This window comes from Muntiacus reevesi, chromosome 2 (genome assembly GCF_963930625.1).
Source record: "Muntiacus reevesi chromosome 2, mMunRee1.1, whole genome shotgun sequence".
Taxonomy (NCBI): Eukaryota; Metazoa; Chordata; class Mammalia; order Artiodactyla; family Cervidae; genus Muntiacus; species Muntiacus reevesi.
Window position 1 is genome coordinate 135687678 of NC_089250.1, and position 144179 is coordinate 135831856.

The window sequence follows — 144179 nt, forward strand, 5'->3', positions numbered from 1 at the left end:
CACCCGCGACTTCACCCTCTCCCAGGGCCCCGGGGAGTCCCTCCCTTTACTAGTGCTTCTAACTCCCCACCACCTCTTGTCTTTCAAATTCCTCTCCTCCTCCTCTCTGATCTCTCTTCCCCTCCCAGCTTTGGGTCTCCATTGTCGATCATTCAAATCTATCTGCTTTTCTGTTTTTTTTTTTCCCACCTAGTAGGATGGAGCTACTGAGTTTCCAGTGTCTGCTGGTGGCGGAATCCGGTTGACAAAAGACCCCTTTCTGTCATCCTCGCTTAGCGCATGCCTGATCCAGAGGAGCTGGCTGTGTGCCAGACCACAGGGGGAGAGAGAGGGGGAAAACAGCCGCCCACAAGGTTAAAGCCAGACGCTCAATTCACTCCAGGGAGTGTCACCCTGTGCTGTCTTGGCAGCCAGCTGGCTTTCCTGGGTGATGTAGCATTGTGAATCCTCTGAACCACATGCATTAGCATTCACACCGCATTGCCAGTCAAGGGAAAGAGCAGAAGGAAGGCTAAACTAGATTAGACCAATCTGCCTTCACTGGCAGTCCTGGGCTCTTAATAGCAGCAGTGACTGACAGGTTGCCCTTTGAGCTATTTACCTCAGTAGATTAGGGCCAGGCCCTGAGCAGCTTCTTTTCTTTAGTAACCTGTTATTTAAGCCTCTCCTTTATTCCCTCTATCTAACTGGTCATCATGTCCTGCCAATTTCGGTTGCTACCGTTACTGTTCTAATTGTTCTCATCCTCATAATCTCATATTCTGGTCCCTGAGAGGGTCTGATTTCTGTGTTGTCTTCCCTCAGCCCCACTAAAGCGGTTCTTCCTGGCTTTCTTGCTGGCTCAGAACCTATGAGGACAACTGGGTCCAAGTGCCCCTTCCCAGGTCTCAATAACCTAGCTCCACCAGACACCCTCCCTCCCCAGCATACCCTCCTCTCGGCGTGCTGGCCCCAGCTTGGTCCAGTGTCCCAAGACTTCACCCTCATACCTGCCTGCCAGGCCCTCATTTGTACTCTTTGCAAAATTCTACCTCTTTTTAAAATGCAAATCTCAAACCTCGCTGTTTCAGGTGGGCAGCTGGGATGCAGTGAGAAGGCCTTGGGCATGGTGACCCAGGTCCCACCTTTCCAGGTTTGAGACCACTTCCTGGCCACGTGACCTTAGGCAGGGAACTGAAATTTTCTGCACTGCAGTGTTAATAGATAATAGTCATACTTTACAGGGTTTTTGTGCTTTCAACCAGTTTGTTAACCTGAATTTGATGAGGGGCGAACAGGAAATGGTTTCACTTTCTCCAGCTCCTATCCTCCACCATGTTATATCACCTCTCCATTCCTGGCTGTTAACAGGTTCAAATTTAGGTGACAAGAACAAGTCTCACTTTCAAATATTAAAAAATCCCATCCCAATTCAAATACACTTCCCTGGTGGCACAGTGGTAAAGAATTGGCCTGCAACAGGTTCGACCCCTGGGTCAGAAAGATCCCCTGGAAAAGGAAATGGCAACCCACTCCAGTATTCTTGCCTGGGAAATCCCATGGACTGAGGAACCTGGCGGGCTACAGTCTGTGGAGCTGCAGAGTTGGAGAAGACTGAGTGACTAAACAACAACAACAATCCAAATACAGATCTAAAAGCTTCTCCCCCACCCACCTCTTCCCACCAACTCAGCTTGACTCATGGCTCAGGAGCCTTTTCATTCCCTATTTCTCTTCCCCTCCTCTTCTGCCTGCTTCTAGGTCTTCTAGAGTCAGGACAGGAGAAAAGAGAAACAGAAGAAAAGTGACAAAGTCTTTCACTTAGCTGGCTCTCTCTTAAGACATTCGTGCCCTCTGTCATAACAGAAGACATGGCTCTTGTGTGGGGTGCCAATGTGTGGATTCTCTGAGGATTCCTCAAGAACCCCTGAAATTCACAGGCCTCTATAGCAGGGTATGCATTACCTGCTACTGGCTTCAGCATCACATACCCCCTCATCTTTTTATGCGGATGTCTGTCCTCGACAAGAAGGCCTTTTCATTTCAAGGGTTCGACTAGGATGGAAGGAGCCCACTTTTCTTCCCCAGTATCTAATCGGCCCTGAAAAACCTTGTGTTTCCCTGCCCTGCCTGTACCAAGCGCACATACAGACAACCTCCATATTTTCTCTTCTACCCCTGCCCTTGTGTGTGACTGCAACCCAGCCCCCACCTTCAGACTCCCCAGGCAAAATGCAGCTCAGTCATCAGTCAGCTGGGACAGGAGAACCCCTCTCCTCTTGTTGCAGCACCCCAGTCATTCTTGGCTCCCATGTCATGGAGCTTGGGAGGGGGTGGAGCACAGAACTTAGCTCTAAGTCAACAAGTCAATAACTCTTCTTCTGTTATGACATTCTCAGCCCTCTCTCTCTTCCAGCCTTCTCTTTACAAAGACCATGGATGGGTAATGGCTGTGAGGGATGAAAGACCAGTTTGGCAGCCTCTCAGCTAGTCTTGCAGGGATGTGTCTAACAACTCCAGTTTAAAATGTGGGACTAATAAAAAAAAATGAAATACTGCCATTTGCAGCTACATAAATGGACCCAGAGAATATAGCACTTTTAGTGAAAGAAGTCACAGAAAGACAAAATACTATATGATATCACTTATATGTGGAATCTAAAAAATGACATGAATGTATATTCAAAACAGAAACATATTCAAAAATAAACTTGTGGTTAACAAAGGGGAGAGGATGGGAGGGGGAACAAATTAGGGAGACAGGATTAACAGATACAGACTACTATATATAAAATAGATAAGCATCAAGGATTTCCTTTACAGCATATGGAATTATACTCATTATCTTATAATAGTAAAGTCAAGTCACTCAGTTGTGTCCAACTCTTTGCGACCCCATGAACTATAGCCTACCAGGCTCCGCTGTCCATGGGATTTTCCAGGCAAGGGTACTGGAGTGGGTTGCCATTTCCTTCTCCAGGGGATCTTCCCAACCCAGGGATCAAACCTGGGTCTCCAGCATTGCAGATAGACGCTTTACCATCTGAGTCACTCAGAATCTTATAATAATATGTACAATATATATTGGGTTGGCCAAAAAATTCATTTGGGTTTTCTGTAATGTCTTATGGAGAAACTCAAACCAATTTTTTGACCAACACTATATACCTTGTATAATGGAGTGTAATCTGCAAAAGTACTGAACCACTATGCCGTACACCTGAAACTAAGACAATAAGGTAAATCAACTTATACGATTTTTTAAAATGTAAATTATCATCCATTGTACCAAGATCTGCAGGCCTCAAGAGAAGTCCCTTTGAATATCCATCTTATGCAAAACAAAGCAAATAATGTCAAGTTCTCTATGTACACACTGGCTTAATACACACTATACAATGGTCATCATGATGAGCGTGTGCTCTAAGAATGGTAGAAACGGTATATACACATGAAATATTCTGATGCTGGTGCTCTGTCAACTCGGTACAGTATTTGTTATCTATGCACTGCAAAGTGAGATCTATTATATGCTATCTTTTTCAATTATATTTATGCATGGGGCTTCCCAGGTAGCTTAGCGATTAAAAGAATTCACCAGCCAATGCAGGCATCACAGGAGACATGGGTTTGATCCCTGGGTCGGACAGATCCCCTGGAGGAGGAAATGGCAACCCACTTCAATATTCACGCCTGGAGAACCCCATGGACAGAGAAGCCTGGTGGGCTACAGTCCATGGGGTTGCAAAGAGCTGGACCCAACTGAGCACACACACATGCATATATATGCACTGAATTTTTAATTAGAATGTAAACTTCTTGAAACCAAGTAGTTTTTTTCCTATTCCCCATAACATCAAAAATGGGGTAAGGCATATCATGATGGTTTAATATTGTTGATTCATTTATTCTCTCACTTTTACTTGTTTGATCTTCAACGGTATTCAATTGAGAATTATATTTTCCTTCTGTGATTTTCTTATTGTTTTGTGGGTACATTTTGCTATAGCAAGGAAGTTATAAACTTGCTGAGTGTAAGTGTCAAAGAATTTGCTTCTTTGCCATCTCCTGCTCAAACTAATTTAAGAGTAAAGGTGAATAGAAAGGAATGGACACAGGTTTCAGGAAAAAGGTGAGTCCTCATGAGTATATTGGATTGAATATAGAGTTAGAGCATTAGTGATTTTCTGAAGAGTAGTTTAAGTCTTGGAGATTCTTACCCAGGATATCAGACTAGTTGAAGATAGGGATTGTAAGCCAAGAGCAGCAAGTCTAGATCAGACTTAAAGGGAAAGAGAGAAGAGAAGAGTGTTTTCTGAAAAAACTGGGTCAAGGAAGGAGAGGGGCTTGGAGCAAGTTTCTAGGTTAAAAGGACACAGGATGTGGTCTGTCTTGGAGGTGACAAGGGGCCAGCATTGAGAGCCTAAGCATTAGACTGTATAGAAGAGATATTCGCATCTGGGGGTGATTCTGCCCCTCAGGGGACATTTGACACTGTCTGGAGACGTTCTTGATTGTTGTGACAGGGAAACCGTTGGCCTCTAGTGAGTAGTGTTCAAGCACACTGCTGAGAATCCTGCAGCGCATGGGACAGCCAACCCACTTTCCCTCCAATGGGAAAGAATTCTCTCACCCTATGTGTCCATAACACCAAGGATGAGAACGTGAACGTCGCTCAGTCATGTCCGATTCTGCAACCCCATAGGACTATACAGTCCATGGAACTCTCCAGGCCAGAATACTGGAATGGGTAGCCTTTCCCTTCTCCAGGGGATCTTCCCCACCCAGGGGTAGAACCCAGGTCTCCCGCATTGCAGGCGGATTCTTTACCAACTGAGCCACCAGGGAAGCCCAAGAATACTAGAGTGGGTAGCCTATCCCTTCTCCAGCAGATCTTCCTGACCCAGGAATCGAACCGGCATCTCCTGCCTTGCAGGCGGATTCTTTACCAACTAAGCTTTGAAGGAAGTTCCTCAAGGACGAGAAACCTGAGCCTAGAAAGAGGCCAAATGTTAGTATGAAACAGACATCCATTAAAACCAACACAGGTCAAAACTCGGGGGTTACTGATGGCATTCGAGGAAATTTCCCAGAACCTGAGTTGGGAGGTACAGCCTCATAGGAACTGGAAAGTGATTTGGAAGACATTCCCTGCCTCTTGCTGACTTTGGGGTCTCAGCTCTCTGCTTACCACCTGACCCCCTCCTTCCACTTTCTGCTTCCCCAGCATGCAGTTTGTGGTTCAAGTCTGTATACAGATATGAGTTGAAACCTTTGTGCCTTTTAATTTTTCAATGGGAGACCCAAAATGGCCAGTCCTGGCCAATGAAAGGTCTAGTTTTGAATCAGACTACAATCAGCTACGGCCAGAGTGCAAGATCCTATCCACAATCCACTCAGCAGAACCGTGGCAGGTAATGCAAGAAGAGGAAAAAATTTTTTTAATTGAGGCAGAGGGAAGAAAAATGTAAGGAGTTCAAAGCATGTGACCTGAAATCTTGATAAACAGATGGCCGGGTCACCAGTCATGAGTGGGCACTCTGAGAAGAGCTTGCAAAAATGTTTCCCTTTGCTTGGGGGCAGGTGTCAGTTATCACTTTGGTGGTGGTGATTTAGTCACTAAGTCTTGTCCAACTTTTGCAAACCCATGTTCTGTAGCCTGCCAGGCTCCTCTGTCCATGGAATTTTCCAGGCAAGAATGCTGGAGTGGGTTGTCATTTCCTTCTCCAGGTGGTCTTCTCAACCCAGGGATTGAACCTGGGTCTCCTGCACTGCACGTGGATTCTTCACCAACTGAGCCAACAGGGAAGCCCATTATCAATTTATTGCCTCTCAATTACAAATACACTCTTTGTTACCTGCTTTCTGATAATGCAGATGGATCCTTCGCCCAAAGGACAGTGTTAAGCTTTATCAGCATGGTACACTGGGGAGACCTGGAGGAAGAGACTTTCCTTTCTTGTTTGTGTGTGTGTGTTTGTACTATAGCCATAATACAAAGCCATAGAGACTGTGACGTGTTGAACATTACTGTTGCTCCACCTCGGCTAAGTGCCCAGAAATGTAGTCCCTTGCAAACTTGCAGCCCTGGCCTGGTGACCACCTCACTGTGGCCCTCCTGATACAACTCAGCATGTAATTTACACAGACACACCTACCCACCCACACAGTGTTAGACATAAATAAACGGCATCCATGTGATATGAGTGTGTTAGCAATGATCATCTCTACTTGGGATTATGGGTAATTCTTGTTTCATTATTACATCTATGTCAGGAATCGAGGCCACAGAAGAGAGTTATGAATTCTCAAATTTTCAAAGATAATCTGCCTTCTCCTGTCTTAGAAACAGAAAATCCCCCAAGTAAATCTTGAATATGTCAGTAGGTTAATTTCCCTCGGCACAGAAGTGCTAAGTTGAGCTCTTATGTTGTTTTGGACTCCGTGAAATACAGAGGAGTGGAGCAGTCACTTCATGTTTGCTATTTACCTGCTACCAAGGACAATGACCACCCCCCTGGGAGGATATTGTACATAGAAAAATAAAACTTTTATTTCTTTCTCAAAATTTGGGAGGTAGGAGGGGAAATTAGAAGGAATGTGGAATGCAAGCAAATAGTAATTATATGTGCAAACGTGTAGTTACTCATTCTTTGGGGGTATTTCATTTTTGCCCTTGCAAATTATGTTCTGGAACCACACAGGATGATTGGCATATACCCTGAATCTATACCTTAATTGACTCATTGATTTTGGTGTTCCTCGAAGGAAAGACCCAGGAAGAGAGGGGAGTGGTATATTGGGCATGAGGGTTGCCTTTGTAACAGCAATTCTCCTAAAATTCTTGTTAAGCCCAAACTCTCTGCCCTCTTTTCTGTGGGTTAGAAATGTTTGTCTTTAATGTCAAAATAAATTTATTCATTGGCATTCAAGAGAAATACCCAAGTAACTTAATCTCAATGTGTTAAATCAATTTCAATTTCTGGGAAGTGAAGGAGTATGTACATGTGTGTGTGTGTGTGTGTGTAAACCCCTTTCCAAGTCTCTTGGATTGTATTGACACCATTGTTATTTCTTGAGAATAGATTTTTCCTAAGTCGCCCACTCATATTTTGAAACTTGCCAGGATTTGAAATAATTTGGTGCTAAAATTATCTTTGGAGAAAAAGTTCTACACACCAAACGTTCACCCCAAAAAAGCACTCTAAAATGCAAATGTTTGGTTGTTCCTGCCAGGAATCAAGGTTGGAAAAGAAGAGACTGCATCCTTGCCCAAGTTAGGGAGGCAAAAAAATCTGCTCAGTTATCTCACAGCACTCCATCACCACCGTGGCTTGGAAGTGTGTTCATCACACTGCTGTGGTGCTCACTTACCTCACTTCTGGCATTCTGACTTTTGCAAGGTCAGTCGTGTCTGACTCTTTTGAAACCCCATGGACTGTAGCCCACCAGGCTTGGGATTTTCCAGGCAAGAATACTGGAGTGGGTTGCCATTTCCATCTCCAGGGGATCTTCCCGACCCAGGGATTGAACCCATGTCTCCTGCATTGACAGGCTGATTCTTTCCCACTGAGCTACCCGGGAAGCCCAAGCACTCCCTTTGAGAATAAGCAAATGGAGAAGTGAATCTAAGATGTCCACATCCACTGAAGAGCTGGGTTGCATGGATAGGATGGGCAAAGGCAGAGTGAATAAATGAGCCCTATTGTTAGCGAAGCATCTTTGGCTACTTTTTAAGGTAGTTTATGTCATCTAGAAAATACATGTGTTTAAGGAAAAATATTGATACATCACAGGACTATCTATGTATATAAAACAGTATTGGCACCATGACTCCATGGACAATTATCGTTACTCTGATTAGGGTTAGAGAAATTGATGACTTAATTTTCTTTCATTTTTAACTGGAACATGGCTAAGTTATTTTGGAGAGCGGTAATGGTTTGTCTAAGAAACTTTGGTTACCTGGGCTACAAAGCCTGTTCATCTCACAGCACTGCATCGACCACACACATAAATATAACCAAATTTGACAGCCTAGAAGATTTATTTGATTACAAGTGTGGACTTCATCATCTAACCTCAATAATTTGTGTTCCCTCTTTCTGGAAAAGTCCTGCTCCAGCACCCTTCTCTACCACCCTTGTTCTTTTTCAACCCCTCACCCACCATGCATATTTCCTCTCATTATTCACAAGAGAAGCTGTATTCTTTCCAATTCGCTTTACCTGCCCCTCTTACTCCAAGAGCCAACTTAAATTGAGTGCCCTTCTTCTGTGTTCCTTTAAAACCTTCCACCTGCGTTACAGCACCTTTTAAACTGGTTTTCTTATCAGCCTCACCCTACCTGGCTGAAGGGGCTTCCGGAGGGCAGGGATTAAGTGCTTTACTCCCAGCATTTCATTTGGCACACGGGAGATTCTCAGTCAACCGTGGGTGAGAGATGTTAAGATGAACTTCCTCACAGGGTTGGCTGAGGATTCAGTGAGATGAGCATGAGATAGAGTGTCAAATGGTAAGGCGCTTTCTGGGTGTTAGGTAGTTCTGGCAAAATGGAATACACGTAAGTTACTGTGCTGAGATTTAAGTAGAAGTTTGGGGCAGCATGTTTGTTACAATGCATGAAGGGTGTTGGGAAAGGGCTGAATCTTTACTGGTCGCTTTCTGTTAGACAAGTAAACTTTTCATGTATTCTTATTAATTCCTCCAGCAATCCTGGAGGGAGATGTTAATACCTCCATTTTACAGATGAGGAAACTGAAGCTCTGAAAGACCAAGACATTTGACAATATCACACAGCTAGTAAGTGGTAGAGCCAAGATTTTGTCCCCGTCTGTCTGCCTTCAGAACCCAAGTTTGCCCCCTACAGGATGCTGCTTTTGCAGAGGAAAGAATCGGGTCATAGATTACAACCACACCTCCACCCCTCCACCCTTCCACAGACCTGGGATGGGGGTTTGGAATGGGCATCAGGAGAATTGCCTAAGGCATGCATATCAGTGGTGGCAGAGCTGGGGATGGTCCAGGACTCTGCACAGTTGTTGACTAGAAGTCCAGAAGCCAGAAAGGTGCTACATCTTCTGCACAGCAAAAGGAAAAGATATACCCACAATGTCAGTCAGTAAATACACTGGAATTGGAGTCTGGCAGTTAATTGTGTTTTTCAAACTCTGATTTTTTTTTTTTTCCCAGCAAATTAAGGAACATAGGAATTTTTAAAGGGATGATAAAAGAAAGTATTATATATCCAGGAAGGGGAAGATAGGAACTAGAGTGCATGTCAAAACAGTGATCTGTATTATCATTGGGTATTTTCTAATTTATATTTATTATAAATTTATATATTATAAAACTATTTTGTATCATATGTAATTTATTGTTTGAATCATGCTAGAGCAAAATCTTGACTCTAATATAAATACCTATTTGATTACTTTGTCCCCATCTTTCTAATTATACAGCCTGCAGTTAAGCTTGGGAAGTGTTTTGTGGGGATTCAGGATTATAACAACAGGATGAAGCAAGTTTGAATCTCACGTGAAAGACACCTGGCCATCGCCTGAACACATTATGCATTTTAATAGTTAATAAAGGACTAACTTCCTTTACTCAGGCTGCTCCGTCAGTCATAAAGCAACACACACACCTGGGAAACTCCTATGAATTTGTTAAGGTGTTGCTTAACTGTTAATTTGTTTGAAAAGCCCTTCCAGACACACTGAAGGGGAATGAGTTGCTTTCTCTTCTGCGCACTCACAGATCTCTGTACGTACTTCTCTGGTAGTTCCTTTTTACACTATGCTGTGGTTAAAACCTCTACTGTCAGGCCAAGAAGTAAATGAGAGTAGAAACTGTGTCTTAAACGTCTCAGCCTTCTCAGAACCTACCTCAATGCTAAGCATACAACAGATGCCCAATAGACTTTGAAAACGGAAATGCTTATTGCACGTACACCCTCATGATACCACTAGAGGGCAATGTAACCAAGAGAACTATGCACCACCAATGCGGTGCCAAGATGAATAAGAAAAGCAGCTTTTTAAAAAATGGATATTATTTCCCAGATGTTCTTCGTATTTTTTGCCATGCCTTTTAGTCAATCCTGTATTTAGGTCTGAGGAAACATTCCACACATTTAGAAAGAACGCTGGAAACAGAGGCTAAGTGCCAGAGTGCAGAGACTGGGGATTATAGCTCCCTGACCGGGGGGAGAAGAAACTACCAACTACAAGCGTGACTGGAGATGCTCTCCCTTCCTCTCAGATACGAAGCAGTTATTTAACATTAGAGCTGGATCTCTTCGCATTTTAAAATGCTTGGTCCTCCACATTAACCTCATGTAAAGTTCAGCATCGTTGTATTCAAGAGAAAACTGAGGGACAAAGAATAAGCACATATGTGTCAAGTGCTGCGAAAAGACAAATCAAGGGCGACTTTCAGTCTAATAAATACTTCCTGCCTGTTTATTTCTGAGGTACAGCAGCTCTACAGCTGGTTTTGCTCCTGTTTAGATATCAAACCATAGATGGGGCAAGAACTCACGGGGCAATTTCTCGTGAAACACCTCTTCCATAGAAAGGGAATAAACTTCAGAGCAAAGTCCACTCAGTGGTCGCTGCTATAATGCCAGGTGATGCTTCCTCTGGGAAACACTGCTGCCCCTTCCGGCTTCAGGTAAGCCCTCCACCTATTTCCTTCCGTGGCTCTCTCCGCTCCTCTGATAACTCCCTTCACATCTACCTCGTGCTGTATTTATGTGAATACAAGCCTTTGCTCCCCTCCTACACCAGAATTCCTCCAGGATCATGGTAGGTTTGTTCATTCTCATAAGCCAGAGTATCTATTAATATTGTACATATAGTTGGTGTTCAGTAAACTTTAATTAAACTGAATGGAATTGAGTTCATGTTCCAATAACTGTGAATCTGAAGCCTGTTTTTTCAGCCTGTTCCCACTTTCTCTTCACACAGCTGATTTAGCATTAGCACTTATCAGTTTTAAATTTGGAAAGATTTTTGGTTGATTAAAAAACTTCTTCGCATAAACATTTATAGAGCCAATACCACAATTTAGCTAACAGCTACAGACTTATTTAATCCAACTAATTACCCTCATCTATATGTTTAGCGGTGGGGTGTGGACAAACATTTTTCTTGAAAACAGATTAATAACTAATGTCCTTTTTATTGCTTTCCCCTGTACATGAAGCCCATGATTTGAATGATCTGTCAATCTAACTTCATTTACATACAAGTTTATCATTATTATCTCTCTAATAAGTTCAAAACACAAGTAATTGGCAACAGTTGAATAACTGATGTTATAATACCAACTTGATATAATCCTGGCCCAAGTCATTTGTTTGTTTTTTTGAAAAACACTTATTAAGTGCCCATTGGGTATCAGGTTCTATTCTTGGGGATAATGGTGAAAAGAGAGAAAACACCCCTGCCCAAGTGGTACTTGTATTCTAGTGGGGCTAGAAACAGAGAAAGTTGATGGTTATCAAGATCAAGTAAATCTGTACAGCAGTATTTGATAATACATGTATGATGATGTAGACTTTAAAAAATTTGAAATAGCTTGTGGTTTCACACTGTTTCCTGTGTCTAGAGATTTTCTTTGCCCAGGGAACTGGTGCACCAGATACACTGAATTTCTTTCTACCTTAAGTAGTCTGGTCACATTTTTCCTGACTCTGTCAGTTTTCTATCACAATGTAAAAAAGTACCACAAACTTAGAGATGTAAGACAACACCCACTTACAAACTCAACAGTTCTGTAGGGCAGAGATCCAGGCTGGCTTGGCTGCATCCCCTGGTTGGCTGGGCTGTCTTCTGAGGGTCTGGCAAGGCTGAGGTCAGGTGTCAGCCTTGTGAGGAGGCTCTGAGGGGATCCCACTTTTAAACTAATTCAAGCTATGGCAGAATTCAGTTCTTCGCAGTTGTGGGTCTGAGGTCGCTGTTTCCTGGCTGGCAGTCACTGTGACCTCTCTCGCAGCTCCTTAAGGGCACTTACATTCCTTCTCATGGTCTCTGCTACAGTCAAACCCAGCAATGGCGCACCGCATCCTGCTCGAGCTTTGAATCTCTACAACTTCTGCTGCTGGTCAGAGAAAGCCCTCAGCTTTTTGGGGCCTGTGTGATTAGATGAGGTCCACCTGGAGAACCACTGTCTTAAGGTCAGCATAACACAATCATGGGAGAGAGAGCGCCTCACATTCACAGGGGCTGGGATTAGGGTGGGACATTTCGAGGGAGCATTTCAGAAAGCCTACCTACTCTACTGACCAGTGGGAATTTCTGCCTCAAGTAATCAATCTTTCAGAGACCTTTGTTGCCAGAAAGAAAGATTTCAGACCTGTGCCATAGATAAGGTTTTTAGAATCATATAGGATTGTTTTATTTAATCAAAGGAAAGTCTTTAATAAGCGCATGTTGAAATTTTATAGAAACCCTTTTAAGATTTTTTTGGTCCCTTTTTCTTCATGTCCTTTCCTTAGAAAATATCTATTTAGGAAACTGACAGGTTAATCACAGATTCAATGAGTACCTTCAGGTAAAAGGAATATTAATGAGTTGTCATTTATAGAAATCTTTTTATGCCTACTCCTCCAAAGTATATTAATAAATAATACAATTTTATTTTGTCCATTTTGGATCTACCATTCATTAAATTTTAGTATCTCAGTATTTCATCAACAGAATAGAAATATGGTGAGCTGGTGATAATAGAGAAAAAAATCTTTGTATTCTAATAGAAATGAATCACTAAAGGGATGTTGCCTTTAAGCTTAAATTATACATAATGGCCCATCTCTGGGAACCCTGCTTCCCAGGTAATGAACATTAAGTTAAAATACTCTTGTTCAGCTCACAAGAAAGCTCCTGACCAGGCTCACCTGTGAATGACTGTGGGGAGGAAAAAATGAACACTTTCCTGCCTGAGGCTGATGGGACCCAGGAAATGTTTGAGTTTACTTTCTCCTCTTTCAGTAATAAAGGAGCCTGAATTCTAACTCAGGCAAGATGGTTCTTTGGGACACGAGTCCACTATCTTCTTGGTTTGCTGACTTTCCAAATAAAGTCACTGTTCCTTGACCCAACATCTCATCTCTTAATTTACTGGCCTGTCATTTGATGAGCAGTATGAACTTGGACTCAGTAACAGTATCTTAAAGGGCAAGATGATGATAATGGTTCATATAAATTTTACATGCAGCATTTTTTACTTCAATGGAGTTTAAGTGTAAAGGAACTTTTAGCTTTGTTTAAATGTTCTCATTTAAATGTTCTGTTGACTATTTATGGTGACAGTTCAATTTTCACTAAGTAATGATCACTTAAAACTCTTTTTCTCCACTTCACCACATAAGAGGAATAACAATGGTTGTTGTGGTTGCAGTGAAATCATTTCTTATGCTAGCAGAGCAGGAAAATGTATGATTTTAAGTTTCAGAAGCATTTATCCTTGACAGATGCATTATGGACAAATGAGTCAAACTTTCAAAATACAACTCATTAAATGTAATTTAGTTAAACATTTTTGTATTAACCTACATATTGTAGCTCAGCTGGTAAAGAATCCGCCTGCAATGCAGGGGACCTGGGTTCGATCCCTGGTTTAGGAAGATCCCCTGGAGAAGGGAAAGGCTACCCACTCCAGTACTTTGGCCTGGAGAATTCCAAGGACTGTATAGTCCATGGGGTTGCAAATTTTCCTTAGGGATTTTCAAAACTAAGCTAATGATACAAACACCTCTGCTCTGAAAATGATACCCATCCAAATGTATTAGACTAAGTCTATCACCACCTACTTTAAAATCACTTGGAGTAACTTGTTTAAAATGAGGATTCCTGCAGCCATCTCACAGTCACAATAGCTAGGACCTATATCACTGCAAGTAACAACAATTTAACAACAAACAAATAAAAACACCACACATACACCCAGCTGTTTCTTAAGAGAAACAAAAGTTAATAAGCCAAAGGAATTAAGTGACTCATCAATGTCATTAAATATTTGGTTCCATTTTCTCCTTCCTCTCTGCCCTCCATGGTGTCAGCTTCATTCTGCAGAGCAATATCCCTAACTCCCTGGGAACTTGCTTCCTCTACCACATCTTGGAAGAGAGGAGGTTGTTCCTGTAAGTTGTCTATGTAAGGACATGTCCTCCCCTAAAAGTTCTCAGAACACACTTCTTCACCTCTCATTAAGTTGTGGGCCCATTCCCAAGTCAAATACTGTGATGGAGAAGTGGGACTGTGCTGATGAACTCTGAGCAACGTGTCCACCCACATGACCAGACATTGAGACACGGCCTCCTCAAGCACACTGCGTGGGGATGGGAAGTGTGCATTTACCAAGAGATGGGAAAATAGATATTGGGAAGACTCCACAACACCTACTCTACTTCCAAGATTCTACAGGCACACAGGTGGTACATTTACAAAAATTCTAGAGATTTTAGAGCACATTTACAAAAATTCAAAATTTTTTACAAAAATTGACTACATGTTGATTACAGCATGAAGGCCCACCCTTCCCCTGTTCCCACCTGAGGATTTTACAATTTGACCCAGAGTCTTAATCTCTGGGTGAAGTCTGAAAGTCTTCCTTTTAAAAACCTACCAAGAGAGTTGGCTACACACAGAAGTTTGAGGAACGTGGCACTACACTGTAAACTTATGGCGATAGTTTCATACTTTTGCATCCTGAGCACCCAAGTCCAATATGTTGCCTGCTGAATAGTAAGTGATCAGTAACACTGGCTAATTGGTGACTGAATTATCATTTTACCAACCAGATAAAGGTAGTCAAGTAATTGGGCAGGACCTGATGAGGCCTTCCCAGAATAAGCCCCCACCAAGTCCTTGGGCTACCTTTGTCTGTAGAAAAATTTTAGTTAAAGAATAAATTGAGTCAGAGAAGTGAGAAGATGCAGAAAGAAAGGAAAACAATCAAGCAAGACAAAATAATATTACTTTAGCCATTAAACAAAGTTAAGGACCTTTAGTTCTTCGTGAAGAACCACAGATAATACTCTGAGCCATATCCTTTGAACTGTTTTGCAGATACTGAAACCCCCACCAGGTGGAAGAAGTTCACTGTATGCTACCCATAAGCATGTAGACCCACAGACCAGTTGAAACCAGAAGGCTGATGATGCGGACTCCCAATTACATCACCATCAACCAATCAGAAGAATGTCCACGAGCTGATCACACACCTAAAACCCCTCTCCCTCACCTGTCTTTATGAACCTTTCCCTGAAAGCTTTCAGGGAGTATGGGCCTTTTAAGCACTAGCTGCCTGGATTCCTTGCTTGGTGTCCTGCAAGAAAGCTATTCTTTTCTACTTCACCCAAAATTCTCTGATTGAATCCAGCACTGGTGTACAGAGGCCGAGTTTCAGCAACAGTCAGGAACACCTTCTAAAATTAAACCTTCCCATGGCACAGTTTCTACACTGGGAGATAGCTGAGGGCATTGACATTCATCCTGCCTTTTCTGGGCTTATAGCCTGGTGTCCCATCTGCAGTGACAGACAAGAGAATAAAACCTTCTAATAGAACCATCACAAAGCATCCAAAATCATCCTTAAAAATGGGTTTCCCAAAGAGGTTTGTAATCAGCATAAATATAAAAGCATATGCATATTAACATAGTCAAGAAACTTCTTTCATCTTGAATTTTTTACCAACATGTTGCTTTTTTTTTTTTTTCAAGTAGATGCTTTAGTGCCATTTAGCATTCTGTCACAAAGCAAAGCTCCTGCATGGTGAAAAGAAGGGTCAGATTTAAAAAACAACGGTTCATGATCATCAGAATGAATCAGTACAGACCCTCAAGCCAGGAGCTCCTTGACATTCTGGAAGGTGTCCTCATGCGAGCAATCCCATCACGGGGTCCCACTATCCTGTTGCCAATAAAGTAACTCGACTTCAGCTTCCTGTGCAAAAAATATGACAGAAATAGGGTCATTCCCAGGAAGGTTTAATGCCTCGCCTTTGATTTTGGAGTAAATTTACCATGTGAATGCATCCCCCGAATGCTAATACCTTCACCAAACAGTGACAGTGGCTTAGCGTTCGTGTTAGCATTAGTGGCTCAGTAGTGTCTGACTCTTTGTGACCCTGTGGACTGTAGCCCACTAGGCGCCTCTGTCCATGGAATTTCCTAGGCAAGAATACTGAAATGAGTTGCCATTTCCTTCTCCAGGGGATCTTCCCAAACCAGGGATCAAACCCAGGTCTCTTGCATCACAGGTAGATTCTTTACCACCTGAGCCACTGGAATCCCAATTACATATTCACCTGCCCTTCAGAAATAAACTGTAATACCTGATGTATTTAAATAATGTAAGATTTACTCAAATCTTTCAAGAATATCCTTTGTTTCACTCCTGATCAAAACATGACTGTAACATAATAACATTTACAGAGCCTCAAAAAGCAGGGTCTCAATGAAACATTAAACATTCGTCCATGAAAAATTGTTTGTCGAACCTGTGGGCCAGCAGTTTTCAAAAGGCTGGGGATCCTCTGTATCCATCCTCAAAAACAACTAGAGGCAAGAGAAATTGTTAACCAAAGATGCTGAACCTGGATTGCAACCTTAATAAAGGATGATTAATTCAGTATCTGTAGTAGGAAATGACCCATTAGGATGTCGAGCAAGAGAGGGGTGGTAGGTGAGCCCTCAGTAGCCATCCTTTATCATGGCTAAACCTATGCATTTACAAAATCCTAGTGTGTGTGTGAGAGAGTCTCTGAGTCGTGTCTGACTCCTTTGCGACCCCGTGGACTGTAGCCTGCCAGGCTCTTCTGTCCATAAGTGGTACACAGAAACAGGACATCAAAGGGAATAAAATGCACATCTGTCCCTGCCAGAAATATTTTTTGAGCAACTATTCTTTGTGCTTTGTGGGGAATAAAAAGATGAATCTGCACAGTTTACTGGGTGACTCCTTTATTTCCCCCACATATAAAATGGGGACAAGTTGCTATTCTGTGGCAATATTAAAAGTAGGTTCCTAAGAAGAATATATGAACCAGTCCTTGGAAAGTGCTTAGCAGATTCTTTGGTACCCAGTGAGGTCTCATTAATTGGATTTGTTAAAATGCTTCATAATTCAAAAGGCACTTCTGTACGTTTCCTCATTTTGCTTCACAACACCCATGCAGGGACCAGGAAACAAACTAAAGGACAGAGTGATTTTGCCATGACCACAAAATAGTTAAAAAGAAGAAAAACCAGAACTAGAAGCCAATTGTCACATGTCTTAACTCTTTCCAGTATTTTGAGTTGAAATATAGAAATATTATTTTCTAATTCCAAACAATAAAGTTTGTGCTTTTGTAAAGGTTACTGCAATTTCCAAAAATCTTAGAATTAAGGTAAGATATTTTACTTGATTAGGATTGTGTCTTCATAACTGAAACAATATGTTTAACCAGTAGGAATTCAACCAATTAACTAGTTTGAGGATCAACTAAGAAAAAACTTATGGGTTCATGTGTGTGCAAGCTGAATATACAAGAAATGTGTTTAGCTAAAATGAGAGAAAAACCACATATAGATAATTCAAGCTGGTGTATTAGCTCCCCAATTTCAGAAACATTCCAAATTCCTTCCGTCTTTCCACTACACTCCCCAGAATCCTTTGACATTCATCCTCATGATTGCAGACTCATGGTCATGAGATTATAGCACCACATCCACACATTCTACCCTCATTTCAAGCAGGACAAAGGTGGCAAAAACTTCCCCTAAACCATCCAGCTTACACCTCATTGGTTAGAATTATGTCAGATGCCCACCTTTAGCTTCAAGGAAGTCCAAAAAAGAAACCCCTCTTAACTGTGCAGAATCTCAACCGAGTTAAAACCAGGTTCTGCTAGCAACAAAAAAGGAAAAACGGAATAACAGTGTCTGCCATTCTGCTTGTTTTCATGCCTTCAGCAACCAAAGGATATACAGAGCTTCTGTTAACTTAGACTCATGAAAATTTGAAATACGTGAATCACGTGTGGAATGCTTTTATTGTGCCATTTATTGCTTCATTGGGATTTGTTTTTTGTCTCCTATGAGTGGAAAACAGATATAAAATTGGGATTAATATTTAGAAGAGGTATAAATACAGGTACCTAGGTATTGTTATTTCTTTGGAAACATCTAAGGAGGGCATCCAAAACCAATTTGAAAACATACACAGATTTCAACTTTTACTGCCATTAACATTTTCTTCTCCACAGCAACAGACTAAGGTCATTTCTACACAGCATTGGGCTAAAACAAGATGCAATCAAATGTAGTTTGTCTCATCTAATTCTGTGAAAATGGAAATTTCTGTGAAAATAGTAAAGGAAAGGACCCAACCACCACCTCCAAAAGAAACTATTTAATATTTTAGGTTTAGCCTTTCAGAGCTCATTTAAACCTGTCCTCATTATTTTGGAAATGTTTGCTTGCATATATTCTGAAGAAGGAAATGAATGGTGGTGGTGGTTTAGTCGTTAATTCATGTCTGATATTTGGAACCCCATGGACTGTAGCCCACTAGGCTCCTCTGTCCATGGGATTTCCCAGGCAAAAATACTGGAATGGGTTGCTATTTCCTCCTCCAGGGGATCTTCCTAACCCAGGGATCAAACCCAGGTCTTATGCATTGCAGATTCTTCACCCTTGAGCCACCAGGGAAACCCTAAGATATAATAAAGTTCATTAATAGAGGTGCCACAAATTTGGGAGCTGGCTATTCTTTTAAAGTTCATATGTGACTCTAGAGCTGTGCTATCCAATATGGTGGCCACTGGTCCCATTTGGTTACTCAAATATAAGTTAACTAAATGACCACAATTTAAAATTCAGTTCCTCAGTCACAATAATCCCATTTCAAGTACTCAGTAGTCACATGTGGCCAGTGGCTACATACAGAACAGTACAGATAGAGAACATTTCCACCACAGCAGGAAGCTCTATTGGACCGTGCTAGAAAATCTAGACTTTTAAGAAGCAATACCAGACAAAATCATCTAAATGAGTTCAGCTCAATAAAGATGTGAATGGAATTTTATTCAACCATAAAAATGAATGAAATAAATCTGGAGAAGGAAATGACGACCCACTCCAGTATTCTTGCCTGGAAAAGTCCATGGACAGAGTAGCGGGGCAGACAGTAGTCCATGGGGTTACATGAATGAGTACATGTGCATGAGGGCAGAGGAAGATGGGCTGGTAGCAATAAACTGGTAGAACTAAAAAAAATAAATAAAGAATGAAATAAGGCCATCTGCAGCAATAATGATCAACCTAGAGATTATCATACTAAGTGAAGTAAGTCAGAAAGACAAATATATGATATGACTTATATGTGGAATATTAAAAATTTATTCAAATGAACTTATTTACAAAACAAAAATAGACCCATACACATAGGAAACAAACTTTGCTGTTGTTCAGTTGCTCAGTCATGTCTGACTTTTTGTGACCCCATGGACTGCAGCACACCAGGCCTCCGGGTCCATCACCAACTCCCGGAGCTTGCTCAAACTTGTGTCCATCAAGTCGGTGATGCCATCCAACCATCTCATCCTCTGTTGTCCCCTTCTCCTCTCGCCTTCAATCTTTCCCAGCATCAGGGTCTTTTCTAATGAGTCAGCTCTTCACATCAGGTGGCCAAAGCAGCTTCAGCTTCAGCATCAGTCTTTCTAAAGAATATTCAGGACTGATTTCCTTTAGGATTAGCTGGTTTGATCTCCCTGTAGATCAAGGGACTCTCAAGAGTCTTCTCCGTCACAGCTCAAAAGCCTCAATTGTTCAGTGCTAGCATTCTTTATGGTCCAACTCTCACATCCATACATGACTATTGGAAAAACCATAGCTTTGACTGGACAGACCTTTGTTGGGAAAGTAATGATTCTGCTTTTTAATATGCTCTCTAGGATTGTCATAGCTTTTCTTCCAAGCAGCAAGTGTCTTTTAATTTCACGGCTGCAGTCACCATCTGCAGTGATTTGGGAGTCCAAGAAAATAAAGTCTGCCACTGTTTCCATTATTTCCCCATCTATTTGCCATGAAGTGATGGGACTGGATGCTATGATCTTTGTTTTTTGAGTGTTGAGTTTTAAACCAACTTTTTCACTCTCCTCTTTCACTATCATCAAGAGGCTGTTTAGTTCCTTTTTGCTTTCTGTCATAAGGGTGGTGTCATCTGCATTATCTGAGGTTGTTGACATTTCTCCTCACAATCTTGATTCCAGCTTGTGTTTCATCCAGTCCAGCATTTCTCATGCTGTACTCTGAATATAAGTTAAATAAGCAGACTGACAATATACAGCCTTGACATACTCCTTTCCCAATTTGGAACCATCTGTTGTTCCATGTCTGGTTCTAACTGTTGCTTCTTGACCTGCATACAGACTGCTCATGAGGCAGGTAAGGTGGTCTGGTATTCCCATCTCCTAAAGAATTTCCCACAGTTTGTTGTGATCCACACAGTCAAAGTCTTTGCTATAGTCAATAAAGCAGATGTTTTTCTGGAATTCTCTTGCTTTTTCTATGATCCAAGGGATGTTGGCAATTTGATCTCTGGTTCCTCTGCCTTTTCTAAATCCACCTTGAACATCTAGTTCTCAGTTCACGTACTCTTGAAGACTCACTTGGAGAATTGTGAGCATTACTTTGCTAGCATGTGAAATGAGTGCAACTGTGAAGTAGTTTGAACATTCTTTGGCATTGCCTTTCTTTGGGACTGGAATGAAAACTGACATTTTCCAGTCCTGTGGCCACTGCTGAGTTTTCCATATTTGCTGGTATAATGAGTGCAGCACTTTCACAGCATCATCTTTCAGGATTTGAAATAGCTCAGCTGGAATTCCATCAGCTCTGCTAGCTTTGTTCACAGTGATGCTTCCTAAGGTCCACTTGATCTTGCACTCCAAGATGTCTGGCTATAGGTGAGGGATCACACCATCGTGGTTATCTGGGTCATGAAGATCTTTTTTTGCATAGTTCTTCTGTGTATTCTTGCCACCTCTTCTTAATATCTTCTGCTTCTGTTAGGTCCATATTGTTTCTTTTCTTTATTGTGCCCATTTTTGCATGAAATATTCCCTTCGTATCTCTAATTTTCTTGAAGAGATCTCTAGTCTTTCTCATTCTATTGTTTTCCTCTATTTCTTGGCACTGTTCACTTAGGAAAGCTTTCTTGTCTCTCCCTGTTTGTCTTTGGAACTCTGCATTCAGATGGGCACATCTTTCCTTTTCTCATTTGCTTTTCACGTCTCTTCTCAACTATTTGTAAGGCCTCCTCAGACAACCAATTTACCTTTTTACATTTCTTTTTCTTCAGAATGGTTTTGATCATAGCCTCCTGTACAGTGTCAAAAACCTCTGTTGATAATTGCTTAGGCACTCTATTAGATCTAATCCCTTGAATCTATTTGTCACTTCCACTGTATAACTGTAAGGGATTTGATTTAGGTCATACTTCAGTGGCCTAGTGGTTTCCCCTACTTTCTTCAATTTAAGTCTGAATTTGGCAATAAGAAGTTCATGATCTGAGCCACAGTCAGCTTCCTGTCTTGTTTTTGCTGACTCTATAGAGATTCTCCATCTTCAACTGCAAAGAATATAATCAATCTGATTTCAGTATTGAGCATCTGATGATGTTCATGTATAGTCTCTCGTGTTGTTGGAAGACAGTGTTTGCTATGAACAGTGCATTCTCTCAGCAAAACTCTGTTAGTCTTTGCTCTGCTTCACTTTGTACTTCAAGACCAAATTTCCCTGTTACTCCAGGTATCTCTTGACCTCCTACTTTTGCATTCCAGTCCCCATGATGGAAAGGACATCTTTTTTTGTGCTAGTTCTAGAAGGTCTTGTAGGTCTTCCTAGAACCATTCAACTTCAGCTTCTTCGCATTAGTAGTTTGGGCATAGACCTGGATTACCATGACATTGAATGGTTTGCCTTGGAAATGAAGAGATCATTCTCTCGTTTTTGAGATTGCACCCAAGCACTGCATTTCAGGCCCTTTTGTTGACTACGGGGGCTACTCCATTTCTTTTAAGGGATTCTTGCCCACAGAAGTAGATGAAATGGTCATCTGAATTAAATTCAACAAAAGAGAAAGGGAATGGGGAAGGAAAAATTAGGAATTTGCAATTAACAGATACACACTACTATATATAAATATATAATAAAGTCCTACTGTATAATACAAAGAAATATATTCACTACTTTAATAACTTTAATAACTTAAAATAGAAAATAATCTGAAAACTGAATCATTTGCTGTACACCTGAAATATTGTAAATCAACTATACCTCAATTTAAAAAAGAAAAAGAAAAAATGAGTGTGTCTCTTCACTTGAAGCATTTTTGTTATTCCCCTTTGGAATACCTGCTCTTATAACACCTTACTAGCCACATGAAGAAAAACATCTTATTTTCCTTTATTCTGAGTTTATTTAGTGCCTCAATAGCACATCCCACATAGTGTGCTACATGTGGGGATTTAAGGTGTAATTAAAAATGACCCTTCTCCTCTCTGGACTGGAACAACAGACTGGTTCCAAATAGGAAAAAGAGTACATCAAGGCTGTATATTATTACTGTGCTTATTTAACTTATATGCAGAGTACATCATGAGAAACACTGGGCTGGATGAAGCACAAGCTGGAATCAAGATTGTTGGGAGAAATATCAATAACCTCAGATATGCAGATGACACCACCCTTATGGCAGAAAGTGAAGAAGAACTAAAGAACCTCTTGATGAAAGTGAAAGAGGAAAGTGAAAAAGTCAGCTTAAAGCTCAACATTCAGAAAACTAAGATCATGGCATCTGGTCCCTTCACTTCATGGCAAATAGATGGAGAAACAGTGGGAACAGTGGCAGACTTTATTTTTGGGGGCTCCAAAATCATGGCAGATGGTGACTGCAGTCATGAAATTAAAAGATGCTTACTCCTTGGAAGGAAAGTTATGACCAACCTAGACAGCATATTAAAAAGTAGAGACATTATTTTGTTAACAAAAATCCATCTACTCAAGGTTATGGTTTTTCCAGTGGTCATGTATAGATGTGAGAGTTGGACTATATAGAAACCTGAGTGCAGAAGAACTGATGCTTTTGAACTGTAGTGTTGGAGAAGACTCTTGAGAGTCCCTTGGACTGCAAGGAGATCAACCAGTCCATCCTAAAGGAAGTCAGTCCTGAGTGTTCATTGGAAGGACTGATGGTGAAGCTGAAACTCCAATACTTTGGCCACCTGATGTGAAGAGCTGACTCATTTGAAAAGACCCTGATGCTGAGAAAGATTGAAGGCAGGAGGAGAAGGGGATGACAGAGGATGAGATAGTTGGATGGCATCACCGACTCAATGCACATGAGTTTGAGTAAACTCTGGGAGTTGGTGATGGACATGGAGGCCCGGCATGCTGCAGTCCATGGGGTCGCAAAGAGGTAGACATGACTAAGTGAATGAACTGAACTGAACTGAACTTCTCCTCTCTGTCATGACCTATTGGGGGAACAAGTAACTGGGTACATAAATATAAGTATGTACAACACTCTCAAAGCAGAAAGTAAAAAACAATTGATTCTAGTTAGGACATTAAGGATAAGATTACAGGTGGGGCAGTGGTAAAGAATCTGCCTAGAATTGCAGGAGCCATAGTAAATTCGAGTTCAATCCCTGGGTCAGGAAGATCCCCTGGAGAAGGAAATGGCAACCCACCCCAGTATTCTTGCCTGGAGAATCCCTTGGACAGAGCAGCCTGGCAGGCTATAGTCCATGCGGTTGCAAAGAGTCAGATATAGCTGAGAGACTGAGCACACACATAGGACATTAAGAAAAAGAGTTCATCAAAAACAATTCAGGTGAATGTTATACTAGGGGTTTCAGAGTTTTGCTTCAAGAGATCATTAAAGTTTTGTTAAAGAAAGGTCAGACAAGAAGTTACATATTTTGAAAAGGTCATTCTGGAGGCAATAGAAGCAGGTAAAACACTGAAGGCAAGGCCTGTTTGAAAACTATGTTAATATTTTGGGTTAGAGATGTTAAAGGATTGACTAGGTCAATGGACAAAGGAATTCAGATAGAAAGAATAGATTCAAGAGAGGTCAGATTCAAAATATAAACTTGATCATCATTCACTCTTTTCCTTGGTCTTGACCCTACGTAACATTGAGTAATTTTAAAAAATTCATCCTCTAAAGATAGCTCTATGACACCACTGTGGGTATTTTGAAGAATGAGGTACACAGGTTCAAAACAGTATTTCAGGATGTTCTGTTTTCATAAAAACAAAGCAAGAAACACAGTGTGTGTGTGTAGACAGATAGGCAGGCAGGCAGGCAGACAGGAGATTTTATAAAGGTACATACCAAGGTCTTAGCGATTATCTGAAGCTGGGAAAGATCCAGAGTTTATTTTCTTCATTTTGCTAATTTGTATTTTATAACTTTTCCCGCAATGACAATATATTGTTCACATAGTAAACCAAAATTATTCTTTAAAATAATCTTTAAAAGTCACAGTGATTCAATCTAAGGAAGAGTTCTAACAAAGTTTTTTTTTTAACAATATCAGCATGGCTAAAATAAGTTCATTTCTCCAAGTCTAGTACTTCAGAACAACATACAGTTGAAATCTGAAAAAGAAATTTTTTAAAATCTTCATTAATTCATGAAAATGAAAGTCGCTCAGTCATGTCTGATTCTTTGAACCCCAAGGACTATACAGTCCATGGAATTCTCCAGGCCAGAATACTGGAGTGGATAGTCTTTCCCTTCTCCAGGGGATCTTCTCAACCCAGGGATTGAACCCAGGTCTCCCACATTGCAGGTTGATTCTTTACCAGCTGAGCCACCAGGGAAGCCCAAGAATACTGGAGTGGGTAGCCCATCCCTTCTCCAGGGGATCTTCCCAACCCAGGAATCGAACCGGGATCTCCTGCACTACACACGGAGTCTTTACTAAGGAAGCTATCAGGGAAGCCCTCACTAATTCATAACTTTATCTTACATAATTAAGGCATTAGTTAGTTATAAACCACTTTTAACCAAACTGTCATAGCATAACCATAACTGAATAGCAAGGAGAGATAAGAAAGCCCTCAGTGATCAATGCAAAGAAATAAAGGAAAACAATAAAATGGGAAAGACGAGAAATCTCTTCAAGAAAATTAGAGATACCAAGGAAACATTTCCTGCAAAGATGGGCACATTAAAGGACAGAAATGGACCTCACAGAAGCAGAAGATATTAAGAAGAGATGCAGGAATACACAGAAGAACTATATAAAAAAGATCTTCATGACCCAGATGATCACCATACTGTGATCACTCACCTAGAGCTAGACATACTGGAGTCTGAAGTCAAGTGGGCCTTAGGAAGCATCACTGCAAAGCTAGTGAAGGTGATAGAATTCCAGCTGAGCTATTTCAAATCCTAAAAGATGATGCTGTGAAAGTGCTGCACTCCATATGTCAGCAAGTTTGGAAAACTCAGCAGTGGCCACAGGACTGGGAAGGGTCAGTTTTCATTCCCATCCCAAAGAAAGGCAATGCCAAAGAATGTTCAAACTACCACACAATTGCACTCATCTCACATGCTAGCAAAGTAATGCTCAAAATTCTCCAAGTGAGGTTTCAACAGTTCATGAACCAAGAACTACCAGATGTTCAAGGTGGATTTAGAAAAGGCATAGGAGCCAGAGATTGAATTGCCAACATCCCTTGGATCACAGAAGAACTAAGAGAATTCCAGAAAAACATCTACTATTGCTTTATGACTACACCAAAGACTTTGACTGTGTGAATCACAAAAAAACTGTGGAAAATTCTTTAAGAGATGGAAATACCAGACCACCTTACCTGTCTCCTGAGAAATCTGTATGCAGGTCAAGAAGTAACAGTTAGAACCAGACATGGAACAACGGACTGGTACCAAATTGGGAAAGAAGTACGTCAAGGCTGTATATTGTCAATCTGCTAATTTAACATACTCAGAATACATCATGGGAAATGCCTGGTTGGATGAAGCACAAGCTAGAATCAAGATTGCCGGGAGAAATATCAATAACCTCAGATATGCAGATGACACCACCCTTATGGCAGAAAGCAAACAACTAAAGAGCCTCTTGATGATAGTGATAGAGGAGAGTGAAAAATTTGGCTTAAAACTCAGCATTCAAAACACAAAGATCATGGCATCCAGTCCCATCACTTCATGGCAAATAGATGGGGAAACAATGGAATCAGTGAGAGACTTTATTTTCTTAGGCTCCAAAATCACTGCCGATGGTGACTACAGCCATGAAATTAAAAGATGCTTGCTCCTTGGAAGGAAAGTTATGACCAACCTAGATAGCATATTAAAAAGCAAAATCATTACTTTGCCAACAAAGGTCCATCTAGTCAAGGTTATGATTTTTCAGTGGTCATGTATGGGTATGAGAGTTGGACTGTGAAGAAAGTTGAGCGCCGAAAAATTGATGCTTTTGAACTGTGGTGTTGGAGAAGACTCTTGAGAGTCCCTTGGACTGCAAGGAGATCCAACCGGTCCATCCTAAAGATCAGTCCTGGGTGTTCACTGGAAGGACTGATGCTGAAGCTGAAACTCCAATACTTTGGCCACCTCGTGGAAAGAGTTGACTCATTGGAAAAGACCCTGATGTTGGGAGGGATTGGGGGCAGGAGAAGAAGAGGACGACAGAGGATGAGATGGCTGGATGGCATCACCGACTCATTGGACATGAGTTTGGGTAAACTCCAGGAGTTGGTGATGGACAGGGAGGCCTGGCGTGCTGCAATTCATGGAGTCGCAGTCAGACACGACTAAGTAACTGAACTGAACTGTTCCTTAGAAGAAAAGCTATGACCAACCTGGACAGCATATTAAAAAGCACAGATATTACTTCACCAACAAATGTCCATCTTGTCAAAGCTAGGGTTTTTCCAGCAGTCATGTACGGATGTGAGAGTTGAACTATAAAGAAAGCTGAGCACCGAAGAATCGATGCTTTTGAACTGTGGTGTTGGAGAAGACTCTTGAGAGTCCCTTGGACTGCAAGGAGATCAAACCAGTCAATCCTAAAGGAAATCAACCCTCAATATTCATTGGAAGGACTGATGTTGAAGCTGAAACTCTAATACTTCAGTCACCTGTTGCAAAGAACTGACTCACTGGAAAAAATCCTGATGCTGGGAAAGACTGAAGGCAGGAGAAGGGGGCAATAGACAATGAGATGGTTGGATTGCATCACTGACTCAGTGGACATGAATTTGAGCAAGCTCCAGGAGTTGGTGATGAACAGGGAACCCTGGTGTGCTGCAGTTCATGGGGTTGCAAAGAGTCGGACACAACTGTGTTAACTGAACTGAACCAAACTTTCAGAACTTACTTTGCTACTATTCACTAGAATAGTACCACTGTATACAATTATAATAGAATTTTACCTATAATTTAGATCTTTTAGTTACCTTATAGTTTGGTCTTTGCTTTCACAGAAATAACCCATTCTCTAAGTTCCCCACCCCACCCCCAAACTATTATACCCCACAGGTATGATGAATCAGCTCACGTTTTCCATCTGGACTTAGGAAGGTGAAATGTTTCTCCTGCTTCACTCCCAAGTTCCTGTGCTAACGAGTTTGAACTTGGATGCCACCACTGTTGCGCTTTTTGTTAACACTTGGCAGAATTGAAAAGCATCTTTTCCACACTTCCGTACAGAGCGACCAGAATGCTGTGTGTGTCCTGCACCACAACCTCTCACTCCTGTTGGGCCTTCAGAACTGTCTTGGCGGCAGTTAGGACTCTGTTTCTCCAGCCTACTGGAGTCATCACTCTGCAGCATTCCAGCAGCCCCTCTCCCACTCTCCATTCTGGAGCACATGTAGATGACGAAAGGATAGGGTGGTGTATTGAGAGGAAAGTATCTAACAGGAAGTAAAAGAAAACATCAATGAATTACCTCTTTTGTTGCAGGGGGTGGCGGGGGAGAATGCAACTTCCAGGTGAATTAATCAACATACTCGTTAAGAAGTGGAGTATCTATTCTGGCACAGTAGCAGAAATTAAAATTTCTGATTTGCCTTGTTTTGCCAATATTGAAGCATTTGTTCTATTGAATGTGACTACATGTACAGACAAACTTCTATTTAGTCTCGCACATGAAAAGAGAAAGCATAAGGCCTGTAATTCAACTGGTTTCTCATCCAAGCATTTTAATCACAAATTACTAAATCTAGTTTAAAAGGATAGCAAAAAATACAATTGTTCATCCTATCCAAGAGGGATTGTTTCCAGAGCCCCGTGGATACCAAAGTTCAAGGATCCTCAAGTCCCTTGTAAAATGGCATAGTATTTGCATTTAACCTACACATATGGTCCCATGTAGTTTAAATTGTCTCTAGATTACTTATAATACCTAATACAATGTTAATGCTATATAAACATCTGGTGGAAAATTCAAATTTTGCTTTATGGAACTTCCTAAAAAAGTTTCTTTTGAGTATTTTCCATACACAGAGGCTGAGCTTGTGGATATGGAGGGCTGATTTTGTTTTTTTCCCCTAGTATTTGTTCTATCAGCAGCCATGAAATTAAAAGACTCTTGCTCCTTGGAAGGAAAGCTATGACAAACCTAGACAGTGTATTTAAAAGCAGAAACATCCCTTTGCCAACAAAGGCCCATACAGTTAAAGCTATGGTTTTTCCAGTAGTCGTGTATGGATGTGAGAGTTGGATCATAAAGAAAGCTGAGTGCCAAAGAGAACTGATACTTTTGAATTGTGCTGGAGAAGACTCCTGAGAGTCCCTTGGACTGCAAAGAGATCAAACCAGTCAGTCCTAAAGGAAATCAATCCTAAATATTCACTGGAAGGACTGATGCTGAAGCTGAAGCGCCAATACTTTGGCCACCAGGTGTAAAGAGCCGACTAATTGACTAACCATCAAAAGATCCTGATGCTGGGAAAGATGGAGGGCGGAAGGGGACAACAGAGGATGAGATGGTTAGATAGCATCATCGACTCAATGGACATGAATTAGAGCAAACTCTGGGAGATAGTGAAGGACAAGGAGTCTGGCCTGCCTCAGTCCATGAGGTTGCAAAGTGTCAGACTTTGCAACTGAACAAAAACAATTTGTTCTATCAATGTAGCTTGGCAGCACAGACTATCTTGAACTGCAGTTAAAATAAAGCCTTCCATTTATAATATTTCAGTTGCTGCTGTATCAAAAGATCAAAACAATGACCTGCTAAAAGTAGGAAATAATTATATATTCCTCCTATAGGGTGAATATCTCATAGGTTTGAGAAGAAATGAAAATCCTGAAAAAGAATTCAAGAAAAAAAGGCGAATGCATCAAAATAATGTGTGTCCGCGTCATTTTCCCTCCAAGACTAATTAGCACTGAAATACTTTTTGCCAACTATATGGCACTTCAAACCTTTTGCTAATTAACATTTAAATAGGTGATGACAGCAACTATATCAAAACTACAAAGCCCTTCTACAAATGAAAGTTGGAATTTATAATATAGAAGGCAATCCTGAATACTAATTATTATAGTCATTACATGATTAACTTCAGATCTGCTTGTTACAAATTTCTGCGTTTGAAGGAAAAAACATGCAAACTCGTTTCATGGTTCACCATAACTAGTACTCAGTTATGCTAATAATTCTGAATTATGTAAAATAACAGATAACCCAAACATCCTCCCAAAGATGCTTCAGAGATATTTTTAGTTATTTGAATCTGGATATCCATGATTTGAAAATTCACTCATCCTCAAGTAAAATAACAAAGCCGCTACCGAGAAATGTGGAGATGTGACTGTCAAGAATTCCCTGTTTTTAATACACGATGCAGCACATTCTTACTTTCTCCTTTCCCTTAGATCAGCAGGTGTCTCCGCAGCTCCAGCAGACTGAGAAAAGGAAAAGGAGGGGGCGGAAAGGAAAGGAAATGTCTGTGTGGCTCGGTCATGGGGGTGGGGATGGGGGATGGTTCAATATCATGATTAAAAGCTTTCCTCCTCACTTTTAAAGTTCGCACCCATATTAACGATCTGACATTAAGGATTGTGCAGCGGAGTTTGGGTCTGTCCATTTGCAACTTATAAAAGGAAACGAACAAGGAAGGGATAGGAGGCAGCAAAGAGATGCGGGGAGAGAGGGAGATGGAGGCGCGTGGGGACGGGAAGGGAGAGGCGGATTTGGCAGTCCGTGTAGGGACGGGAAGAACAGGAATGGAAAGTGTGGCCTGGCCGTCCCGCCCTGCGGTGGGGAAGGTGGAGCCCACGGCGTCTCACTTCCCCTCTCCCCGCCTCAGCCTTTTTCTTCGTAGGTGGGGGCTCTTGGGGCATCTACAAAGGGTCGGTCGACTATAAAAGGAAGGTTGTCTCCTGAGGACGCCCAGGCTCGAGACCTCGCTCTTGGGGCAAGCGGGCGGGCGGGGAGGGGTGGCAGGGACAAGCAGCGGCCCGAAGGCGACGGTTTTGCGGGCGCTGGAGAGGAAAAATCCCCCCGCGGGTCTAGACGCCCCAAGTCAGGGCCGTCCTTGCAGAGAAGGCTGCCGCACTCGCCCCGCCCCACAGAAGCCATTCGGGAACGCTCTATCCCCGCGCGACCTTTGCTGGCTTTGCCTTGTCCCCCAGAGTACCGACCCTCTAGTCCCGACCCCCTCCTCGCCGGTTCGGGCGACGGTCGGCAAACAACATGGCGGCCCGGCTGCGGCGCCTCCTCTCCAGGCCCCCGGGGTTGGCGAGGGTGGCAGCGGCCAGCGTCCGGCACCCGCTACCCGTGAGCCGAGCCGGGGGCGGGGAGGGGGCGACAGAGGCGAAGAGCTGGCGGGAGCCGCGGGCTGGCTGGCCCAGCGAGCGGGGGCGGGCGCGGGGGCGGGGCGGGGCATCCGGGCGCGCGCGCGGCGCGGGCGCGGGCGCGGGCGCGGGCGCGGGCGGGGGCGGAGCGGCGGCGGAGGCTGGACGCGGTGGCCCAGAGCCCTCTCGCGGCCGCGGCGGCAGCAGCGCCAACCCCAGCAGCAGCCTGGCCGCCGCCGCCGCTGCCGCCGCCTCGCACTCCAGCCGCCCGGCCCGACATGAGTGAAGCGGATCGGGTGCCCTCGCCTGCCGCGCTGCCGGCGGTGGCGGCGACTGCGCCCGAGGAGAAGAAAGGGAAGGAACCGGAGCGTGAGAAGCTGCCGCCCATCGTATCGGCGGGCGCCAGTGCCCCTGCGGTAGGTGCCGGGCGGGGGCCGCGGGGCGCCCCGACGGCCGGTCGCCAGGGGGGCGAGGGGCGCCTGGGGACCCGCGTCTCCTCCGGGGGGCCCCGGACCCGCCCGGAGAGAAGCGCTCGGGCTGCCCTTCTTCGGGCTGAAATCGAGGAGTTGTGTCTCGAGGACAGCCGTAATCATTTCTCGAGCTGCACCTTCCACCCTCGGGGAATGCCGGGGTGGCCGAGTCAGCTCGCTGTTTTCGGTCATTTTCTGCTTTGGGGGCTTCCCTCTTTCTCTGAGGAAATGACCAGCATTTTGGAGTCGGCATCGTCTCTTGGATGAGGATAAGGTGTCAGGCAGGCGGGAGTGGGTTTTCCACTGAGCTGTCTGCCTGCCCTGGGAAAGCGAAGATTTCTCCCCTTTTCTTCGCTTTTTCTTTCCGTACCCCCTTCAGATTGAACAGGCTCTGAGGCGAGTTTCCACTTAATTGTGACCTTTCGGTCGCTGTCAGGATAGTGGGAGGTCGATGCCTCGGTGATGGGTTTTCTATTTCATATGGTACAGACATGTGACGTAAGGTGGGGAAGCTTTTTTAACCTTATATTTAAACTCAAGAGATCTAAGCTTCTCGGGGATGATTTCCCAGCTGGATTTTCTTAAGGATTATTTGGAGAGTGCTCTCAGGCTTCAAACTACAGATTGCCGGATGATGTAATGGGACAGCCCCTCTTCCCTACTTTTACTGGTGGTTATGACTGTTTACTTTGGAGCGCGCACACGCACAAAATTAGCCTCTAATTTTTTAGATTTTTTAATTTGATCCCATATTTATATACTTCTTGAAACTTAAGTACATTTAAAGAGCATGACTTATGCAGCCTGTGTGAAAAAAATTAGTAAAAGTTTAGAGAACATGATACATTTTCCTTATTCCTGGTTGCAATTCATTTCCTAAAACCTCCCTCTTAAATGACTAAGAACTTACTAAAATAGCTAACTCTAATTTAAAATGTTATAGAAATAACGTTTGATTCAGTAGGTTTTTGGGAAATGTCTAAGGATTGTGATAACTGAAAATTGTTAGAACGAGCCCCAGACCTTCAGTCACAGCAAAGTGTAGACAGTGATAAAAAGACACTTTAAAAAAATTACTACAGTTGATTGGTAAATTGGAGTTGCAGGTAGAAATTACTTTGGGAAATGCTTTGAAGGAGTTTGTCACTCAGCTGCTTGTAGACCCAGTTCTTACTGCTGATTTCTTGGGCTTTCCGGGCTTATCTGGGATGTTCTTAACTGGCAAATAGTGTTTCAGCAGTTTATTTCTAAGTCAGTTTAAAACAATGAATGCATGCATGCTTATAGGGACAGTTGTGTTAATGGGTTTAGGTCCTCAAGTAAGAACACTCCCCAAAACTTATTTATTTCTATGTAATTGAAAAATCGAAGGCTTAGAATAAAAACTTGGAGAAATTGATGCCATGTGGACATAGGTCTACAGACTATTATCTGAAACCTTGGGGCTTTGAAACTGAGAGTTCTTTGGATTTTAGAAAGTTAATTTAGTATACATATATCATGTATAATATCCACAGTGGGGTCCTGGCCAGTTCTTCATAATTAAGCATACTGATAACTCTGCAGTGAAAAGTGTGGGTTGTTCACAATAAATGAGATAATGTCTATCAGTAGCTTCCTATCAGTTCAGCTCAGGTTGGATTGTCAAAAAGTTCAGTTCAGGTACATGTTTAATTACCAAATAAGCTCTTTCAGTATTAAGAGCTTAGAGGATTTCATAAGTGTGAATAAAGGAATATGGGCTTGTACTGCTGGACAGACGGAAGCACAGAGTTCAAAAAGTTTAAGATCTTGAATAAAACCTTGATAAAACAGGTTAAATTAAAAGAGGATAAGAATGAAGACTTGAGATTTTGAAGGCAGTTTCTGGTGCCTTACAAGCAGAGTTGGTAACATTGTTTTTTGTTTGTTTTAATGACAGGTTTTTGCTTTTTAATAGCATTCAGAATTTCAGACTCTTCGAAATGATTGAGTTTATCATTAGCACTGAGGTTTTGAGTCACATCAGGAGAGAAAAGTTCTCAGGCTTTGCAGCAGGAGTTAGGAGAGCAAGGGGGAGGATGAGAAACTGAGCCAGTAATGAAGACACTTGGTGTGTAGTTGTTAAAGAGAGATTTCTAGATCTGGAATTCTGAGTGATAGCAGTGAAAAGCCTTAGTCAACAAATTGTGCGCTTGATCCTCCTGAGGGTGAGAAAGCCAGGCAGCCTGGATGATGTCCAAGCTCACCGGGGGACAGAGAAAGACAGCTTGTGGCCTGCTTGGTTCTTTTTCAGCCTCCTTGTGGATCAAATACAGTTTCTGGAGGTTCGCTTAGGAAGCTGAGTACTATCAATTAACTTATCTCTTTGAGCTATTTTAGTGATGCTTACTTTTTGTCCCAGGTTAACAGCTCTGTCTCTGTAGATGGAGTTTCTGACTCAATTACTGTAACCCTACAGTACTAACATTTTCCAAAAATCACCGTATTACATTTTTATGAGAGTTTGGAAATAATTTAGAGTGACAGCTCCCTAAAATAAGTAGAAGGCCAGTTTTTGATGACCCTGGTTACACTTGAAGAGTTGGGAATGTATCCCAGAAATTTTTTTAAAAGGTGCAGGAGTGGGGTTGAGGGTGCCAGAAAAAACAACCCTAACGTGATTGATCCTACAACTTCCTAAGCACGCAGGACGTCTGTTCCAGCCAGGAAGTGCCTAACACGGTGGTTTCAAACCCGACTGACCACCAGGATCCCTTAGTAGCTTGGTGAAGTCCAGGTTCCTAGATCTCACTTTTGTTCATTGGTTCTCAACTGCTGCTGCACGGGGGAATGGAAACTTTTGAAGCCATCATTGCTCAGGCCCAGATGCAGGCCAATTAGATCAATTTCTGAGAGTGGGGCTCAGGCACCTTTTTTTTTTTTTTTTTTTTTAAATTTCTAGGTGTAGCTAAGATTGAAAATTGATGTTCTGTGTACTGAATTAAAAGTTCCTTGGAGTCTGTATTTTAACTCCACTGCCCCAAGTCTGCTTAGTTTATGGAGCAGCATTTGAAATGAAATAGTGAAAGGTACCGGAGAAGGCAATGGCACCCCACTCCAGCACTCTTGCCCGGAAAATCCCATGGACGGAGGAGCCTGGTAGGCTGCAGTCCATGGGGTCGCGAAGAGTCAGACATGACTGAGTGACTTCACTTTCACTTTTCACTTTTATGCATTGGAGAAGGAAATGGCAACCCACTCCAGTGTTCTTGCCTGGAGAATCCCAGGGATGGGGTCGCACAGAGTCGGACACGACTGAAGTGACTTAGCAGTAGCAGCAGCAGTGAAAGGTACGGGTTAAGTGAATGAGGCACAACAGAAATCAGGTGTAGTGGGGAATTGAGAGAAATGGCAGGTAAGGCGGTTCCTAGTTAGAGTGGCTCAAGGGCCCAAGACAGAGCCCTCAGAAGCCTGTCAGTGTTTGGGGTTTGACTTTGCTGCTGTGGAGAAGTGATGCAGGCCCAGAGAGCAAGGGGGAGTAGAAAATATGAAGGACTGATGATGTGAGTATTTACTGAAGTTGACAGATTGGACTGGAGAAGGATATCATAAATTAGTTGCTGATGTAATATGGAAGTTAGAAAAAATTGGTGAATGGGGAAGGAGGAAAGGGTCAAAAGAGGAGCAAATAATAGTGATAAGTGAAGATGAGTCTACTTCATCGTTTAAATCAGGTGAGATGAGAAGGGGAGATTCTCCATGGCATAGGTTTATGAGAAATGAAGTGGGTTCAAGAAAGAGCTAGACTTTACTTAGGTCTGGGCAGTGAAGGGAAATGGAGGAAATCAGTTTAGGATGGAAAGGGAAAGTTTGCCCACAGTGAAGGTCAGGAGATTTGTCAAGTAGGGGGAAGGTGAGAGCAAGTCTTGAGGTATGTGGAGAGGATTTGGTAGGAAGTCCAGTAATAAAAATGAGAAGTTTGTACAGCTTCTATCAGGGGTGTGTCCCCTGGCTTGATGGATCCGTTGGGCCACAATGTGACTACCAGTTATTGAACCTCTATTATGTTTAGCTTTGGGCTAGATGCTACAGAAAACACAAAGTTTAAAAGAGAAAAATAGATTCCTGCCTCAGGGTAGGCAGAGCTAACACAAGAAAACCCAACAAAGCAAAGCAATGTGTAAAAGCCACCATGTGCCATAGAAACAATTTGCGCTCTAGGAGATCAGAGAAAGGAAATCAGTGCGTGCAGAACTGTGAAGAAAGGCCTTCAAGCAGCGGTAATTATTTAAGCTGGCTGGCCATTGAAGGGTGATAGGATTTGGATGGGCAAAAGCAAGTGGGAAAAGAATGTGAACAAGGCTTAACGGGAAGAATTAGGGAGTAATAAAGTCAACCCAATGGAAGCATGCTGGCAACTTGTGGGAGGTAAGTGAGATTGCATGGGGGCTGGACCAGATCAGCAGGCAGGGAAGCTGGGAGTTTTTTTTTTCTATGCTTCACAGGAAACCATTGGAGTTTCTTTCTTTTTTTTTTTTTTTTTTTCCATTGGAGTTTCTTAAATAAAGGAACAACAGAATGAAATTAGTGGAAGTGATTAGAGGTAGTTAGACTGGAGGAGGGAGGAGAAAGAGAGGGCAAGGAAGGAGCTTTGCAGTTCATACAAGAGATGATGGAGCATCCACTAGGGTCATGGCCATGTGATAATGTGTAAGGGATGAAAGAATCCCTACAAAGTGGAATCTAGTGGAATGAAAGAGAAGGAAGATTAATAAAGGAAAAGAATTCTAAAGTTTGCAGATGAATTCTCTCAGAGGAAAATATTTATATAAAAAGGCAGTCCAGCCCACAGCTTTCCAAATAAACATATGTATGTGTGAACTTTGATAAATCATGCCCATCTAGGTGTTTGGAAGAGTCTTATTTTTTGAAAATCTTGTACCCTTTCTCGACAAGAGTTGAGATAGGGAAGAACAGAGGTCGTTGTAGTGAAGATGTCTTAAGCAATTTAATAAACCACAGGTATTAAAAAATACATCATGTGTCCATATGTGAAATACATATAAATAATACAAACGATTGCTACTATTTATTTAGTACCTTCTCTGTGCTAAGCATTGTCCATATGGCTCTCATCTAGTCACTTAGTTCAATCAAAATTCATCACTAACCACTTGATCATTCTAATCATGAGGAAGATTCGGTTCCCAGTTCACACAGACAGGAATCATAGATCAGGTTACATATAGTATACCTTACCGGAGGGTAAAATGGCTAGTAAGGGGCCAGAACTCGGTTTCAGCTGAGACTTTTCTGACTCAAAAAAAAACCCCATGCTCTTTCCCTTACTCCATGTACTCTCTGTCTGTGGTCAGGGTCCATGTGGTTCAGAGAACCCCCACCTATAGCAGTATTTCTTAAATTAGAAAACAGCATGTGGTCCAGTGGCAAATTTGTTCAAAACTTTGTTACTAGAGCTAGAACTATCTAGGAGAGAAATATGTATCTGATAATATCAGTTTTCATTATGGTATTAATGTATCATTAAATTCTATGTAAAATAAAGCAATCTCATTAAAGAAGTGATCAAAGAGTCTTAAGACACCGAAAGGGAGGGCTGTAGCTGTGTAAATACTTAGCCAGAGTGTGTTTAATTTTGAGTGACTTTTAAAGTCGCTTGTCCACTTTTTTTTTTTAAACTTCAAAGCCGTATTGTAGTTGTCTGCTTATCCTCTCTTTCATAATTAGTTCAGGGTGTTAGGACACAAATAATTTGACTATATTTAACAACTGAAGAAAAATGGTCATTGTAAGTTACGAACCAGAGAACTTCTCAAAGTGTTCAGTATGTTGTTATTTAGTTAGGCTGTGTCCAACCCTTCTGCAACCCTATGGACTGTAGCCCTCCAGGCTCCTCTGTCCATGGCATTTCCCAGGTGAGAATACTGAAGTGGGTTGCCATTTCCTTCTCCAGGAGATCTTCCTGACTCAGGGATCGAACCTGAGTCTTTTGCATTGGCAGGCAGATTCTTTACCACTGAGCCGGAAGGGAAGCCAGTCCAATATGATACTGCTTGCTATTTGAAGCTCCCTTTCCAATCTATCCTGTGGCTAAGGTACTTCCCTTTACAGCCTTACCTGTAGATATTACCTGCATTACTCTGTAAATACTATCTTTACCACTGCACCTCCCTCTTCTTCCTGCACTCCACACACAAGCTCACATACATGCTCTCTGAATTAAAAGGTATCCTGCGCTCTCTGAAGTCTTCAGGGCTGGGGTATTCCTGGATTCAGAAGTTTTTTGAAAGGGAAAAGTAATGGCTTCAGAAAGGGGTACTTACTGCTGGTGTCCCAGGGTAGCAGCTTATTTTGGCATATTGTTTGGAAATTAATTTGCTTATATTTACTTGAATTGAGGAAGAGAGAGTAGAGAAAGATCAACAGAATATGAATAAGGAAGTGGGTGGAGCTGAGAAATCTCTGGAAAATTGGGGTTTTTCTATATTTATTATGAGGATACCTTCTTGCACTTTAAAAATGTTAGGCTGCTAAGCCTTATATGAATAACTAGTTGTTGTTAAGTTGATATTTATAACTTGCTAACAGTTTAGTAAGCAGTTAGGGAACATTTTGAGAGGAATAATTATAATAGATGAATGTGCCTTTTAAAAATAGAAATTTTTGAAATTTTACTAATGCTTAATTGAAAAATCAGTCTGAAGTTTGAACCTAGTCATTAAAGAAAACTTTGTTTCAAATTAACTTAGTTTTGATTCTTTTTTTTTTTTTAAAGAAAATAAATTGAGAATTGAGTTCATCAAATCACACAGTTTAAAAGTAGCATTTTGCTCTATAAGGGTAATCTGTTGGTATAATTTCTTTTTTTTTCCCTATGTTGTAAAATAATAAAATCTCCCAAGATACACTGCCTTCCTGATAAGCAAACACTGAAATTTCCGAGCTCCAGGACTAACATTTCTTTGTATCAAGTAGGGTTAATTTTCAGTTATCTATAAGATCCTTTGCATTGTGATTTTTTTGGTGTTAAAATTTTGTTTCAGAATCCCCATCCTTCCTAGTCTCCCTTGAAAATTGTTATTTATATCACTTAAAGAGAACAATTCAACTTGGATTGGTGCCTTTTAGTTGGGGGAAGGAAGGTTCACACCTTGAAAGGAGCCAACTTTTCACATCTTAATAGAAGGAGGTAGAGCACTGATTTTATAACCCAGCCTCCTAATAGGGAACTGTGAAAAAACATACAAAAAGAAAAGCAAAATCTCTCTACCTAGGAACAAGGCCTAAAATAGTCTCCTTTGTTAGACCCTAAATAGAGTTGAGGCCTCTCATCTAGTGTGCCCTAACAGGTAGTTTAGGTCAGTTTATTTTAAAAGTTGGTAAAGCAAAGTATAGTCAATGCCTAAGGGCTTCCCTGGTGACTCTGTTTTAACTTAAAACCTATAAGTGTACTTTATTCGCCAGTCTTCTGATGCAGAAACCTCTGCTTAGTATCTCAGGAAGCCATTCAGTCTTTTGTAGGTTTTTTCTGTGTATCATAGGTATTCTGTGTATTCTGATTGAAGGATTCCTGCTTTATATTAGGAGCACTGAATGTATTGCCAGGCTTCCCAGGTGGCGCTAATGGTAAAGAACCCACCTGCCAATGCAGGAGACATAAGAGACGAGGGTTCAATCCCTGGGTCAGAAAGATGCCCTGGAGGAGGGCATGGCAACCCACTCCAGTATTCTTGGCTGGAGGATCCCATGGAAAGAGGAGCCAAGCAGGCTATAGGCCATAGGGTCTCAAAGAGTCAGACACTCCTGAACCGACTTGGCACACACAATATGTTGCCAAACTATTTACCTTTGGGTTTGAAAAATAAATTTCACTGAGGTGTGGCCGAAAGTGTAGAAATCACCATTGTCCCGTATACATATCTGAAATGACCAAAGCAAGAAACTCAGACTTTATTCCTTCAGATATCTTTGATTCTTCATCTACATATTATACCCTGTTTATATTTGCTACATCAGATCTTTTTCTCCAGAATGATGCAGAGAAATGATGAATCAAAATAATAATTCTGTCCTGTTTCCTAAGATTGTATGTTGGATTGGACCTAGTTTAGGAAAGTATGTTTTCATTTATATCAGCTCTGTCCAGTAGAAATATAATGTGAACCACATATGTGATTTTAATTTTTCTAATAGCTAATTAAAGACAATAAAAAGAGGTAAAATAAAATTTAATAGCATATTTTTTAATCCAGTATATCCAGAAACTTAACCATTTCAACATTTAATCAGTATGGACACTTGGAGATATTTTACATCTTTTTCATACTAAGTCTTTGAAAACTGTGTATTTTACACTTACTAGCACATTTCAAGTTCTCAACAGCCACATGTGGCAAATGCTTGTATTAGAGCAGATTTAAATGTTGTCTTCTTGTTCTCCCAAGATTTCGTAGTTTCATTCTTAGTGCTGATTACTGTTTATTCCTACTATAGCAGTTCTCAACATGTAATCCTCAGTATCCTTTAAAATGTCCATGAAGTCAGCACTGCCTTTGTAATGATAATAGGATTTTATTTGTGTTGTTTTGTTCTCACTCTTTCTCTCTAGTGTACAGTGTAGTTTTCTATGTGACAGATGATATTGCAACAAATTGAATGCAGAAACAAATATAAAAGTCATTTTGTGAAATGTAAACCATGTCACTCTTCTCACTGATTTTTGTTTGTTGGGAAAATAGTTGTTGTCCGTAAATGGATTTATTGCTATTTAAACAGGAATGAGTACATACATATAATAATTTTTAAGAATGTAAAGAGGTCCTGAAACCAGAAAGCTTGATTGCTAATGTGTCTAGAATTTCCTTTGTATTATTACCATTAGTGCTTTTTGTTCTGTATTACCGATGACAGGTATTCCACATAAGTGAATTTCCCAGGTAGCCAACGGGTAGCTAAAATGGGTATTTTAGAATACCTGTTTATTTATTGCATGAAGCATTTTCTGAAATATGTACATCTCTTCTCAAATAAAAGCCACTGAACATAATTTAACATATGCTGGTGACTGGATCCTGTATGACAACTTTGTATCACCAGCCAAACCAGACAGCTCTATGTAGAATCCATCTACCTGTGCATTTGTGTGTGTTATCTCTATAGTAAATAAAACTTCTGTCAATCTGACCTATATAATAGCTAGAATACAGCATTAATTTTCACTTGATATGGTTTAAAATGCTAACATGTCCAGCTGTTTGCGAAGCTGGTAGTTTAAAATATGTTTGCTCTTCAGTCACTAAGTCATGTCCAACTCTTTGTGACCACATAGACTGCAGCATGGCAGGCTTCTCTGTCCTCCACCATCTCCCAGAGTTTGCTCAAGTTCATATCCATTGAGTTGGTGATGCTATCTAACCATCTCATCTTCTGTCGCCCTCTTCTCCTCCTGCCCTCAATCTTTCCCAGCTTCGGGGTCTTTTCCCATGAGTCAGCTCTTCACCTCAGGTGGCCGAAGAATTGGAGCTTCAGCTTCAGCATCAGCCCTTCCAATGAATATCCAGAGTTTATTTCCTTTAGGATTGACTGGTTTGATCTCCTTGCTGTCCAAGTGACTCTCAAGAGTTTCCTCCAGCACCACAGTTCAAAAGGATTAATTCTTTAGCACTCAGCCTTCTTTATGGTCCAGCTCTCACATCCTTATATGACTACTGGAAAAAGCCTAGCTTTGACTATATGAACCTTTGTTGGTAAAGGGATGTCTCTTTGAATATGCTGTCTACATTTGTCATAGCTTTTCTTCCAAGGGGCAGGCATCTTTTAATTCCATACCTGCAATCACTGTCTACAGTGATTTTGGAACCCAAGAAAATAAAATCTGTCGCTACTTCCACTTTTTCCCCATCTATTTGCCGTGAAGTGGTGGCACTGGATGCCATGATCTTAGTTTTTTAATGTTGAGTTTCAAGCCAGATTTTTCACTGTCCTCTTTAACCCTCATCAAGAGGCTCTTTAGTTCCTCTTTACTTTCTGCCATTAGAGTGGTATCGTCTGCATATGTGATGTTGTTGATATTTCTCCCGGCAACCTAGATTCCAGTTTGTGATTTATCCAATCCCACGTTTTGCATGATGTACTCCGCATAGAAGTTAAATAAGCAGGGAGACAATATGCAGCCTTGGCATGTTCCTTTCCCAGTTTTGAACCAGTCAGTTGTTCCATGTCTGGTTCTAACTGTTGCTTCTTGACTTGCATATATGTTTCTCAGGAGACAGGGATGGTGGTCTGGTATTCCCATCTCTAAGAATTTTCCACTGTTGTGATCCACACAGTCAAAGGCTTTAGCATAAATAGTCAATGAATGTTAGGAATAATGAATTTTGTAAACAGTATAAAATAATGAATTGTGTATACAATTTAAAATATTTCACCTCAAAGATCTATAGTGAGAGATATGTATAGTGAGATATATAGTGAGAAATATAGTGAGATATTTTGGTTTTAAAAAGTGTTTCACGATGGAACAGCTGCTGCTGCTGCTAAGTCGCTTCAGTCGTGTCTGACTCTGTGCGACCCCATAGACGGCAGCCCACCAGGCTCTGCCGTCCCTGGGATTCTCCAGGCAAGAACACTGGAATGGGCTGCCACTTCCTTCTCCAATGTATGAAAGTGAAAAGTGAAAGTGAAGTTGCTCAGTCGTGTCTGACTCTTTGCGACCCCATGGACTGCAGACTACCAGGCTCCTCCGTACATGGGATTTTCCAGGCAAGAGTACTGGAGTGGGTTGCCATTGCCTTCTCTTCATGATGGAACAGAGCCAGCAGTTATTCTTTTATCAAAGATTGGTTTAGGAAATACCTAGTGGTTAGGACTCAGCTACTTCCACTACAGGAGGCACAGGTTCAATCCATCATCAGGAAGCTATGATCCCACATGCTGTGCACTGTGACCAGAAAAAAAAAGATTGGTTTAGGATGTGAATGAAAATGTTTTATTTTCTAAGGCAACTTTTGGTGGAATAGTAGATGACCAAAGTTAATTTTATCAGAATTTTGAATATAAAAAGAACTTGGTATTCAATATAAAATATAAAAGCTATGATGGAAAACCATGAATATCCTTCTTATTGACCTCTAATAGAAAAATCAGAAATTTAACTCAGATGTAGTCTGTTCCTCAGTAAATGTTGAAAGTAGGAGCTCATGTATTAAAATTTAAAATAAGGTCAACAGTATTTAATTATAGATTAACAGGGCAAAACAGGTATTCCATTTAATTTCATTCTATTTAATTTTTTGAAATTATATTTAATTTCTTGAAACTATTATAATCTTACATATAATCTGTGTGATTATATAGTCAAAAAGACCATTGAGGTCTATGTTAGCACTTGAAATAAATATGATCTTTGATTAGTTTTGCAATTACCACATAAAATTTTTCAGCTGTTTGTTAAACTCATGGTCAGCCTCTACCTAGAGAGAGAGTCAAGTCTTATTTATTATGCTAGGTGTATTGAGTTTTTCTCTTCAGTGAATTCTCAGTGTCTCTTTCTCTCCATGTTCCCTATTTGTACTTCTTCTTCCTCTGTAACAGCTGGTTGGATATCCTGCTACTATCTATTCTTCAAAACATACAGCCCACTGTTTGTAGGCTGGCCACATTCCAGGATGTCATCTCTAGTGTGTTACTTCCTTAGGACTCATAGACAACAGTTGCTCATAGACAAAACTCCTCAGGGAACCAGATGTAATAACGGTGGTAGATCCAATTCTTAGAAGACTTATAATGTTCCCTAACCTTTAATTTACTCATGTCCTAATAGCACTCAATAGCATCTTGATTCTCTAGTTTTTAATCAGTTTACCATTGTACAACATGTGACCCTGCGTTCTCATGGAAGTATTAGGCTATGGGAAGGTTTCTCTTGTGCAAGCTGGTGTGGGGCAACTGCTATTTTGAGAGTTTGTTCTTATTTATCTGTAGTACACTGTCAACCTGTGAAATTGTCCGTGATTTATTTCCTGTCATCTCAAGTGTGAAGTATCAAGGACACAGTCATGCTATAAGCAAGAGACTTATTAGACAAAGAATTTTTTTTCTCATGTTTAGCTTTCTTGATCACAAGGAACAGAAAATCAGGCCATATATGCCTCCTTTTGGAAAAGGGGGATTTATGGAAATAACATACATAGATAGAACCAGAAAGCAGGCAGGAACAGAGACCAGCTGCTCTCTGTGCGCCTGCTATTCTCTCATTCTTGGCTGCTTGCTCTTTTCCATATTCCTCCATCTGAAATCTGGAAAGACCTCCTCTGATTGACATATTAGGAAGCATCAATGTCCTGTATACCAGGCCACCTAATGTGTGGCCACCCTATCGACAGATGGCTGCCTTTTGGTTGAGTGCCTGTCTCTGCTCCAATCTTTGGCCTTTGCTGCACAAAGAATAGCAGTAATGCTCTGGGGTGGATAGAAGCGAACCCTGTATTTGGCAGACATGATAACATGCTCAGTGTATCTTTCCTCACATCTTTGTACCCTTGCAGCCACTTTGTACCCTTCCGTAAAGCTTCTGGACAGAGCAAATCCTACTCAGTGCTTTCACCTCCTGACTTCCCATTCATTTGCCAATCTATTTCATACAATTTCTGCCACCATCAGTGGCAGTTTCTCCCCCGAATCTGTTGTCTCCTTTGTCCCCAAGATCTCACACAGCTACACATTCTAGTAGACACACTTTAGACCTAGCCACTGTTCATTATTCAACATTGCTGACCGCCTTTTTCTTTATGATCCTTCCTTCATTTTTAACGCATGATCTTCTCTTAGATTTCTTATCTTTTTTGGTCATTCATTCTTCATGTTCTTTGTCAGCTCATGTCATATTTGCCAGTGTTTCCATGATTTTGCCCTTATACTACTTTTGCATAGCAGTTGCTACATGACAGTAGTATAATGATAACCCTGTCAGCTAGAAAAATTACATTATTTTGGCATGAGATGCATACTTTTGCCTAGTGACCGTTGGTTCCTTTTCTAGTCATCCTACAAATATGTTTATATAACGTAGTCTAGAGTTTTCTTCAGTTCGGTCGCTCAGTCGTGTCCGACTCTTTGCAACTCCATGGACTGCAGCACGCCAGGCCTCCCTGTCCATCACCAACTCTCAGAGTTTACTCAAACTCATGTCCATTGAGTTGGTGATGCCATCCAACCATCTTATCCTCTGTCATCCATGTCTCCTCCCACTTTCAATTTTTCCCAGCATTAGGGTCTTTGCCAGTGAGTCAGTTCTTCCCATCATGTGGCCTAAGTATTGGAGTTTCAGCTTCAAAATCAGTCCTTCCAGTGAATATGCAGGACTGATTTCCTTTAGGATGGACTGGTTGGATCTCCTTGCAGTCCAAGGGACTCTCAACAGTCTTCTCCAGCACCACAGTTCAAAAGCATCAATTCTTTGGCATTCAACTTTCTTTATAGTCCAATTCTCACATCCATACATGACTACTGGAAAAGCCATAGCTTTTACTAGATGGACCTTTGTTGGTGAAGTAATGTCTGTGCTTTTGAATATGCTGTCTAGGTTGGTCATAACTTTCCTTCAGAGGAGTAAGCGTCTTTTAATTTCATGGCCTCAGTCACCATCTGCAGTGATTTTGGAGCCCAGAATATACAGTCTGCCACTGTTTCCATTGTTTCCCCACCTATTTGCCATGAAGTGATGGGACCAGATGCCATGATCTTAGTTTTCTGAATGTTGAGTTTTAAGTCAAATTTTTCACTCTTCTCTTTAACTATCATCAAGAGGCTCTTTAGTTCTTTGATTTCTGCCATAAGGGTGGTGTCATCTACATAACTGAGGTTATTGATATTTCTCCCAGCAATCTTGATTCCAGCTTATGCTTCATCTAGCCCAGTGTTTCTCATGATGTACTTTGCATATATGTTAAATAAGCAGGTTGATAGTATATAGCCTTGACATACTCCTTTCCCGATTTGGAGCCAGTCTGTTGTTCCATGTCCAGTTCTAACTGTTGCTTCTTGACCTGCATACAGACTTCTCAGGAGGCAGGTAAGGCGGTCTGGTATTCCTATCTCTTTAAGAATTTTCCACAGTTAGTTGTGATCCACACAGTCAAAGGCTTTGGCATAGTCAATAGTCTTTAATCATATGCCTTCTTTTTTATGGTGAGGTGTCAAAGTATTTTTCCTGAAATTTGAAATAAAGCAGTTTACATTGTTCATTTCATTTATTTTATAATTTATCTAAGGGTTCTCTGATTCTCATTATGACCTGAAATAACTCTTGCTATTTTGCAGTAACTTTGGCCCAGGCTGTCATTCTTCTTCATTTCCTTTAAGTCCTTTCTCAGTTTAGACTTATTTCTCCCAGTAAGTAGACCTGATGTATCTTTCTGGTATTGCTCCCCTTCAGTCTTTTCCCTACACCTACTGACAGTGATTTTCCAAAGACACAGATATAATTGTGTCACACCCTTCTTACAAGTCCTCCACGACTGTTCCCTATCCCCTTCCAGGATAGAATCTATACTCCCTGTCCTGAAGGCTTCATAGTATTATCCCTGCCTATCTTTCCAGTCTCACCTCACTGGACCATTCTCCCTTTCTGATTCTGTACTGCAACTACACAGCTCTTTAAATCCTCTAAGTTGTGCAATCTTACGTCAGTGACAGTTATCAATGAAAAAACCTTTGGTATATTAATTTATTGTAAATATTTACAGCTAAGTTAACAAACTTCTGGGCTTCCCTGGTGGGTCAGTGGTAAAGAACCCACCTGCCAATTCAGAAGACGTAAGTTTGATCCCTTGGTCAGGAAGATCCTCTAGAGAAGGAAATGGCAACACACTTAGTATTCTTGCCTGAAAAATCCCATGGACAGAGGAGCCTGGTGGGCTACAGTCCATAGGGTTACAAACAGTTGGACGCGACTTAGTGACTAAACAACAACAACATAACAAAGTTCCAAGGGGCCATTCATTGACCTCATTTTATAGATTGGTTACTTTTATCAACTCTCATGCATAAATGAAATATATGTATATCAAATTTGACATTCATTCCCATTATTATTTAAGATGTTTTGATAGGACAAAACATACAAATAAACAAACTTGGCCCCAGAAGTTAATACAGTTCTTACTTAAGTATCATAATATTTATAGCAAGGAATGATAATACTTTTTCAAATGTATGGGTTATTTTATTTTTCTAATCAGTTCTGTGAACTTGAGCATAATGTTTTAATTTACCAAAGTTATGCAAAGTATGTAATTTACTAAGACTTTTGTAGAAAAGTATTGCGTATCACTCTTTTATTAATCTTTTTCTCCAATTTTGTCTCTCCTCCTTGAGAATCTATATTATAAATCTGTTAGAGATTAGAACTGATAGTTGTTAAATGCTTTTGTTGATTCAATCAGTTATTTGTGGGTTTTTAAATTATTATTTGAAAATTCCACAAGTGAATCAAGCAATGTTCTCTGGAATCTCTTCTTATTAAGAAGGGGTAGAGGAAAGAGGAGGAAAATAAAATATTGAGCCTTTCCCAGATTTCTGGGATATCAGAGGCCCTAAAGTACAGTTAGTTTTTCCACTTACGTTGATTTCCTCTGGTTAGGTGAGTTGCTCCCAAAGCTGTTAAATTTCATTCAGCATATGTCTATAAAAGTAGAGAAGAGAATATCAGCCTGATATATGGAACACATTTACTGTCTCACGCTCAGCTCTTAATAAGTGATAGCTACTGTAGTGAGCAAGGTCATTCAGACTAGTTTGAATTGCCACTTTCCAGCTCTGTGAACTTCGGTGTGGTACTTCAGTTAACTCATTTGTAAAATGGGGTGTAAATATATAACTCATAGAAATGTTATATTAAAGCTTCTATTATAATTAGTAGTATGCATATGCTGCTGCTGCTAAGTCACATCAGCCGTGTCCGACTCTGTGCAACTCCACAGATGGCAGCCCACCAGGCTTCTCTGTCCCTGGGATTCTCCAGGCTTCTTGCTGGAGTGGGTTGCCATTTCCTTCTACCAAGCACTCAATACATGACTTGTTTTAAGTGTTATTGTCACAAGAGTAATCATTTATGGAACATCCAGCATGTCATAGGCTCTGTACAAGACCCTTGTTGATACTGTCTGTGATTCTGAAACTTCAGGCTCATATCCTACATCTGTTAGAAGAAGACTTTATTTCAGTTGTTTAACTTTTGTAGGCTGGATCATGTAGGCTAATCCTAACAGAAATACTGATTCAGACTTCACTGAGCCTAAATCTAGCCAAAAAGCAAACAAGCTAACAAACAACAACCAAAAAAAACCCATATTCTGTGAGCAGCCAAAGATGTTGCGTACACAGAATTGCATACATGTACTTTCCTTATGGAAGCATTCTTCAAGTTCTCATTTAGTGGCCATCACATTTTTGTCGCTTGTTAGCTGAATGACTTTAGGTGAGTCTCAATACTGTTTTCCTTATCTGTGAAATAAAGGGGTTATATAGCTAATTTCTAAAAAGTCTCAAGACTAGAAACTTTTAAATTCTGTGTATCTGATTTTTTTCTGGGTTATTTTCTATACTCATCTCTTTAAAAGAAAAATAAATTTACTCTGAAGTGTAAGATCTGTGCACAGGATTCACTGGATGTCAAGCTCTGTGATGAATAAGAAATTTCAAGTCCAACATGAAGGACCAGTATATAAACAATTATAATTTCAGTGGAATAAGTTAAGTAAATCCCAAGCATAAATAAGAGTGATTGATTTTTGTGGAAATGGGGGCCACCAGAAAATGCTTTGCAGAGAAGTTATAACAGAATGGGTTAGACTGCATTTACAAGTTGTCCCAAATTTCAGTGTTTGAAAATTCTAAAGGTGCATTTATTGTTAATTGTATAAACTGCTGTTGGTCATCAGTGCCTCTGCTCCACATAGCGATTTGGGGACATGAGCCAATGGATGCTCTCACATCTCGGCCCGTAGCCTCTGTGATTGTCACAGTGAGAGGAGAAAAAGGAGCTGGTGATTTTACCACCAGCCTTAAATGCATTAGTACTTTCTGGTCCACAGATGGCCAACATCACCTCGACTTGTAGCCTCTTAGAATTAATCAGATAGTTTCATTTAGCTGTAAGAGAGTGGGTGATATGGGAGAGTAAGTATTTGGTGAGTGTATATTTTTGCTACATGGCACCTGAGCTAATTCTGAAAAGGTAAGTGAAAATCAGTCTGGTAAATGTAGAAGAAAATGAAAAAGAAACTCCTCTGAAGGCAAAGAAATTACATACCTTTAGTGTAAAAAAGTGAATGTTAGGGAAGAATTTAACTACTATGTTTGATTAAGCATCTGGAAACTGGAATATAGTGTAAGTTGTAAAGAGCTGAGAACTGACAGTAAGCCCTGAGCTAGCTTTATAACTGAGTATTGAACTGGTAATGTGATTTTATTTATAATTAAAGTGCACATTGATTATATATTATGAACTTTATAAGTATTATTTTGTGGAAAGTACGTTAATGGATAGATTCTATGCTATAGGAAGATTGCTCTGTTATTTGCACTTAAGTTGCTTAGCCCTATTTTTTTTTAAATCCCCTTATACTGAAAGTCCAATCACATATTTAGAGAGAAATGAACTCTAAAGGGTTTATCTTTTTACCTGAGCTTTTAAAGTTGCATCAGAAGACAAGAAAACTCATTGGTTTACACACATTATCTCAGGTAAACCTCACAATAAACCTGTGAGAAAGGTATTGTTATTATCCCCACTTCCAAACTCTGTCAATTTATAAGCCATTAGATGGTATGACTATTTTCATTTTATACTTAAAACAATTTGGTCCTAGAAAAGGTAAGTCAATATTATATACATGTTTTATCTATCATGCATCTGTTATCAAACTAAAATCTCTATTATAAATGTTTATGATTTTTACAGTAAAATTAGATATACCTAGTAGGAATTATGTTGCAGTGTTAACTTTTCTATTTTTAGGGTTTGGACAGAGGATTCAAAGGCCAGATTTCAACTTTCAGCAGTGTTATTTCAACTGTTAACCAAAAGAAAGAAGCCACTGAAAACAGAAGTTCACCCACACATCTTGTTTTCCCTAACATCAAGAATGGTAAAAGATTTAAAATTTTAAAAATAAATGTAATTACAATTATTAAAAGTATACACGGTCTATATATCTTGGCTGAAAGTATATTAATGAAATATTAAGTAAGTAGATTTTAACTTATGGTTGCTGGGGGGAAGAATGGAGGAGAGAGATAAGTACTTTGGAATGAACATGAACACACTGCTACTATTTAAAATAGGTAACCAATATGGACCTACTTATAGCACAGAGAACTCTCTGCTCAATGTTATGTGGCAGCCTGGATGGGAGGGGATTTGGGGGGAGAATAGATACTTGTGTATGTATGTCTGAGTCCCTTTCTTGTCCACCTGAAACTATCACAATATTGTTAACCAGCTATGCTCCAACATAAAATAAAAAAAATTTTTTAAGTAGATTTTAATTATTCAGCATTGTTCTGCTAGGTCTGGTTAGTCAAGAGCTCTATAAATATTTACAGAAAGGAACAAAATCATTATATTTAGATAATTGTTACCTAGAGTAAGAGAATGACATACAAAATTCATGAATAAGAAAGTTTGGTTAGGGAGCCTGACACAATAAAAAGATATAAAAACTAAATAGATTTCCTTTATTTGAGCAGTAATCAATTAGAAGACTTGATGAAAAATATATGACAATATTTAGAAATAAATCAAAGAGAAAGTGGGCAAAACCTATACGAAATAAGCCTGTAAAATTTGATCAAAAGGCTAAAAGATGATTTTAATGGAAAATCTTAAATATCATAGAGCTATCAGCTACACCAATTTGTTCTCTAACATTTGATGAATTTTTCAAGTTTTTTGGGAGAAAACTTAAGAAAATGATACATGCTCTATTTTATCTATATGAATAAAGAAGAGGGTATAAGAAAAAGTAACGAAAGATCCCATTCCTTTGTCGTAACATATATTATAAAGCTGCACTAGTGATACGACCAAGATAGTCAAATAGATGGAAATGGATCGGTAAAACATATTGTATATACAGGACATTAAATTACTTTTAAAAAACAGAATTATGGAAACTTTCCAACTTTTGGAAAATAGTAACTTTAAATTTTTAAAAACTACAAAAGTACTAGAAGAAAGCACAGGAAGTTGTTTTTATAATAAATTTTTGGCACAATGACAATGCCAACAGCCATGAAACAAACAAAAAAATCAATGTTTGCAGGATAAGAAAATTTAAAACTTCAGTAGAAGTTTTATAAGATCATAAACAAGGTAAGATGTCATAATCAGTGAAAAATAAATTCTTGTATCATAGAGATCATTAATAGATCAGTAAAATGAACATTCCAGGAGGAAAAAAAAAAAAGGCATAGGGTATGAACAGACCAATTCAAAAAGGAAATATGAACAATTAATACACATGTGAAAGGAGGCTCAGTCTCACTAGTATTAAAGAAGTACAGATTAAAATAAGGAGTTAACATTTCCCTACCTGGTGGCAGAGAAAGAAGACATGTGTATCTGTAGTCTTATCTGTGACGTGTGAAAATTGGGACTTTTTTTTGAGTAGAGGGCTTGGAAATTGATACAGCTTTTCTGGAGAGCAAAGTATTCGACATATATTCAAATTTTAAAATATTCATATACTAACTGACCCAGTATTCCATTTTTAGGAATTTATTCTAAGGAAATAATATATGTTGAAAGACATATGGATAAAATGTTTACAATAGTGGTATATGAAAGCTATCTGAATAAACTGGTTGATTAAATTGTGGTAATCTATATTATAAATACCATGCATCTATTAAGAGAAATATGACATGTATATAAATTTTCTAGGAGAAATACAATACATTGTCAAATGAAAAATGCAAGTTACACATTAGTAGGTAGAGCATGACTCCAGTTTTTTAAAGTGTGGGTAAACCTTTTAGGCTTCTTTGAGCAGATACAGAGGTGTGGAAGGATGACTACCAACCTGTCTGTGGTTTCCTCAGAAAAGTAGGACTGGGTGGATATTACTAATATGTTCGGTTTCTTTGTATAACCCTATATTGTTTTATCACAGGAATCATACAGTACTTGCACAATTTTAAGTGCCCCTTACCCTGTAATGAAACAAATCGGCAAAGGTTTAAATGTCCCTCACACCTGAACAAAACAAACCTCAAAATGTTTAAGGACCTTGTTCCTGGTAAATCGTCTGTGCCCATAAGCTGCAGTCCATGGGGTCACAAAGAGTCAGACACAACTGAGCGACTGAACTAAACTGAACTGATAAACTGCACATGGCATAAATTATTCTTGCACATATTTTCTGTTGACCCTCCAAGGGATCGCTAGACCTATTCTGCACTCTTACAAGTTAGTATTTATATTATCTCATTTATCAACCTTTGTCCCTGATAACTGCTTTCTTCTTTTATTTATGTATATATGCACAAACATTTCATCACCTCAGTCTTATTCTAAGGAGGCACCAGTGCCCATATGTCACAGTCCCACAGCAAAACAAACTTATAATTGTGATTCCATTATAGATAAAATTATAGAAATAAAGAAAAGGAGCCTAGTCAATGGGGGAGAGAAGTTGACAAAGATGATTTCTATTTTAGACCGTAGCTAGATAGTAACTATTACTTATTTGAGTAATATTTATGATTTAGGGAAAACTTTCATGTGATTTTTTTTTTAAAGCATCATAGCAATCACCTAAAATATATACTAGAATTGCTACGATGTAGTTTTCTGTTGCTGCTCAACAAATTATCACAAACCTAATGACTCAGAAGGGTACTTCCTTGGTGACTCAATGGTAAAGAGTCTGCCTGCCAGTGCAGAAGACACAGATTCAATCCCTGGGTCAGAAAGATGCCCTGGGGAAGAAAGTGGCAACCCAATCCAGGATTCTTGCCTGGGAAATCCCACTGGACAGAGGAGCCTGGTGGGCTACAGTGCAGTCCATGGGGTCGCAAAAGAGTTGGACATGACTTAGCGATTAAACAGCAACAGTGACTTAAAAACACTACCACGTGTTAGCTCACAGCTCCTTTAAGTCAGACCTTGGTGAGTGTGGCTGAGTTTTCTACTCACGGTCTCTCAACGTGGAGGCTGGGCTGGCCTCTGGGCAAGAGTCCTCAGGTTGCTGGCAGAACTTATTATTTGCAGTTATAAGTCTGAGGTCTCATCTCCTCGCTGACTGTCACCCAGAGCTGCCCTCAGCTCCCAGAGGCTGCTCACGGGCTCACTGGCTGTCTCCCAGCCTTCTTTTTCAGGGCTGGCAGCAGGATCCCTTGTGTCAGATCCCCTTCATGCTTTCAGTGTCTCTGACTTTGTCTTCTGCAACCAGTGGGAGAAAACCTTCTGCTTGTAAAGGTCTCATGTTATAAGGTTTTGCCTTCCTGGATGAATCTCCCTGGATTAAGAAAAGACAGAGGAACCAGAGATCAAATTGCCAACATCTACTGGATCATAGAAAAAAGCAAGGGAATTCAAAAAAATCACCTACTCCTGCTTCATTGACTACACTAAAGCCTTTGACTGTGTGGATCACAACAAACTGGAAAAGTCTCAGAGAGATAGGAATACCAAACCACCTTACCTGTTCCCTGAGAAACCTGATTGCAGGACAAGAAGCAACAGTTAGAATCAGACAGGAAACAATGGACTGGCTCTAAATTGGGAAAGGAGTTTGTCAAGGCTATATATTGTCACCCTGATAATTTAACTTATATGCAGAGTGCATCATGTGAAATGCTGGGCTGGGTTAATCACAAGCTAGACTCAAGATTGTTGAGGGAAATATCAACAACATCACATATGCAGATGATACCATTTTAATGGCAGAGGGTGAAGAAAAACTAAAGAGCCTCTTGATGAAAGTGAAAGAGGAGAGTGAAAAACCTGGCTTAAAACTCAACATTCAAAACACTAAGATCATGCCATCACCTCATGGCAAATAGAAGGGGGAAAAGTGGAAACAGTGACAGATTTTATTTTCTTGGGCTCCAAAAATCACTGCAGTTGGTGGTTTAGCTGTGAAATTAAACGACCCTTACTCTTTGGAAGAAATGCTATGACAAACCTAGACAGTGTATTAGAAAGCAGAGACATCACTTTGCCAACAAAGGTCCTTATTGTCAAAGCTACGGTTTTTCTAGTAGTCATCTATGGATGTGAGAGTTGGACCCTAAAGAAGGCTGAGCACTGAAGAATTGATTCTTTTGAACTGTGGTGCTGGAAAAGACTCTTGAGCATCTCTTGGACAGCAGGGAGATCAAACCAGTCCATCCTAAAGGAAATCAACTGAATATTCATTGAAAGACTACTGCTAAACCTGAAGCACCAATTCTTTGGCCACCTGAGGGGCAACAGAGGATCAGCTGGTTGGATGGCATCACCGACTCAATGGACATAAGTTTGAGCAAACTCCAAGAGATAGTGAAGGACAGGAAAGCCTGTGTGCTGTACTTCTTGGGATCCCAGAGTCAAACATGACTTAGTGACTAAACAACAACACAATTAGTTATCTTAATTAGATCTGCACAATCCCTTTGGTCATGTAATGTGATCCACCAGGTGGCTGAGAATCCTGAGGCCCTCTTCAATCTCTGCTTATAACACATATTTAATAAGTAAAAAAACTGGAGCTCAGAAAGGGTAAGTGACTTGGCCATGGTCATGCTGCTAAGTGACAGAACTGCAATTCAATCCCACATTTTCTGACAACAAAACTCTTGTTCTGACAGATAGAGGAAACTCCTGATTGACTTGTTTCTCTTGTCTGATTAATCATATGACATTAATCACACAACTCTAATTACATCATCTCTAATACTCCCTAAAGCTTCCAAAATTAAATACAAGTTTTTTACCTTGACATGCAAGGATTTTCATAATATGACAGCTTTTCAACTTGATCTCCCACCTTTCTCCTCCATACAACTTACATTTCAACTATTCTCCTGCATGCCTCATACCTGCTCACTGCAGAGTTTTTGCAATTTGTTCCAAGTGCATCCCTTGGAATGCACTCTTCCCTCTTCTCTAGCTGTCACATCCTGTCTGTTCTTCAGTGCTACCTTTTTACTGAACCTTTGCTGATTCTCCATAACTGTTGTAATTCTTCCATTCTTAAAATATAGGTGTTTCTTTTTTCTCACCTCTTTTAGTCTCAATCTTGTGTAGTATCATTTGTACTTTAATCTCCTAGACTATATGTTTCATGAGGGAGTAAATACCTTTGTAACCCCTGCAGAGCCTAAGGGCAGTTCCCTTGTCCATCAGGGGGTCTTAGCAAGTATTTATTGCATGAAGTGAAACAGGAGACAGCTTGGGATAGGAAAGTGGGTGCACTCAAGCAGTAACACCAGGAGCCACACCAGTAGCTTATTGAGTGCCCCTTGCATGTTGGACACAATTCTTAGCACTGAAACATACACAGATACATGTAGTTCCTGCAGCAGCCTCTTATGTATCAGTCAGTCAGTCATGTCTGACTCTTTGTCACCCCATGGACTGTAGCCACCAGGCTCTTCTGTCCTTGGAATTCTCTAGGCAAGAATACTGGAGTGGGTAGACATTCCCTTCTCCAGGGGATCTTCCCAACCCAGGAATCGAACCCAGGTCTTCTGCACTGTAAGCAGGTTCTTTACCGTCTGAGCCTCCAGCCTAAGATAAGAATTATTTTCCCAGGCCAAGGGTAGGGAAACTTAAGCCACAAGGAGTTGTAAGTGCCTTGCCCTGCATGAATTTATGTAACTAATGAAAGAGACAGAAAAGGAAAAGCGAGTTTAAAAGGAGAGTTGGTAAAAGGAAATAAGCCCTGAAGGAAGTCAAAGAACCAGGTTGTGCCCTGACTTGGAAATTCAAGGGAAAAGAGAATTTAAAGAAGAGGATTTCGTCAGTGGTGCCACTGCTGAGAGAGCACAAGATGAGTGAGTGCCGAGGCAGAGCTAAGATTTGTTGGTCAGTGTGCTTATTGGTGACTCTGAGAACCATTTCAGTAGGATAGTTAGCAGGAGAATTCAGGTTGTAAAAAGTTAAGGTGTGGGTTAACAGTAAAGATCTAGGGGCGGTGTAGACAGCCTTTAGAGTAGCTTGAACTGAAAGGAAGAAAGAACAGTAGAATCTTGCAGGATAGTGTGATCAAGCAAAAAGATGTGATGCAGGAAAAGGTTAACATAAGCTAATAAAATGCACAGAGAACAGAGCAGTGGTAAAAGGATAGGACTGAGGAAGAGGCAGGCAGAAGTCTTCAGGGGTTGACTTCAGCAAGGAGAGAATGGCACTTCTTGCTCAGACTGTGGACTTGAAAGAAGAGAGGAGGTAGGAGAAGGAAGTAGGAAACTCACTCTTTCTTGCCCTGAATTCAGTCATCTTCTTGGAAAACGTGTTAGTCTTCTAGGGCTGCTGTAACAAAGCACCACAAAAGTGGTGGCTTACAACAAGAGAACTTTATTCTGTCCTGGTTCTGGGGACTAGGGGTCTAAAACCCAAGTGTTGGCTGCACCGGTTCATTTTGAAGGTTGTGAGGAAGAAACTATCCCATGCCTCTCTCCTACCTTCTGCTGGTTGTCAGCAATGCTTGATGTGCCTTTACTTGTAGATGTATCACTCTAACCTCTAACTCTGTCTTCACATGGCCTTCTCCCCTGTGTATTTTTCTGTGCCCATGTTTCTCTCTTCTTGCAAAGGCATCAGTCACTGGATTAGGGTCTACCCCAATTCAGTATGACCTCATCTTAATTGGATTATATCTTCGAAGACCTTATTTCCAAACAAAGTCACATTAACAGCTCCCGGGGGGTTAGGACTTCACCATATCTTTTTGGCAGACACAGTTCAGCCACAGTTCAGAAGGTTAGGAAGCTTATAAACACTGAATTACCTGCTAAGGAGAATGACAGGGAGTTAAAAAGAAGCAACACATAGCCATAAACTTCTTTGGATTGTTTGTTCAAATTCCTTTGCTTTTGCTTCCCAGTGATTCCTCTATTCCATTCTTTCTACACCAGTACTGTCTTGACCTCTGAACCCAGCTTACCACCTGCCTGCCTCCTCCCTGGGTGCATGTATTGATTCGGAATGTGGTCCACATATCTGGGTTCCCACCACTTGGCCCTCTCGTCTGTTCCATTCTTATGGAATCTGCAGTCCGCCCCACCCTGATCTTGGAGTGTGTATATCTTTGTGTATATATCACCCTACGGGAATAGGCCTCTTAGCAGACTTCCTTTACTGTGTTGGAACTGCTAGTGCTGACTTCTCATAACTGTTCTGTCTGGGTGCCGCTTGAATTCAGGCGAGACGTGGAGTTCACATGTCAGGGCTGCTGCAAAAGAACTCTTTTTTTGAGTGGGAAGTTAGACCAAGTCTTCCAAATGTAAGCATGTTTATAATTCCATGATCTTTTGCAAAGCCTCTCTTGCCAATAAGATTGTTTCCTCAAAGATGCCTCCTTCTTGGCAGTTATTCCGGTTTTCCTCCTTCTCGGGGGACCCATGCTGTATATTCTCTTCACAGCTTGTCTCCCCGTCTGATCTTCAAGTGGTATTAGAGAAGCTGCAAAAGCCCAGCGTGGGTTTACCTAACAGCCCAGGGATGCCTTGCTTCCCTGCGGATCACGTGACTAGGTATGCCTTTCGAGTTGGCTGTCCTTTTAAAGATCAGAGCAGTGTGGGAGTTTTACCTACTATGACAGCTGCCGGGGATGATACATCTTCAGAGAAACAATATAAATGGCAAGTAATGGGGGACAGGGCGAGCACTACATCCTCTCTTACTCTTTCATACCTTCTTTTCTACAGTGATAATGCTCCTGTCAGATTATTTAAGACATCTTTAAACAGCACAGACCATCTCTGAAAGAAGGGAAGTAATTCCTCTTCATGCCTTTTCAAATGTCTTTGCACTCTTGGTTATTTCAGGAAAAGTTGACATGAACTCTGACGGCGCCCAGGGGCCCCGGTCTTCTCCCTGCTCAGTCCGTTTTCTGAGTTGACTTGAGATGAGCCATGTGGGGCCCTAGTGAACTGTGTGGGTTTTACCTGGAGAAGTGTGTCCCATACTCCGTGCTGCCCCAAGAGCCCAGGGAAGAAGAGAGTGGTCTTAGCTCAGATGGTGCTGGGTCTGTGAGTGGTGGGGTGCTGTGAGCTGTTTGCAGGTGAAATGCCACAGAGTTTTCGCAGCCTCTCCAGGAGCAGCTTTAAAGGCAGACAGGGAAACACACGGGGAGAAGAAGCCCAGCACAGGACTTGATGTCTGGGGAGAGAAAAGGGCTCACAGTAGCTGCTGTAGGACTTCTGCCTTAAAAAAAGTGTTTCCAAGGACTTCCCTGGTGACTCAGACGGCAAAGTGCCTGCCTACAATGCAGGGATCCCGGGTTCGATTCCTGGGTCGGGAGGATCCCCTGGAGAAGGAAATGGCAACCCACTCCAGTAATCTTGCCTGGAAAATCCCTTGGATGGAGGATCCTGGTAGGCTACAGTCGAAGGGGTTGCAAAGAGTCGGACACGATTGAACGGCTTCACTTTCGCTTTCAAGGCCTCAGATGACCCCATCTCCAGGATTCCTGGGAGAATGAATTGATTTGGGGCTAAATCTCCAAGATCCTTTTCTAGGTCATGGTGACTCACCTTGGACTTACTTTTTTTTAACCATGCCTGTGGGAGCGATTTATCTGTCAAGAACTTAGAGTACCTTGCTGCATTGAATTGTTGATTCATCCATCTCTTGACCAGTCTATAAACTCTTTAAGCTTTTTTTGTGGGGAGAAGGAAAGGGCTCATCTAACTTTTTTTAATTATAGTTAATTTTTTGAATGGCTAGCACATTTATGTGTTTCAAAAATCAAAATTAAAAAAATAGGTATGTTTTAGATGTCTCACTTTCACACTGCTGTCTTTTGTATTCTTTCCTGTGTTTTTATGCAAATGAAAGCAAATATAAATATACATGCTGATTTTCCACTTTATCTTAAAAAGTAACTGCCTACATATTACGTAGCACTTGTTATTTTTGTTGTTGTTTATATATCCTGGATATCTTTCCATAGCAGTGCATAAAGAGCTTCCTTACTCTTTTTTTATATTCCTTTATATTGGACTTACCAAGATCCTATTGAAATCAATAAATTGTTTATTTTGTCTCTTGCATTGTGTACAGTGTCACAATGAATGGCTCTGAACATGTGTCATTTGTTCCTATGTGGCTTATCTATAGGATATTCTTAGAGGTGGAATTGTTGGGTTCAGGAGTAAACGCATTTACAATCTCTGTATATCCCCAGGATCCAGTGTCCATGGTACTCAGAGTCTTTACTCAACAAATAATTTGAGGAAATATGTGGGAAGAACTTTTTCTGGGTTTCTGGCCAGTTCATCCTGTTATCTGTCTCAGAGCTACAGTTCTCTAATGTATGTCCAGGGTAAGACATCTGTTCTATTAGAGCTAACCTTGTATAAAAAGGGCTTTTGAATATTTCACAAGCAGCCTGGGTGGCTCAAATGGTAAAGCGTCTGCCTACAATGCGGGAGACCCGGGTTCAATCCCTGGGTTGGGAAGATCCTCTGGAGAAGGAAATGGCAACCCACTCCAGTACCCTTGCCTGGAAAATCCCAAGGACGGAGGAGCCTGGTAGACTGCAGTCCATGGGGTCACAAAGAGTCGGACACAACTGAGCGACTCTGCTTTTGAATGTTTTTATGACTAGATCCAAAAAAGAACATTTTATGTATGCTTCTGCTGAAGTTTTACAAACACACACATTATTGAACTTAGTAAGAAAGTACATCTCCAAACACCAATGAATATGTCACTTTTATTTGGCTCTGATGACTCTGAGTCAGAGTGGGTTCTTTTTCCCTTCTTTGTTCTTTTCTCTCTCCTGCCTTCAATTTTATTTTCTGCCAAATGTTCAGAAAAGTCATCCTATAGACAAAGATATAAACACCACCTGTTATGACTAATTCACTCTGGTGTCTCCCTGTTTCCACGGCTTGCCACTACTGAAGGAATCAGAAGCAGTGCAGAGTAGTGAACCGGTAGAGGGAGCCTTGAAATTGTAACTTAGTTGTTACCTGCCCAGCACTCGCAGGTTGTCATTTAGGATATTAAGTATGAACTGAGTCTTTGAGTTTGCTATTGCTGTGCTTGGCCGTTCAGTCATGTCCGACTCTTTGCGACGCCAAGGACCGTAGCCTGCCAGACTCCTCTGTGCATGAGGATTCTCCAAGCAGGAATACTGGAGTGGATTGCCATGCTCTTCTCCAGGGGATCTTTCCGACCCAGAAATCGAACCAGGGTTTCGTGCATGGCAAGCGGATTCTTTATCAGATGAGCTACCAGGGAATAACTTGTCACTAGGATCTTAGACATTAAACTTAGACCTGATGGCCCTTCATTTGCTTGTCTATAGACTGAGGAAATGGGGCATTATGAGATGTAAAATATCTTCTACACCTGAGTTTTTTTTTAATTAAGGGTTAATTTTCCAAGATACTGATCTTGTTTGATCCTGTTGAGTTTTGTTTTTGACATTTCATAGTTTACTAGCTCCTACTTCCATGTACAGTTAGGCTTCATTTTTGCCACTTGTCTTTATACATGAGAGAAAGTTTGGCTTTATTCTGTAATCTAGTCATACAGGATCACTTCTGCTACATTTTTCATCAGCAGGGAGCCCCTAAGTCTGGCCTATATTCAAAGGGAGAATTAGACTCCACCTTTTGATGGGAGGAATATCAAAGAATTTATGGACCTATTTTAGAACTACCACATCATGTGAATGTAAGGTGTATATCCAGAGGGAAAAAAAGTCAGGTCTCTTGAGGCTTATTTCAGAACTTTTTCCTTTTCCCTGTTGTAAGACAGAAACTTATAACTAAAATCAGGTGTTTAGATGACATATGAATGTTAAATTTCCAATCTCCTTCAGTTTCAGAACTTTTTCCTTTACCCTGTTGTAAGACAGAAACTTATAACTAAAATCAGGTGTTTAGATGACATATGAATGTTAAATTTCCAATCTCCTTCAGTTTTTCTTTTATAGGTCACTGCATTATGTTCTATAATAAGAGAATTTTTACCTTTTCTGTTGGTTTATAAGTCCTGTCCATTTTGTTCTTAAAAGTTTTAGAGATGGGAATTAGAAATTATTGAACCAGTGCTTTTCAAACCTTTTTTTTTTTTTTCATTTTCAGAGCAAACACCTTTTGAAAAACAATCTTTCTTAGAGCATCAGTGTATTAAGCAGAGAAAAGCTTAGTTTCCCTAAGTGGACACAGCACCATTGCCCTGAGGTGGCCCTTGAAGTTCTTCTTAGGAGCCTTGGAAATAATCAACGTAGGCCATCTCTTTCATTTTATAAGGTCACAGCCAAGGCCCAAGGAGTTTCAATGATTTGTCTAAGGTTATGAAAGTTAGTAACCCAGCCAGCAACAGGACCTGGGCTCTTGTTCCCAAGACTGGTGCTTTTTCCATTACTTATTACTTATTTAATTACAAGTTATTGGGGATAATTTAGGGTATGGCATTTTGTATCAGAGTGTTACCAGCAGCAAACCTTTACATCATTGTTTGCTTTCCTGCAATAGGGGGGTGAGGATCGGAGACCCAGTTCTCTGGTTGGGTGCCTCACCTTCATAGAGACTCCTGTTGCTCTTGTTACCTGTGCTGACTGACTCAAAGCTACCTTCAGTCTCTTAACCATGTGGCCAGTTTACAATGTCAGTCATCATCTCGGTGATGGGGTTGTAGAAAGCTACATATTACTGGTCTCCAACCAGAGTCAGCCTATGATAGCTTCTTGAAAACAGTGAGCTGGTAAATTTTGGCTAGTAATCTCACACTCTTATATGTGGTTATATTATGATCCTCACATTTTTAAAAAATACACTACCAACCCCCACCATAACCCTTACTCTCACATGGCATCAAGTATTTTACTTAATGTTTCTAAGCAACCAACTAAAATTGGCAACAGTATATTAAAAGAAGGGGAAAATGATTACTGCTTATCAGTTTAGCACAGAGTGTTCCCAAGTATTGGCTGAATGAAATCTAAATGACAGGTTCACTGATAAGTGTATATTGTGACTTTTTGTGTATTATGATATTCTATATTGCAGAGAAAGCTGTATACGATAGAACAAGGTTTGCTGTTCTATTTATAATATCAGTTTGAGATTTAATTAATCCTTCAGCACCATCATTGGTTTTCTCTTTTGAATTAGGTTTTAATAACCATCTGCACGAACAGGCTGAAAGCCTGTCTCTGGAAACAATGCCTTGATATTCAGGGACGTGAGAGCAGCTGTGAGCTGTTATTCTTCCTTTCTTAATAACTGAATGTCACATCCTGTAGTTTGGCTTTCATTCACTAATGTGAGCAAAGGACTCTGCCTCTCTTTGTGACTCAAGTCCCATTTACATAGTACGTTAGCATTCTGCGCTACTCTTCAGCCCAAGTTACCTTCCAAACTAAAAATAAATTCCATCTGGGCCTCTGGTTCTAACCTCATCCTCTAATCCTCTTGGCTTTGGCATTACGATTTCTCTTATGTAAGAATCTCCCCACTCTCAATCTCTGCCAAAATCCAGTTCTCTTACTAACTAAAATTTCTCTCTTCCACCTCAGCGTGATATTAATAAAAATGAGTGGGTATAAAAATGTGTATATATGCTCTGTGAGTGAATAAGTTAATTTATATGTGAATGAGCCTGTTTGTGTCTAATAGTGGGTGTTTATAGCCAGGTTGAGAAAGGTGTGTGGGAAGGGATAGGAAAGGGTAAGCCTGGTGAAGAGGAAGAGAAACTGTAGAGGAGCCTCAAAAAGTAATAATAAAACAAGACTGGTGTTGGAGAGAGGTTCTTTTCTGCAGCTTTCTTTCCCTTTAATAACAGTTGCCACACATAACTCATAACAAATCATTTGCAGAGCTATCTAGTTTTACTAACTGATGAACTTCTGTCTGATTTGTGCTTAAAGTACAAATTGCTAGAAATTAGATATTTCCATATTTAATAAAGGCTATAAAACTAAATTATAGAATTGAATTAAAAAAGATTAATCATCTGTTTTATTCAGTATATTATCACTGTCTTTATTCTCTCTAGATCACTGAACTGTGTTCCTCAATGTGATCCTCTGACTTGCATGTTAGAAATGCAGATTCTTGGGCCCTACCCCAGACCTACTGAATCACAAACTTTGAGGGGGCCCAGTAATTTTTGTTTTAGTTCAACAGGGTCTTTAGATGATTCTGATGTACAGTAAGGTTCAGAAATTATTGCTCTTGAGTGTAAGAAATAAGCAGTTCTGTGCTGTCTTCTAATGTGAAAAGTTTATTTTAAAAGATACTCTAAATTTGAAGTCAGTGAGAGATCCAAAGATAATGCTTGATTGGGAGAGTGAGTAAGAAAGGAAGAAAGAACCTCATAGCTATGTTACTGCCATGATGATTGTGTTCTCTTAGTTGAAATATATTCTGATACATCACAGTAATGGAATTACATTTCATTATTGTAGAATTTAGAATCTACAGAATATTAATCTATTGGTTTGTAAGTATTAATGCTTGACAAAATATTGTAACCAAAGTAAAATGTTTAGTAGATGGACTTAGCAGCAGAATGGAAGGGACAGGAATTAATAAGCTGGAATATAGAACAGTGGAAATTACCCAATCTGAACAATAAAGAGAAAATAGATTGGATAGAGAAAAATGAATCGTCTCAGAGGCCTGTGGGACTGTAATAAAAGATAGTACATTCTTGTCATTGGAGTCTTAGAGGAAGAAGAGGGTAGGCTGAAAAAGTACTCAAAAAATAATTGAAAACTTCCCACACTTGGCAAGAGACATGAACCTCTAGGTTCAAGAAGCTAAGCAAATCCCATACAGGGTAAGCCCAAAGAGATCCTCATCAAGTCGTAGCATAATTAGACTTCTAAAAACTAGAGACAACAGCTACAAAATATTGAAAGGTAGCCATAGAAACATGATACCTTTACTGATGGGGGAAATCTTTCAAATAACAACTTCTTATCAGTAACCGTGGAGGCCAGAAGGAAGTGACTAAGAAAACTGCCAACCCAGAATCATATATCCTATACCCAGAATGCTATTGTCTGGAATGGAGAGGATATCAGGACATTCCCAGATGAAGGAAAACAAACAGAATTTGCTGCCAGTAGATGGTCAAAAAGAATGTATTAAGAGGTTCCCTGAACAGAAGGGAAACAATGAAAGAAGCAAGGTTGAACTCAAGAAAGAACATGATAAGCAAAAAATACAAAAGACTTTCTGTTTGGATTATTTCTCTTTTTCTCAATGATTTTTAGGAAATATCTCTAGGTGCTCATCTTTTGTTGTATGTATTTCAGATTTTCCCTCCAACTTGTAACTTACATTTTTTAAAATTCAGATATCTTTGGTGATCATAAGTTTTTAATTTTAACATAGTCAAAAGTATCAATTTGCTTATAGTTGCACTTTTTGGTTACAACTATAAAAAAAGAAACCTCTTTGTCCCAAAAGCAGAAGGATTCTCCTATTGCTAATTTATAAAGTATGTGATAGGGATTCAGCTTCATATTTTCCCCGTGTGGTTAACCATATTTTCAAATTCTTTGTTTCTTCCAATGATCTGCCATATATTTCATTTATTGAACTTTTATGTATGGATGGATGTGATTCTGGGTTCTCTATTCCATTGGTTAACTTATCTAATCCTATGTTAGTAAAACACTGTCTTGGTTACTATAACCTCAAAAAATTTTTGAGGGTAGAGCAAGGTCCCCTTTTCTTACTCTTGTTTCTTTAGAAATGCTGTAGCTATTCTTGTGTATTTAGTCTTCCATATGACTTTTAGAATAAGTTCACCAAGTCCAAAATATTGCTGGGATTTTTTAAAAAATAATTTTATTTATTTATTTACTTACGGCTGTGCCGAGTTTTCGGTGCTGTGCAGGCTTTCTCTAGTTACAGTGAGCGGGGGCTACTCTCTAGTTCTGGTTCATGAGCTGCTTCTCGTTGTGGTGGCTTCCCTTGTTTCGGAGCACAGGCTCTAGGACACGTGGCCTTCAGTAGTTATAGTTCCCTGGCTCTAAAGCACAGGCTCAATAGTTGTGGTGCCCAGTCTATTGCTCCATGGCAAATGGGATCTTCCTGGACCAGGGATTGAACCTATGTCTTCCTCCCTGGCAGGTGGATTCTTTGTGTCTGAATCAGCAGGGAAGCCTGAGATTTTACTGAACTGTTTTGAATCTAATAACCAGTTAGGAAAAATTGTCTTCTGTATGATCATCAGCCAGAAATACGGTATTGCTTTCTATTTATTTAGATCTTTTTTTCGATCTGTAAACAAACTTTTAGTATTTTCTCTACGGAGATTTTACAATTTATTTATCATTATTTTTTAATAGTTTTACAAATTTTAAAAACTGTATTTTGTAGTTTGTTGCTGGTGTTTATAAATGCAGTTGACTGTTATATATTGGTTTTTTAAAAATCCATGTACCTTGCTAAACTCTTAGTTATTCTATTTTGGATTATTGGTGATGTTTGGAGATCGTTTTGGGTTTGTCTGTGTTTATAATTAAATCATTTGAAAATGATGGTGTTTTTTCTTCCTTTCTAATCCTGAGTCTTTAATAAAATTTTATAATAAATAGACAAAGTTATTTTCAATAAATTACTTATATAAGAAATTGTTAAGTTTTTATTCCTTAACTGCAATGACATAAAACTAGAATTAATAATATAAATTTAAGCATACTGGCTGAAAAAATTTTTAATAGCTTCCTTAATTTCTATATTAAAAAAATTTAAGACTGAACTTACAGGTTTAGAAGATAACAACTATTTAATATGAAAGTACTGCATCATAAATTAGAAGACTAGAGCTACATTCAAAATAAAAGTCAAGCCTTCAGTATTTTCACTGTGAAATAAAAGAGAGAATTAATTGGCTTCCAGTGTCGGACTGCTCCAGGACACAGTCCCCAGAGCTCAATTCTCAGGCTTCTTCTCTGTTTACCCTCTCCTTAGGGATCTCGTTAATTGAGCATTTTTACTATGAGCTATAAACCTTCACAGCTCCCCTGCACTCAAGAGTCATATCTACTCAACATCTGCATTTGGATGTCTCATAAGCATCTTACCTTTAATGTGGCCAAAAGAAAACTTTCTGACTCCCACCGACCCCAACTCCTGAAAAAAAAAAAAAAAAAAAACTTCCTCTAGTGGTCTGGCATCCGGTCCCATCACTTCATGGCAAATAGATGGGGCAACAGTGGAAACAGTGGCTGACTTTATTTTTCTGGGCTCCAAAATCACTGCAGATGGTGATTGCAGCCATGAAATTAAAAGACGCTTACTCCTTGGAAGGAAAGTTATGACCAACCTAGACAGCATATTAAAAAGCAGAGAATTACTTTGTCAACAAAGGTCCGTCTAGTCAAGGCTATGGTTTTTCCAGTGGTCATGTATGGATGTGAGAATTGGACTACGAAGAAAGCTGAGTGCCCAAGAATTGATGCTTTTGAACTGTGGTGTTGGAGAAGACTGTTGAGAGTCCCTTGGACTGCAAGGAGATCCAACCAGTCCATCCTAAAGGAAATCAGTCCTGGGTGTTCATTGGTAGGACTGATTTTGAAGCTGATACTTTGGCCACCTGATGCGAAGAGCTGACTCATTGAAAAGACCCTGATGCTGGGAAAGATTGAGGGCAGGAGGAGAAGGGGACAGCAGAAAATGAGGTGGATGGATGGCATCACCGACTCAATGGACATGGGTTTGGGTGGACTCCAGGAGTTGGTGATGGACAGGGAGGCCTGACGTGCTGCGGCTCATGGGGTTGCAAAGAGTAAGACACAACTGAGCGACTGAACTGAACTGAGTGGTCTAGTGTTCTCCATTTTAGTAAATGGTCCCAGTTAATGGTCAAGCTAAACTATCAAATTCATCTTTGGCTCATTTTTCTTTTAACAAATCCTGGCATTCCTACCTGTCTGCCAACACATCTTCCTATCATTCTATATTCAGAATATGTCACAAATCCAACCATTTCTCATCAGTTTACTACTACCACTCACGCCCAAGCTACCAGCTGTCTCTGACCAAGCCTATTGCCTTACCAGGTGTTGATAGATATTAAGCTATAGTAACTGAAATTATTTCATACAAAAATTAACAGGTCAATAGAATCATATGCATTAGCCCAGTAATAGGCTCCAGAATACAAAAGAACTTAATATATGATAAAAGTATCAAAAAACAGTATGCAGTGACATACTTTTATACATGGTATTCTGAAACGGGCCATTTAGGGAAAAAATACATTTTATATTGTATTATCTCATAAATTCTAGAAATGATAAAATTTATTGAGCATTTACTATTTGCTAGGCAATGTGGTAAGTACATCCTTCACATGTGCTACAGTGGGAAAAGAAGCACAGATTAGGAGATACATGGTCATCTGCTCTCTAGGTCTCTAGGGAGGGAAGGCTTGGATTACTAATCATAAAAAATTACTAAAGGAATATGTTGATAAATTAAGTAATAGAAGTATTATTTAAATACTTTTCAGTTTCCAAGACTTGGGGTCACAGTTGGGGAAAGAGGTGTATTGAATTGAGTAGCATTGAAACATATACTCTACTGTATGTAAAACAGATAGCCAGTGGGAATTTGCTATATGACACAGGGAGCTCAAACCTGATGCTCTGTGACAACCTAGAGGGGTGGGATGAGGTGGGAGGCGGGAGGCAAGTTTAAGAGTGAGGGGACATATGTATACCTGTGGTTGTTTCATGTTGATGTATGGCAGAAACCAGCGCAATATTGTAAAGCAATTATCCTCCAATTAAAAATGAATAAAATAAGAAAAATTACTTTTCTGTTTTCAGAAATAAAATTGAAAGGCAAACATTTAAAAGAAGGTAACAGCAGAAGCAGCATTGTTTTTTAATCTCCCTGAATCCCTAGTAAAACACACATACCACCTCTATAGCAAAATTAAACATCTTGGACATCATTTACTACAGAATCAGCTTATAAAATGTCCCTGTACACCCCAAAAGATAGCAGGACAAATGACCAGGATCAGAAGATGTAAGCTGATGTAAACAGAAGGAAGCATCGGGGCCACTTGACGGACTCGAGACCAAGAGAGCTTCCGAATAAGCAGCAGGTATTCACTGGATAAGGGCTTTCCTGGTGACTGAGATGGTAAAGAATCTGTCTTCAGTGCGGGAGACAGGGGTTTGATCCCCGGGTGGGGAAGATCCCCTGAAGAAGGGAATGGCTATTCATTGGAAAGCTCAGGAGGCCAATTAGAGAACAGAAACTGAAATTGGGAGGGGTTTTGCCAAGAGCAGGTGCATGCAGGTGGCCCATGTGAGGTCTGAAGGGAGCAGGTAACCCCTGTGAATTCTCCCAACTAGTACTTCCTTCCAGGCTGGGAGTGGGTGTGGAGGACATCCTGAGATTAGAATCAAATTTGAGCAGCTCTGGGACAATAGCAATTAAGGACAGAGAGAGAAAACTGGAATAAAAGTGGAGCAGGGAAACAGGGCCTGGAATCCCAGAAAGCAAACCACCATATACTTGAGTTCTACATAAAAACAAAAAAAAAGAAGAGCTATACCTCCTTCTAAAAATTTGGGGAAAATAATTTCAAATCAAATTGGCTACAAAATTCTATAATTTTTAATTAAAAAATTTTATTGTAATAAGAAAGCAGAATAACAGCCACTTGAACAATGAGAGCACATCCGAAACACATGCCCACAAAAAAAGATAAAATTCTATTTCAAAGTGAGCTAAAATTCATTAAGAAAATGATATGACACCTGGAAGAATGCCATAAATTAGAATTGCAAAAAATGAAAAATGAAGTGACAGTAAAGGAAATAGAATTTAATTTTAGAAATAAACTGGAAGGAACATAAAAGCAAACAAATGTAAAAGCACCTTATGAGACCTAAAAAACGAGAAAATATTTAACATTTAAAAAAGAAATGAGGAAAGAGTTATAAAGAAATTGAGAGAAATTAACTTAACATTGGAATAGACAGTGCAGGGAGGGGCTGGTAGCACTCTATTTCTTGACTGGTTAGTGTTTCACAGGTGTTTACCTTGCAGTAATTCTTTAAGCCATACATTTGTTTTATGAGATATCTCGGTACTTGTTTTATTTTGCCATTATAAGGTTATGAAATGCAACAAAAAGGCCAGTCAGTGAACCAGTGGATATTTGGGGGAAAAGCAAAATACATAAACTGTTCATGCAAATTGATAACAAAGTGCTAAAACTCCAACAGAGAATTGCAGAGGATATAAATAAGTGGTCTGCATATACAATTGACCCTTGAACAACATGGCTTTGAACTGTGTGGGTCCACTTACAGGCTGATTTTTTTTTCAATAAATTTCAGTATAGAAGTACTATACTACTACAGAATCTGTGTTTGGTTGAATCTGCAGATGCTGAACCAAGGGTGCAGAAGGCCAACTGTAAAATTATGTAAGGGATTGGTGCCCAAGTTCTGCACCATTCAAGGAGCAACTATATTCAGAAAGCTAATAATCACTAAAAACATCTAATCTCACTGAAATGATCTCTAAAAGACACAATTTATAGGAAGGGAGGCATCAAAAGAAAAATTCTGTGTCATATCTGTTTTTGTTGTTGTTCAGTCCCTAAGTTGTGTCTGACTCTTTGTGACCCCATGGACTGTAGCCCACCAGGCTCCTCTGTCCATGGGATTTTCCAGGCAAGAATACTGGAGTGAGTTGTCATTTCCTTCTCCAGGGGATCTTCCCAGCCCTCTGGAGGTGCAGGGACTGAACCTGCATCTCCTACCTAGCAGGCAGATTCTTTACCACTGAGCCACTTGGGAAGCCCCATATTATATCTGTAAATAATTTTTAATGTCATATAATTTTTCTATTGTGAGTGAAATTGGGTAGGGTGGCAACAGACTCTCCCAGCAAGTGCCCTTCAATGTGGTAGGTTTTTCTATTATATGATCCCAAAGTGAATGCAATACAAAATAACCTATTCATTTTCTGTTCATGTTGACTTAGCATGGCATTTTTATAATTTGGAAAAGTTTATGATTAATTACATTGAATACTTTATCCTTCACAGTGAGAGACCTACCACCAATTTCCCTTGATGTTAGACAAAAACAGCGCATCTCCACAGATCCATTATCATCTGAAATGAAAGCGCCAGTTCTTCCAGAACCCATCCTTCCAGTTCAGCCCAAAACTATGAAAGACTTTCTGTAAGTTTTGGCTCATTGTTACATGTAGACATATAGTCAACTGCATGTCGGCACTTTGCATAATTTAATATTTTTGTGTGGGAAATTAATTGAACTTATGGCTCATATGGCATTATAAGAGTGAAGGCACCAAAGACTAGATGTCTCAACTTGAAGGTGAGAACAAATATATAATTAACAAATATATAATTAACAGGTAAGGGATAGATAATGTTGCAACAAAAGAAGCACTAAATAAGAGAAAATGAGTCAAAATAATCAAGCAGAGATGAAGGAATGTGTCCTTTTTAAAAAATAAGATTTCATTTACTAAGTGACACACAGACCATAAAAGCTACCTTGCTGCTATTAAGTTGGTACAAAAGTAATGTTGGTTCCAGCCATGAATTTTAAATCATTATAACTAGGCTCAAACACATCTTTATTAATCAAAATAGGAACTATTACAGTTGACACATTTTTGCCAACAGGAAATAAGCTCATTCATTCCTGTAGCATAAAAGTCCATGCTTCAGAATTCAACGTACTCTTGGAAAGCATTTTCTCCCTCCTGCTGCTTGTGGAGGTGTTTTCCCTGCAAAAGGTTGTCAAGATGCTTGAAGAAGTGGTAGTCAGTTGGCAAGAGGTCAGGTGAATATGGCAAATGAGGCAAAACTTCATGACCTAATTCATTCAACTTTTGAAACATTTGTTGTTTGATGTGTGGTCAGGTGTTGTCCTGGAGAATTGGTCCCTTCTGCTGACCAGTACCAGCTGCAGGCGTTGCAGTTTTCAGTGCATCTCATCGATTTGCTGAGCATACTTCTCAGATGTAATGGTTTTGCTGGGATTCCAAAAGCTGTAGTGGTTCAGACAGGCAGCAGACCACCAAACAGTGACTGTGATCTTTTTCTGGTGCAGTTTTGGCTTTGGGAAGTGCTTTGGAGCTTCTGTCCAACCATTGAGCTGGTCATTGCCAGTTGTTGTATAATGTCCACTTTTTGTCACAGGTCACAATCCAGTTAAGAAATGGTTGCGTAGAATAAGACAAGATGACACTTCAAAACGTTGGTTTTTCTGATTTGCAGTCAGCTCATGAGGCATCCATTTATCAAGCTTTTTCACCTTTCCAGTTTGCTTCAAATGCCGAATGATCTTAGAATGGTCAACATTGAGTTTTTCGGCAACTTCTCATGTTCCTCATATAAGAGGAACAGCTTCAATAATGGCTCTCAGTCGGTCATTGTTAACTTCCAGTGGCCAGTCACTATACTTCTCCTCTTCAAGGCTCTCATTTCCTTTGCAAAACTTCTTGAACCACCACTGCACTGTACATTCGTTAGCAGTTCCTGGGCCAAATGTGTTGTTGATGTTGTGAGTTGTTGGCACTGCTTTATGACCCATTTTAAACTCGAATACAAAAATTGCTCAAATTAGCTTTTTGTCTAACATCATATCTGTAATCTAAAATATAAAATAAACAGCTAGTAATATCATTAGCAAAAAAAAAATAAAGCGAGAAATGTGCATTAAAATGATGTATAGTAACATAACCACATTTATTTAAGAGTGTATTGCAATATCAAGGGGCAAAGTTCAACAGTGCAAAACCACATTTACTTTTTGCACCAAGCCTGGAGAGTCTCAGGGACGGCAGAACCTGGTGGGCTGCCGTCTATGGGGTCGCACAGAGTTGGACACGACTGAAGCGACTTGGCAGCAGCAGCAGCAATAATAAAAACCAAATGGATACTCGAAGGACTAAATGAGAAAGAGAAAGTAGGGACAGAATGTAAACAAAATCTGTCAAGAAATTTGACTGTAAAGGAAAGAAAGAGAGATAATTATAAGGAGCATGTCAAATGAACTTTTTAAAATTATTTATGTATGTATTTTGCCCATGCTGGGTCTTTGTTGTTGTGCATGGACTTTCTCTTGTTGCAGCAAGTGGGGGCCGCTCTCTAGTTGTGGTGCATGGGCTTCTTAATGCAGGGGCTTCCCTTGTTGCCGAGCACGGGCTCTAGGCACATGGGCTCAGTCGTTGTGGTGCTTGGGTTTGGTTGTTCCGTGGCATATGGGATCCTCCCAGACCAGGAATCTAACTGGCGTCCCCGGCATTGCAAGGTGGATCTGCAACCATTGGACCATCAGGGAAGCCCAAAAATGAACTTTTATAAAAGCAAATAAATGGGAAAGTTGAAGCTGGATTAATATCTTAATCCAATTAAGACTTATAAATTCAGAAACTACATATTTACATTAACTGGAACACATTCCTGTATTCAACTTCATTATTTCAAGTTGCATGTTGGGTAACGTTTATCTGTAAAGAATCAGTGCTGTATTATCTGCATAATGTTTTTATCTGTTGTGGCTAATGAATGCTTTTATTTTAGGGAAGATGTAGAAAAAGCTAAGTCATCAGGAGATTGGAAAACAGTATATGATTTTTATCTTACAACATTTGATTCTTTTCCAGAACTAAGTGCTGCATTTAAGGTAATAACACGTAAAGCACATTTTTCACTTTTTAAATTTCCCCCCAAAAAAGACACTGAATTTACCTCTTTTTCTAGCCAATATTGGCTTAAGCAGCTACTTAAGCAAATATAAATATGTATTAATTCTGAAATTATAGATATCACAATAATTACTTAAGTGATATCTTAAAAATTATTTTTATTTGTACTAATGTAATACTTGAGATGGTTAGATAACCTCACTGACTCTATGGAAATGAATTTGAGCAAACTCCAGGAGATAGCAGAGAACAGGGAAGCCTGGCATACTACAGTCCATGGGATCACAAAGAGTCAAATATGACTTAGCAAATAACAATGTTTGACTCCATTCTTTCAGTTTTTAAAAAAGAAATTATTAAAATAATCCTTATGTATTTATTTTCCTTTTTAGCAATTTAGCTGTAACAGTTCTTTTATATCATCATACTAAGACTATTATAAATTATGAAGGAATAGTTATGATTCAGATATTACTTAGAATAGTTCTTAAAATGTTATATACATTTAGTTCTTTAATTGAATTTTCAGAAAGATGCCTCTGCCTCGTTTAATACTATTGAAGACTCTGGGATTAATGCTAAATTTGTGAATGCTGTATATGATGCCTTACTTAATACTGTAAGTATCATTTATGAACACATGCAAATCATACAGTTATTTGAGTCTAATACTGTACTTTGAAATCAGTCACACAAATGTTGTAAAACTCACCTTGTAACATAATTACATAAGAAACTTTTTTGGTAAATTTAGTTGAAATTCTCAGAAAGTTAGATTATTTTTTAATTCTTATATTTTTCTAATTAAAAGGTTTTTCGAATTCTGTAAGAAAAATTTTTTACCTTGTTTTTTTAACATAATTTGGTCGTACTTTATAATGAACTGTGGACTTAACTGCTAATTATAACATATAAATATGTACAAAATGTATGCCATAATTTTATATTGTTAAACATGCTATTCTTCAGTTTGTGTTCATGATTTAACCCTGTCAATCCAGAGACAGTGAAATTATTTTTCTTTTTCTGTTTTTCACTGTCACTTGAAACTGACAGTAATCATCAAACAGCCACCTCGTCTGTTTGTGCAGGTTGTGCAGTGCACATCCCAGGGAGCATTTTCACTGTAATCTTTCAGAAGTGAAATTGAGACCACCATGAGTGGCAGTAATCAGTCATCAAGTCCGGTTTTAACCACTGAAACAGATCTGCAAATATAAGTAGCATATAAAAGTCACCTAAATATCTAATCCTAATTATTTCATGATTTTCTTTTGCCTACAGCCTCAAGACATTCAGAAGACAGTATTAAAGGGAATCATTAACAGCCTGTTACAAGACTGGAAAGGGTAATTGTGGCCAATATTGTAGTTATGGCTCCTCACTATAGATGGTTAATCTGTGCACCTCATCCAACTTTAATATATATGTGTGTGTTTTACTCAGAAAAGATTTTAGTTGATACAGTAAAAACATAAAATGAAATTGTAAACCATTTATAACAAAGCTTTTTAACTCGAGACTTATGACTTATTAGGAGGATCCACATGTGAGCCTCAGAGGATCTGTGAACTGTTTAAAACTGTATATAATATTTGTTGTGTAGATGGGTGGTTAAATCTGTAACCTATAATGAAATAATATGAGCATTAAATTTATCCTTGGGCTTCCGGGTAGCAGAGTAGACATCTCCTTATTTCTAATATAAGGAAACATAAATTTAGCCACTAAAATATTATTTTTCTGGAACTAAATATTGAATTGTTATATAAAGAATGATGAACAATGTAATTGATAGTGTTTGCAATATGCAGAACACAAAAATACAGTTTTAAAAGTACATATTTAAATTGATATTACTTAAATAACATAGTAAATAATAGCCGCTCTTAAAGCCAAGCAATGCCATTAAATTATAATTTAAATGTTTATATTAAGCCCGGTTTGAAAATACCAAACCACAGTTCTTAAATATGTTAAATATACCCTATATATTTTAACAACATTGTTCCAATTTTCAAAGAAATTTGTGGTTTTATTACTAAAGTAATAAAGTAATATTACTTTATTAAAAAAGTAAAAATGTAACTGTACAGTTTTTTTTCTAGTTGTCTTTCTAAAACAATTGAAATCATATTATATTTTGCATGTGATTTTTATCTTAATATTTTCCTAGTTTATCGTTCTAGTAATACTTTTGCATTTTCCTTGAATTTTATGTTTCTGGTTGAATATATAATGCCTCACTGGAGATAAGAGGAAAAATTAGAATGTTAAAAGAATGCTTAGGAGAGTGAGGAAGTCCAGTGGTCTGAAACTGCAGGACCTTAGTCCCCTCTGAGCATGCTCCCACAGCTTTCTAACCCCTGCTCCTCAAATGTGTACCTGAGACAGATTAAAATAATTTGATGCAAATTACTTATTAAAGGATCATGTGGTCTGTACCCCCAAAATTTTGTTTTATTTTGGACTTAGAGTAACAACAAGATCTATAGCTTATTGACTGTTTACTGTGGGCTAATCACCTTTCAAATGATTTCGCATGTATTTCTCATATTGAATCTTCACTGCAATCCTGTGAAATAGGTAATAGGATTATTTTCACTTCACACTTGAGGAAATTAATTTACAGAGAAGTAAATTGCCTAGGTTAACACAATAAGTGCCTTAGTCATAATTAGAACCCCGGCTGTCTGGCAAAAGAGCCTATGATCTTAACCACCACTTCTGTACACAAAGCTGTACACTGTACTAAAATACTAGTGCATAGGACAGGAAGATGGAAATTTTAATGGTACAGCTATAAAATGGAAAAAAAAAAAGAGGACTCTCTTATCACCAGGAATTTTAATATTTATGAATTGCTTTTATCTTATTAAAATATTTTCAAATATAATTTCTAAAATAAAATAGTAGTCCCATTGAAAAAATAATCTGAAAATTATGTAGACTACTATAGAAAGAAATAGTTTAGATTTTATTTAAACCCAAATAATTTAAATCATTATTCAGTCAGATAATTCTTCCATAGAGGAATAGTACTACTAATTTTAAAATTATATATGTAATATACATACATACATATAAATTTCAAAATTTAATACACATGTTATTTATTTATATTTCAGATGATTTGGCTTTACATTTATAAAGGGCATCTAGTACACTTTGGGCAATGATTTATGTTTATGTTTTCAGATTTAAGTCTAGGTTTATGTTTTCAGATGTAAGTCTAGGTTTATGTTTTCAGATTTAAGTCTAGCTTTTATCAAGTCAATTTTCACAGAAACATTGATAATTTTTATTAGATGGTGTAAGATTAAGCATCTCTCATCAGTTATACTTCTTTCTTTTTCAGTCCACGAACAAAAGATGATCTTAGAGCATATTTTATACTTTTACAGGTAAGAAAAAGAACTTAGTTGAAATTGTATAATGCATATTTCAATCTGTACATGTGTAAGTAAAATGATACCAAGTACTAAGTATTATTTTGAGCAGCATTTCTGATACTTTTTAGATAATTACTTTTAATCAGAGAATTAAAGCTATAACAAACAGTGGGAAGCTAAATTATATCCAGATTTAATATTTTAATTTAGTTCTTACCTTCCTGCTGTTGAATTCTGGAACAAACAGAATAGAAGCACTTCTTCCTCCTCCAGTCAACTTCCTGTCTTGTAACTAGTTTTTTAAGGGGGCTTCAAAACTCTTTTTTGTTTCCCAATTAGTAGGTTTCAAACTTTTCAATAAATATTTAAGCTAGAATTCTAATGGAAAAGTCAAAGTGGTTGTTTATGTTTGCTGAAGCAAAGATGATGAACTTTTTCCTCTCAAGAGATACAGATTCATTGATATAAATAAATAAATAAGGTCCAAACAAATGAAAAGTAATTTTAACTTTTATAATTTTTTTAGAAGTATGTTATTCCCATAGCTAGCATACTATATTTGTAATATTCTTTACAGTTTACCAAAGATAGTTGTATAGTTATTATCTCATTTAAAGATAAAAAGGTTATGTTAAATAAGGTATAATGTTTAACTTAATATTATGTCCAATAAAAAAATATGGAAGATATGGGTAGAAGGAGGAGGAGAGAGGAAAAAAGAAAAAGTAGAAAAAGTGGGGGGAAATACGGGGAAATAGATAAAAGGCACTTGAGAGATGTAAAGCGAGGAAGGGGAGGTAAAAAGGTAAGAAGAGAAAGACAAAACCGGGGGGAAAAAAAAAGGAAATATATGTGAAGATAGTAAAAACTAGAAAGTGACAGCATGGAACTCACATTTTTAGGAGAGTATATTTGGTCCTCAGTAAATTCTACTCTTAAGAGCTATCACTTGATGAGGTTATCGGCTGGGGTCACTCCCTCATTTTGAACCATCCTGACCATAAGTCAGTTTTGAAAAACATATGGTGCTCTTTTCTTTTTTACAATTTCTGTTTATTGTTCAATAACACTTATTTTTACCATCAAGTTCTGAAATGTACATTGTGAGTTTTAGATTTTGGAAATGTAACTAGAGTTTATGCTTGGTTTACAAGCTCTCCTTTAGCATTTAAAAGTTCTCAGGAGCTCTTAGGTGGTTCTCCCCTGTTCTTTGTGAGAAGTGCGAATAACTCTTTTCACATTGCAAAAGTTTCATTACCAGCTTTTATTTTTCTAGCATTCTCTGTCCCCCCCCACCCCTGCTTTTTTTTAAAATCAAGAAAGAACCAGGTTTTTGCTTAATTGGAAAGGAGTGATTTCCCTCCATTTATACTAGGCAGTGAGCTAGGTGCTTTATGTTATCTTTCTGTTTGTTTTTTTTTAGTACTCAAAACAACCTCCAAGATAGATATTATCATTCCCATTTTCTAGATGAAGAAGTTGAGCATCAAAGTTTAAGGAACATTCTTAAGGGTGTATAGTAGTAAGTGGTAGAATTATTCCTCAGACCTAAATCTTTCTTAATTCAAAGCCCCTGGACCATTGTGGAAATGGAAGTCTCTGTTAATTAAATAATGAAACAAATAGATTCTTATTTTAAAGGATTTCATCTAGTATTTCATAATCTCAAATTTAGTTTTCTGAATTTGCCACTTAGCTCATTAAGCTTAGTGTCTTTCCTTTTACATGTTAACACAATTTTAACACAATTATCTTTAATATCTTTTTCAGAATCCTCAATTTAATAACACATCTACATATGTCATCTATGCCCACTTGCTACGACAGACAGCCAGCTTAGTGGAAGCTGACCATCATTTCCTAGCTCACTGGTTTAAAAAGTAAATTACTCTATGATATTAAGAATTTTTAATTTTATAATAACATTAAATGTTTTCAGGTCTTTAGAAATGATACTTATAATTCACAGTGCTTCAGAAGCCAATTACAAGTGTATTATTTAGTACTATGTAGAGGATACATTAAAGATCTGTTTTGTGTGTAAGTAACCATTTTACTTGTACCAGCTGTTGTTGAGATTTCTGTCCACTGCTTTTGCATTTTATGCAGCACATTCCTATTGTTGAACATATTAGCCATCAATATCAATTTATAAAAGTACAGTATTTCTTTCACAGTACTGTACTTACATTAACAATTACTTTTCCCCATGACTAATACAAGCTAAAGAAGCTAAATCATCCTAAAATTAATTTTAAATACAGTCAGTTCTCATTATTAGCAATAGTTAACGTTCTATAAAGCTACTGTGAGTACTGAATTGGTGAATAGTAAACCATTATTCCCACTCAAGAGGGTTAGATTCCTACGAGCCTTTGCTCACAACATTTCCATCAGCATATCAGCACATAGCCTTACTTTATCTGTGTTTCATTTTAAAGCCATCTTATTTGATAAAATCAGTATTTTATTAACATTCAGCTCACAGCCAACAAAAGGTGAAGAATCTGCCTGCAACGCAGGAAACCCAGATTCGATCCCTGGGTCGGGAAGATACACTGGAGAAGGGAATGGCAACCCACTCCAGTATTCTTGCCTGGAAAATTCCATGGACCGAGGAGCCTGGCAGGCTACAGTCCATGGGGTCACAAAGAGTCAGACAGGACTGAGCAGCTAACACACTGCCAACAGCATCATAACTCATGTCTGAGCAAAGTTTATTGGACACAAGAACCTTCTCCATAAGGCACATCACATCCTTCTTAGGAACACTAGTCAGAACTTTAGAACTTTAGCACTAGAGTTAGGGGCAAAATCACAAATGAAAAGCGTAAGAATTTGAAAAAATATGACCCGAGTAGATTGCATAAAGAATACTTACTTGCAGTATGAGAGCTAAAACAAGGAGGCAGAGCATCACCTTATTCAGCCTCAGCATAAGCAACTCCTGTTTTTTGCCACTCTTTACATTGCCATGAAATGACCACAAAAGTGCCACGATTATTTGGGGTTTAGAATTAAATAATGGGAAATAGGTGAATTTGCAAATACAGAGTCTATGAATGAGGAGTGACTGAACACTAAAAGCCTTAAAAGTGAAATGTTTAATGCTAACTTTATAGTAATTTTGGTGTTTACTTCTTATTTAATTAAGAAACGATATTTGAGGTAAGATTTTGCATCTTTTCAAATTTGGGGCAATTAAAGAAATAGAATTTGGGGGAATAGTCTAAAATTTTATGCATAAAGGATGAACTTTGATCTCTAACAAACATATTGCCAAAATAGAAAATGTGAATTTTGATTGGAATTATTTCAAAATCTTTACCAGATTATCCCAGAAGAGGTTCAAACCATTGGTAGAGAGATTGCTGCAGTTTATTTCTTTACGCCTGTTTCCTGCAAAACCTGAAGAATTTCCACCTATATCAAAGTGTTCGTGGTGGATCCCATCAGCATCTAAAGTATTGGCTTTACTTAGTAGGTTTTATTATTCAATCATCTTTACTTTTCTTTTATTAAATATAAGGATATTTTCATAAGTACCTCAAAATACTATAGAGGCATTACGTACATCTTAAATCATTCCTTTGAGGGGAGAGTTGTAGTAATGTATTTTCTATTTTGCTAATAGATTTCACAATTAGTGTATAAGCATGAGAAAGCTTTATGCATTTTATTGAGCAGAATTCTGTTTTATGGCTGTCAACTGCGTATGACCTCCTAAGTAGTGATTCCTAAGAATACACGAACTTATATTCATTCCTGAGTATGCCATTTGCTTACTCCCTTTACTATACTATTATAATCCTCACCATTCAAGTTTTCTTTTAAAGCAAGTAATTATTGGCTGCATTTTGACCTTAATTTTAAAACTACCTTCTTCATTCAGCACCTCAATTACTTAAAAGAGAAATTTCTAGATAAAGGCTTTCTGGTGGGCATTAAAATAGTCTTCCTACTAGAATGAATCATGTACATATTGGGAAAGATCATTATGTTAGAATTATCTTTACAGATACTGCGAACAATTTGGTTCACCCTCCCCTTATTCCTTATACTGATTTCTATAATTCTACATTGGATCACATTGACCTCATGGAAGAATACCACACCTGGCAGAGCTTTGGAAACTCTCACAGGTATGATCAAAAGTTCATTTGGTTATTCACCTGAATAAAATACTATTCAAAATAATGACTGGCTTTTAAGTTTGTGTAAGTAAATTTACATATACACATACCTTAACATATAAACTTTTAAGTATATTTTAGATATCCAGCCTTGAAATCATTATATCATTATATTTCCTAAAGCATCTCTTTTTCTATTTCATCTGAATTTATGTTTATGTTAATATGATTTTTGTTTGGTTAGTAACATCTTTTTAAGAAGGGAAAAGTTCTTAGTATGCAGTTTCTTATAAATTTTCTTATTCTATATGTCATCACCCAGCACAGAGGTCAACAAATTTTTTCTGGAAAGTACAGGATTATAAATGTGTCTTGCTCTTTGGGCTATGCAGTCTCTGGTCTACCATTCTAGCACAGAACAGCCTTAGTAAATATGTAACTGAAGGGGTGTGTCTGTGTTCCAGAGCTTTACTCCCAAGCCTGAGTTGTCCACCATGTTGGTCCCATGGACCATAGTATGCTGGTGCCCGATCTCCCACAGTGATCACACATATGTACACATACACACGTGAATTCACTCCTTTTCTTCCTCTTCCTGTAGATGAAGTGTTTGTTTTTTATACATAGCATTAAAAAAATGGATGTTACAGAGAAAGGGCTTCACCAGAAATGGTTTGTTACATTAGTGTAATAGATTTTCAAAACACTTGGGCAGATTCTTCATTACCCTGCACTTAGAGTTTGGATTAAACCAGCAAGACTATCCCAGACATAATTTATTCCCAAACTCTGAATTGTCCTACAGAATGCATTATTCTAAGAGAGACTAACTGAGAGAGATGATATGGGTATAAGTAACCCCAAGTCCCAGAATTGGTTCAAGCTTCCAGGGACCCTTTCTACCAGAATTGACCCAAAACATAAGACTAGAATCCTGGATATATCTCAATCCACACCTGAACTGAGTAAGAATTCCACTTCTGGGGGACCTTGGCCAATCTGATGGATTTTTTTCTTGTCAGAGTTTATTCTACAAAGATATTTTTTGTCCCACTTTAATGTATTTGTAATGTTGTAGGCAAAGCTACAATACAATGCCAGGAGTTACTGTGCATATTTCAGTGACATCTTTTAATGCAAAGCTCCTCTAAACACTGTACTGTAACACTGGTGTACCAAGAATGAGTTATAGAGGTTTGATCCTATGATCCCTTCCGCCCTTGGGACCTAGAAGGGGATCAGAGCCCCAGGGCAAGTCACGTGTCTGGCCATGGCCAGCCTCTTGTGTTTATCTCAGTGTGACATACACATAGAGTCGTTTGTCTATGTGCTATGACTAGGGAAGGGCTGAGAACACTATTTTAAAGTACATAGTTAGACCAGCATTATCCTACTAAGTTCATTGCACTTCTTTTTGTTTCCAAATTTTTAGTTGGCACTTTGTGATTCAAAATTATTACACATTAATACTGAACAATTTTCTTACTGCTTTCTAACAGTTTCATTCCAAGAGGAAAACCATTTCATTTTCCGGTCATTCCAGGGCTATTTCCTTTTTCCTCCTAATGCCTACATCGCAGTGTGACCAGTGGTCACACATGTGCTGATCGATTGTCCTTGGATGTGTTCCAACTGCAGCTGATGGATTCATTACAGCCACTTATGTGGGAGTCTAACTCCCAAAGGGTCATTGCTGCCTTACTAGTTCTCTCTGAATGCATCTTATCTGTGTGCTTTATGGCTCTTTTATATAACAGAGTGAGCTCTGACCCAGGAAAGAAGTTATTTTCATAACTTTTGATCGTATGTTGTGTGTTTACAAATACATACCATTCCATATTACTGCATCATTAAATAACAGTGCTAAAGCAACACTTTTCCTTTTATTTTATTGCTCTTAAATGTGTTACTTTTCCTACCATAGTTCTTGCTAGATTTCTTCATTTCTGATGCATAAGCATTTCTGGTGCATATGCATACTCATAGAGTAATGGATTCTCATATTAATTTCTGCACATGATTTTCTGTCCTAACCTTCATCAGCACTTCTGCCTCCTGTTTCTGATGTTGGCCATATTTTTCCCAGGTAATGATGTACAAGTGGCTGCATAAACTGAGATGATTTGTATAAACAGTGTAAGCTGTCAGCACATGTTTCAGAACATTGGCTGTAGCTTCCTCTAGGGAATAAAGCCACTGCACATCGGATAATGATGTATAGGTCACAGGGCTGTGGGATTCAAAGAAATGATGCACATAAAATCATTTTGTGAATGGTAAAACACAGTACAAAAGTAATGGTTTAATATTGTTGGAAGCGGTACCTTAGATTCCCTTAGTATAATTTTGCTAAAAATACACCATTTTGCTTTTTCTGTTTTCACTTGTTGAGCAGGTTTTCCTTCTGTCAGTACCCATTCGTTATTTCTATAGCTGCAAAAAAAATCATTATTCAAAGAGACTCAGAACAACAGATGATAAGCATCGCAAGGGTAAGCCAGCTATGAAAACATTTATGCTGACTATAATCAATATATAGTAAATAATTTAACAAATAAGTCAAATGTCATGTGAATTGTTCTAGCATAATCAGGAAATGTCAAAAGTAAAATTCATATCATACACCCTCAAAAAGTACTTAAACCTATTCATGATACAGGGAAAAAATACTCCTCATCAACTTCTCATTGTTTTATAAATATAGCAGGAAGGTTAAGTGCCTCTCACAGATCCAGAGTAGTGGGAACTTTGACATCATTTTGTAGATACCGTCCTCCAGGGTCATTAGCAATGCATCAGTGAGAAAGAACTACAGTGAGGACAAGAAAAGGGGTGTCCTTGAGAGCAAACCGCTCAAACCACCAACATGTTTTCTAAATTTTATGAAAGTCAAATAGAAACAGCTGAAAAATTAGAAAGTGTAGCAAAAAGTGTAGTCTTAGAAAACTGAAAAATATGTCCATAGATGGTGAAAGGTGTTTTATTGATTCTTAGGGAACCAAAATGCCTGCAGGCCCATTGAGACAGGCAGCAGTCAGGCCGGATGAAGTTAGGCAGGATGAAGTTCATCTCTGGGCCTGTCCTGTCCACTGCCTACCACGATTTCTGCATAACACAGTAAAGTTATAGATGAAGTACATACTTACTTTGATTGTGCTTTTTTTAAAAAAAACAATTAGAGCTCTACACTATACACTTTAATACTCATATGTTTTTGAGTTTCTGCTTTTGCGGCATGATTACTTAACAACTTTAAAACTTAGAGAGGTTGGCTATAGTCTTCTTAAAATAGAGACCCCAAGACAGACCTGTAGAGTAAAAGAAATGATTTCCATGTCTTGTTCAAGGATATAAAAAGAATTCTAAGGCATAAGTTATAATACTTCAAATACCATAAAAGTAAGAATTGTTGATTCTTCAGTAATTCACCAGAAGGTGAGTATTTTTTGCTGTCACAGAGCGGGACAAAAGATTTGAATGACTAGTGACATCCCAGAGTCAGTTTACACTGAGTGTTGGAGTATTAGAAGAAATGGTATCGCCTCTGTGTACCAAAGGAGTAACATAGCCTTATTACCCTGCTGAGAAGTAGATTTCAACAGGTATATTTAGCACCAGAATTATTAATCCTGGTTAGATATTGGCTCAAAGATTAGTCTATCTAGCTAGTCATTTTGATGATTAGCATTTATGCCATTTCATGTGCCTTTTTAGTTTTCTTTTTTTAAGCCTTGGGCTATGTTTTTTTATTTATAAGAACAAAAATCTAAAGAGCTAGAATTTTAAGTTCCTCTGAGCAGTTTTCTGCTGTGCCACTCACACTTAAGATTTTAAATACCTTCTTCTGTTAAATTCCCTTTCATTTAAAAGGAGAGTGGCAGCTATAGAATGTATCCTGGGCTGTCTTCCACAGAGCAAGGACACAAATGAGTAGCAACTGAAGAGTCCAGTGGTGTTCTCAGTTATGGGTGTTTCCCAGCATTTTAGCTTGTAAACTGTGCCATACTATTTGGAATTAATGACTGGTGACTATTTTGACACAGGGTAACCTTATAGATGGTTAATATAAGCAGGAACTTATATAGTATAATTTAAAGTTATGAAAGTGATTTCCCAGATTAAAAATAACTTCCTCATCAGTCTATGTGTAAAATTCTACCATCATTGGGTTATTTCTTTCATCTGAAGCACTTTCTATGCAGTATGAATTTCTGATGGGAGGAGTAGCCAGTAAGCTTTGTCTTCCATTAGCATCCTAGTTTAAATTTGTGTGTTTGATAATTTCCAGTGTGATGGCTTCCCAGGAGCTCGACTGGGAACAGAAGATAAGAAAGGGTTGGAAAAACAGGTCCATGACACTGCATACCGTGCTAGGAATATAGATCTGTTTGAGCACAAAAGAGAGGACCCAGAGAAGGGGAAAGAAAAAAAAAACCTACTGCAAGCCTTTAGAATCGAATACTGGAGAGAGGAAGAAGGGCTCTGAATTAGTGTGTTATTATAATAATCTACAAAATCATGAAAGTAGCCTTACTATATAGATTTGGGATATTGAAATTTTACCTACTAAAGCAAATTGCTGCATGTATTTAAAATGTCAGACTGTTTATCTTTAATCTGCACAATAATTCATTTTCTTTGCTACCAAAGATGATGAGGTAGTCTGAAAGTTTAGATAAATTAAATATATTACACAAGCATGTAGACTTTATATGATAAATGACATTCATATATTTCTTATACTTTTGTAAAACATTCCCTTATTTCCAACACCCAGGAATAAATATTGTTAACATTTTAGGGAATTTGCTTTTGATAGTCTTTACCTGTATTATCTTTAAGAGGCATCAGAGTTGAAACAATATTGTGTATACAATTTTGTTTCCTCGCTTTTTTTAGTTGTACATTCCTTAAACATTTTCCATGTTATTTACATGATTTTTATGACCATCATTTTTGATAACTGTATTATAATTCCACTAGACATTCGTACTTAGTATATTTCTAAAGTTTTGCTTTTATAGATGATGCTGTGATGAATGTCACTGTATAAAATATTTCCTCTGTTTAATATTGGGACAAAGGATATGAACATTGTTAATGGTTTCTGAAATATGTTGAAAATTACTTTCTAGAAGTAGATTGTAGAGTAAATCCAGTATCTTAAAAAGCGTAAGCCAAGTTTATCATCAGACGTATGTACCTTGTTCCCAATGTTCCTACTTTGTTTGTATTTATTAAACAGAAAACTTTGCTACGTAAGAGGTGAGACATACAGAAGCAGCAATGCAACATTCTTTTACTGTAGAAGCTGAATTATTTTTGGGTCCTCCATTTTGTATCCCCTTTTGTTATCATTGTCCCAAAATGAAATAATAAGGCATTTTCATAAATCAAAATTTGCATAATTGAGTTTATGAAATTGTTTATGTGAGAGATGGTAAAGAGAAGAATATAAGTAATTTTTACCTAAGTGTTTAAATGTTTTAATTGAGATTATAGTTCAAGTAAAAATGAAAATGTTTGCTTTCTTTTTCAATTAGCAAAGTCTGGTGGATAAAGTATCTCGAAGACAGAGACCTGATATGAATATGTTATTTCTAAATATGAAAGTAAGGCGGACACATCTGGTTAGCGATTCTCTTGATGAGGTATAGATTATTTATTCCAGATTAGTATTAATTGATTAAAGCTCTAAATAATTTGATAATGTGGCATATTACTGAAATCTTAGTAAGCCGTCTTTATTTCTGTATGCCAGTGGTGTGCTTTCTTATATTTTGATACAATGGTTAAAAACAGTTCTGTATTCATAGTTAAGCCTTATGTTCATTTTTTAATATGTTTTTTAGTGGTTTGCTGTTAAATATTTGGAAAAGGATTTCATATAAAACACTTAAATGAGTAATTTGTATTTCTGAATATATGAAGTAGATTCTAGACCATCTTTGTTAACTGGTTGGATGCCTAACAAGTCATTTTAACTCCTCCAGGCCTCAGATTACTCATCTGTAAAATTAGAAGTCTGATCTACAAGGATATATTGGGTATATTTAGGGTCAAACATATTGATACTTTGATTGTATATACATGTATTATTAAACTTCAAGCATGTATAGTTCTTTAACCAGATTTTCATGTGCATATTATAATGTTTGATTTAGTTATGTGATTTTTTTAAAACTTTAGTGTTGAAGGCAAGTTTAAATGAGTTACTTTGTACTGTATTTGACTAAATTAAAATCTTGGAGTCAGTACGATGCCAGTAGGCAATAACCTTGAGCAAGGTACCTGACTTTCCTAATTCTGTTGCTTGAATCTATACAGCAAACATTACAATAGGGTTGGGCAGATTTATTGGATGGATGGATGGATGAAGTTTTGTGACATTGTAAATATGATAATACATTTCCCAGAATTTAAAAGGTTAATTTCCTTTTTTACTGCCTTTTGCTCTCCTCTATCTTATAATTTCCTCAGTTAACCCGGAAAAGAGCAGATCTGAAAAAGAAGTTGAAAGTTACATTTGTCGGGGAAGCTGGTTTGGATATGGGTGGCTTGACTAAAGAATGGTTCCTTCTTCTAATTCGCCAAATTTTTCATCCAGATTATGGTGAGTAGTTAATTTCTGTGAAAGTGTTTTCTTCCTGATCATTAGATTTAAGTAATCACTCATTTTTAATCTATGATTTTACAGATTTTTTTGTCAATCATAAATGTTGAATAATTTTTTAAAGACTGTTAGTTGCATTTTTTAAATTGACCAAATTGATGATTATATTTATTATCTTACTGGGAATCCTACACAAAATGTATCAGCATAGAAGCATTCACATGTTTTCTGACTAAGCCAAATATGTAAAAATTTGTCATTGAAATAAAAAGAACATTAAAAATTTTAAGATCAGAGCTATAGTTTGCTCTTCACTAATATTCAAAGTCTCTTTCATAAAATAATGAGCCATTTTAATAAATAGGAAGCATTAAATACACCTTTGAACTTTAATTTGGTTTCATTTGATTTAGAGAAAACACCTATATAATCCTTAGTATTGTTAAGAATTTTCTTCAAAAGAGTTTTAAGTGTTTTTTAATTCTTTATTTTTCTTAGTTTTGTATATATGTTTATATAATATCTCTCTGGTAATGCGAAATAGAGATGACAGTGATGAAGTCTCCAGATAATCCTCAGAATTAATTTTGCTAACTTATAAAGTATAGAACTATAGTTTCTATAAATCAACTGATTAATTTAGTTTCTGTCTTTTTCCCATTTCAACCCTTGGTTCAGGATACCAGTGAAGAATAAAAGGCTCTTGCACACTCTCTGGACCCATATTTGATATATTTTAACATGAAAATTGGTCTGTAACATAACTATTGCTGAACTGTTTTGCTTCTAATAGATAAGATATCATGTACATGTTTACCATTTTGATTTTTTAAATCAATTAAATTAATGAAATTATGCTTCTATTTTCTAGGCATATTTACATATCATAAGGATTCATACTGCCATTGGTTTAGCAGCTTTAAATGTGATAACTATTCTGAATTCCGATTGGTTGGAATTGTATCCTTTAAACTTTCCACTAGGAGGTGCTAGTAGATTAGAGATTTTTAAGAATTTTATCTGAATTTTGGAAAACGGTTCTCATTAATTTATTCAGATTAAAGATTCTTATCAAATTTACTAGTAGATTTTTCCATAGTCTTTATTATTTTGTAAGATCACAGCCATATAATTACCAGCAGATTTAGTTAACTGGAAAGAGTGACTGAACTGTTAACATATTTCTCTGAAAACCTTATCTCAAGTATTATTTGCTATTTCCTTTACAACCTAAATTATCAGAAACTTAAGACATTTGTAAAAGTCAAAGTGACTTTCCTATTCATAATGAACTATTCCCTTAGTTCTTTCACTTTGTGCTTTCTTCATTCAGTTTTCTAAATTGAAATTATGAAGATTAAATCTAATGTGGCCTCAAATCCTGAGACATTCATAAGAATTAAAAATTGAATAGAATGGGAACATTTGAAGCATACAGCATTATTTTATAGTGTTTTTTAAAATGATATAAATTCCTACGCCATCCTCTGATTCCTTCAGGTTTGTTGGAGAGGGTGTTCCTGCATTGGGTGGGAGATTGGACAGGATGCCTTCTGCATCCATTTTTAAATTCTAAAAAATATAACTGTGGAAGAAAGAGAAGAATAAATAAATGAGCACACTGAAATGTTGTGAAGTAATTAGCCTCCAACTAATAAAAAAAATTTTTTTTAATAAATGAGCAAATCATAGGGATACATAGGTTAAAAAAAGAAAAAATATCTACTTTAAGAATCTTACCATCTAGATGGACAGATGACCACCCATGCAGGTAGTGTGTTCTCAGAATCCAATGACCGTCTGGCATTAAGTGCTGAGGAGTTCTGAGAAGAAAACAGTTCATTATATTCATCCCAGAGAAGGTAGAGTTTTTAAATGGAACCAATATATTTTATTAAACCAGGATTGGAGAGAGTGGGACCCGGACTGGGAAAATGGCTGGGAAAGAGTCCACCCTGTGCTGGCCGTCACAGAGCAATGTGTAGATCCTCTTGTTGGGAGCAGGGTGCTCTCTGAGAGCTATAGATGGTGCTGGCCAAAAAGATTCAGTTCAGTTTTGTCTCTCAGTCGTGTCCCAACTCTTTGCAACCCCATGGACTGTAGCATGCCAGGCCTCCCTGTCCATCACCAGCTTCTGGAGTTTACTGAAACTCATGTCCATTGAGTAGGTGATGCCATCCAACCATTTCATCCTCTGTTGTCCCCTTCTCCTCCTGCCTTCAGTCATTCCCAGCATCAGGGTCTTTTCAAATGAGTCAGTTCTTCACATCAGGTGGCCAAAGTATTGGAGTTTCAGCTTCGGCATCAGTCCTTCCAATGAATATTCAGGCAAAAAAGATTAAGAGCCATCAGATGGAGGGCTTTGAATATCATCTGACTTTGTGACATTTGTTGGAATACATCCTGAAGAATGTATTTGGAAATCAAGAAACTGCATGGAAGAAAAGGGAGTAGGGAAAACCACACACTATGAAAGTAAACTTAATCTGAAATTTGATTATGTGTATCTAAAGGTCCAAAGTGCCAAGCCAACGGTAAGGAACATGTAACAGTTCCTAGACTCATGTGTTTATTCTGTTATTTACAATAGTCACTTGTTGAATGTTTCAACTTCATTAAAGGCCTGAGTTATTAACACTTCTCACTACACTAGGAGTCATTTGAATTTCCTGATAAGTATGTTTGTCATACTTTACATTCTTACCATGGCTTAGGTTTGACTTATTTTGGCTTTCTAGTGTTTGTAATAAAGTATTAGCTCTACACTACATTTTTAGAGTAGTATATGTGATATTGTGAACTTGCTTACCGGGTTTTTTGGGTTTTTTTGCAAAAGGCATTAGTTTCTATTCAATCATTACCCAAAAGAGCATATTAAATGTATTTAGATGTTGTATTTTACAAGTTGAACAGTTATATCTAAAATTAATTTATAAATACCTCTATCTCCTTATTAGAGGGACTTCCCTGGTGGCTCAGATGGTAAAAGCGTCTGTCTACAATGCAGAAGACCAGGGTTTGATCCCTGGGTTGGGAAGATCCCCTGGAGAAGAAAATGGCAACCCACTCCAGTACTCTTGCCTTGAAAATCCCATGGGTAGAGGAGCCTGGTAGGCTACAGTCCATGGAGTTGCAAAGAGTCGGACAGGACTGAGCGACTTCACTTTCACAAGGATTTCACTTTCATCTCCTTATTATGTGTATTGATCTCACACACAAACTATAGAAAGGTTGCTACCCTGAAAAGCATAATATTTTATATGAAAAATGTGTGATGACAGTGGACTGTGGTCATGTATGTGGTTGAAAAATCTACCAAAGATGAAGAGAACAAAAAACTTAGAAGTAATAGGTGTGGCGATTAAGAAAATATAATTGGCTCCATACATAATTCCAATTTTAAAATTTCAGAGGGGCTTCTTAGGTGGCTCAGTGATAAAAGAATCTGCTTGCCAATGCAGGAGACATGGGTTTGATCCCTGGGTTGGGACAATCCCCTGGAGAAGGAAATGGCAACCCACTCCAATATTCTTACCTGGGAAATCCCATGAACAGAGGAAGCCTGGTGAGCTACAGTCCATGAGGTTGCAAAGAGGTAGACATGACTGCGAACACACACACAAAAGCATTCACTAAAATTTCAGAACCAAAGATTTATTGGTCTATTAGTTCTCACAGTATTGTATTTCTAATACAATTATTTTTAAATATTAAGGCCTTGGAGTTTACAAGAAATGTTATAATGAAACCTATAGTAATAATTATAAAATATTTTGAAGATCAGATGAAGAGCCATAATCTAATAGTTTTTTAGAAGTAGAATTACCAGAAAGGCATTGGAACTAAGGATGAGGCAATATAATATAGTGCAGGGTTTTCAAATTCCACCCTGTTTGCACCACATAGTATCTCCAGCAGAATTCCCACACTCCTACCCCTACTTCAACCAGAGCAGCTTTAGTGTGAAATCAGTGTGATTCTCTTGCGATGAAGGTGTCCTAAAGCAGATCCTGTGAACCAACTTCCTTATCTGTTAAAAACCTTCCTGCAGGATTATAATTTTTTTTTAATTTAATGAAAAATGCTTAGAACTTATCACTATAGTAAATGATCATACATGGTAACTACAGTAATATGGTACTTACTTCTGTTATTGTTATTATCATGATTATGGGCTTATATTAGGGCTTATTTTCAATATCTTTTCTCTAGAACACACTTCTCGGTCTCTGTTGGTATGGTTACCTATAAAATAACATAGCTGTTCCTTAGATTATTATTAGCCTTTTTCTGCCCTAGCAAATTAAAATATTGGCTATTTTCTAAATCTTTTAAATTGTTTTTAATGATTTGTCCAGACCATATGTTTAGATTTCCTTTTAAGTCAGTAGAAGTAATGACTTCCTTACGAAGTTGTTATTATAATCTTTGACAGTAAAATGTCATAAAATTTGCTCTAAAACCCCTCATTTAGCAAATGGATAAAGTTATATTCTGCTGTATAACTGATAAAAAAATACAGTTAGGCAAAGTTTATAAATATAACATCTGTAGCTTTTTAATTTAGCACTTTGAGTAAACTCCAGGTAATAAGTCTTTCAGATATTGTGGGAAATTGTGTCTTATCAGTAGTGTGTGTGTATGCAGACGTCTGTGTGTGTGTTTCCATGTGCCTACTCAATACAGATCTCTCTATGTAGCCTGTATTTAGTTTGAAAGTAGCCAGAATGGTCACCAAAATCAATGGGATGTTCTGCAGCGAGTTCTGAATAAACTGCTACTAATAAAATCACTACCATCTTTGTTTAAATTTAGAAGTTTTCTTATATGTTAAATAGACTTCCCTGGTGGCTCAGATGGTAAAGCATCTGCCTACAATGTGGGAGACCTGGGTTCAATCCCTGGGTCAGAACGATCTCCTGGAGAAGGAAACGGCAACCCACTCCACTGTTCTTGCCTGGAAAATCCCATGGATGGAGGAACCTGGTAGGCTACAGTTCATGGGGATGCAAAGAGTCAGACACGATCTTTGTTTAAATTTATAAGTTTTCTTATATGTTTTCTTATGTTTTCTTATAAGTTTTCTTATATATTAAATACTTTATAGAAATGTGTGAACTTGCTATTGTGATCTTAGATATACAGTTTCCTAGGGAAATCATTAAATACTATTACCTGAGCCTCTCCTTTTCACGTAATTTTTGGTAATCAAGGAATTATATTATGTAAAATAAAGGGAAAGTAAAGGAAAGAGGAAGTATGTGGGATTAATTAGAAAATCAGTGTTAGATCTGAAAGAAGTATGCAAGAAATAGATGCATAATTCAAAACTCATTTGTTGTCATGGATTTTATGTTAATGCTTAACATTTAGTATGCATAGCTTATGGGACTAGCTGTTTATAACAGCATTACTTTGGATATTCGTTTCCCCCCCTGCTGCTATAAGAAATTATTGAGCCCTCCCATCGTTCCTAGTGATCAAAATACGCCAGTAGGCATCTGCAGTGTTACCACTGACGACCTGTGTCAAATTATGCCTGTAAGTATACAGTTGTTTAGTATCTTACCCCTTACTGCTTAATCATCCTGCTTCTACTACAGTCTCTCTCCTCCTGATAACTATTTTTATGTTTAGATATGCTTTCCCTCTACATTTGAAACCCAACTCCTCTTTTGTCTAATTTTCTCCTTCCCTGTAGAGATACATAACCCACTTTGCAACACTTAGTTCTTCCAGCATAGTGGACCAAGCTTTGAGTCAGAGGCAGAGATTTGAATCTGGCCTCTGCAACTTACAAGCTCTGTGAATTTGAATAAGCTGTTTATGTTTCTGAACTCTAGTTTCCTTATGTGAACAATGGCATAGTAAAACTTACGTATCAGGAAGATTACAAAAGATGATAAAGTACTCAGTATTCAATACTTGATTGCTTCTGTGGATTCTTATCAGTGTGTCACTATGCAATATCGTTAACAATGTCTGCAACAACACCCTTAATAAAATCAATGAATTTCACAGACCTGTCTCTGATATTCTGCTATTCAGAGACTAGACTTCCAATCATCAGATTTAATCCAGTGTTAAAATTTAGTAGAAGAATGGATAGTATGCTCATCATACTGACAATCCCCTACAATAATAATACTTTTCACAGCTGAATTTCGATAGCCATTGGTCAGCAGAGAATTCCCTTCACTATTCTTAGTAAGTAGCTGGATGTGGACATCCTCTTTGTTCATTAAGGACCTATTTAAATATTGTTGTGTTTTAGTTAATGGTCAGATCACTTTGGTGTAGGGTTGAAACCTTCCTACCAAAGTTGAAAAACCTCTCCAGAACACGTGACCAATTAGAAGACCATTCTTCATGTGATTTCAAACACATTTTTTAAAGTAAGTTTGGATTCTTTTGAATTAAGAGCCTAAATCCATATTTTTTCAAGACTCAGTAGTTGGAAATGGTAATAGAGTAAATTCTACTTAAGAAAGATTTGCCCTCTGTACTCTTGTATTTTGGTCACATACTACCTGTGACCCGGGACAATTTACTGAATTTGCTTATTTGTATAACAATGAGAGTTATTGTTACATCTATACACTAATATATACTAGTGTATAATACATATTAATACTATATATACTAATGGCTGAACTAACTTCTCATTTTAGATTTCTGTGATTTTTTTTTTTGGTTCCATATATGCAGTTTTTGTCAAATTTTTACCAATAGATTTCCTAATTTTATTACTGATTTTTACCAATAAATTGTCTGATTTTAGGATTAAAGCTATTTAAACTTGAGTCATTTGGATCCAAGTTTTTAGTTAATAATAATGGATATTTTATGAATGACTATACCAATATGTTTTTTCATATTATGGAGCTGAAGATGATACTGAGTTAATTTCATAGTCCTACATTACCTCTTTAATGATGAATCAAGATTGTGCATAAACTATGAGATCAACTGAAAAAAAACTAAGTGTCTGTGCAGGCATGAATGAAGATTGAAAGGAAGCAAGAAAACTGCTGTGTTAGGATAGTAGAATGCAGGGAATTTTTTTAATTTTTAAAATGGAATATCAATTTATGAATGGCATCTATTAAAATGAGCACCTAACTCCCATTTCATATATGGCAAAACATGTCTAGAAAAACGTGAAGTGCTTTTTTTATTCAGTGCTTTGTTTACCATTTGTATCTGTACAGTATGTGTTTCAAGAAGAGTAAACAGGAAAGCAAAGAGAAACCTGTAGTGATATATTTCTTAATTTAAACACAGTATTTGTGAATAAGGATTAAGAAAAACACAGAAAGTAAACAAAATGTTCAATGATGGAGCCTTCAGTATAGTGTTACTAGGCCAATGCTTTTCCGTGACCATGTTAGTGGAAACTCCATTGCTTCTGTAGAGAAGGGATCCATGACTCAAAGCATCAGAACTGTCCCGTGGCAACAACAAATCTTCCCTACACAGCCTTGTGAAAATTACCCTTGAGGGTTTTAGTTGAGAATGGAGAGGCTAAGGATAACCTTGAATCAGCAACTGTAGTAGCTTTTTTCTCTTCTGTTTAAGTCACTGTCCAGTACGGTCTGTTAAATAATACCAAGGTATTCAAATAGTATATAAAGCCTATATCTTCATGCATTTTTAATTTTGTATTTATAAAAATCATAAAAATGTTGAACTATGGGCTAATTAATAATATTTTTACATTTAATAATCTTAACTATAGATAAATTAAAAATTGAGTTTTGAAAATACAAAGAAAGCTGGAATAAAAGTCCCTACAGTCAAATAAAGCAGATCTGAGTATATAACTTTATTACCTAATTGACTTTGTATTTTATCACTAAAAATTCGATCTTTGAAAGAATATGGTAAATCCTTTCAATTGGATTAATCTACTACTTCCTTGAATTCTTTTAAAAAATGCAGATCTACCAATTATAATTTTCAGCAGCCATAACTTTATTAGTAATGGAAACAAATGATAAAAATCACATTAAAACCTATGTCACCCTAGATTTGTTTTAAAATTTATTTTAGTGGAATGGAAAATTTAATATGTAAAGTGTGTAAGATCATTCTAAACATGCTGTTCTTTATCTTTTCTGCTAATGTTTAAAATAAAACATTTTTTGTACAACCTGAAATTTTAAAAAATACTGGCTTAGTTTTTCTATTTTTAAATCTCTGTTCAGGGGAAATATGAGTTACAATGTAGGAAAACATTTCTTCCCATGTTCTCAACTTTTTATTGGGAGGGGAGAACTCTGAACTGAAATGTAAAAACCACTTAACATATATAAACTGTGTATTTTTATTTAAAAGAGGAATTCTAAAACATTAACAGATTTTTTAAGACTATAAACTGAGAATGAGAAATACTACAAATTCATAAACAGTGGTATTGCAGTTAGTGAATTATGATGGAAACTGTACTCTTAGCTCTCTGCATAAGAATAGACCCGAGTTATGCCTTTATGGGTATAACTGGATATTTTCCTTCATGTGACCTTTCCAGTAAAATTTTCCAAAACTTTTACATGGTAGAAATCATTAACCAGTAATTTTTACCCTGGAAGATATGTCCCAATATTATCTTTATTTCAAAATCTTGAGTTTATCTCACGTGTAAGTGAGCTATAGTAGATCTGGTTTACTGTTTGGGGTAGTACTATTTGATTTAAAAACACAAATAACAGGTTTCTCTTTACAGGAATTGGCCCATGGATTAAGTGAACTCCTGTCATATGAAGGCAATGTTGAAGAAGATTTCTATTCCACATTTCAGGTACCATTAAGGGCAAATAGCTTTCTGTTAACCAGGTATTTCATATATGAAAAATACCCTTTGTTACCAATACCCATCGTTAGAAAAGAGGAACAGGATTGATCTGTACATACCACTCCCTATCTTAAAGGATCTTAACCCGATTAAAAATAGTGAAAAAAGTTAAGTGTTAGCTCCTCAGTTACATCCAACTCTTTTTGACCCCCATGAACTATAGCCTGCCAGGCTCCTCTGTCCATGGAATTCTCCAGGCAAGAATACTGGAGTGGGTTGCCATTTCCTACTCGACACAGGGATCAGACCCGAGTCACCTGTATTGCAGGCAGATTTCTTACCATCTGAGCCATCAGGGAAGCCCAAAGACATTGAAGCAGACATGTATAAGTAAGCACTCAAGGAAAGCCAGCAAGGGTGAGGGTACTCTGCAAGGCACCTGGCCTATATCCTGGACGCAGTTACTTTCTCTGAGCTTTTCACCTTCTAAAAACAAGCGTCTTCTGTTAGTCCAGTACAAGAAGTAAGGAGCAGAAGTTAATTGATCAGACCAAAATTCATTTCCACTCTCCTAAAAATAATCCGAAGGTGGAAATGATAGTAATCCACATAGCTCCAAAGGCCTGAGTGCTACCCAAATGGTCACACAAATTTTTTTAAAATCAGTAAAGTATTTAGCTGTATTCAAGAGGGTTAAGACCCTACTTTTTTACTCCAAAATGCTTTCATGACACCATTCTTAATACAAATATCACAAGAGCCAAACCTTTCTGTATTTTGTAATTTAGAAAAGAGGGAAACACTTTTCTTTTTAAATTTTACAAACCTGCTCACTGAAGTCTGTTAACATATACCAGTAAATGTGGTATGTCGGTATCTCCCATCAGGTGTTTCAAGAAGAATTCGGAATAATTAAGTCCTATAATTTAAAGCCAGGTGGTGATAAAATTCCAGTTACCAATCAAAATAGGAAAGGTAAGTTAAAACACCTTTTCTTAATTAAAGTGCATTAGTGTTTGCCATTTACTTTTATTATTTAACAGATGTAAAATTGCTTTTCAGAATATGTACAGCTTTATATTGACTTTCTTCTCAACAAATCCATCTATAAGCAGTTTGCTGCATTTTATTATGGATTTCATAGTGTATGTGCTTCAAATGCCCTAATGGTGAGTTTAAAGCTTCATGCCTTCAGTTAGGCTTTGTAATACTATGATATTGACAAATAATTCTTTAAAACATTTTAAATTAAAAAAAAAATTTTTTTTATTTTTAAATTTTAAAAAAATTTATTTTCTAGTTTTTAAAGCTAGAGCTGGAAATAAAAATAGTTCTCTCATTTCAGCCTTAACTCTCTAAAGAGAAAAAAGACCAGTCAACTCCATCCCCCCTACCCATTATGCTGTATCTTAAACTATGTCTTCTAAGCTTTAAAAAATTTCCCCAAGCAGAGTGGATGAAGAGATCGCCAAGGGCTCCAGATCTTTAAAACTGAGGTGCAAAGTGCTGAAAATGGTTAACATAAGCTCCAGGCAAAAGCTACAACTTCTCACCGTTTAAGGAACAGGTTTTTATAGCAGCTTCATTCCTCTTCAGGGGTCCCCCAGCAACTCTGAGTGGCCTTTTTCCCACAGGAAGTAGTTTATCTCCAGAGTCATGGCAGGCTCTGGTCAGTTTGACTTTTTCTTAGCTGTGTGAGTATGGGTCAGCTGCTGTTGAGAGCACCGAATCAGAAACATCATAAAAGTCTCTTCATCCCTGCTCCTCTGGGCACACTCCATCAAGCCATCTCCACTCAGTTTTATAAGGAGATTTTGGAGTCAGGTCTTCCATGTGAATTATTTTGCATAGAAGAGAACTTGCTTTAGAGTGATAGTCTTTCAGTTCAGTTCAGTTCAGTCGCTCAGTCGTGTCCCACTCTTTGTGACCCCATGGACTGCAGCACGCCAGACCTCCCTGTCCATCACCAACTCCCAGAGTTTCCTCAAACTCATGTCCATTGAGTCGGTGATGCCCATCGAATCATCTCATCCTCTGTCGGCCCCTTCTCTTCTGCCCTCAACCTTTCCCAGCATCAGGGTCTTTTCAGATGAGTCAGTTCTTTGCATCAGGTGGCCAAAGTATTGGAGTTTCAGCTTCCCCATCAGTCCTTCCAGTGAATATTCAGGACTGATTTCCTTTAGGATGGACTGGTTGGATCTCCTTGCTGTCCAAGGGGCTCTCAAGAGTCTTCTCCAACACCACAGTTCAAAAGCATCAATTCTTCGGCTCTATAGTTCAACTCTCACTATGTGATGGTCTTTATCACATATTTACTGAAAGTACCTTTGAATATGGAGCACTTGTTGATTTCTAATTAAGTTTTGTCTGCGATACACTGTAGTTATAGGGGTGGAAGGAGGGAAAATAAATAGTGTAGCAAGTGTTCATTTTAAAATTCTAATCTCTTTAGGTGGGAGACAAGCTGTGTAGGTGAAAAAACAAGTGAACAACACAAAACAGACTAACCTACTACTCAAATGCCACATTGTGCACAGGAGGCTTCGTGGATGTTGGATGCAGGCATGTCAGTAGATGCTAGAGTAGCTGAAAGAGTTTCAACCTGCGTTTTGGGGAGGACCTGTAATTTGGATTTATGCTTAGTCATCTACTTGTTTTTCTAGCTAATTGCTGTTATTTGCAAAAGGGGGAATCTAAGAGTTGGACAAGATTTATAAACTTTCAGAAGCAAAAATATCCCAGTAGGAAAAATATAAATGGAGAATATTTTTCCTTAAAAAATGATTTGATTTACTATAAGAAGGTCATGATTTTTGTTGCTTGATTCAGTGGAAACAGTTCCAGTTTCACTTTTTTTGATCATCACTTTTTCTTATCATTTTTGATAAATAATTATTGGCAGCTGCTTCGTCCGGAAGAGGTTGAAATTCTAGTTTGTGGAAGTCCTGAACTGGATATGCACGCCCTACAGAGAAGTACACAGTATGATGGTTACGCAAAAACTGACTTGACTATCCGGTGAGCTCTTTATACTTCTGAGAGTGAGGCTGCTGAAGAGGGAATGAAAGAGAATGTGGTTGGTTTATTTTGTAACTTACAATCTTTAAATCAAGTTAAGTCACCGGAAATCTTATACAGCCCACAATGCCTTCTTTTATCTCTTGAAAGTAATGTGAGAATATTCAATATGAAATCACTTCGCAATCCCCTTGGGAGAAAGTGATATAAGTAAGCTTCTACAGAAGTCCAGAGAGTTGACTTCTTTTAAAAAATGACTTTGGTCCTAGAATTGCAGAGATGCCATGCTTATAAAAAGCCTTTTAATAGCACTGTGTTGAAAAATACGGAAAATTACATAGAAGAAAAATGTCTTATGTACTCTCCGTTGTTGGACTATTTTTATAATGATGTTAGTCAGAACTCTAATTTATATATAGAAGCCTGTCATTCCTCCATTTCAGTTTGAGAGTAGTCTGTACCTTTAAGGGAATTGTTTCCCTAGAGCTTACTTTATATTATTTTATTCTCATATGCAGGATTTTTGTCATTTTATATACATTTTATATAAATTTCCTTTGGTGTCCTCTAGATACTTTTGGGATGTTGTGCTTGGATTTCCTCTTGATCTTCAAAAGAAGTTGTTACATTTTACTACAGGAAGTGACAGAGTTCCTGTAGGAGGAATGGCTGATTTAAACTTTAAAATCTCAAAGAATGAAACTTCTACTAACTGGTAAATTTCCAGATTGTCATTCATTTTTTTTAATCTATAGGTTTTGCTAATAATAGTATGCTTGGAATTAGAAGATTCTTTCAATATGAAGTTGTTTTCTTAGAAAAATGCTAGAAGTAAACATGGCTTTGAAATAAGATAGATTATGGCTTAAGTTTCTTTATTAAGTTTGAGACATACCAATACTAACTGATAATAATTCCTTTCCATCAACTTTTTACTTTGCTAAGTCAATTACTTTATCATCACTTCCAGAATCTAGCTTGCTTTTCATGGTATTTAGATTGTCTGACCTTCATTTTTACTTAAAAGTCTTTTTATTTAAGATGCCAGGAGAGTTTTTTGGCTATTATTATAATTAGTTCCAGAAGTCCTATTGTACTGGAATACCTCTAGTGCTAGTCTTTTTTTTTTTTTTTCCTTTATCTAGTGCTCTTTGCATATGAAAGTGATGCTGGTGATGGCTTTAAATTATTTTCTAGAGTACTGGTGGGGTAATGTTGATCTACTTCTTTTCCCAATCTCATTGTAATTTCTAAAGCTGATTTGAGTAGATACTACTTTGATTATAAATATTTTTTTCTCCTGCCCTATATATTCCCTGAGTTCTGTCAGTTCTTCCTTTCATCAATTAGAACTGAAATCTGTCCTTTCCTTTATCACTGCTACCACTGACAGCTGTTCTGATTCTATGGAGTTCATAAAAACTGAGGGAAAGGGTCTAAGAATTCTGCTGTAATCTTGGACATAGATAAAATTGTCATCGGATAAAGGGTTGGGAAATCTGATCAGAAAGATTCAGAGGATGAAGGTTGCATGTACCTTGAGGGCAGCAACAGGAGAAGTGTGGGTATCAAGTGTCTCAGAAATGTTCTTATGATTTTTTTGACAGTCAAGGGTAAAATAATAGTTAGTTTACCTACTATTCTACTGGGTCTTTCCACCCATTCAGACAGTTTGCCTTATGTGATGAGGCAATTGAGATTTGGAGACATGAAGCCACTTGAACGAGATCTCACGGCCAGAAAATGAGGGAGATGGTATTCCGATTGATTTGTCTGACTCTAAAAATAATGCTTCTAGAATGCAAGTTTTGTGAGAGCAGGGCCATTGTCTTATCGGTAAACCCAGCCGCAGGGTGTGGAATGGTACCTCATACACAACAGGTACTCCAGAAGTATTTGTTCAGTAAAGGAATGGATGAGTCGTCTCAGTCTAGTAAAACAGATTTGAGTATGTGCGTTCAGGTACTTTGAAAGTTGCTTAGCAGTCATTCTGTGTGTGTTTTAAGACTTGATATCTTTGAAGAAAATGTTTCCCCTAGGTTGCCTGTGGCCCACACCTGCTTCAATCAACTTTGCCTTCCCCCCTACAAGAGCAAAAAGGACCTGAAACAGAAATTGATCATTGGAATTTCAAATTCAGAAGGTTTTGGACTTGAGTAACCAAGAAGACTTGAAATACATTTATATGTAGCATTCACTTCCCTCTTATTGTGCCTTTAACCTTTCCATGTTTTCTGTCTCAAAATACCTTGAAAAAGCTCACCAACTTTAAAAGACTGACTTTAAAAAAAAAAAAATCAAATATGAAGCGTGTTCAGTAGAGGCATGGTTTTCTAAAAACACAATACTGTTTGAGTGAGAAAAAGACCAGGTGGCAGAGACAGGTGGGTCCAGTCCCTCTTTTTATAGCACTTTATCATCCTCCATAAGTGGTGTGTCGCAGGTGTCCCACTGGGGAAGCATCACGCAGTAAAGAATGCAGCGATAGCAGGGTGGGTGGAGCCCAGTGGAAAATTGTGTGCTGCTTGCGCATGGTAGCAACACGGATAGCTACATTATCATTAATGTAGGGCATGTAGCCATATTTTCATATAGCGGGTAAACAACAGTATAATTGCAAATGCAATTTACAGGGGTTTTTTGATATACTGGCTTTGGTCCTCTAAAGATTCTTTTCAACCATTCCTGAAAATCAGCATGTAAATAACTACATAATAGCCTGAGAATAATGGGATTTTGATAGAGCCATTTATTGCTAAAGATTTATTTTTACAAAGTAAATTCAGGGTTTTAGATGTGTGTACAGCTTTTACAAATCAATAAAGATGATTGTACAAGAGTGTAACTATTTTCAGACTAATTGGACTCAAGGTTATATTCTTTTAAGTATCGTCAGTCTGCATGCACACGCACAGTAAACTAGTTACTTGGAGTACTCTGTAATGTTTGTATAATCCTTTCTTCTTAAGGGTCAGAATATTAGAAAGGAAATAGATCTGACTAGTCACTGATAAACTAAGTCAATTACAAGCACAAAAAGAGAGAGCTGTTTTTATATACACCTTGATTGACATACAAGACTTATTTATAGTATTTTTTGATCACCTGTTGTTCTGAAACACTAATTTTTGAAAACAAGTAGGATAAGATATTTGACAAAAGTGAATACGATAACATTTGTGTCAAAATGACATGAAGTGAAGTGAAAGTCCCTCAGTGACATAGCTTGATGTAAAGATAAGGTTCAACATTTTGGCCCAAATGTTTGTTTTTCACTGGATTTTGAATATAGTGAATTCAAAAGTACCCTTTTTGGAGTTTATTAATAAAGTAGCATGTAAAAAGAAACTGCATTTTAAGTCAGACAGTAAATGGTTTTAATTTACAGCAAATGAAGCAGTTTTATTAGCACTTTGCAGTATTTCCAAATCGACTTCTATATTATACTTTGATAGCTTTCCTTCAGAAAACTCTGAAGGTGTATTTGCAATAATAATGAAGCCAGCATTTAGTACCAGCACATGGTTCACATGCAAATAATACTTTCCCGATTTCCAAGTTACACTACTATCTTAATGCTATGATTCCTACACCCCCACCAGCAGAATTCTTCTAGGGTGGAGGAACTAATCAGCTTGTTCTGTATTTCCAAAGCCAACTTGTGACTCTTGGAGGAAAGGAGTTAGTTCATTCACTATTCTGTTTGAGACAGAAGTGATTCCACTTTTCCACTTGGACATACTATTTAAAGGTTTTTTCTTCTTAAAATTCTTGGAACACCTAAGAGATTTAAGGGCATGTTGGTTTTGTTTTGTTTGCTCTGTTTTTAATCCATGTGCAAATAAAACTGCTTCTCTCTTTCACTGCTTGAACTAGAAAGTAAGGTGTTTAATGTAGGTTACTGCTAACTAATAAGCACAAAAGAATCATGTATAAGAAACCAGATTTAAGTGTTCTAAGTAAAATGTAAACAAAACTTCTATTTGGTAGAGATGGGAAAATTGTGTTGGCTTGGTCTGCATGTCTGTGATGTGCTTGTATATCAATAGCTATGTCATTTTTAAATAAGAAGTATACAAGCAAGCCAAATTTTTAAATCACAGAGTCCATAAATAACTGGAAAATTTCTGTTGTCTGTTGTTGAAATTTATAATCATTTATCACTAAATTGCACATTGCCTTTATTTATTTATGCTCTGGTTTTGGTTTACAGTGTAATTAATACCTCATTTTTTAAAAGAACCACTACTGTTATATTTCGTTAATTTAAACAGCTAGAAAATTCATGTAGTTGCTTTCTTTTTATATAATCTGTTCATGAATTCTTGATTTTTGTATCTGCCACAGTAAATTAAAGCATTGCACACTATTTATCAGTATTTACAAAATGTTCTGTCCTTTTTTAATCTTTGTTTAATTAATCATATTTTTGTCTGTATGATCAGAAGTTTTTAACCGCCCCTCTTTTTTGTACAAATGTGTATTGTATTATGTTGTTAATTTCTGGATAAATTTTTTCAAATATTAAAGTTATATAATCAACTAGACTTCAATTCATTTTTTTGAACATTAGGCAGTGAATTAAAAGTTTAAAATATAAATGCAAACTACTCTGTTACACTGTCTTTCAAACTGGTGCTTTGGAAAATTAATACATACTCCTTCAAAAGATGTGTGTTGACACCAAATGCTGCTAACCTCTAACATTTTTCGGTATGAAACAACATACAGGCAATGACTGGATGATCACACAAATATTCCACCAAATGAACATTATAGTACCATGGAGGTCACCTAGAGATAAACTAAGTATGACATTTCATTGGCCATCAGTCAACAACTTCAGATCTGTTACCAAACCATTAGTTTGGCCATATTTTCCCTTACCACATTTTCCTTGATTAATGAACAAAGAGAGGAGATTCTAAGGATGTAGGAGAGAATGTCATGGATGATAGATGAGAGAAAATAGCTAGCTGGGTGGAAGACTGAGATGAGTTTTCACAGGGGAGGGTACAAGATCAGTTCACCCAGAGGGCCTGGTGAGTGGTTAAGAATTGAGCTTTGAAACTGCCTGGGTTTGAGTTTACTGTTTAATACTTGTGTTTCCTTGGGCAGGTTAATCTGTTCATGCCTTAATTATCAAATTATAATAATTTGTGAAATGAAAATAACCCTATCTCAATGCCAGAGTTCTGGGGAGAAATAAATGAATTAGTATGTGTAAAGCACTTACACAGTCCCTGGCATATAGTAAGCAATGTAATGTGACACCAGAGGAACCTTGGTTCCAGTGGTATTACCTCTTATAACCACTGCTTCTGATAACACATAATTCATAGAGTTGTTAAATAAACCTCTGTAGAACTATGTAGGTGTGTGTATATACTTATGTATGTATATATATTATTATAAGTATATGTATTAGATATATATTGTTGTTTAGTCACTAAGGCATGTCTGACTCTTTGCGACCCCATGGACTTCAGCCTGCTGGGCACCTCTGTCCATGGGATTTCCCAGGCAGAAATTCTGGAGTGGGTTGCAGTTTCCTTCTTCAGGGCATCTTCCTCATCCAGAGATCAAACCCGTGTCTCCTGCATTAGCAGGCAGATTCCTTACTGCTGAGTCACAAAGTTTACTCATATAGATATATGCTTATGCATTATATATATATATATATATAAATATATATAAATATATAAATATATTTATATATAAATATATATATATATAAATATATATAAAATGTAGTTAGCATATATAAATAAACAAGTACTTATATCTTGCCTAACCTATTATAAGCCTTACATGTTTGATATTATTACCATTACCTTTTTGTTATAGCTCATGTATTGGAGATCTAGTTGTATCCTGACTTCTATCTTTTATAATATGAATTTAAAATTTTTAAATACATCCCATAACATTATTTTATATAGTTGTTTAGATTTAACCACATAGTTACAGTTTCTTTGCACACCATTCCTTCTTTTAATGTTCTTCACACCCAGTTCTGGGATCAGTTTTTTTCCTCCAAAATATCTGCTAGAAGCTGTTTTAAGTTAGTAAGTTCTTTTTCCATTTGTCTGAAAGTGACTTTATTTCACCTCTATTCGTGAAAGATAAATTCATCAAGCATGCATTTCTATTGTGATACTTAAGGACTTAGTGATACTTAAGGACTTGTGATACTTAGTTCCTTTAGGACTTTTAATGTATAATCCATTATCTTTGCATTTCATTGTTTTTTTTTAAGAGGGTAGTTGTTTGTTTTTAACTTTTTATACTGTGTGCATGTGTGCTAAGTCACTTCAATTGTATCCAACTCTTTGCGACCCTGTGACCTGTAGCCTGCCAGGTTCCTCTGTCTATGGGATTCTCCAAGCAAGAATACTGGAGTGGGTTGTCATGCCCTCCTCGAGGGAATCTTCCTGACCCAGGGATTGAACTTACATCTTTTATGTTTTCTGCATTGGCAGGCCGGTTCTTTACCAATAGCCCCACCTTTAACTAACAATGTTGTGTTAGTTTCTGTTGTACAACGAAGTGATTTAGTTATACACGTGTCTATTGTTCAAATCTTTTCCCAATTAGGTTGATACATAATACTGGTCAGAGTTCTCTTTGCTATACAGTAGAACCTTCTTGGTTGTCCATTTTAAGTATTGGTGGTGTTGATGGGAAGTTAGTTGTCAGTATAATTGTCATTCCTTGGTAGATAATCTCTTTTACTCTGGCCACTTTTTAAGATTTTTTTTCTTGTGAAACTGCAAAACATCACAGACAATATGTATATTGTATCTTTTTTTATCTCTTTTAGGATTTGTTATGGTTCTTGAAACTAGGAATTTCTGTCTTTCAGTTTTAGAAAATTCTTCAGCCATTTTCTCTTTGAACACTGTGCTTCCCTCTTCTCTCTAATCTGTCCTACTAAACATATATTGGACCATCTCGATCATTAAATCCTGTTTAACCATGGTGTATTTCAATAGCTTTATTTTTTATTTCTAGAAATTCTTTCAGTTCCTTTTCAAATTCACCCTCTCTTATTTCATACTATTCTTCCTTTCCTATGGTTTTTTTAAAAGATAATTTTCAGTGTCCTTGTTTGATAGTCTTTTAGATTAATTTTTTACTCTCCCCAGTTCTTGAAATACTGATTCTTGTATTTGTTCATCTACTGACTCTCATAGTAATTTATTTCCTTGTGTCATGTCACTTATAATTTTGCTTTTAATTTTGGGCCCTGAGAAATGCAAGTGTCCTAGTAGAGCAATTTCATGTTGTTGTCAACAAAGACCCTACAGGTTTCTATACCACTTTGTATGTGACCTCGACAGATTAGGGCTTCTCTCCCACTTGTGTATGTTTGGGCCCCTCCCTTATAGTGGCACAGGTTGGGGTTTATGAGTAAAGTTTTTCTATCCCATTTTCATAGATATAGCAGCCCTTTTAAATTCTGGGCTTTATGAAGTGGAATCAGTTTTGGCTCCTCACCATGAGTAGGGCTTAAGGAATGTCTGTTGAATTCATATGGGCATTAATATCCGCTAGACAGTTCATGACCCACATGAGTCACCTAATCTTGCTTTTTATTTCTGCCTTTCTTCCTCATTTCCCATTACTGATGATTTCTCTTCTTCCCTTCCTTTTAATCTTTGACATTTATATTTTAAGACTTTTGTAGCTATATTTTGCCCAAAAATTATAAAAGTTTATGGTAGTAACTGGCCTCTTCCATTTCAGCTCAGCCTATACATGCCCTGCCCCTTGGTTATTTTTTTACCCATTCAGTGCATAAAACTTTTAAATGCATTGTTTCCTATAGATGACTTACATGAGTTTATTTACCATTTGTGTATTGCATGCCTATTATATTTCAGCTGGAGGCTGATCTTCAGTTCCATACACATTTGCTTATTCTTTACAAATATAAGCAAATGTGGTTCTGAGTACTTACCTTGCAAAGCATTAATGTGTATCATAGCAAGAAAATTTCTCTAGGATTTTCATGATAATTGTACAACTCAAAGTTTTCACGCCATATAAATTTTACAACTCAGATACATGCACCATAGAAGCATTAGTCACCACTGAGTTAAATTGGTAAATGTTTTTCAGCATCCCAACTTGACTTTTTCTATGTGCACAGACACACACACATATTGCAATAGAAAAAGCATAGAATTATTTCAGTAGGGTTTCTAAAGGAGCATAATCTTGTGCTGTTTCCACCTGCATGTAGGTCACCTCTGCTTATAAGACCTTCAGTATGCCTTCCTTCCTGCTGTCACTGGCAATCTTATTCTCCTGATTAGCTTGGCTCATAAACATTGGTCTCATTTTGACTTTTCATTCTCTTTAACCTCATGTCTGAAAGCCTCATCTTTATGCTGTGTCTCAGATTTGACCCTTCTTTCTACTCCATTCCCACAGACCGCTCCTTGGATTAAACCCTCAATAGCTGACTGGCTTCTCTGACTAGAGACTTACTCTTCCCCCATTTATCGTAAGGTCTCCACTATTAATCTTTATCAAATTCTCTTCTTACCATGCTTATCTGACCACCTCCTCACTCCAAAGCCTAGCCTGTGTTCCACTTTTATTTTGCACATTCCCCAGTACCATCTTCCAAAAAGATCGCTCCTCTCCTGTGTCCTATGCACACGCTTCACGGTGGCATCACTGCTCAGCCCAGTGCTTCTGAGGTCCTCTTCTGCCTTCAAATCAACTCCTCCCTCAGCCCCAGTCCAGCTCAGACCTCCTGCCCTCTAAACCTCCACAGACTAGAATTTTCTCTCCTCCCCTGCCAAACCTTGTGCTGAACTACCACCATCACCACCCCTCCTCCCCACAAAGAAAACAGCTAGCTAGAAGGCCTCTCTCCCTCTTTTTCACACCCATCCCACCTGTCTTCATTGCTCAGGTGACTCTTAATATTTTCAGACTTGCTGTGGTTCATTGTGTGCACATTAGCCACTTGAGAACAGAAGCATCTCCTGTGTCCTCATCCAGCATAGAGCAGGGTCAGTCAACTCAGATAAAATCCTTCCTGACTTGTTGACTTGACTGGGCAGGTGAAACACTCATCAAATTAGTGGCATGAACCAGAAACCCTCATGGGTAAATAGTCTCGTCTATAATTTGTTACCTTTTGCCCTGACTCACAGACCCCACCGTCAGCCTGGCTGTCACGACTTGGGAGTGGCAGCCTCGGGGAAGCACCTTCAGAAACTCCACCCCCCAAACCTACTACCATGTTCCCATCAGTCTAGGCAGCCTTTCACCCCCACGCAGAGCCTTAGCCTGCCCATCGCCAGTGACCAAGGGCTCATTCACCAAATGAAACAAAACCAGTGACCAGTGGTGCCTTTGTGGGTTAACTATGATAGGGAGAAAAGGATGGTTGTAGAGCAGCTCTGTGGTATCACCCAGATTTTGAGGGTGTGTATGTGAGTGAGTGTCAATGTATATGAAAGTGTGTGTATGTGTGCATGTGTGTTCTGAAAACTTTTATCACAGTTAATGTAATTACCACTGAGATTATACATGATTTTACCTTTTTTTGCTTTGTCGTGCTTCTTAAAACATTTCCTTGCAATGAAAACTTTGTAATAAGAGAAAAAACCCTTTGTTTAATTTTTTAAACCAGTTATCCAGTACCCCAGGTCTTCCTTGGTGGCTCAGTGGTAAAGAATCCACCTGCCAGTGCAGAAGACATGGGTCTGATCCCAGGGTTGGGAAGATCCCCTGGAGAAGGAAATGGCAGCCCACTCCAGTATTCTTGCCTAGAGAATCCCATGGATAGAGGAGCCTGGCAGACTACAGTCCATAGGTTCACAAGAGAGTTGGACACGAATCACTGACTAAACAAAACATCCAGTATCCTAAGTATCTATAGAATATAAATTGAAGGAGCAGAAATGGATGTTTATTGATCATCTAAGATGTATGAGGTGCACCACTTCACGTTTCATTTAATCTTTACAACAGCATAAAATTGATGTTATTATTCCCATGCTGAAGATAAGAAATGGAAACTCAGGCCTGGAAGCTTGCCCAAGGTCACACAGGCATTAAGAATTTGAATTCATGTCTCTCTGGCTCTAAATATCACTATTTACCATTACATATGCTCCCTCAACTAGTTAGGCTTCCCAGAAACTCCCAAGCTTGAACTGTTCTTGTAGAAATGGATAAAACTTGTTCTCCCTGTTTGGACAAGGAGTCGGAGTCAGTCAATCTGAGTTCTAACCCTAAGTCTGACACTCAATTGCTGTATAACCTTAAATGATTTTTTTGCTTCTCTTTTTGTCTTCCAAAAAAGTGACAAGATATCCTTAGAATTTTTAAATATAGTATAGATTACAGTTTCCTCTGGGTCAAGGAAGAAATAAAGTCTATAATAAGGACTACTTGGAAATCCATGACAGTGACAACAAACTATATATTTGATCTCATGGGATATAAACAAAGTGTATTTGTGAGGAAATTTATAGCTCTAAATATTTTACTTACTAAAAGATAAAATTGTGCATGCTTAGTTGCTCAGTCGTATCCGACCCTTTGTGACCCTGTGGACTGTAGCCCATCAAGCTCCTCGATCCGTGGGATTCTCGAAGCAAGAATATTGGAGTGGATTGTCATTTCCTCCTCTGGGGAATCTTCTTGACCCAGGAATTGAACCTACGTCTCCTGAGTCTCCTGCATTGGGAGGCAAACGTTTTACCTGCTGAGCGATCAGGGAAGCCTACAAGATAAAAGTAATAAATTCAATAAATAAAATTTCAGGAAAGGAGACAACAGGGAATAAAGAAAAAAGTATCAATAAATAGTTCAATTTTAAAATATAAAAGCAGCATAATTGAGGCATAAACTCAAAAGGAGATTTGAGCTTTATAAAATCAATAAACTTCTAGCAAACTATAATAAGATAAAAAGGGAAACCACGCTAGATTAGAAACAAGAAACAGTGGCAGATAAGCAGGGGTGAGCCCCAGAGCCGCTTGATCCTGCTCAGGGGGCATTCATCACGCTCAGGGCCCCCTTCCAGGGCTGCTCCATCCCTCACCCTAACCTCTCCTCTGACCTCCACTCTGCCCACAGCGCCCTGGAGAGTGGGCACACACAGTCGCAGGCTGGACTCACAGGATGCAGATGCTGACGTGAAGTTGTGGGGTTCACAAAGGCTATTGGGAATCAATGCCTGTGAAAGGAAAAGAAGAGGAAGCCGCATCGGGCAAAGGGTGAGGTCCGCTGAGGTAAAACCCAGCCCTGACAAAGTCATGGAGCCAGTGCTGCCCCTCAGAGTTGTCCTCAGTCGGCCAAAATGGCCAGCCTTCCTGACAGGCGTCAGGCAGGCAGGCGCCCTGGGAAGGGTGAGAGCAGGCAGCAGCTCTCTGCAGCTGAGGCTAACCATGGAGGAGCTGACAGCCGGAAACTGCTGACGGCGCTCCCTGCCCCTGGGCAGCAAGCCGTTCCCTGGGGGCTCCGGAGGCCTGGGTCTACCTCTCGCGGCCACACCTAACTGCCAGGGAGTCTAAATGTGGACCGGCTGCCTAAGAGGAAGGAGAGTCCAGTGTGGTGGCAGCTGGCAATCAGACACGGTCTCAGCGCGCTCTCCAACTGTACAGAGGAGCCTGAACTTGGGAGGGAACTGACAGAGCAGCCAGTCTGAGCTGCATTTGGCCTCAGGTTTACCACACCTGCTAGAACGCTGAGGGGAGCAGGGTGGCCGGCGCAGGGACCTAACTCTAGCAATAGCATCTGTAAAATGCCTGGACAGGAGGTGCCCAATCCGTGTGGCTTCTGTCTCTGCTTTCGTGACTGGACCTGGCTTTTTTGAGAGCATGCCCAGCCCCGCTGGAGTCCTTCACATCACGACTCAGAGTGATGTAGTAAGTAAAAGGAAAGATGCAAATGGTTACACAACTGCCCTTGTTTATGTGCGGGCCTGTCAGCTCTGACCTCTGAGGTGCTGAGAGCCTTCAGTCACCTTCAGGTCCAAGAGAAATCTGAAGACCTAGAGTAAGTCCCCCAGTTTGTACCAAGTGACCCACTTTTCCCTTTTGACTGTCACATCTGAGGTTCCCGTGGTCAGAGGAAAAGTTGGGCAGGACTCTGTGCTGGTCACAACTGCCCAGCCCTCCTCTTTGGCCTCTTGCATGAAAGCATTGGGAAATTCCAGCCAAACACAAGTTCTGACCAGCCAGGGAGGCTGCCCGGGTGAGTTCCTAATCACCTGGAACTAGGACTGGGTACCATGGCACCTCCCCAGGCAGGAAACACTTTGGGCTGCCAGCTGGGGTGGATGAGGAGTGGGCCTGACTGCACGGGCAAATGTAGGCCCACCCCTCCCTCTGCCATGCTTCAGTGGTGCCCAAAGCTGAGGTTCCCTTTAGGGAGCTGGGGAACCATCACAGAACCCCGGAGGAGGAGACCATCTCAGATCTGCTCAAGCCCTAGCCAAATCTGTGACCTTGGGAAGTAACCTCACAGAGCCTCATGATCCAGCCACTAAATGGAGCCAGAATATGAAGTACCCCCATCTCTCTGGTGGCCTTTAAGCCAGGAGATCCTGTGCATCCTCTTGGAGACCAGTGGGCTCTTCTCTGTCATACTTCTTTTCATTTTAATAACCTAAAATGCTACCCACAAGCCAATTCTGGTTGGTTTCTAGTCATCTGAGATCACAGATGGGTCATGATTTTGGTGGTATTGTTCAGTCGCTAAGTCGTGTCCAGTTCTTTGTGACCACATGGACTGCAGCACACCAGGCTTCCCTGTCCTTCACTATCTCCTGGAGTTTGCTGAAACTCATGTCCATTAAGTTGGTGATGGTATCTAACCATCTCATCCTCTCCCACCCCCTTCTCCTTTTGCCCTCGATCTTTCCTAGCATCAGGGTCTTTTCCAAAAAGTTGGCTCCTCACATCAGGTTGTCAAAGTATTGGAGCTTCAGTGTCATGATTTCGGTCACAGCCTTTGTGGTTGGATCCAAGAGAGCACCAAAGGTCATCTCAGCATGCAGACGAACAGATGAATGCAGGTGTACTCATTTCCTATTGCTGCTGTAACAAACTACCACAGACCCAGAGGCTTAAAACAACATGGACTTATCATCTTAACAGTTCTGGGGCTCCAATGTGTGAAGTGGGTCTTACTCAGCTGAAACTGAGGTATCAACAGGGCTGCCTTCCTTCCAGAGGTTCTGGAGGAGAATCCATTTCTTTGCCTTGTTATGCACCTGGAGGCTGCCTGTGTTCCTTGGTTCAAGGTTCCTTCCTTCATCATCAGAGTCACCAGTGTAGCACTCTGACCCTCCTGCTTCTTCTTTCACTATGAGATCGCCTGTGGTTACCTCAGGCCCACCTAGATAACCCAGGATAATCCACCTCATCTCAACATCCCTGTTTAATCACATATGCAAAGACCCACTGGCCAGGTGAGAGTAACCCACTGGCCAGGTGAGGTAACACATTCAAGAGTCCATGGGTTCAGATGTGGACATCTTTGGATGCCACTATTCTGCATACCACAGACAGTTTTCCATTGTCCAACAGTTCAGTTGAAGGCAAAAATGGACAAAAACAAAATGATAAATAATGGTCAGAATAGGGAAGCCCATGGCAAGTGTGTCTTCCATTTATTCACTGATTTCCTACACCAATCCAACTATCATTCCTGTGATGGTTTTTTCAACTATATCTGAAGCATTTAAAAACTAATTTCGGATAGTCTCCATTTCCTAAATACAGCAGAAACAATGTTGAAACTGGAAAAAAAGAACTTTATATAATTCAAAAACTCTTTTTTTTAATTCCCCAATGCTTTAAGAAGACCTCTTCCTGTTAAATGAAATAAATTGACACATGCTAACATGGACAGATATCCAAAATGGGTTAAGTATGAAAAACAACCTTCAGAGCAGCATGTTCAGTGTCATCCAATTTCCATAAGTCATAGAGTTATCAGAGAAGGCAATGGCAACCCACTCCAGTAGTCTTGCCTGGAAAATCCCACGGATGGAGGAGCCTGGTAGGCTGCAGTCCATGGGGTCGTGAAGAGTCAGACATGACTGAGCGACTTAGCAGCAGCAACAGCATAGAGTTATTTTTGGTTTTACATTGAAAATACACATAAGAATATAAACCAAACTGTTAATTTGGTTGGGAACAGCTAGGAGACAGCCATAGAATTCCAGGAGATTTTATCTTTCTAAATCATCGTGTCTGTAGTGTTTTAGTTATGTGTATTATTCTGCCTGCAATGCAGGTGACCTGGGTTCAATCCTTGGGTTGGGAAGATCCCCTGGAGAAGGGAATGACTACTCAGTCAAGTATTCTTGCCTGGAGAATCCCAGGGACAGAGGAGGCTGGCAGTGGGGCCGCAAAGCGTTGGACATGACTGAGCAACTGATACACACATGTGTATTATATGAATTATACATAATAATTATTTTGTATACATTATATAATAGTCACTGTGTATGATATACTAATATCATATAGCAACATATATATATAGAATATATATAATATTGACAGAATAGTAACATAACATAAATAACAATTATATAATGTGATAGATAATAAACTCATCTTAATTTTTTAATAAAAAAATAAGACAGTTCTTATTTGTGTTTGAAGACTAAGGGGCTCTTTTAAAACAGAGTTTTTTCTGGAGAATGACATCAACCAGAATTTCAGGATTCTGCCCAATTGTTGTGAGTCTTCAGCCTCACCTCTGAGTACTATCTGTTCCCTTCTTTCCAACACTCCCTTAGAAATCTCAGCTCTGCACCGCCCCCCCACCATTGCAATCACAGGAAATGTAGGTCAGGTAATTAGTAACTAGGGTTTATTTTGTTTGGAAAACAGTACATTCGGGCAAAATAGGCCAGTTCCCATTCCTGAGGGCAGAATCCAAGAGCTTTCTCAAGGGGAGGAGTGCTGAGGTCACAGAACACCAGGGCCCCCCTTGTACCCTGGGGCCCAGAGCTGGGTCACCAGCTGGTAAGCAGCAGCGCTGCACCCCTGAAGCCATGTTCTTGCCAGTCAACTGCCCCTGGCCAACCACAGAACATGGTCCTCCCTGGGATTCCATCCCGGGGCTCCATAGACTGACAGAGCCCAATTGTGCAGTCATGGCTCCACTCACGCCCTGCTTCACCCTAGGCTGGGACACTGGTGACTGTAGGGAGTGACACTGGGAGCATCTGTCACCCAAACAGCTCAGAGATGCACATATCACAAATGGCTGGGCTGCTCCTGCCGCAAACCAGCACCATCTGAGTCAGCACTGCCTTCTTGATGGTCTCTTTGGGTGCTCTTGGCTCCTTAAGTGTGGAGTTTTACAACCAGGCCTCTCTCTTGACTGAACTAAAAGTGACATGACTCATGGATGCCAGGCTGGTTCTGGCTAGTGATGCTATCAATGCAGACAAGAGGAAGCAGCTTCTAAGAGTCACTGGGAGGTGTTTCTATCACCTACCAAGCATCAAAAGAGCTGGAAGACTTACCTGATGCGGAAAGGCCTGAGATCCGCCCAGAGGGTCAGGACTGGAGGTCTCAGGACACTGCAGCATTCGCCCTAGGGCTCTCGAGGGGGCAGTAATCTAGACAGAAAGGCCCAGCTGGTAACCAGCTTAGAAAAGCTACCCAGCGTTTTCTTCCCAGACTCTTTTCTAGTATTGATGTGGCCACCATACCCTCACGCAACCAGGACGGGGCCTGCAGTGGTAGATGCTGGGGACACTAGCATTGGTGAGGAGGGTAGAATAGCTTCTGTGTGATACCCCCATATTCTCACCATCTATGAGCAAAGCCTGATCCCAGGAAATCACCAAGCTTTGTCTTTAAGGAACTTGAATCCCACACCATCTGAGTCAGCTCCATCCCTTGAAAGCTGGAAACATGGGCTTTATTCTGTGGGAGTGAGATGGATAAGAGCTGAAGGGTCCACCCTGACTCAGCATTCTTTTACCCTGAGAATCTCCTCCAGAACCACCTATGATTTTGTTCTCATTAATCCCAGTTTTTAAGGACTCACCAGTGGGGAAAGACAACCAGCTGTTCTCCGGGCCAACGAGGTGGTCCTTCTACCCAACCCAAGAGCCAGAGAGGGCCCTGGAAAAGGAGCCATTATCCCTCCCACCATCACCCCCAGCACACATACATACACTGCTTGTCAGCCTGTGTTGATAAGCAGAAAGCACGCCACCCCTAAGTCTTGCACCTGGAATCCTACTCAGCACAGCAGGTATGGGCATGTAGAGTGGATGTTAGACCAGATCTCGGACAGCAGGGAGCTCTGACTCCCGGAGTGGGAGGGGGGTTGTTGCTTCTGAGTTCCTCTGTTCAAATGCTTGGGGACCATGCTAAAGTCCTTTCTGCATCACTATGGGTTGATTTGTTGAAGGCCTGCTTCTTTCTTGCCTCCTTACTGTGGCCAGTATGGCAACCTGGCTGTCAGGTGTTATGCCCGATGTCCGAATCCCCGAGCGGGAAGAGAGAAGGCTTCCAAGACAATGCAACTCGCAGGAAGGGAAGTTTATTACTGACTCTCCGCCTGCAACCAACACAGTGGTGCGAGTCAGAGAACCCCGAGCCCAAGCTGTTACACAAATTTATAGGGTGAGAAGCAGATTGGTTACACGTTTGCAAAACAATTTCATTGGTCAATACTTTCGCGCGTGTGGGACTTTCCTGGGGGTTTCCGCCCCGTTCCTAATTTCCTAATTGGCAAACGTCTGTGAAAGCTAATTGGTCCTAATTGGCAAACAGTGGTCATTGTTAAGCGAAAGCTACCTGATAGTAGGAAGGCCTACTCCTAATCTAAGTTGCGTTACTTCTGCTCGCCTCACATCAGGGACATCAGAACCAGAAACCTCACACACTGGGTCAGAACTCAGAGACCACCTAGGAGGTGCACATAGTCACAGCATCCCAGGCTTTGTACCCAAGACCACAAAGGAGATGAATGGTGTATACAGCAAGTAAGGCCCCCAGAGCTCTGGGAATCATCTCATGAGGGTAAACTACCTTTTCACATCAGATTTTCAGCTTCACTCTCCAGGGTGTGTCAGAAAGCAAGAAAAGGCAGGTGGGTCCCCCTTACACCCCTACACCCTACCCCAGGCCCCAACCACCTTGGCAGTCTTCCCTCCCTCTTCCACTCCCAGGAAGAATGACTCATCACAGGGCCCCCTTCCGTATTCGAGGCTTGGAGACTTCCCCGTCTAGGGGAGTGGACTGCAGGAGGAGCCAGGGTTCAGGGTAGGAGCAGAGAAGTGTGGTGAGAAGTGATGAGGGAGCCGTTCTCTGCAGTTCACTTGGGACACCTCCATGGGCTGGAGAAAGGCCCCACACAGATGGAGCAGCTAAGTTCAGGCCACCTCCTCACCCACTTCTGTAGTCTGAATTATGAATGCATCATTGTGAACGTACAATACGGAACTAAGTGGACTCTCTTCATAGCTTGTGTACGTGTATGTGCACATTGGCTCTTCAGCAGAGGCCAGGGAGGGAGGCAGAGCACTGGGCAACACAGGCAGGAGGAGAGACGCTTGTAACCAAGTGTCAAGAACAGAAATCAGAGGACCAGCTTTGTGTAACATAGGGTGAGGGACTCAGGGTTCAGACCACCTGGCTTCCATCTGGTAGTTTCCCCCAGGACTCTTTGCAGAACCTCAGGTCTCCCAAAACCCTAAATAGAAAACATCACCCATCCAATCAAGCCCCTTGGGATGCAGCTGCCAGAGGAGCTGGAGGTGGGGGGTGGCAAGGGGGAACCTGTCCCATCGTTTCACAGTGCTGGCAGAGCCCAGTCTGGGCTCGCCTGGTGACTCAGACTTTATGAAGCTTCTCTTCCTCTTTTCAAGATTTCCTGGAGGGCTAATGGCCATGTCAACTTGCAGCAAGGCCTGCGGTTGCATCAGTACTGGCCCCAGACAGTTTGCAAGAGTGTTTGGTACCCCTGGCTTCTCGGTACAGCTTGCCTAGTGCTGAGACACATGACAGGGAGCCCTCATCAGCTCACTGGCCCCTTCTGCCTCTGCCTGCTGTGCCTGATGCCTCTAAACAAGGGACTGCCGGGCGCTGATGAAGCACTGTGTGGACCAAGGGGTGATAGTAGGGGTGATGCAATGCTCTCTTTGGCATTTTTAAAGGGCATTCCCAACAAGGACCGTGGGTGGATGTGTGTACATAAAGCCCTGAAGACTGGCCTGTTGGTTGGCATTAGCTCTCAGAGCCTCTTATCTTTCTTACCCCTTTGACGACCTCCCCACTCCACCCTAAATCCTTGTCCAGGCCTTTAATCCCCAAAGCACTGGCTCTACTCCCGCTGCCCTCCATTAATGGGACCTTTGTCCCAACCCAACATCCCCTGCCTATAAGGTCTCAGGATCCTTCCTGCTAGTCTGAGCTCCCAAAGCTCTGCCCAAGGACTCTACTAGCACCAACCTTCTCTGCAGTCCCACTCGGGACTATGTTCTCCTTTGGCCTCAGGGCACAGATAGCAGAGATGAGAGCTCTCCACCTGGTAGAGATGGGATCTCTATACACTGATGTCACAGCATGTGGCGGGGTGTAGTGGGAGAGAGAATCATCACAGAATCCCAAGAAGGGAGCAATCATTTCTGTCAGTGAATCTGGGACAGCTCAGGGAGGGTCAGGAGCAGAGAAGGATGAAGAGCCGGACAGATCAGGTATAAATCTTCCACTTCCTGCTGTGTCACTTTGTCCATGTTAAATCTCCACGCTCAGTCTTACCTGTAAAGTGGAAATAATAACACCCTCCCTGCAGGACTACTGAAGACTTATTGAAGACTATGTACCTGGTGCTACCCTCGCTGTGGATGCTCAAAAGGCATTTTCCCCTCTTCAAGGAGCAAACAGTGGGAACTCTGATGTCAAGGGTCAAAGCAGTGTTTAGGACATGCCTGTGGAATTAGAAAACCTGGGTTTGAATCCTGCTAAAGGATGTGGGCTTCTGGAACTTCAGTTTCCTCATCCACAAAATGGGAATAATAACAGGACCCAACTCAGAGGGTTGTTGGGAAGACTAAATGCAATGAGTTTGTAAGAACATTAGCTCGGGGCCTGGCATTTATTTAACACTTAATAAATGTTGGCTGCTGTTACAGCTCATGGATCATGCAGTCTAGGCTGACTGGGACATATCACTCCCCAACACAAATCCTTCATTGGCCTACAGTGGGGACATAGGGTAAGGGTTTCTCAGGGGTCATGGAGAGAGCAGCCACAACCATAAGCTTCTGATTGGTTCTTCCACCAAGAGACCACTCCTCCCAATGTCGCAAAGGCTTTATGCAAACTTCTGTTTGCTCAACTGATTTCACCACTCCGTCTCTTAGCCCTTCTACCAAACCGTGAATCCTAACCTGCTTCTCTAAAATTTTCCTCCTGACAAACAGTTTACAAATTCAAGTAGTCGGTGGTATGTATCATCTATGCGTGTGTGCTAAGTTGCTTCAGTTGTGTCCGACTCTGTGCAACCCTATAGACTGTAGCCCACTAGGCTCCTCTGTCCATGGGATTTACCGGGCAAGAATACTGGAGTGGGTTGCCCTGCCCTTCTCCAGGGGATCTTCCTGACCCAGGGATCGAACCTGGATCTCTTATGTCTCCTGCACTGGCAGGCTGGTTGTTTACCACTAAGGCCACCTGGGAAGTCCTATGTATCATCCACCCCTACTCAATTCAATCACTCTAAAAACCGAGTCAGGTTGGACTTTGATCTCACCTCTGAGCTGTTATAATAAATGTTACTTACAATGATGACTTTCAGTGATACTTATAATGATAAATGTTATTTACAAAGGTGAATTACATAGCATATGCAGCATCTTTGCTACACACTACCCCTCAAAGCTCACCACAGCCCCATGAGGCTGAAGGGGCCAGGCTGGCCCAGCAGGTTAAGAGCAGGTGGACCTTTGGCAACTGCCCTAGGTTTTCTCAGGGGCTTCCCCAGGTGGCACTGGTGGTAAAGAACCCTCCTGCCAATGCAGAAGATGTAAGAGACGCGGGTTCTATCCCTCGGTTGGGAAGATTCCCTGGAGGAGTGCATGGCAACCCACTCCAGTATCCTTGCCTGGGGAATCCCATGCACAAAGGAGACTGGCAGGCTGCAGCCCATAAGGTCGCAAAGAGTTGGACATGACTGAAGCAACTTAGAACACACACATGTGTGCTAGGTTTTCTGAATTGTCATTTCTTTGGGTAAGCAACCTGGAAAGGGGATTATCTTGAAATTTGGTGTGCATGGAAACACACCGTTGTGAGTCAACTTGGGGGTGGCTTGGGGAACTGATATCTGCCCCTCGAGACCACCAGACCTTCCATATCATCCAGTTTAACTTCTTCATTATATAAATGGAGTAAGTTGAGACTCAAAGAAGGGAATTAACTTCCCCGGGTCATGAGATGGTCAGTGAAGCACCAAGGACCAGACTCTGGTCCCCCCAAATTAACCATTTTGTTGACCACCTAATAGATGCCCAAATTGAAATGTAAAAGTTTTCTTTATGGAAGGGCTTCTCAGTATTTATATCATATGCATTAATTTCTAAGAGTAAAATAATTTTTAACCTTTTTTCAAACTTTAAGTCCTTTCTTCCACGACAAACACTTATTAATGCCTTGTTAAATAACAGAGGTGGGAAATGTTGGTCTCATCTTGCCTATTTGTTTCTAAAAAAATCATTTCCTAAGCCAAAAATCAATCCTGATTAAGAAGATAAAGACAGATCTCTTCAAACAGACTCCTGTTTGCCAAGGGGGAGAAGGATGGGGAGGAAAGGACTGGGAATTTGGGATTAGCAGATGTAAGTTATGATATATAGGATGGATAAACAACAAGGTCCTACTGTAAAGAACAAGGAACTATATTCACTATCCCGTGATAAACCATAATGGAAAAGGATATTTGTCTACATGTGTATGAGTCACTTTGCTGTACAATAGAGATTGGCACAACATTGTAAATCAACTATCATTGAAAACAATTGTTTTAAAAAGACATGGGTTAGGAAAAAAAAAAAAAGACATTATCTCTTCTTGAAAAGAAAAAACAATCCCAAGAAAGGTTCAGAATGAACATGAGATGACCTGGTCTCCAGGTCCTTCCTTCCAATATCCTGGAATTTTGTTACCCATCCATCATCAGGGAAAGCCTGGAGGAATGTGCCAGACTGAATCTTTCAAAGATGACTGCAAAAATCTCTCCTGTCTCACATTCCTTTCTACAATTCAGACTTAATATAAATAAATAAGTTAATTAAAAGTGATGCAGATTGTACCTCACTCACTGGAAATTCACAGCCATGTAAGAAGTCCAACTATCCTGAGGCTGCCACTCTGTGAAGACGCTCAAGCCCCATGGAGAGGCCACAAGTAGGCGCTCTGGTCGTTAGTACTGACCTTGAAGTCATATCAGCCCAGGCACCAGACATGTGAGTGAGGGACCTGCAGATGATTATACCAAGTGGATGAAGAATGTCTCTTCCAGTAAACAAACGATGTTGTGGTCATCAAGTCATCAGTCACTACAGCCACCCCAAACTGTGTACCCTGAGAGGAGTCAGGATGGAGATAAGCAGAATACTGGCCCTAGATAGCTAAGGGATGATTTCAATGAGCCTAGAAACTGTTGCATCTCCCCATATATAGGAAAGCACTAAATTTTTTCAAAATTTACTTATTTTTAATTGGAGGATAATTGTTTTACAATGTCGTATTGGTTTCTGCCGTACATCAATATGAATCAGCCATAGGTATACATACGTTCCCTCCCTCTTGAACCTCCCTCCTATATCCCACCCTCTAGGTTGTCACAGGATACCAGGCTGAGCTCCCTGTGTTATGCAGCAACTTCCCATTAGCTATCTATTTTACATATGGTAATATATATATTTCAGTGTTACTCTTTCATTCCCCTGCCCCCACTGTGTCCGTAAGTCTGTTCTCTATGTCTGAGTCTCTATTCCTGCCCTGCAAATAGATTGAACCATTTCTGTACCAAAATAGTACCATTTTTCTAGAGTCCATGTATATGCATTAATTTATAATATTTGCTTTTCTCTTTCTAACTTATTTTTTTCCATTTATTTTTAGTAGTTGGAGGCTAATTACTTTACAATATTGTAGTGGTTTTTGCCATACACTGACATGAATCAGCCATGGATTTACATGTGTTCCCCACCCCGATCCCCCCTCCCACCTCCCTCCCCATCCCATCCCTCTGGGTCTTCCCAGTGTATCAGCCCTGAGCACTTGTCTCATGCATCTTTCTAACTTACTTCACTCTATATAGCAGGCTCTAGGTTCACCCACCTCACCAGAACTGACTCAAATTCACTCTATTTATGACTGTGTAATATCCCAGTGTATATACCACAATTTCTTTATCCATTCATCTGGCAACAGACATCTAGGTTGCTTCCATGTCCTGGATATTGTAAATAGTGGAAAAACAGTAAATTTATTAACTTTAGATGTCTGATTTTTCTTTAATTAACAGTAATCTTACAATGTTCCAGCTACACGGGTTTTTTTGCAAAAGCTCCTATATATCCTGGTTCCTCCCTTACTTCTTCAGAACAGTCCCTCAGAGCTATCTGAGAGGCTGTATCCTGGGCTTACATCCTCAGTATGTCCACTGAATAAAACATAATTCTCAACTTTTAGGTTGTGCTTTTTTTTCCCCATCAACTGTTCCCATCTGTTGAGTCACCCCCAACTTTTGAGTCTTTCCAACTGAGGTCCCAGAAATCACAGAGTAGTAACCAGCCATTCCCTTTGACGCTGTCTGAATTCTTGACCCAAAGAGTCTGTGAGCAAAATAAAGATGGTAGTTGTTTTGAGCCAGTATGTTTTGGAGCAGTTTGTTAGGTAGCAATAGGAACTGAATTGTGCATAAGGCATGAGTGAGTACATTTAAGTTGAGGGTTTAGATTGGTATCAATATCCTCTTTTATATCCATGAGGGATTCTCTTCAGGATGCTTTTTTGACTGGAAGGACTGATGCTTAAGCTGAAGTTCCAATACTTTGCCCACCAGATGCAAAGAGCTGACTCATTAGAAAAGACCCTGATGCCGGGAAAGAGTAAAGGCAGGAGGAGAAGAGGACAACTAAGAATGAGATGGCTGGATGGCACCACCAATTCAATGGACATGAGTTTGAGCAAGCTCTGGGAGATAGTGAAGGACAGGGAAGCCGGGCACGCTGCAGTCCATGGGATTGCAAAGAGTCAGACACAACTGAACTGAACAACAATGACATAGTAAGATACAGCCATATGCAGGATCAAAGGGACAAATCACAAATGTGGTACAACCTCCGTGGAGTTTCTGTTCTAGTGTGAACACTTAGTCAAATGCTAATATCACACAACTGGACATACTCAACAGGAAAGAGGGACCAGGGGAGGAAAAAGGCAGAGAAACCCTCTGGGTGACCAGGAGATAAATAAAAGCTCTGAGTGCTTCCAGCCACAAAGACAGTAAGTCAGTGACTTGAAGGCGGAAATGGTTTTCCAACCAGCTGTGAATTTGAAAATTCCATATGTGATACAACATTAAGCTGCTATTTTAGAAATTCTTTCGTCTTTTTCAGAGACATCTCTGGGGCCCTTCCTTCCTCTTGGAAGGCAGTCAGTTTTCTGCAGAAACCACTTCATCAGCAGGAGTTGAGGCATTTCTCATGCAACTGTATAATTCTGGAAACGTGGTTTAAAAAGTACTCTCTCCTGGGTGGAGAAAGAAACATTGCAGGGCATTGCTCTGCATTGTTTCTGTAAGCACCAGCTGGGCAGCTTTGGATGCACTTTTTTTTTCCTTTTTCCCTTTTGAAATGGCAGAATCTTGGCACCTATGTAAGAGCCTAATGCAGTGTTGTTGATTTCTTTAAAAGAGTGATGAGTCTGCTTCAGAGTTACTGGAGCTTTTTTCATTATCACCAGAGGCCATGGCACCACTTTTAGATGCTTTTCTTTACATCCTTTTAGATGCTCAATTGAATTTACAATTATTCATTGAATATCTGTGCCTGATATTGTGTCAGGAGTTGGCAATGGGGTATGAATAACACAGTCATGGCTCCTGCCTTTACATACCTCACACTGTTGAAGGGACAGCAGACTTTAGACAAACTATGCTATGACATTTGTCCTCCTCAACAAAGGCAGAGGAAGGTGCAACTGAAGGCCAGGAAATTTCTCTATAAGCAAATACTCAAAGGAGGAGTGGGAAGTACCAGGTGAAAGGAGGAAGGAGAGCAGAGCTGATGAAGAAAAAAGCATGACCAAAGTCTGGCCACTAGAGATAACCACAGATATTTGAACTGCAAGAACTGAAGGAAAACCAGTGGATGGAGAAAATGAGAGGTGAGGGTGGGGAGGGCGTTGGACTCAGGCAGGGACTGAGCATGTGGAAGATTTGGAATGTTGTCTGAAGCAAATGGAACAGCAATGATTTATTTTTTTAATCTTTTTCTTTTATGTTGGAGTAAAGTCGATTAACAATGTTGTGATAGCTTCAGGTAGACAGCAAAGGGACTCAGTCATACATATACGTGTATCCATTCTCCTCCAAACTCCTCCCTCATCCAGCTGCCACATAGGTGAGTTCCCTGTGCTATACAGTAGGTCCTTGTTGATTATCCATCTTAAATATGGCAACCACTGATGTATTATAAACAGGACAACCGTGTGAGCACATCAGTGTTTTTGGAAGATCACTCTAGATTTAGTATAAAGCATGCATTGGAGAGAACCAAGGATAACATCACACAGGCCAGGTAAAAAGTTACCGCGATGGTCCTGGTGAACAACTGTGCTAGTCTGGATGAATACAGTGCTGGAGGATGTAGGGATGGGAGTTGGGAAGCTGAAAACTCTGGCTTTTGTTTAACAAAGCACTCTGATGGGCCTTTTCATTGTAGTGAGAGGTTTGAGGGTTTGCCCAGAGGCAATGCAGGAGACCTCTGTTCCAATTCCTGGGTTGGGAAGATCTCCTGGAGAAAGAAATGGTAACCCACTCCAGTATTCTTGCCTGTAGAATCCCATGGACAGAGGAGCCTGGCAGGCTACAGTCCATGGGGTTGCAAGAGTCAGAAACGACTTAGGTACTAAACAGAGAGAGAGAGGAGTTAGACCAAGGGAACTCTGTGCCTGGCCTGATAATGTAAGAAACTGAGGTGACTATTGGCAATCTCAGAGGAAGGGATGAGGAAGCTCAGAGATGGAGAGATTGCATTCATGGGAACTGAGAGAGGGCTCAGCAAGATGGCCAGAGGCCAGGATTCTGGAGAGAAGCAAAGACTAGGGAGAAGTCTCAGGTGATGGAGAGAGCAGGGGTTCATTTAAGAAGGAGGACATGAGGTTTGTGCTGTGTGTTGCCACCATTTTACCAGCTCTCCTCCCATACCACCGCTGCTTCCAGTCCCCTCTGAGTCCCCTGACAACTGCAATACATGCGAGCAGTGTTTTGAGAAAATGAAGGAAAATGGGCCACCATCCTTGTCAGCATGGGTGCTGGAAGGAGAAAAGCAAGAAATCTGGAAATGTGGGAAATGGAACAAGGGCACCCATCCAGGGGAAGGCACAGGACAGAGCGTGTGGGAAGGAGTTTGAGGCATTTGTACACACAAATCACACTGGCCAGGTAAAATATCAAATACTATTTGTGAACTGTGTTTGGATTCTGATTTGAAAACCATCTGTAAAAAGTATGAGCTTTCCTGCAGGAACAAGCTTCCTACATGACCATGTCTCTCAAAGGATCTCTGTCTCTTCATCACTCTCAAAAACAGGAGAGGAAACACAAAAATTGCTGGTTCAGAGCCTCAGACCCTACTTCATGGATTCAAAATGCCCAGATGCTGTTGCCTGGCCATGGCTTGTGACCAAGGACAAATGGCAGTTGTGTGTGTTGGCTATTGCAGGAGGCAAGGCAAGGCTGACAAAAGGATGCTCCTTCGGATGGAAGCAGTGCTAAATGCCCCAGGATGAAGGGGAAAACCATCCTACTAAATACATTTTGGATAATACAAAAAGAAAAAAATTGAGACAGAGAAATTTTAATATGAGCTGGATATTAGGAATTAGCATTAATAACTATGTTTATGTGATAATGGCCTTGTAAATGAGTGAGTTGTCATTGTTATTTGCTTTTCGCTTTCATCTTCTGTTACAGGCATATACAATCTTTATTGTGAAATAATATGTTGTCTGGGATTTGCTTTTAAAATGTCTGGTAAAACACATACAGACACATAGAAAACTCCAGACCCAGACAGCTTACCAAGAGAATTCTACTAATCCCTTAGGAGCAGATCATCACAAGCCTGTCTAAACTGTTCAGAGTACTGAAGATGTATTTGTGCGTTTAATCCTCACAACACCCATTGAGGCAGATGGTATCCTAACTTTATATATGAAGTCACTCAGTCAAAGAGATGTGAAGAGTCTAGTCAAGATCACACAGCTGGAGGTGATGTAAACAGATTTGAAGCAAGGTGCTACAATCCCAACACAACTGCCTTCTAAGCTAGGGCTGCCATGTACGATCCTTGTGAACAGCACCCCTGGAGTTGTGCAGAACACAACACAACCTGTAAGAAGGTTCATGTGAGCCTACACTCAACACTATGTTACTCAGCTCAGTTCAGTTCGGTCTCTCAGTCATGTCCGGTTCTTTGCAACTCCATGGACTGCAGCACGCCAGGCTTTCCTGTCCATCACCAACTCCCGGAGCTTGCTCAAACTCATGTCCATTGAGTTGGTGATGCCATCCAATCATCTCAACCTCTGTTGTCCCCTTCTCCTCCTGCCTTCAATCTTTTCCAGCATCAGGGTATTTTCAAATAAGTCAGTTCTTCACATCAGGTGGCCAAAGTATTGGAGTTTCAGCTTCAGCGTCAGTCCTTCCAAAGAATATTCAGGACTGATATTCTGTAGGATGGACTGGTTGGATCTCCTTGCAGGCCAAGGGACTCTCAAGAGTCTTCTCCAACACCACAGTTCAAAAGCATCAGTTCTATGGCACTCAGCTTTCTGTATAGTCCAACTTTCACATCCATTCATGACTACTGGAAAAACCATAGTTTTGACTAGATGAACTTTTGTTGGCAAAGTAATGTCTCTGATTTTTAATATGTTGTCTAGGTTTGTCATAGTTTTTCTTCTGGAGCAAGCGTCTTTTAATTGCATGGCAGCAGTCACCATCTGCAGTGACTTTGGAGCCCAAAAAAGTAATGTCTGCCATTGTTTCCATTGTTTCTCCATCTATTTGCCATGAAGTGAGGGGACCAGATGCCATGATCTTAGTTTTCTGAATGTTGAGTTTTAAGACAACTTTTTCACTCTCCTCTTTCACTTTCAAGAGGGTCTTCAGTTCCTTTTCACTTTCTGCCACAAGGGTGGTATTATCCACATATCTGAGTTTATTGATATTTTTCCCAGCAACCTTGATTCTAGTTTGTGCTTCATTCAGCTCAGCATTTCTCTTGATGCACCCTGCATATAAGTTAAATAAACAGGGTAACAATATACAGCCTTGATGTACTCCTTTCCCAATTTAGAACCAGTTTGTTGTTCCATGTCCAGTTCTAACTGTTGCTTCTTGATCTGCATGCAGATTTCTCAGGAGGCAGGTCAGGTGGTCTGGTATTCCTATCTCTTTAAGAATTTTCCACAGTTTGTTGTGATCTACACAGTCAAAGGCTTTGGTGTAGTCAATAAAGCAGAAGTAGATGTTTTTCTGGAACTTTCTTGCTCTTTGATGATCCAACAGATGTTGGCAATTTGATCTCTGGTTCCTCTGCCTTTTCTAAATCCCGCTTGAACATCTAGAAGTTCATGGTTCAGGTACTGCTGAAGCCTGACTTGGAGAATTTTGAGCATTACTTTGCTAGCACATGATATGAGTATGACTGTGCGGTAGTTTGAACATTCTTTGGCATTGCCCTTCTTTGGGATTGGAAAGAAAACTGACCTTTTCCAGTCTTGTGGCCACTGCTGAGTTTTCCAAATTTGCTGGCATATGAGTGAAGCACTTTAACAGCATCATCTTTTAGGATTTGAAATAGCTCAATTGGAATTCCATCACCTCCACTAACTTTGTTCATAGTGATGCTTCCTATGGCCCACTTGACTTCACATTCCAGGATATCTGACTCTAGCTGAGTGATCATACCATTGTGGTTATCTAGGTCATGAAGATCTTTTTTGTACAGTTCTTCCGTATATTCTTGCCATCTCTTATCAATATATTCTGCTTCTGTTAGGTCCATGCCAGTTCTGTCCTTTATTGTGCCCATCTTTGCGTGAAAGTTTCCCTTGGTATCTCTAAATTTTTCATAAATGAACAAATGAGTGAATACAGGATAAATGGATGAATGAATTCTCTTCATTTCTTCTCACTAGTTTCACTTTCAGCAGATGGGTCTCCTAAATTCTGCCTTGTTCTCAAGAAGGCTGAGTGCAGAGGTATCCACGCCAAGACTGCACTAATGGACTTCCAGCAATCTCTTTGCTAACTCGGCTTTCCTGCTTGGGAACAAATCAATTATCAAATCGCCTTTTGGGAAATGAAGTGATATTGGCCCTCTTCCTTTTGGCTACCCTGGCTTCCTCCAACTGCAAGGAACAGCAGCCAGCCCCCTGTCAGAAATCCTGGCCTGAGATAAAGAAAAAAGCCACCCACACAGTGGGGTGCAAAGGAAGTCATGAGCCCACTGCCCCAAATTACTTCTCTCTCCTTGAACTACTTCCGTGCTTGAAACTCCTGCCATTGGCTTCTCTTGTCTGGGTTAAGTAAGGCTCAGTCAAAAAATGTGAATCTGTAAGCTAAGTGTAAGAGCACACACATAATCCTTGTTAACACTTTTATATGAACACAGATTTCTTCATCATTGAACTAAGAGAAAGTAGGACCAAGAGGGCTGGGATCTGGATGGATGTGATGAAAGGAGAGAGGAATTCCCAAAAGTCCCAAGTGTGAAACTGTTTGTTGAGAGAAATCTGCCTTGTCTGACGCCATTTTGGAGGGAGGCATGGTCTGGAAAGATGGAGCCCGTGGACATCAGGAGAGCAACAAAAGAGGGCCCAGGAGACCGGGAGCAGTGAGAAGAGAGAAGTCAGAGAGGGCTGTGATGGAGCGGATGTTCTTTACTTTGGATTCATTGGGGAATTCTTCCCATTTCAGAAGGTCCCTGGTGGGGCAGTCAATCACAATATCTGATTCCCATGAAATGAGTATATGATCCAGGATCATCAATTAGACTCTTCCATGAGGTCAGTACATGCACATTGAGAGACAGTGGTCTGCCATCACAACATTTTTTTGGTCAATTTTTAAATCTAAATTTTCAATAAAATTCAAACTTACAGAAAATAGTAAGACTAGTACATACAATGAACTTAGTTTGTCCTTCACCTAGATTAGCATTTTGCCAAATTTGTTTTATCGTTTTCTATCTCTCTGCCCCTTCTGTGCATATCCTATTCTAGCCTATTCTAATAGTATAGTATATAGTTGTTGTCATAATTATTACTGTATTTGAGAGTAAGTTGCAGACATCTTACTTTTATTCCTAAATACTCTAAATTTATCTCTTAAGAACAAGAATATTCTTTTATATAACCACAATTTGTTGTGGTTTAGTTGCTAAGGCACATCAAACTCTTCTGTGACCCCATGGACTGTACCCCACCAGCCTCTTCTGTCCATGGGATTTCCCAGGCAAGAATACTGGACTGAGTTGCCATTTCCTTCTCCAGGGGATTTTCCTGACCCAGGGATCGAACCCACATCTCCTGCCCTGGAAAATGGATTCTTTACCACTGAGCCACCTGCAAAGCCCATGTAACAATACAAAAATCAAATTCAGAAAATTTAACATTGAAACAATACTACCGCCTAATATACAGAGCATTTCTTTATAACGGTTTCTTTCCAGGATCTAATTCAGGATCCAGGTTGGTACATTATATTTAATTTTCATAAATGAAAAATGAGACACTTTAGTCTTACATAGTTTGAAGAGCTCTTTAATCTTTTTTTGTCTTTCATGATGGATCTTTTTAAAATATAGACTAGTTGTTTTGTAGAACGTTTCTGAATTTAGGTCTGTCTGATTATCTCCTCATGATTGGATTTACTTTTGGCAGGAGTGCCAGCGACTTCCTTGACAGTTGTGTAGAGACAGCCAGTGTAGAGAAGCCTCATAGAAACAAGATGAACTGGGAGGTGGAGAAAGAAAACAAACCCTCCGGAGCCCCTTGATCCAACTGAAGCCACTTGCAGCTCTGGACCCCCCCCCCCCAGTTACATAAGCTAATAAAGCTTATGTAAAATTTAAGCTAATTTTGCTTAAATTAATCTGAGTTGGGTTTGTGGCTACTCTGACTTACTTATACTTTAGCTAGTAATCTTTGGCCACACAGTATCCTCAAGAGGCCCAGAATCTTTCTGACCAGAAGGATATTCCCAGGCATCCCACAGAAAACTGACCATCTTTCCTAGTAACAAGCCAGAGGCCACACAGAGGTAACTGTCATTTGACTCACGCCAAGAGTCCTTGTCTCTGGAGAAAGCCCATAACCAGCTATGGTCTGTCCCAGACCCAGTGACACAAAGAGGGATCTTTCTCTTCTCTCTGCCTCTGCTTCAGGACCTCCCCATAGAGTCACCCCTCACTGTGTCAAAACTGTGTGTGAAAATAGTATGGTTTATATTGAACACCTGCCTTCCTTCTGGAAGTCTGGATTATTGATATGTGCTAGGCAGAGAGTGCCTGTATGACCAGTCTCTTATACAAACTCTGGGCATGGAGTCTCTAATGAGCTTCCCTGGTGGACAACATTTCACATGTACTACCACAATTAGAGAGAGGAATTAAACATATCCCATGTGACTTCACTGGGAGGAACTCTTGGAAGCTTGTGCCTGGGTTCCTCCAAACTATAATCCATGTACCTCTACCCCTTTGTGATTTGGTTTTGTATCTTTTCACTGTCATAAACCTTAGTTGTGAGTACAACCATATGCTAAGTCCTGTGAGTCCTCCTAGCAAATTACTGGAATTGGGGGTGGTCTTGGGACACCCAACACAGGAACCCCCAACATTCAGCCCATGGGGCTGGTCACACTTGGGGCTTTGTCAGAGGAGAAGATGAGTAGAATGGCTGTGGGGAATGACAACAGGGTCCACCAGACATATCAATACTTCTTGGACAGTATCAATCATTCCAACAGTTAATGGATTCCACACACATATCCGTGTCTGAGGAAAACATCTGTAGGGTTTTTGAAACTTGAAACCAGAGATTCCTGACTCATTATAAAGGCAATAAAGATATGTATCATAATTGGAAGTCAAAGGAGATCAAACCAGTCCATCCTAAAGGAAACCAATCCTGAATATTCATTAGAAGGCCTGATGCTGAAGTTGAAGCACTAATACTTTGGCCACCTGATGCGAAGACCTGACTCATTAGAAAAGACCTTGATGCTGGGAAAGATTGAAAGGGATGACAGACGATGAGATGGTTGGATGGCATCACCAACTCAATGGACATGAGTTTGAGCAAGCTCAGTGAGACGGTGAAGGACAGGGAAGCCTAGCATGCTGCAATCCATGGAGTCACAAAGAGTTGGACACAACTGAGCGGCTGAACAGCTATAGCAAATCATAATTGGAACACAAATCTAAAATGTAAGGAATCTTAACTGATAATCTCATTCAAATCCACCCTCTTCCTTGACCTCTTATTCTATGGAAAGAGAGGTCATAACATCATGGAGAGGAAGTTAGGAGAAAATTACAAATGCCAGTGACAGGACAACCAGGACATTGCCCCATCACAGGCAGGTTTGCACTCTGAAGAAGGGTGGATGTCCCCACGCTTGGAAACATGGAGATTCAATGAGTGGTCTTAAAATACAGGAGCTTCCCAAGTGGCACAGTGGTAAGGAATTCACCTACTAATGCAGGAGACACAAGAGATGCAGGTTTAATCCCTGGGTTGGGAAGATACCTTGGAGTAGGAAATGGCAACCAACTTCAGTATTCCTGCCTGGAAAATTCCATGGACAGAGAAGTCTGGAGGGCTATAGTCCATGGGGTCACAAAGAGTCGGACACAACTGAACACGCACGCATGCACGCACCTAAGATTAAGGGAGTTTCTGATCACCAAAACTGGCTGCAGGTGTTCAGTTGGAAACCTGGTGTAATGATTAGCCAAATCCATTTCACCTGCCTTCACTAACCAAGGTTGTTTTAAGACCTGCATGTTCCCCAAGCTGCACGTAGCTAAACAACAAGGTGTTTGCCAGAGCAATTTTCTAGGAACTTGGAATCAACTGCATCTAGTTGGAGCTGAGCTTGTTAAGACTGGATGAGACCACTGACCCTCCAACTGGGCATGTGTGAGTGTCCGCTAGGTGACCTTTGGACATGCAGATGCCCACAGCCTAGTAACGCCTGTGCAGAACGACTACCACACCTGTTTCTCATCAGCTTGCCCCACGCTCCCAACACTCCTCACTCCTCAGAGCACCCTCCAGGAGGCAGTCTGAGTTTTTTTGTCTTGTCTTCTAGTTTTTTTGTCTTGTCTTCTCCTCTAGCTACCTTTATGAATAACCCGTGGTTTTGCTGCAAATCTCTGTGTCTCAGGGTTTTGGCTTGGTGTGAGGGGGTCAAAAAAACTGGTTTGGTAGCAAGATGGAGTGGTTGATTCTCTCGTCACAGAATGAGCAGGGGAAATGACTCACAAGTCTGTTTTCACTCTGGTGTTTTCTGCCTCTGCATAACCACCTGGGCTATGTCCGTATGAGGAGAAGAAACTAGAAAGGACAATAAACAATAGAACATCCAAGTATTTGCTACAGTGTTGGTGGCACCTACAATGGCCAAACATGTGAACATAGACACAGCTAACGACAACCTTGCTGGAGGATTCTGGGCTATCTAAGCACTCTGCCTCCTCTAATCTCTTGCGATCATTTTCCTATTTTAATCCATCAGTGATCCCAGTCTTGGGCTGGGAAGGAGAGAAAAGAAAGTAAAAGGCATGGTAAACGCCCTAAAGGAGCCTGCATGTAGCTGGGGGCAAAAACTATGAGCAGCAAACTCTTGACTTCTGAACCATTTATGCAGTAGAACTGGGGCAACAGGGGTTGTCAGTGTGGGTTGAAGAGACCAGGGAGGCTTCCTGAAGTTTCCAGTTTGTGAACAGGTCTTGGGAGAAGAGTGAACTTTAAATTGATGCAGGAGGGATAAGAACTGCAGCAAAGTGAGGCACAGCGCAGAGATGAAGTCGGGAGACCAGGGGAGGATTTGGGTGGGAGAAAAGCAGGCGACCTGGCCACTGAGTAAAATGAAGCGAAGAGTTTGAGGTGGTTGAGGGCTGCCAGCCTTCAGCAGCTGATGCAGGCTCTTGGGCAGTGGTGTGGCAGGGTCTAGCCGAGGTGCCCAGGGGAACCTGGAGACCAGGAGACTGACATAGAGACCCACCCCACTCCCTCCCCAGGAACAGAGGTCCAGGTTTGAAGGCTCCGGGGAGGAAAGTTCTGTCAGGACTAAGAAGATGGACAGATTGGAGAAGCCCGAGTGAAGGCAGAAATGGCAGAGCTCCGTGATTAAGCTCAGAGAGTAGAGAGAGGCAACCGGGTTTCCCCTCAGCAGGCTTGAACACTCACCACCACTCACCGTCTGCCTGCGCCTCACACTGACGCCCCGAGGCAGAGGGGGCTTGGCAAGGTTATGCCTGGGTTCTTGGAAGTCGTTCTGAGGGAAGGTCCATCTCCCCTCCTCCTCCTCTCTTGCCCTCCTTTGTTCCCTTCTTCCTCGTCTCACTTTCTGGCTTCTGGGGGAAAAGCAACCACAGAGCTCCAGGTTCTTGGAGGACAGACCCACCCAGTGACTGGACTCAGAAATATCAGAAAAATGCCAGAACACCTCTGCCTGCTACTCCTGCCGGCCTGGCTCCAGCTGCCTCACGCCCAGCGTGCTAAGTCATGCTACATTGCTTCAGTCATGTTTGCCTCTTTGCGACCCTATGGACCAGAGCCCACCAGGCTCCTCTGTCCATGGGATTCTCCAGGCAAGAATATGGGAGTGGGTTGCCATGCCCTCCTCCAGGGGATCTTACCAACCCAGGGATCAAACCCGTGTCTCTTGCATCTCCTGCATTGGCAGGTGGGTTCTTTACTACTAGTGACACCTGAGAAGCCCCTGCCCAAAGAAGGGGGTCCAATGGCAAGGGTGTCCCTCTTTCTCTCAGACTCCCCAGGCTGCTACCAACAACTTAGGGGGAGAAGGGACGCGGTAGTGTTTACAGCAAGAAGGACATCAGCTCACTAGAACGGCTGGCTTCTGTTTCACAGGGACCGCATGTGTGCAGAGGAGCAGCCAGTACAACCCTCAGTCAGTCTTGCTGTGTCTCCTCAGAGGGCCAGTAAGTGTGCATGTGCACACACATACACACATGCACGGGAACTCACCCAACATTAGAAAAAAAGTCTTTCTAACCCCTAATGGGTAGGAATGGACTTTGGGAGCTCTTCACTCTAAACCACTTCACTGACCCATAGTCAAAGTCAATGAATAAATCCTAGTGCCTGAGAAATCCTACTAAATGAGAGAGGGGAGGGGAGAGGAAGGAAGAGCATGAGGGACAGGGAGAGGAGGAAGGGGGGGAAGGAGGGAGGTAGAGGAGAGAGGGGAGGGGAAGAAGAAGGAAAGAAGGGGAGAGGGAGGGGGAAGGAAGGAGGGGGAAGAGGGAAGGGGAGAGGGAGGAAGAAGGGAGAGAAGGGGAGAGGGAGGGAGGATGGGATGGGGGAGAGGGAGGAAGAGGGAAAGAAGGAGAGAGGGAGGGAGGGGGAAGGTGGGGGAGAGGGAGGGGGAAGGAAGGAGGGGGAAGAGGGAAGGGGAGAGGGAGGAAGAGGGAGAGAAGGAGAGAGGGAGGGAGGGGGAAGGTGGGGGAGAGGGAGGGGGAAGGAAGGAGGGGGAAGAGGGAAGGGGAGAGGGAGGAAGAGGGAGAGAAGGAGAGAGGGAGGGAGGGGGAAGGTGGGGGAGAGGGAGGGGGAAGGAAGGAGGGGGAAGAGGGAAGGGGAGAGGGAGGAAGAGGGAGAGAAGGAGAGAGGGAGGGAGGGGGAAGGTGGGGGAGAGGGAGGGGGAAGGAAGGAGGGGGAAGAGGGAAGGGGAGAGGGAGGAAGAAGGGAGAGAAGGGGAGAGGGAGGGAGGGTGGGATGGGGGAGAGGGAGGAAGAGGGAAAGAAGGAGAGAGGGAGGGAGGGGGGAAGGTGGGGGAGAGGGAGGGGAAGAGAAAGGGAGATGGAGAGAGATCGGTCTACCAACACCTCAGGGGACTAAGATCCCACAAGCCCTGACCAGCCAAAAAAATTTTTTTAAAATATAGGCTGAGATTTCTAAACCCTCTTTTTTGTACAGCCATCCTCCACATCACTACCCCCACCCCCAAGCAAAAGAAAACCTTCTCCTACTTCACACACTACACACTGGAGATGCCCCACAAACCCTATACAAGGGGATGTGGAGTTTCTCGGAGAAGCCTCTAAACCACCAGTGGTCTCAAGCCCTCGATTAGATGCATTAGTAGTTTGGTGTGTATCCCTCTGTATCTTTCTCTTAGCTAATACAAACATATGTAAACGTTCATCAAGAAGTTTAGATCTAAAAATCGAGTTATTATTAAGCTTGTTTTTCAGTAATTCGCATCTTTAACATTGTATTTTGGACATTCCTTCCACCCAATACATGTGGATCTAACTCTTTTAAATGGCTACACACACCCACACACTTAATCCACATCTATTTTGCTAACACAGATGTATGTATTATTATACACAGACACTCATTCCCAAGGCTATTCATACTGGCACTGCCCCAAGTCTACCAAACATGAGGTTACTATTGTGTGGTTTCTCCCTCACAACCACTTTCAAAACCTCACTGGCTGGACTCTCAGAGGTGGTGGAAACCATTCCACTAGTGAGTCTGAACAGGCTGCTCTTGAATATCCCTAGCCTTCACCAGAACTTGAAGTAAAAACTTTAGCTGGGAACATGGAGCAATCTCAGGACCAGGCAAACACATTTGAAGGCTGCTAGGGTAATGGGGGGCTTCTCTAGTGGCTCAGCAATAAAGAATCCACCTGCAACGCAGGAGATGCAATGCAGGAGATGCTAGTTCGATCCCTAAGTTGGGAAGATCCCCTGGAGAAAGAAATGGCCACCTACTCCAGTACTCTTACCTGGGAAATCCCATAGACAGAGGAACCTGGCAGAGTACAGTGCATGGGATCGAAACAGAGTTAGACATAACTTAGCAACTAAACCATCACTCCCACTACATGGTGATGGGGCGGGTGGTGTGGGGTGGGTGGGGATGAGGAAATTGGCCAGCCCTGTAAGAAGCAAACGGTGTCCTGGAGCAGCAGCAGACCCCAAGCCTAGGGGTTAGCATCTGGGTTCTAGTTCCAATCCTGAGATTAACTCACTGTGTGACAAGTCTTTCCCCTCCCTTGGCCTCTTCCACTAAATGAGCTATTAACACTGATGTTCCCAACGTCTTCCAGCAGCAACCCGGGCTTGGTCAGAGAATCTCGCTGTTCACTCTGTATTGGGAGCTCCCTCTCATATTGGTCTCCTCTGGGACTCTGCTGCCTGCACCCTCAGGGCTGAGGGGCACCTGGAGGGAGCTGGTGATGCCAGAGCAGAGGCTGGGCCTGCCCGGAGAGGCTGCTCTGGAGGCCAGAACCAGATGAGGGTTTCCAGGCCTGGACAGAGCCTCATCACCTCCTCCTCAGGCCAAATGTGCCCTGTGTGCCTTGGAACCACGCTGCACAGTGATTATACCTGGCGACACCAAGTACTTTTTCTCCTTAATTTTCAAAAAAAAAAAGTCATTTTCAGTAAGCTCTGAGCACTTCCTACCTCTCTAAATGAGTACTGTTTGATCTTCTCTGTTGACCTGTGGGCCCCTTAAGAGCAACATCTACTATTTATACATCTCTATATCCCCAGGGTCTAGATGACTCCTGAGATACACTAAGTGTACCATAAAAATTTCTGTCTTACTAATTGATTCTGACTGCAAAGGTAATACACTCTTGTTGTTAAAAAGTCCCAACAACACATAAATAAACTTAGTAAGTGGAAAGTTTTCCCAAACTCTGTTCCATCCTCCTCTCCCTGTCCCATCAATAACCATTACTAACAGTTTGGCAACAAACATTCTTTCATTCTAGATTTCTCAACCCTGCACTATTAGCATCTGAAGCTGAATGATTCTTTGTTGTCAGATGATCAGCAGTGTACCTGGCCTCTACCTAGAAGATGCCTGTAGCATCCCCTCAGTTGTGATGACCAAAAATATCTCCAGCCATTGCCAAATATGCGGGTGATGGGAAGCAAAATTGCCCCTCCTTGAGACCTACTGTTCTATACACGTACAGAGAGAAAGAGAAAACAAGCCAGATACACATAGGCATGTTGTTGTTTAGTCTCTAAGTCTTGTCTGACTCTTTTTGACCTTGTAGACTGTCGCCCACCAGGCTCCTCTGTATGTGGAATTTCCCAAGCAAGAATACTGGCGTGGGTTTCTGTCTTGCAGATCACTTAACCCAAGTAGGATAGGCAAGGCGTGAGCTGGGAAGCTGGAAGAAAATGCGAGGAGCCACAGGAACTGCAGACAGGCTTTATTTGCTATTGGCTGGCACTGCAGCCAGAGATCTTCCAGGCAGGCTTATATAGGTATTCATGAACAAAGGTGGCAGTTTCCCAAGCTATTACATACTGATATGTGTGTGTGCATTGCTATAGATGATCTCAGTTGTTATATAACCATGCAAAGTCATTGTTTATAGGAAGTGGGGAGAAAGAGCCTGACTATCACCCTTAACCACTCACTAGTTCTCTAGATGCCACCCCTTCAGGGGTTCTCGCCCCACAGACTGCAAATTTCGTCTTCTGCGGCATCGTTTCAGTAACTAAAGAAACCCCCTGAACCCACATTCCACAACAGCAGTAGAGGCTACAGCAACAATATACTAGGGTACAAGCTACACCCCCAATACACAGCAAAACCCAGTACCAGGTACTGGACAGTTTGGCCCACCATTCTTGTAGTGGGTCTCCAGGAAGGCATTGTATCTTATGAATTTCCTGTCAAGTGCTCTAATGCTGTTGTAATATTTTTATGATTTTCTGGATATATGCACAACATTCTGTACCTAGAAATATACACCTTCCACCCTGTGTAGCAGTATAAATCTAGGGCCATTCAGTTCTGTAAGACTGTGATCCTCATTTGGTAAACTTCTTAATCCCACAGAGTTAAGGCCTGATGTGATGCATGTAATTCAGAGCATGGGCGGTATGCAAGGCAAGTGCAGTCACTTGTGTTTCAGTAACTATAGCTGCCCCTTGGGGCCAAAACAAGGCTAGTGGATAGTACCACCAGGGGGTCCATTTCACTCGGTACCATGCACAGACTGTATTTCAATTAGCGGGTTGTTGTGGGAGGCTCACACGTACTGAGGCAGGCAGGTACCACTGGCCTTGAGTGTACTGTCCAGTCCAATTCCTGGGCAGGTACCCATACGGCCCACATACCATGGGGTTCCATGAGGGACAGGGATTACACTATTGGTCTCTCGATGTGTATAATTAAGGCCAACGTTAGCACAGAGGGATGGGAGTGGGGTTCAACCTGCAGGCTCAGTATCATTTTTCTCTGCACAAAGGGTACAATTTCCTGTAATTCAACACTTATTGCGGGCAACCAGGAAAACTCATCCCACATTACATGTTCTCCCCAGGGGTGGGGCATATTCCACCATTTCTTCACATCTTGTGCAATCAGGCGCTTTGCCTCATTCTATTCAATGTTCTTCTTTTCTGACCAGGAGGTGTTTCATTTCCAGGTCTAGATAATCAATGTCATAGGCTGAATATGCCAGGGAAGCCCCGTGTTCAGTGCAGACCCAACATACCAACACATTTTGTACCATCGCATAAGTGTGTACCCTACACATTTATAATCATACTGATCATGACACACCCATGGGCAGAAAGACAAAGAGGTCAAAGGTACCAACATGGACAATTCCTTCCCATCTAACAAAATGCATGCAAGCTTTGTGTCTTGGCAGAGAACTGTTTCTGGTACCAGGGGTTTACCTGGCTTCATATACCACAGTTTGTTTGCCTGATTGCTCACATCCTATGATTCAATATGAAGCATAACAAGAAAGCTCATAAGGAGCCACAGAGAGAGCGTGAAGGCACCCTTCAGCACTGAGGTGGCCCCCTGTGGTCCTAACCAGCTGACTTGCACATGAGAGGGCCAGGCACTCATCACCCATGGTACTGCCTGAAATTCATGTTGCAGTCCTTGTCCCCATGGGGCTAAAAAAGCCATCTACCACATGTGGGGTGCTTTTATCTTCCATGGTCAGGTTCAGTCCACCATCTGCCCTTGTGAAATCCCTGTCGGAGCCAGCAGCAGGATATTACCTTGGGTTCCGTATCTAGGCTTTAACAAAATGTCTGTTGTTGTTATTGTAATTGTGTAGGTTCGGTGGCACGATGTAGGAGAGCCTTCAGAGTGGCAATTTCCACCCCTGAAGGGTTTCTCATTAATGACCCACAAAATCTCCCATAGGTGTCAGGCCCAACCCTTCAAAGAGGGGGGCATCAGTAGACATCCGTAGGCTCTGTTTTAGAAAGCTATCACTCAATCATACCTACTGCCTATAGGGGGCATGAGACATGAAATACCTATTGTATCCTCAGTCTGTGAGTCCATTGCTAAACCTTCTCAGGGAAATGGGTACCTTGATCACTTTCTATTATCAGATGTTGGCCTTATAGGGCCATCAGGCAATCAAATGCCTTAAGCATATAGCATTGATCCATGGCCCTACATGGCCAGGCAAAAAGCAAATCTGTACCTGTGTCTACAGTTGTTAGTGTAAAGCTAGGGTTTTCTGATGCTGGCAGAGGCCCTATGAAGGCCACTTGCCACCGAGTCAATAGAACCCTTCCTCTTACCATTTGTCCATCAGTGGCTGCCAATCTACAGGGATAGAAGTCCTCCCGGGCACATGTGGAGTAGTCATGGCAAGCATCTGCTATCTCTTTCCATGAGATGGGGAGATCCCATCTTTTAGTGACCATTCACATGGTTTTCATTCCTGCATAATGCAGGCACCAGAGCAGCCAGCCCACTACCTCACTGGGCAGGGCTGGTTCCACCCATGGGACACGCACAAGCCTGTCAGCTGCATCTTTCCCCAGGCTTGCCATAGTCAGATGCCCAGTCACATGTACTGCTGTTATGTCTTTCTCATGCCCTCAATTCCGTAGGTCCTGCCACATGGCTTTTCCCCACAGGGGTTGGTGTCCTATTAGCCTCTGCTGTGCTTTCCAAGTGCTGATCCAAGTTAGACCTTTATATACTGCTATCTGCACAAACAGTAAAGGTGTTACTTCATTCTTTGCTACCGTCTAGACAGTTCACAATTTGGCCCACCAGCTGTTTTGGCCCAATCCTGAGTCAAACCATATTTGCATCTGTGGCAGACTGGATAGTAAAGGCCATCCAGGAGGAAGTCTGGCCTCTGCTGGACCCATCAGTGTACCAGGCTCGAACATCTATTGAAGGTTTATCTCCTTTAAATGGCAAAGGTTCCAGTTCTGTTCCATTATTGTCAGGGTGTCTCCCAAGACCAACAGCAGGTGTTTCTTCTGTAATTGTAACAGGCCCTAGAAAATGCTGCAACTCTTGTGACAAAGGACTGGCAGACAAGGAGCTCCTTTGTTCTAGGTATGCTCCCCACCTAGCCAAATCTGAGGTTTGTGTTACTGAGGTTTGGTCTTAGCCAACCAGACAACTCCCAAGAACCTGATAGATAATCCTGGCCCTTGGATTTTTGCAGTGTTTCACAGCCCACCCACATGATTTCAAATGCTTAAAAAGCTCTAGTACACACTGTTCTAAATCTTCAAGAGAATCAGGTTAGTAGCACATCAACAATATAATGGAATAATTTCACTGACGTTGGGCACTTTCATTTTGCCAGGTCTTCCTCAACCAGCCCATGACATACAGTTGGGCTATATAGGTGTCCTTGGGGAAGGACCCTCCCATGTAAATGTAAATTGATATTGGCTCTGATAAGCTATAGCTGTAGAAAAAAATCATTAATTAAGTCTGCCACATAGTGATACCTGCCCAATGCTGGGGTCAATTGGTCCATCAAGTCACAGATTGACAGTATGGCAGCATGCAAGAGCAGCACAAGCTTTGTTGAGTTGTCTGTAGCCCACTATCATCCTCCATGAGCCATCAGCCTTCTGAACAAGCCACACAGGGGAGTTAGACTATGAACAGGCTGTACAATGCCCACTTTCACCAACTTGGCAATGGTGGCAACTATTTCCTCATGCCCCCTGGTAGATGGTACTGTCTCAAAGCCGTCACCCTCTGGGGTGCCAGTAGTAACTGTGGAGAATGCTTCAAGTCTCGCCTCACAACAGCCTTCACCACATGCACTTGGAGACGAAATTCCCCCTCAGAGGTCTGCAACTTTGGACCTTGCAGAACACTTATCCCCAAAATATATTCCAGGATCAGAGATAGATACACAGTATACATCCGTGCAAGGAGCCATTCAATTTCTAAAGGCAGGTACACAGACTTTACCTTAACTGTTTGGCTGCCATCGCCATCAACGTGTGCACTGGGACCTAGAAACTGTTCTGGCTTACTGTAAATACGGCTGCATTGGGCACCAGTGTCAACCAGAGCCATTATCTTCTGTACGTTGGCCTGTGACCAGTAAGTTTCAAGCTCTACATGGAGCCTCTGGTCCCCATTTAGGTTCTTTGGGTGAACACCTTGGCCTGAGCCCTATTCAAACTGAAAGAGGTCATCCGAGGATACACCTTTTGAGGCCACATAGTCCTCCACGTAGATGGTCTGTTTCTCTTGTTGTGGGCATTTCCCACATGTGGCAAACTGCTGCTCTGGCCTCAGTTGCCTCCATAGCTCTAGGATGTAGCTTTGGGTTGTTTATCCATCTTGATTTTATCGACACCCACTGTCAACAATCGGCCCACATCTGCATCTGCGTACCCAGATGGGTCCTTTACCAGTTCGACCCCTCTTTGGGGTCTTCACACTTCTAATCCCCTTTGCCTGCCACCATCCCTCTACTTCTCCTAAGCTGCCACCATTGAGGTCACTTCCTAGATGGGATGGCCCACGTAGGGCCCAAGAATAGCAGTTGACCTGAAAGAGGCAGATGGGACATTGTTCAAAATGGCATCTCTCATGCCGCCTGTAAAATGCTTTACATCTGGGCCCTATGTATTTAAGTTAAGCATAGACTGTTTCATTCCTAACTATCTCACAACTTGAGTTAACTCAGCAAAGGTATGCCACTTACTTGCAGTATCCAGGAGTTGTCCCTCATCCATCCATACAGCATGGATGGCAACGTTAATCCATTCCATCAGGGAGTATGTTTGGTTAGGCGCCCCCTGAATGTGTCACCTAATGTTCCATCATCTTTGTTTTGATCAGGGGTTAGTGGTTATAGATGCCAGCTCTTCTATCTCATCTCTGGTGCAAATAAAACCATCCACCCCTGTGGCAAGCTGCCAAGTGTTCCCCTTGCTGTTGTAGAAATTGCTTACCCAGGTCAACCAACTCCGCCTGGATACATGGCCAATAAGTTGTGAACTCAGTCACACACACACTGAGAGCCCCTTGGGGATGCCCCACACGTGGGCCATAGGCTGCTGGTGTTTCATCTTCTGACGCATGACGGGTCTTGCTAACAAGCAGGGACCCACGGTATCATCATCACCGTCCCGTGTCGCCTTGCTATGGGAGACATTGGGTTCCTCAGGCCATGTCTTTCTGGCTCAATTGTCCATATACGTTGCTCCCGTTCTTCCTCACATTTCTGCAATTTGCAGACCTGTGCAGCATTGCATATGGCACTATCCATATTAGCTTCCAGGGAAGATAAGAAAATCCTTCTCACTGTAATGGTTGCAGTGTGTGCCACCTTGTCTGGCAAGCGGGAACCGCCTGTAATGCCTCATCAAGACTATCCAGTGACCTGTCCACCACCTCCCACTGGTGTGTTCCCCTGGGGCCCACACCAAGAGGACTGAAGCTACCGGGTACCACACACTTTGCAGTGGCCACTGACTTCCTCCATTCATTGGGGCCTCAGGCTCCCCTACCTGCTGGGAATCCTGCCTACTATGACAATTCTCTTGTTTATCACTGAACAGGTAGGTAAGGCATGAGCTGGGAAGCTGGAAGAAAATGCTAGGAGCCATAAAAACTGCAGCTATGCAGCTTTATTTTCTAGTGCCTGGCGCAGCAGCCAGAGATGTTCCAGGAGGACTTACATAGGTATACATGAACAACGGTGGGAATTTCCCAAGCTGTTGCATACTGATGCATGTGTGCATTGCTATAGAGGATCTCAGTTGTTAGATAACCATGCAAAGTCATTGTTTACAGGAAGCAGGGCGAGAGAGCCTATCACCTTCTTAGCCAATCACTAGTTCTCTACAGTGGCTATTTCCTTCTCCAGGAGATCTTCCCAACCCAGGGATCAAACCCACGTCTCCTGCTTGCAGGTGGATTCTTTACCACTGGGCCACCTGGGAAGCCCTCGACATAGGTACAGATACATTTATGTAAATATGCTGCGGTGGGTCACTCAGTTGTGTTCAACTCTTTGCAACCCCATGGACTATAGCCTGCCAGGATTCTCCAGGCAAGTATACTGGAGTGGGTTGCCATGCCCTTCTCCAGGGAATCTTCCCAACCCAGGGATGGAACCCAGGTCTTCTGTATTGCAGGCGGATTCTTTACCATCTAAGCCACCAGGGAAGCCCAGGAATACTGGAGTGGGTAGCCTAACCCTTCTCCAGGGGATCTTCCTGGCCCAGGAATTGAGTTGGGATCTCCTACATTGCAGGCAGATTGTTTACCAGCTGAGCTACCAGAGAAGCCCATATATGTAAAATAGTTGAACATGAACTACAATTCCTGTTCCTAATTCCCAGTCTTCTGTGGTCCTAGTCCACACATTCATTCTTTCCTTCATTTGCCAAATATTTATTGAGTACTTCCTATGTTCTAGGAACTGTGTTCAGAGATAAAATTAAAATACTAAGCTGCAGCTAAAATTTTCACCATCACCCCCCTTCTTCATAGATATTTTCATCCCCAAAATGAAGAGGGGGATGGGAAAGAGTCATCCAGCCTGGGACAGTTACTCACAGATTTCCCACCAGCTTTGATCAGTCCCTCCCTGCCTTCTACCCAAAACCTCCATCTGACTGCCTGCCATATTGGGTTGGGAAACAAGAAAAAGGTAGAAAAGAGGAGAGAAAAAGGGAAAGATGTTGCCCGTAACCTTGGCCTTCCTTGGAAAGGGACAGTTGGAATTATTGCCTTCCCAAAAGTCTAGGGCTCTGGGTCCTCTCAAGCCCCCCCACACCCAGCACCACAGATGCCCGTTCCCTGCAAGAAATCCCTAAGCACTTTGTGAGGACCCCACTCCCAAATTTATCTAAACCTAGTCTTGCTCAATTGATCTCAGCCTTCACTGTTTACTTGGGCTGGTCTCCAAGCAGAATCTGTGACCGCCCTCAAATTAGGTAAGTGGCCCAGCCTCTGGCTATTGACTGATTCAAAGATTACAGTTCAGCAAACAGGAGTATGTTAATTTTTAATTTCACTGTGTTAACTGCTGATCAGGCTTCCTCCTTGTCCTATAACCAATAATGACCTTGTCAGAAGAAACACACAATCCTTGCCCCACAATAAAAGTCCACTCACCTGGCCTTCCTGGCACTAGCTGGGCTTTTTAAAGCAGATTCCATATTGATATGAACTTAGTCAACAGAGAAGTAAAGGATTTCTTGTGATGTGGGCAACCCTGGATCAACACAAGACCCAGATGAGCAGCATGGTTCTCTAAGGGTTAAAGAGGAATTCCCAGGGCAGGCTTTTGAGGTTTGGGCTTTGGGGTAAGGAAAGTACAGGGCCCTTCCTCTCACGAGAAGAGAGGTGACCGAGAAAGTGTTTCTTCCCATGAACACCAGCTCATGATAAATCATCACCTACGAGACACATTGACATCCTGGAACACAGTTGTTCTCAGCAGTGACTTCACCACTGCCCATGAGACCAGAAAACAGCACGGGACACGTCACCACATCCTTACAGGGGCTCTGCTGTTTGCTATGTCCCGTAGTTCACATCGACGTCATGCTGTCTCTGGGAGGTCATGGCCAGCACCCCATGGTGTGGAAAAGGAAACTGAAGAGAGTTGCCCTGCCCAGGGTTCCACAGTTCATATTCTCATGGGGTCCGCTCATTTAGTGCAGACCTGCCAGAGCTTTTCCTCTTCCTCTTTTCCTTTTGCTTTTATGGAGCCAAAGTAGTTTCAGTCTGAAAACCATGATGAATTTAACAGAGATCAAGAAGAGCCACAGAAGCAATTTTTCTCATCTGAGATGGAGTAGATGCTTCGATTTTATGCCATTTGTCTACCTTGTCACTAACTGCAGAGAAAACATTCTAACACTGTCCTTTGTGGCCTCAAGCCATTTCCCTGAGGCCGTTAGACTGAAAAAACAGAAAACCAGAGAAATTAAAAACATGGTCAGAGCCTGAGTGAAATTGAACGTTAGTCAGAGGCCCACTGAGCAGGGATTCATTCAGTTGGTTACTTTAAATAATTCATTCCAGAAAAAGACTGGTTGAGTATCTGTGTGTGTGTGTGTGTGTGTGTGTTTATAGACATATATATATATATATATATATATATATATCAACTTATATATATGTATATCAACTTCAACTTCATTCACAGATGTTGGCAAGTGACTAAAAAAAGAAGGGAAACTTTGTTCAAGGCTCAGAGATGAATGTCCCAAATTATACAAGCCTCACA

The 144179-nt window shown here is 40.4% G+C and overlaps 1 protein-coding gene across 3 annotated transcripts; it reads left to right on the forward strand.

Annotated features, from left to right (window-relative positions):
• The first annotated feature begins 30977 nt into the window (after positions 1-30977).
• Positions 30978-102385, forward strand: HECTD2 (HECT domain E3 ubiquitin protein ligase 2). Of its 3 annotated transcripts, none has more exons than XM_065922903.1 (21): positions 30978-31238; positions 49294-49423; positions 69538-69676; positions 72052-72154; positions 72706-72795; positions 73461-73525; positions 75535-75580; positions 77339-77448; positions 78900-79048; positions 79587-79710; positions 82097-82193; positions 85245-85352; positions 86182-86314; positions 87186-87274; positions 91697-91855; positions 95040-95114; positions 95996-96083; positions 96171-96277; positions 98011-98126; positions 98698-98841; positions 100166-102385. In XM_065922903.1, exons 1-21 carry the CDS (start codon positions 31101-31103, stop codon positions 100284-100286), a joined length of 2331 nt encoding a protein of 776 aa, XP_065778975.1. In that variant the 5' UTR covers positions 30978-31100; the 3' UTR covers positions 100287-102385. The 3 variants fall into 3 exon arrangements, with proteins under 3 accessions (XP_065778975.1, XP_065778976.1, XP_065778977.1); XM_065922904.1 differs by having other exon boundaries at positions 79674-79710; XM_065922905.1 differs by lacking the exons at positions 30978-31238; positions 49294-49423 and adding an exon at positions 67308-67575.
• The last annotated feature ends 41794 nt before the right edge of the window (positions 102386-144179 follow it).

Bases quoted from the DNA above. Each gene is read 5' to 3' on its own strand.
- HECTD2 (XM_065922903.1), top strand. From the start codon at position 31,101: ATGAGTGAAGCGGATCGGGTGCCCTCGCCTGCCGCGCTGCCGGCGGTG. The intron at 82,194-85,244 runs GTAAGCCAGCTA...TTTTTCAATTAG, and splicing joins AGATGATAAGCATCGCAAGG to CAAAGTCTGGTGGATAAAGT. The intron at 98,842-100,165 runs GTAAATTTCCAG...TGTTTCCCCTAG, and splicing joins AATGAAACTTCTACTAACTG to GTTGCCTGTGGCCCACACCT.